The sequence below is a fragment of the Oncorhynchus gorbuscha genome, linkage group LG23 (genome assembly GCF_021184085.1).
Source record: "Oncorhynchus gorbuscha isolate QuinsamMale2020 ecotype Even-year linkage group LG23, OgorEven_v1.0, whole genome shotgun sequence".
In the NCBI taxonomy this organism is placed as follows: Eukaryota; Metazoa; Chordata; class Actinopteri; order Salmoniformes; family Salmonidae; genus Oncorhynchus; species Oncorhynchus gorbuscha.
The window spans coordinates 10,673,961-10,818,139 of NC_060195.1; the positions used below are offsets into that span (position 1 = coordinate 10,673,961).

A 144,179-nucleotide genomic window follows, 5' to 3' on the forward strand; every position below is an offset into this window, starting at 1 on the left:
AAAGTATATTTGTATGCCTATTCCCAGAATTGGGATCTATAAGCCCTGGTTAAACATGGACACTGCATTTAACCTGGTTTGGAATGGACATGTAATATGTGTATGAAGAGGTAAGAAGATATCTGTTTACACACAATACCTATGTACCAATCAGAATGTATGTCGCTCCCCATCCCATTTGAATGTACCAGCTCGTCCCATCCCACCCCATTTGAATGTACCAGCTCGTCTCCCACCCCATTTGAATGTACCAGCTCGTCCCATCCCACCCCACCCCATTTGAATGTACCAGCTCGTCCCATCCCATTTGAATGTACCAGCTCGTCCCACCCCATTTGAATGTACCAGCTCGTCCCATCCCACCCCATTCGAATGTACCAGCTCGTCCCATCCCATTTGAATGTACCAGCTCGTCCCATCCCATTTGAATGTACCAGCTCGTCCCATCCCATTTGAATGTACCAGCTCGTCCCATCCCATTTGAATGTACCAGCTCGTCCCATCCCATTTGAATGTACCAGCTCGTCCCATCCCATTTGAATGTACCAGCTCGTCCCATCCCATTTGAATGTACCAGCTCGTCCCATCCCATTTGAATGTACCAGCTCGTCCCATCCCATTTGAATGTACCAGCTCGTCCCATCCCATTTGAATGTACCAGCTCGTCTCACCCCATTCAAATGTAAGTAGTTGAAGTAGTACACTTTGATTAAGTAGCCTGGCTGTAGGCTGTGAAACCATAAAACATTTTTATCTAAAAGCAATTGGTCTTCAAGGTTAACATCACTTATAAATCGAAAAGGACTTGTACAAATGGGTTAATCATTGAAAATGTACCTACAACTCTTGATGAAATTAAAGTTGAGAACAAAATATTTTGAATGAGTAATATCTACAAATGATGTAGGCCTAAGCTCGTATTTGTTTCCTACAATCACATAAATGTTTTGCAGGATGCCAGCTTTTCGTTGTTGCATCAGACAAGGTCCAGATGTTTGTTCCCAATGGTTTGTCTCTAGTGCTGATGCTTCATACCAGCGCACGATGTTAACACATTTGCCATACATTAGAATTTGTTCCTAACTAACCTAGTTAAATAGAGGTTAAACAAACTTTTTTTATTTATCTAGGCAAGTCAGTTAAGAACAAATTCTTATTTACAATGATGGCCTACACCAGCCAAACCCAGACGACACTGGGCCAATTGTGCGACGCACTATGGGACTCCCACTCACGGCCGGTTGGATTTGAACCAGGGTGTCTGTAGTGACTCTGCGACTTAGACCGCTGCGACACTCAGGAGCCCAAAAGTCTATGTGTTACCATCGCACAAAACTGTGCTGATGACTCAACGTGACTCTGATGAGAGTTATTCAGGGAGTCATTCAGCCCTGATTGTGAATGAGGGTGCCATGTCAATGTTGTCCACAGTTCTTCCTGAGTCCTGACCGAATACTCAAATCAATCAGTTGTCCTCATTTAGACACACAGAGACAGATCTGTATGGCATTTGTATTATTCATTTGCATTTCAAATATGTATCTGCATTGTTGTTATTGCAGCTAACGACACATTCACAGTGCAATGGCAACCCACAAGACGCATGAATAGGGGAAATATTTTAGCTGTTGTGAAGGTATCTCCTCTGCTTCCCACTCCATTCCACAGTTCTGTAATGCTCCATTCCCTACTGAACACTCCCATCTAGTGGCTGACCTTGGTACTGTTCATCGTGTATGGGATCAATTGAATACTTTAACAAAGACAGTACAGTATGGAGATAGGGGATTTCTATCGGAGAAGCAGTTTCTGACTGCTCTTGTAGGCGATGCCATGGCGACTTTGGCCATCTAAACTAAACACAGAATCTCGTCATCGGGTGAACGGTCTCTCGCGCCGAACTGCGCATGTGCATTGCGTCAAATCAAAGGCATTCCGTCAAATCAAAGGCATTCCTTCAATATAAACTAGTTTTTGACGAAAATAAAAACGTGTCAGTTTGTCACTTTAACAAGGTTGGGAGTAAAAACATGTTCATAAGACATTGGTTCGAATCTAGTTTGTGCCTTTATATGTTGAGAAACTTTTAAACTTAAGAAAGAGTTTTTCATTTCTCAATTCGAATTCTCAAACCCCGGCCTGGTCTGCTTGGTCTGTCTTGCAAGCGTTCCCGGGAAGACTCGAGATGTTGCGCGTCTGGGTTTAGACATTTTGTGACTGTAGATTACACTGCTCTTCAACGCATAATAAACTCAGCACACAGTTAGTTACCCATGGTCACAAGTCATTGTGCCTGACACAATACATCATTGTTGGGCAAGACCTAATTATATGAGACCTATCAGCAGTGGAACACTGTGACAGTTGGACAATTGAAGCCAGCCTAATTTGATTCCATAGTAGGCTCTTTGGGAAAACAAGTATTTATAATTGGTGTAAAGATTACATGGGTGAAAACAAAGACACACACAGTAATTAGAAACACAGAATCTCTCTCTTTATCCAAACAGGGACATTTTTAAGTGATAGTAGATATTTCACATTGGCTTCATGTGGAGCAATGTGAACCAATGAGGCCTTACCACCAAAGAGGAAGGATATTACATTACATGTAGTTTACTAATCTAATTTTAAACTGCAAAGAAAAAAAATCGATGTCATTTCTCAGTATATGCAGATTCACATAAATGTCTCTCTCTCCCTCTTCTCTCTCTCTCTCTCTCTCTCTCTCTCTCCCTCTCTCCCTCTCCCTCTCTCTCCCCCCTCTCTCTCTCTCCCTCTTCCCTCTCTCTCTTCTCTCTCTCCCTCTTCCCTCTCTCGTCTCTCTCTCCCTCTTCCCTCTCTCTCTTCTCTCTCTCCCTCTTCCCTCTCTCTCTTCTCTCTCTCCCTCTTCCCTCTCTCTCTTCTCTCTATCCCTCTTCCCTCTCTCTCTTCTCTCTCTCCCTCTTCTCTCTATCCCTCTTCCCTCTCTCTCTTCTCTCTCTCCCTCTTCCTCTTCCCTCTCTCTCTTCTCTCTCTCCCTCCCTCTTCCCTCTCTCTCTTCTCTCTATCCCTCTTCCCTCTCTCTCTCTTCTCTCTATCCCTCTCTCCTCTCTCTCCCTCTTCCCTCTCTCTCTTCTCTCTCCCTATTCCCTCTCTCTCTTCTCTCTCTCCCTCTTCCCTCTCTCTCTTCTCTCTCTCTTGAAGGGAAATTAGTGTATGAGGGGCGTGCAAGAGAAGAGATAGAATGTAGGTCAGTGTAATGCTGTGTGGATAAAGATAACCCATATAGCCAGTGACTGAAGTTTTTGGGCTTCAGCATGCTGTTGTATTGTTGCCTCGATAATATGAGAGAGACTGCCAGGCTGCTAAACTGCCTTACCAACTCACCACCAAGACTCAGCTGCCAGGCTGCTAAACTGCCTTACCAACTCACCACCAAGACTCAGCTGCTAAACTGCCTTACCAACTCACCACCAAGACTCAGCTGCCAGGCTGCTAAACTGCCTTACCAACTCACCACCAAGACTCAGCTGCCAGGCTGCTAAACTGCCTTACCAACTCACCACCAAGACTCAGCTGCTAAACTGCCTTACCAACTCACCACCAAGACTCAGCTGCCAGTCTGCTAAACTGCCTTACCAACTCACCACCAAGACTCAGCTGCCAGGCTGCTAAACTGCCTTACCAACTGACCACCAAGACTCAGCTGCTAAACTGCCTTACCAACTCACCACCAAGACTCAGCTGCTAAACTGCCTTACCAACTCACTACCAAGACTCAGCTGCCAGGCTGCTAAACTGCCTTACCAACTCACCACCAAGACTCAGCTGCTAAACTGCCTTACCAACTCACCACCAAGACTCAGCTGCTAAACTGCCTTACCAACTCACTAGCAAGACTCAATTTAGAGAGGAGATGAGAGGATTTGAGAGATGAGAAGAGATTAGATGAGATGCGATACTAGAGAAACTGTCAATACTATTAGATGTGATTTGTCTTAGAGATACAAGGTCTGGAATTCAAGTGAATCCACCAAAGAAATATGTTTACGTTTATGTACTTTACTCTAAATATGTCTGACTTATTTGTTAGTTTAAGTATATTGTTTACCACATTCCTTAACATTTTGTTGTTTGGAGGGCATTGCTGTCTTTTCCAGTCAATGGTAATTAACCAAAGATTTCAACAACAGGATCTTTCAACTATTCCAAATGATTAAGTTATGTTACATAATGGAAATTCTAGAATGTCTAACATCACTCTCAGCTGGAGACTCATAATTGTTGAATACTATTCATGCTGAGCTGGCATGAAATTCAACCCCTCCTAAAAATCTGAAACTGGTAGTGTTGCACCAACCTGGAGAGAGAAAGAGGGAGAGAGAGAGAGAGAGAGTATTATAAATATGAAAGTATAGCAGTGTGTTTGTTTGTTTGTACAGGAACAGCTTGGTTTAAAAACAGGAACTAAGGATTCTCTGCTGAGGATTAATGGCATCTGTTGTTGTCATTAGTCGGCAGTCCAACACACTGAAATGTTTCATCCATTTTGATTGTTTTGTTTCCAAAGATAAAATGCATTATGAAATGGGTTGAATATCCACAACACATCACAACAAAGTAGCCAACACTCACTCGCTGTCTGCACCCCACATGTTGCCCAAGCCCAGGGACAACAACACAAAGTAGCCAACACTCACTCGCTGTCTGCACCCCACATGTTGCCCAAGCCCAGGCACAACAACACAAAGTAGCCAACACTCACTCGCTGTCTGCACCCCACATGTTGCCCAAGCCCAGCCACAACAACACAAAGTAGCAGTTTTCTTAAAAATATGCAGGGGAAAAAAAGGAAAATCTCACATTAAAATGAAAAAAAAAAACTTTGGCTGAAGAATCAGCAACAGCAGTGGCACACAGCTTTCAATCCCTTCTGCTTGAATCCCACTCACTGAAGCTGGTCCCCCCCCCCATGTGGCTGCTTAGCAACCCCTCTCCAGCACTAAACAGTGAATTATCATGCAGGGTAAAGCATGACCAGTGTTGGCTTCTCACATCCCAGAGTCAAAATCACCTTTATCCACCACATACATCTGAATGTACAGGAATTTGAGTCGGTGAAATGATCCACCAGCCAGGGAGAAAATCATTCCATGCTGACTCAAACCACCAATGTCCTATCAGAGAGCACAGGGATGAAGAGTTATATACTGGTGCTGCTGGTGATTCTCTGACCCACCTCTAAGCAGACCACACCATTCTGTATACTACAGGGATGAAGAGTTTATATAACTTCAAAGGATTTAGTCTTTCACTGCTTTTCTTCCAAAATAAGAAAAAGAGTGTAAAGAGTACAGGCCTACTAAAGAGAATACAGGCCTACTAAAGAGAGTACAGGCCTACTAAAGAGAGTACAGGCCTACTAAAGAGAGTACAGGCCTACTAAAGAGAGTACAGGCCTACTAAAGAGAGTACAGGCCTACTAAAGAGAGTACAGGCCTACTAAAGAGAGTACAGGCCTACTAAAGAGTACAGGCCTACTAAGGAGCATAGGTCTACTAAAGAGTGTACAGGCCTACTAAAGAGAGTACAGGCCTACTAAAGAGAGTACAGGCCTACTAAAGAGAGTACAGGCCTACTAAAGAGAGTACAGGCCTACTAAAGAGAGTACAGGCCTACTAAAGAGAGTACAGGCCTACTAAACAGAGTACAGGCCTACTAAAGAGAGTACAGGCCTACTAAAGAGAGTACAGGCCTACTAAAGAGAGTACAGGCCTACTAAAGCAGAGTACAGGCCTACTAAACAGAGTACAGGCCTACTAAAGAGTACAGGCCTACTAAAGGAGTATAGGTCTACTAAAGAGAGTACAGGCCTACTAAAGAGAGTACAGGCCTACTAAAGAGAGTACAGGCCTACTAAAGAGAGTACAGGCCTACTAAAGAGAGTACAGGCCTACTAAAGAGAGTACAGGCCTACAGGCCTACTAAACAGAGTACAGGCCTACTAAAGAGAGTACAGGCCTACTAAAGAGAGTACAGGCCTACTAAACAGAGTACAGGCCTACTAAACAGAGTACAGGCCTACTAAAGAGAGTACAGGCCTACTAAACAGCAGGCTACTAAAGAGTACAGGCCTACAGGCCCTACTAAGGAGTACAGGTCTACTAAAGAGAGAGTACAGGCCTACTAAAGAGTACAGGCCTACTAAAGAGACAGGCCTACTAAAGAGTACAGGTCTACTAAAGAGAGTACAGGTCTACTAAAGAGAGTACAGGCCTAAAGAGAGTACAGGCCTACTAAAGAGAGTACAGGCCTACTAAAGAGAGTACATGCCTACTAAACAGAGTACAGGCCTACTAAAGAGAGTACAGGCCTACTAAAGAGAGTACAGGTCTACTAAAGAGAGTACAGGCCTACTAAAGAGAGTACAGGCCTACTAAAGAGAGTACAGGCCTACTAAAGAGAGTACAGGCCTACTAAAGAGTACAGGCCTACTAAGGAGCATAGGTCTACTAAAGAGAGTACAGGCCTACTAAAGAGAGTACAGGTCTACTAAAGAGAGTACAGGCCTACTAAAGAGAGTACAGGCCTACTAAAGAGAGTACAGGCCTACTAAAGAGAGTACAGGCCTACTAAAGAGAGTACAGGCCTACTAAACAGAGTACAGGCCTACTAAAGAGAGTACAGGCCTACTAAAGAGAGTACAGGCCTACTAAAGAGTACAGGCCTACTAAAGAGAGTACAGGCCTACTAAAGAGAGTACAGGCCTACTAAAGAGAGTACAGGCCTACTAAAGAGTACAGGCCTACTAAAGAGAGTACAGGCCTACTAAAGAGAGTACAGGCCTACTAAAGAGAGTACAGGCCTACTAAACAGAGTACAGGCCTACTAAAGAGTACAGGCCTAGTACAGGCCTACTAAAGAGAGTACAGGCCTACTAAAGAGAGTACAGGCCTACTAAAGAGAGTACAGGCCTACTAAAGAGTACAGGCCTACTAAAGAGAGTACAGGCCTACTAAAGAGAGTACAGGCCTACTAAAGAGTACAGGTAGTACAGGCCTACTAAAGAGAGTACAGGCCTACTAAAGAGTACTACTAAAGAGAGTACAGGCCTACTAAAGTACAGGCCTACTAAAGAGAGTACAGGCCTACTAAAGAGAGTACAGGCCTACTAAAGAGAGTACAGGCCTACTAAAGAGTACAGGCCTACTAAAGAGTACAGGCCTACTAAAGAGAGTACAGGCTACTAAAGAGAGTACAGGCCTACTAAAGAGAGTACAGGCCTACTAAAGAGAGTACAGGCCTACTAAAGAGCAGTAGGCCTACTAAAGAGAGTACAGGCCTACTAAAGAGAGTACAGGCCTACTAAAGAGAGTACAGGCCTACTAAAAGAGAGTACAGGCCTACTAAAGAGTACAGGCCTACTAAAGAGAGTACAGGCCTACTAAAGAGAGTACAGGCCTACTAAAGAGAGTACAGGCCTACTAAAGAGAGTACAGGCCTACTAAAGAGAGTACAGGCCTACTAAAGAGAGTACAGGCCTACTAAAGAGAGTACAGGCCTACTAAAGAGAGTACAGGCCTACTAAAGAGAGTACAGGCCTACTAAAGAGAGTACAGGCCTACTAAAGAGAGTACAGGCCTACTAAAGAGAGTACAGGCCTACTAAAGAGAGTACAGGCCTACTAAAGAGAGTACAGGCCTACTAAAGAGAGTACAGGCCTACTAAAGAGAGTACAGGCCTACTAAAGAGAGTACAGGCCTACTAAACAGAGTACAGGCCTACTAAAGAGAGTACAGGCCTACTAAAGAGAGTACAGGCCTACTAAAGAGAGTACAGGCCTACTAAAGAGAGTACAGGCCTACTAAAGAGAGTACAGGCCTACTAAAGAGAGTACAGGCCTACTAAGTACAGGCCTACTAAAAGAGAGTACAGGCCTACTAAAGAGTACAGGCCTACAGGCCTACTAAAGAGTACAGGCCTACTAAAGAGAGTACAGGCCTACTAAAGAGCACAGGCCTACTAAAGAGAGTACAGGCCTACTAAAGAGTACAGGCCTACTAAAGAGAGTACAGGTCTACTAAAGAGAGTACAGGCCTACTAAAGAGAGTACAGGCCTACTAAAGAGAGTACAGGCCTACTAAACACAGGCCTACAAAGGCCTACTAAAGAGAGTACAGGCCTACTAAACAGAGTACAGGCCTACTAAAGAGAGTACAGGCCTACTAAAGAGACAGGCCTACTAGGCCTACTAAAGAGAGTACAGGCCTACTAAAGAGTACAGGCCTACTAAAGAGAGTACAGGTCTACTAAAGAGAGTACAGGCCTACTAAAGAGAGTACAGGCCTACTAAAGAGAGTACAGGCCTACTAAAGAGAGTACAGGCCTACTAAAGAGAGTACAGGCCTACTAAAGAGAGTACAGGCCTACTAAAGAGAGTACAGGCCTACTAAAGAGAGTACAGGCCTACTAAAGAGAGTACAGGCCTACTAAAGAGAGTACAGGCCTACTAAACAGAGTACAGGCCTACTAAACAGAGTACAGGCCTACTAAACAGAGTACAGGCCTACTAAAGAGAGTACAGGCCTACTAAAGAGAGTACAGGCCTACTAAAGAGAGTACAGGCCTACTAAAGAGTACAGGTATACTAAAGAGTACAGGCCTACTAAAGTACAGGCCTACTAAAGAGAGTACAGGCCTACTAAAGAGAGTACAGGCCTACTAAAGAGTACAGGCCTACTAGGCCTACTAAAGAGAGTACAGGCCTACTAAAGAGTACAGGCCTACTAAAGGTACAGGCCTACTAAGAGAGTACAGGCCTACTAAAGAGAGTACAGGCCTACTAAAGAGAGTACAGGCCTACTAAAGAGAGTACAGGCCTACTAAAGAGAGTACAGGCCTACTAAAGAGAGTACAGGCCTACTAAAGAGAGTACAGGCCTACTAAAGAGAGTACAAAGAGTACACTAAAGAGAGTACAGGCCTACTAAAGAGAGTACAGGCCTACTAAAGTACAGGCCTACTAAAGAGTACAGGCCTACTAAAGTACAGGCCTACTAAAGAGTACAGGCCTACTAAAGAGAGTACAGGTCTACTAAAGAGAGTACAGGCCTACTAAAGAGAGTACAGGCCTACTAAAGAGAGTACAGGCCTACTAAAGAGAGTACAGGCCTACTAAAGAGAGTACAGGCCTACTAAAGAGTACAGGCCTACTAAACAGAGTACAGGCCTACTAAAGAGAGTACAGGCCTACTAAAGAGAGTACAGGCCTACTAAAGAGAGTACAGGCCTACTAAAGAGAGTACAGGCCTACTAAAGAGAGTACAGGCCTACTAAAGAGAGTACAGGCCTACTAAAGAGAGTACAGGCCTACTAAAGAGAGTACAGGCCTACTAAAGAGAGTACAGGCCTACTAAAGAGAGTACAGGCCTACTAAAGAGAGTACAGGCCTACTAAAGAGAGTACAGGCCTACTAAAGAGAGGCCTACAGGCCCTACTAAAGAGAGTACAGGCCTACTAAAGAGAGTACAGGCCTACTAAAGAGAGTACAGGCCTACTAAAGAGAGTACAGGCCTACTAAAGAGTACAGGCCTACTAAAGGGCCTACTAAAGAGGCCTACTAAAGAGAGTACAGGCCTACTAAAGAGAGTACAGGCCTACTAAAGAGAGTACAGGCCTACTAAAGAGAGGCCTACTAAAGAGTACAGGCCTACTAAAGAGTACAGGCCTACAAAGGCCTACTAAAGAGAGTACAGGCCTACTAAAGAGAGTACAGGCCTACTAAAGAGAGTACAGGCCTACTAAAGAGTACAGGCCTACTAAAGAGACAGGCCTACTAAAGGCCTACTAAAGAGAGTGCAGGCCTACTAAAGAGTACAGGCCTACTAAAGAGAGTACAGGTCTACTAAAGAGAGTACAGACCACTAAAGAGAGTACAGGCCTACTAAAGAGAGTACAGGCCTACTAAAGAGAGTACAGGCCTACTAAAGAGAGCACAGGCCTACTAAACAGAGTACAGGCCTACTAAAGAGAGTACAGGCCTACTAAACAGAGTGCAGGCCTACTAAAGAGAGTACAGGCCTACTAAAGAGAGTACAGGCCTACTAAAGAGAGTACAGGTCTACTAAAGAGAGTACAGGCCTACTAAAGAGTACAGGCCTACTAAAGAGAGTACAGGCCTACTAAAGAGAGTACAGGCCTACTAAAGAGAGTACAGGCCTACTAAAGAGACAGGCCTACTAAAGGCCTACTAAAGAGAGTACAAACAGGTGCAGGCCTACTAAAGGCCTACTAAAGAGAGTACAGGCCTACTAAAGAGAGTACAGGCCTACTAAAGAGAGTACAGGCCTACTAAAGAGAGTACAGGCCTACTAAAGAGAGTACAGGCCTACTAAAGAGAGTACAGGCCTACTAAAGAGAGTACAGGCCTACTAAAGAGTACAGGCCTACTAAACAGAGTACAGGCCTACTAAAGAGAGTACAGGCCTACTAAACAAACAGAGTACAGGCCTACTAAAGAGAGTACAGGTCTACTAAAGAGTACAGGCCTACTAAAGAGTACAGGCCTACTAAAGAGTACAGGCCTACTAAAGAGAGTACAGGCCTACTAAAGCAGACTAAACAGAGTACAGGCCTACTAAAGAGTACAGGCCTACTAAAGAGTACAGGCCTACTAAAGAGAGTACAGGCCTACTAAAGAGAGTACAGGCCTACTAAAGAGTACAGGCCTACTAAAGAGAGTACAGGCCTACTAAAGAGAGTACAGGCCTACTAAAGAGAGTACAGGCCTACTAAAGAGAGTACAGGCCTACTAAAGAGTACAGGCCTACTAAAGAGAGTACAGGCCTACTAAAGAGTACAGGCCTACTAAAGAGTACAGGCCTACTAAAGAGAGTACAGGCCTACTAAAGAGAGTACAGGCCTACTAAAGAGAGTACAGGCCTACTAAAGAGAGTACAGGCCTACTAAAGAGAGGCCTAGTACAGGCCTACTAAAGAGAGTACAGGCCTACTAAAGAGTACTAAAGAGTACAGGCCTACTAAAGAGAGTACAGGTCTACTAAAGAGAGTACAGGCCTACTAAAGAGAGTACAGGCCTACTAAAGAGAGTACAGGCCTACTAAAGAGTACAGGCCTACTAAAGAGAGTACAGGCCTACTAAAGAGAGTACAGGCCTACTAAAGAGAGTACAGGCCTACTAAAGAGAGTACAGGCCTACTAAAGAGAGTACAGGCCTACTAAAGAGTACAGGTATACTAAAGAGTACAGGCCTACTAAAGAAGTACAGGCTACTAAAGAGAGTACAGGCCTACTAAAGAGAGTACAGGCCTACTAAAGAGAATACAGGCCTACTAAAGAGAGTACAGGCCTACTAAAGAGAGTACAGGCCTACTAAAGAGAGTACAGGCCTACTAAAGAGAGTACAGGCCTACTAAAGAGTACAGGCCTACTAAAGAGAGTACAGGCCTACTAAACAGAGTACAGGCCTACTAAAGAGAGTACAGGCCTACTAAAGAGAGTACAGGCCTACTAAAGAGAGTACAGGCCTACTAAAGAGAGTACAGGCCTACTAAAGAGAGTACAGGCCTACTAAAGAGAGTACAGGCCTACTAAAGAGAGTACAGGCCTACTAAAGAGAGTACAGGCCTACTAAAGAGAGTACAGGCCTACTAAAGAGTACAGGCCTACTAAACAGAGTACAGGCCTACTAAAGAGAGTACAGGCCTACTAAACAGAGTACAGGCCTACTAAAGAGAGTACAGGCCTACTAAAGAGAGTACAGGCCTACTAAAGAGAGTACAGGCCTACTAAAGAGAGTACAGGCCTACTAAAGAGTACAGGCCTACTAAAGAGAGTACAGGCCTACTAAAGAGAGTACAGGCCTACTAAAGAGTAGGCTAAAGATAGTACAGGCCTACTAAAGAGAGTACAGGCCTACTAAAGAGAGTACAGGCCTACTAAAGAGTACAGGCCTACTAAAGAGTACAGGCCTACTAAAGAGAGTACAGGCCTACTAAAGAGTACAGGCCTACTAAAGAGAGTACAGGCCTACTAAAGAGAGTACAGGCCTACTAAAGAGAGTACAGGCCTACTAAACAGAGTACAGGCCTACTAAAGAGAGTACAGGCCTACTAAAGAGTACAGGCCTACTAAAGAGAGTACAGGCCTACTAAAGAGAGTACCTACTAAAGAGAGTACAGGCCTACTAAAGAGAGTACAGGCCTACTAAAGAGAGTACAGGCCTACTAAAGAGTACAGGCCTACTAAACAGACTAAAGAGAGTACAGGCCTACTAAAGAGTACAGGCCTACTAAACAGAGTACAGGCCTACTAAAGAGTACAGGCCTACTAAGGAGAGTACAGGCCTACTAAAGAGAGGCCTACAGGCCTACTAAAGAGAGTACAGGCCTACTAAAGAGAGTACAGGCCTACTAAAGAGAGTACAGGTCTACTAAAGAGAGTACAGGCCTACTAAAGAGAGTACAGGCCTACAAAGGCCTACTAAAGAGAGTACAGGCCTACTAAACAGAGTACAGGCCTACTAAAGAGTACAGGCCTACTAAGGAGCATAGGTCTACTAAAGAGAGTACAGGCCTACTAAAGAGTACAGGCCTACTAAAGAGAGTACAGGTCTACTAAAGAGAGTACAGGTCTACTAAAGAGAGTACAGGCCTACTAAAGAGAGTACAGGCCTACTAAAGAGACTAAACAGAGTACAGGCCTACTAAACAGAGTACAGGCCTACTAAAGAGAGTACAGGCCTACTAAAGAGAGTACAGGCCTACTAAACAGAGTACAGGCCTACTAAAGAGAGTACAGGCCTACTAAAGAGTACAGGCCTACTAAGGAGCATAGGTCTACTAAAGAGAGTACAGGCCTACTAAAGAGTACAGGCCAACTAAAGAGAGTACAGGTCCTACTAAAGAGAGTACAGGCCTACTAAAGAGAGTACAGGCCTACTAAACAGAGTACAGGCCTACTAAAGAGAGTACAGGCCTACTAAAGACAGAGTAAAGAGGCCTACTAAAGAGAGTACAGGCCTACTAAAGAGAGTACAGGCCTACTAAAGAGAGTACAGGCCTACTAAAGAGTACAGGCCTACTAAACAGAGTACAGGCCTACTAAAGAGAGTACAGGCCTACTAAAGAGAGTACAGGCCTACTAAAGAGAGTACAGGCCTACTAAAGAGTACAGGCCTACTAAAGAGAGGCCTACAGGCCTACTAAAGAGAGTACAGGCCTACTAAAGAGTACAGGCCTACTAAAGAGTACAGGCCTACTAAAAGAGGTACAGGCCTACTAAAGTACAGGCCTACTAAAGAGAGTACAGGCCTACTAAAGAGTACAGGCCTACTAAACAGAGTACAGGCCTACTAAAGAGTACAGGCCAACTAAAGAGAGTACAGGCCTACTAAAGAGAGTACAGGTCTACTAAAGAGAGTACAGGCCTACTAAAGGAGAGTACAGGCCTACTAAAGTACAGGCCTACTAAAGAGAGTACAGGCCTACTAAAGAGAGTACAGGCCTACTAAAGAGAGTACAGGCCTACTAAAGAGAGTACAGGCCTACTAAAGAGAGTACAGGCCTACTAAAGACAGTACAGGCCTACTAAACAGAGTACAGGCCTACTAAAGAGAGTACAGGCCTACTAAAGAGAGTACAGGCCTACTAAAGAGAGTACAGGCCTACTAAAGAGAGTACAGGCCTACTAAAGAGAGTACAGGCCTACTAAAGAGAGTACAGGCCTACTAAACAGAGTACAGGCCTACTAAAGAGAGTACAGGCCTACTAAAGAGAGTACAGGCCTACTAAAGAGTACAGGCCTACTAAGGAGCATAGGCTTACTAAAGAGAGTACAGGCCTACTAAAGAGAGTACAGGCCTACTAAAGAGAGTACAGGCCTACTAAAGAGAGTACAGACTTACTAAAGAGAGTACAGGCCTACTAAACAGAGTACAGGCCTACTAAAGAGAGTACAGGCCTACTAAACACAGGCCTACTAAAGAGAGTACAGGCCTACTAAAGAGAGTACAGGCCTACTAAAGAGTACAGGCCTACTAAGGAGCATAGGTCTACTAAAGAGAGTACAGGCCTACTAAAGAGTACAGGCCTACTAAAGAGAGTACAGGTCTACTAAAGAGAGTACAGGTCTACTAAAGAGAGTACAGGCCTACTAAAGAGAGTACAGGCCTACTAAAGAGTACAGGCCTACTAAGGAGCACTAAAGAGTACAGTCTACTAAAGAGAGTACAGGCCTACTAAAGAGAGTACAGGCCTACTAAAGAGAGTACAGGCCTACTAAAGAGAGTACAGGCCTACTAAAGAGAGTACAGGCCTACTAAAGAGAGCCTACTAAACAGAGTACAGGCCTACTAAAGAGAGTACAGGCCTACTAAAGAGAGTACAGGCCTACTAAACAGAGTACAGGCCTACTAAAGAGAGTACAGGCCTACTAAAGTACAGGCCTACTAAAGAGAGTACAGGCCTACTAAGGAGTACAGGTCTACTAAAGAGAGTACAGGCCTACTAAAGAGAGTACAGGCCTACTAAAGAGAGTACAGGCCTACTAAAGAGAGTACAGGCCTACTAAAGAGAGTACAGGCCTACTAAAGAGAGTACAGACCTACTAAAGAGAGTACAGGCCTACTAAACAGAGTACATGCCTACTAAAGAGAGTACAGGCCTACTAAAGAGTACAGGCCTACTAAGGAGCATAGGTCTACTAAAGAGAGTACAGGCCTACTAAAGAGTACAGGCCTACTAAAGAGAGTACAGGCCTACTAAAGAGAGTACAGGCCTACTAAAGAGAGTACAGGCCTACTAAAGAGTACAGGCCTACTAAGGAGCATAGGTCTACTAAAGAGAGTACAGGCCTACTAAAGAGTACAGGCCTACTAAAGAGAGTACAGCCCTACGAAAGAGTACAGGCCTACTAAGGAGCATAGGTCTACTAAAGAGAGTACAGGCCTACTAAAGAGTACAGGCCAACTAAAGAGAGTACAGGTCTACTAAAGAGAGTACAGGTCTACTAAAGAGAGTACAGGCCTACTAAAGAGAGTACAGGCCTACTAAAGAGAGTACAGGCCTACTAAACAGAGTACAGGCCTACTAAACAGAGTACAGGCCTACTAAAGAGAGTACAGGCCTACTAAACAGAGTGCAGGCCTACTAAAGAGAGTACAGGCCTACTAAAGAGAGTACAGGCCTACTAAAGAGAGTACAGGCCTACTAAAGAGAGTACAGGTCTACTAAAGAGAGTACAGGCCTACTAAAGAGAGTACAGGCCTACTAAAGAGAGTACAGGCCTACTAAAGAGAGTACAGGCCTACTAAAGAGAGTACAGGCCTACTAAAGAGAGTACAGGCCTACTAAAGAGAGTACAGGCCTACTAAAGAGAGTACAGGCCTACTAAAGAGAGTACAGGCCTACTAAACTAAACAGAGTACAGGCCTACTAAACAGAGTACAGGCCTACTAAAGAGAGTACAGGCCTACTAAATAGAGTACAGGCCTACTAAACAGAGTACAGGCCTACTAAAGAGAGTACAGGCCTACTAAAGAGAGTACAGGCCTACTAAAGAGAGTACAGGCCTACTAAAGAGAGTACAGGCCTACTAAAGAGAGTACAGGCCTACTAAAGAGAGTACAGGCCTACTAAAGAGTACAGGTATACTAAAGAGTACAGGCCTACTAAAGAGTACAGGCCTACTAAAGAGAGTACAGGCCTACTAAAGAGAGTACAGGCCTACTAAAGAGTACAGGCCTACTAAAGAGAGTACAGGCCTACTAAACAGGACAGGCCTACTAAAGAGAGTACAGGCCTACTAAAGAGTACAGGCCTACTAAAGAGTACAGGCCTACTAAAGAGAGTACAGGTCTACTAAAGAGAGTACAGGCCTACTAAAGAGAGTACAGGCCTACTAAAGAGTACATAGGTACTAAAGAGAGTACAGGCCTACTAAAGAGAGTACAGGCCTACTAAAGAGAGTACAGGCCTACTAAAGAGAGTACAGGCCTACTAAAGAGAGTACAGGCCTACTAAAGAGAGTACAGGCCTACTAAAGAGAGTACAGGCCTACTAAAGAGTACAGGCCTACTAAAGAGTACAGGCCTACTAAAGAGTACAGGCCTACTAAAGAGAGTACAGGTCTACTAAAGAGTACAGGCCTACTAAAGAGAGTACAGGCCTACTAAAGAGAGTACAGGTCTACTAAAGAGAGTACAGGTCTACTAAAGAGAGTACAGGCCTACTAAAGAGAGTACAGGCCTACTAAAGAGAGTACAGGCCTACTAAACAGAGTACAGGCCTACTAAAGAGAGTACAGGCCTACTAAAGAATATAGGTCCACTGAAGAGTACAGGCCTACTAAAGAGAGTACAGGCCTACTAAAGAGAGTACAGGCCTACTAAAGAGTACAGGCCTACTAAAGAGTACCAGGCCTACTAAAGAGAGTACAGGCCTACTAAAGAGTACAGGCCTACTAAAGAGAGTACAGGCCTACTAAAGAGGTCCACTTAAGAGTACAGGCCTACTAAAGAGAGTACAGGCCTACTAAAGAGAGTACAGGCCTACTAAAAACAGAGTACAGGCCTACTAAGAGTACAGGCCTACTAAAGAGAGTACAGGCCTACTAAAGAGTACATACAAAGACCAGGCATACTAAAGAGTACAGGCCTACTAAAGAGAGTACAGGCCTACTAAAGAGTACAGGTCTACTAAAAGTACAGGCCTACTAAAGAATATAGAGAAGAGTACAGGCCTACTAAAGAGAGTACAGGCCTACTAAAGAGAGTACAGGTCTACTAAAGAGTACAGGCCTACTAAAGAGCATAGGTCTACTAAAGGCCTAGAGTACAGACCTACTAAAGAGCATAGGTACAGGCCTACTAAAGAGAGTACTGGCCTACTAAAGAGTATAGGCCTACTAAAGAGTACAGACCTACTAAAGAGTACAGGCCTACTAAAGAGAGTACAGGCCTACTAAAGAGAGTACAGGCCTACTAAACAGAGTACAGGCCTACTAAAGAGAGTACAGGCCTACTAAAGAGTACAGGCCTACTAAAGGAGCATAGGTCTACTAAAGAGAGTACAGGCCTACTAAAGAGAGTACAGGCCTACTAAAGAGAGTACAGGCCTACTAAAGAGAGTACAGGCCTACTAAAGAGTACAGGCCTACTAAAGAGAGTACAGGCCTACTAAAGAGAGTACAGGCCTACTAAAGACAGGCCTACTAAGGAGTACAGGCCTACTAAAGAGAGTACAGGCCTACTAAAGAGAGTACAGGCCTACTAAAGAGAGTACAGGCCTACTAAAGAGAGTACAGGCCTACTAAAGAGAGTACAGGTCTACTAAGAGAGTACAGGCCTACTAAAGAGAGTACAGGCCTACTAAAGAGTACAGGCCTACTAAAGAGAGTACAGGCCTACTAAAGAGAGTACAGGCCTACTAAAGAGAGTACAGGCCTACTAAAGAGAGTACAGGCCTACTAAAGAGAGTACAGGCCTACTAAAGAGAGTACAGGCCTACTAAAGAGAGTACAGGCCTACTAAAGAGAGTACAGGCCTACTAAAGAGAGTACAGGCCTACTAAAGAGAGTACAGGCCTACTAAAGAGAGTACAGGCCTACTAAACAGAGTACAGGCCTACTAAAGAGTACAGGCCTACTAAAGAGTACAGGCCTACTAAGGAGCATAGGTCTACTAAAGAGAGTACAGGCCTACTAAAGAGAGTACAGGCCTACTAAAGAGAGTACAGGCCTACTAAAGAGAGTACAGGCCTACTAAAGAGAGTACAGGCCTACTAAAGAGAGTACAGGCCTACTAAAGAGAGTACAGGCCTACTAAAGAGAGTACAGGCCTACTAAAGAGAGTACAGGCCTACTAAAGAGTACAGGCCTACTAAGGAGCATAGGTCTACTAAAGAGAGTACAGGCCTACTAAAGAGTACAGGCCTACTAAAGAGTACAGGCCTACTAAAGAGAGTACAGGCCTACTAAAGAGAGTACAGGCCTACTAAAGAGTACAGGCCTACTAAGGAGCATAGGTCTACTAAAGAGAGTACAGGCCTACTAAAGAGTACAGGCCTACTAAAGAGTACAGGCCTACTAAAGAGAGTACAGGCCTACTAAAGAGTACAGGCCTACTAAGAGTACAGGCCTACTAAAGAGAGTACAGGCCTACTAAAGAGTACAGGCCTACTAAAGAGAGTACAGGCCTACTAAAGAGAGTACAGGTCTACTAAAGAGAGTACAGGCCTACTAAAGAGAGTACAGGCCTACTAAAGAGAGTACAGGCCTACTAAAGAGAGTACAGGCCTACTAAACAGAGTACAGGCCTACTAAAGAGAGTACAGGCCTACTAAAGAGAGTACAGGCCTACTAAAGAGAGTACAGGCCTACTAAAGAGAGTACAGGCCTACTAAAGAGAGTACAGGCCTACTAAAGAGAGTACAGGCCTACTAAAGAGAGTACAGGCCTACTAAAGAGAGTACAGGCCTACTAAAGAGAGTACAGGCCTACTAAATAGAGTACAGACCTACTAAAGAGAGTACAGGCCTACTAAAGAGAGTACAGGCCTACTAAAGAGAGTACAGGCCTACTAAACAGAGTACAGGCCTACTAAACAGAGTACAGGCCTACTAAAGAGAGTACAGGCCTACTAAATAGAGTACAGGCCTACTAAACAGAGTACAGGCCTACTAAAGAGAGTACAGGCCTACTAAAGAGAGTACAGGCCTACTAAACAGAGTACAGGCCTACTAAAGAGAGTACAGGCCTACTAAAGAGAGTACAGGCCTACTAAAGAGAGTACAGGCCTACTAAAGAGAGTACAGGCCTACTAAAGAGAGTACAGGCCTACTAAAGAGAGTACAGGCCTACTAAAGAGAGTACAGGCCTACTAAAGAGTACAGGCCTACTAAAGAGTACAGGCCTACTAAAGAGAGAGAGTACAGGCCTACTAAAGAGTACAGGCCTACTAAAGAGAGTACAGGTCTACTAAAGAGAGTACAGGTCTACTAAAGAGAGTACAGGCCTACTAAACAGAGTACAGGCCTACTAAAGAGAGCATAGGTCTACTAAAGAGAGTACAGGCCTACTAAAGAGAGTACAGGCCTACTAAAGAGAGTACAGGCCTACTAAAGAGAGTACAGACTTACTAAAGAGAGTACAGGCCTACTAAACAGAGTACAGGCCTACTAAAGAGAGTACAGGCCTACTAAAGAGTACAGGCCTACTAAAGAGTACAGGCCTACTAAGGAGCATAGGTCTACTAAAGAGAGTACAGGCCTACTAAAGAGAGGCCTACAGGCCTACTAAAGAGAGGTCTACTAAAGAGAGTACAGGCCTACTAAAGAGAGTACAGGCCTACTAAAGAGAGTACAGGCCTACTAAAGAGAGTACAGGCCTACTAAAGAGAGTACAGGCCTACTAAAGAGGTCAACTGAAGAGTACAGGCCTACTAAAGAGAGTACAGGCCTACTAAAGAGAGTACAGGCCTACTAAAGAGTACAGGCCTACTAAAGAGTACCAGCCTACTAAAGAGAGTACAGGTCTACTAAAGTGTACAGGCCTACTAAAGAGAGTACAGGCCTTCTAAAGAATATAGGTCCACTTAAGAGTACAGGCCTACTAAAGAGAGTACAGGCCTACTAAAGAGAGTACAGGCCTACTAAAGTACAGGCCTAGTAAAGAGTACAGGCCTACTATAGAGAGCACAGGCCTACTAAAGGTACATTTCTACTAAAGACTACAGGCATACTAAAGTATAGGCCTACTAAAGAGTACAGGCCTACTAAAGAGAGCATAGGCTTACTAAAGAGTACAGGTCTACTAAAAAGTACAGGCCTACTAAAGAGTATAGGTCTACTAAAGAGTACAGGCCTACTAAAGAGAGTATAGGCCTACTAAAGGCCTACTAAAGAGTACAGGCCTACTAAAAGTATAGGTCTACTAAAGAGAGTACAGGCCTACTAAAGAGTACAGGCCTACTAAATAGAGTACAGGCCTACTAAAGATAGTACAGGCCTACTGAAGAGAGTACAGGCCTACTAAAGAGAGTACAGGCCTACTAAAGAGAGTACAGGCCTACTAAAGAGTACAGGCCTACTAAAGAGTACAGGCCTACTAAAGGCTAAAGGTACTACTAAGGAGCATAGGTCTACTAAAGAGAGTACAGGCCTACTAAAGAGTACAGGCCTACTAAAGAGAGTACAGGTCTACTAAAGAGAGTACAGGTCTACTAAAGAGAGTACAGGCCTACTAAACAGAGTACAGGCCTACTAAAGAGAGCATAGGTCTACTAAAGAGAGTACAGGCCTACTAAAGAGAGTACAGGCCTACTAAAGAGAGTACAGGCCTACTAAAGAGAGTACAGACTTACTAAAGAGAGTACAGGCCTACTAAACAGAGTACAGGCCTACTAAAGAGAGTACAGGCCTACTAAAGAGTACAGGCCTACTAAAGAGTACAGGCCTACTAAGGAGCATAGGTCTACTAAAGAGAGTACAGGCCTACTAAAGAGTACAGGCCTACTAAAGAGAGTACAGGTCTACTAAAGAGAGTACAGGTCTACTAAAGAGAGTACAGGCCTACTAAAGAGAGTACAGGCCTACTAAAGAGAGTACAGGCCTACTAAACAGAGTACAGGCCTACTAAAGAGAGTACAGGCCTTCTAAAGAATATAGGTCAACTGAAGAGTACAGGCCTGCTAAAGAGAGTACAGGCCTACTAAAGAGAGTACAGGCCTACTAAAGAGTACAGGCCTACTAAAGAGTACCAGCCTACTAAAGAGAGTACAGGTCTACTAAAGTGTACAGGCCTACTAAAGAGAGTACAGGCCTTCTAAAGAATATAGGTCCACTTAAGAGTACAGGCCTACTAAAGAGAGTACAGGCCTACTAAAGAGAGTACAGGCCTACTAAAGAGTACAGGCCTAGTAAAGAGTACAGGCCTACTATAGAGAGCACAGGCCTACTAAAGAGTACATTTCTACTAAAGACTACAGGCATACTAAAGAGTATAGGCCTACTAAAGAGTACAGGCCTACTAAAGAGAGCATAGGCTTACTAAAGAGTACAGGTCTACTAAAAAGTACAGGCCTACTAAAGAGTATAGGTCTACTAAAGAGTACAGGCCTACTAAAGAGAGTATAGGCCTACTAAAGAGTACAGGTCTACTAAAGAGTACAGGCCTACTAAAAAGTATAGGTCTACTAAAGAGAGTACAGGCCTACTAAAGAGTACATGGCTACCAAAGAGAGTACAGGCTTACTAAAGAGTACAGGCCTACTAAAGAGAGTACAGGCCTTCTAAAGAATATAGGTCCACTGAAGAGTACAGGCCTGCTAAAGAGAGTACAGGCCTACTAAAGAGAGTACAGGTCTACTAAAGAGTACAGGCCTACTAAAGAGCATAGGTCTACTAAAGAGTATAGGCCTACTAAAGAGTACAGACCTACTAAAGAGCATAGGTCTACTAAAGAGTATAGGCCTACTAAAGAGTACTGGCCTACTAAAGAGTATAGGCCTACTAAAGAGTACAGACCTACTAAAGAGAGTACAGGCCTACTAAAGAGAGTACAGGCCTACTAAACAGAGTACAGGCCTACTAAACAGAGTACAGGCCTACTAAAGAGAGTACAGGCCTACTAAAGAGTACAGGCCTACTAAGGAGCATAGGTCTACTAAAGAGAGTACAGGCCTACTAAAGAGAGTACAGGCCTACTAAAGAGAGTACAGGCCTACTAAAGAGTACAGGCCTACTAAAGAGTACCAGCCTACTAAAGAGAGTACAGGTCTACTAAAGTGTACAGGCCTACTAAAGAGAGTACAGACCTTCTAAAGAATATAGGTCCACTTACGAGTACAGGCCTACTAAAGAGAGTACAGGCCTACTAAAGAGTACAGGCCTACTAAAGAGTACAGGACCTACTAAAGAGTACAGGCCTTCTAAAGAATATAGGTCCACTTAAGAGTATAGGTCTACTGAAGAGAGTACAGGCCTACTACAGAATACAGGCCTACTAAAGAGTACAGGACCTACTAAAGAGTACAGGCCTACTAAAGAGTATAGGTCTGCTAAAGAGTATAGGTCTGCTAAAGAGTACAGGCCTACTAAAGAGAGTATAGGCCTACTAAAGAGTACAGGTCTACTAAAGAGTACAGGACCTACTAAAGAGTACAGGCCTTCTAAAGAATATAGGTCCACTTAAGAGTATAGGTCTACTGAAGAGAGTACAGGCCTACTACAGAATACAGGCCTACTAAAGAGTACAGGCCTACTAAAGAGTACAGGACCTACTAAAGAGTACAGGCCTACTAAAGAGTATAGGTCTGCTAAAGAGTATAGGTCTGCTAAAGAGTATAGGCCTACTAAAGAGTACAGGCCTACTAAAGAGTATAGGCCTACTAAAGAGTACAGGCCTACTAAAGAGAGTATAGGCCTACTAAAGAGTACAGGTCTACTAAAAAGTACAGGCCTACTAAAGAGAGTACAGGCCTACTAAAGAGTACAGGACCACTAAAGAGTACAGGCCTTCTAAAGAATATAGGTCCACTTAAGAGTATAGGTCTACTGAAGAGAGTACAGGCCTACTACAGAATACAGGCCTACTACAGAATACAGGCCTACTAAAGAGTACAGGCCTACTAAAGAGTACAGGACCTACTAAAGAGTACAGGCCTACTAAAGAGTATAGGCCTACTAAAGAGTACAGGCCTACTAAAGAGTATAGGCCTACTAAAGAGTACAGGCCTACTAAAGAGAGTATAGGCCTACTAAAGAGTACAGGTCTACTAAAAAGTACAGGCCTACTAAAGAGTGTATAGGCCTACTAAAGAGTATAGGTCTACTAAAGAGTATAGGCCTACTAAAGAGTACAGGCCTACTAAAGAGTACAGGCCTACTAAGGAGCATAAGTCTACTAAAGAGAGTACAGGCCTACTAAAGAGTACAGGCCTACTAAAGAGAGTACAGGCCTACTAAAGAGAGTACAGGTCTACTAAAGAGAGTACAGGCCTACTAAAGAGAGTACAGGCCTACTAAAGAGAGTACAGGCCTACTAAACAGAGTACAGACCTACTAAAGAGAGTACAGACCTACTAAAGAGAGTGCAGGCCTACTAAACAGAGTACAGGCCTACTAAGGAGCATAGGTCTACTAAAGAGAGTACAGGCCTACTAAAGAGTACAGGCCAACTAAAGAGAGTACAGGCCAACTAAAGAGAGTACAGGTCTACTAAAGAGAGTACAGGCCTACTAAAGAGAGTACAGGCCTACTAAGGAGAGTACAGTCCTACTAAACAGAGTACAGTCCTACTAAACAGAGTACAGGCCTACTAAAGAGAGTACAGGCCTACTAAAGAGAGTACAGGCCTACTAAAGAGAGTACAGGCCTACTAAAGAGAGTACAGGCCTACTAAACAGAGTACAGGCCTACTAAAGAGAGTACAGGCCTACTAAATAGAGTACAGGCCTACTAAAGAGAGTACAGGCCTACTAAAGAGAGTACAGGCCTACTAAAGATAGTACAGGCCTACTAAAGAGAGTACAGGCCTACTAAAGAGTACAGGCCTACTAAAGAGTACAGGCCTACTAAAGAGAGTACAGGCCTACTAAAGAGAGTACAGGCCTACTAAAGAGTACAGGCCTACTAAAGAGTACAGGCCAACTAAAGAGAGTACAGGCCTACTAAAGAGAGTACAGGTCTACTAAAGAGAGTACAGGTCTACTAAAGAGAGTACAGGCCTACTAAGGAGAGTACAGGCCTACTAAAGAGAGTACAGGCCTACTAAACAGAGTACAGGCCTACTAAAGAGAGTACAGGCCTACTAAAGAGAGTACAGGCCTACTAAAGAGAGTACAGGCCTACTAAAGAGAGTACAGGCCTACTAAAGAGAGTACAGGCCTACTAAAGAGAGTACAGGCCTACTAAACAGAGTACAGGCCTACTAAAGAGAGTACAGGCCTACTAAATAGAGTACAGGCCTACTAAAGAGAGTACAGGCCTACTAAAGATAGTACAGGCCTACTAAAGAGAGTACAGGCCTACTAAAGAGTACAGGCCTACTAAAGAGAGTACAGGCCTACTAAAGAGAGTACAGGCCTACTAAAGAGAGTACAGGCCTACTAAAGAGTACAGGCCTACTAAGGAGCATAGGTCTACTAAAGAGAGTACAGGCCTACTAAAGAGAGTACAGGCCTACTAAAGAGAGTACAGGCCTACTAAAGAGAGTACAGGCCTACTAAAGAGAGTACAGACTTACTAAAGAGAGTACAGGCCTACTAAACAGAGTACAGGCCTACTAAAGAGAGTACAGGCCTACTAAACAGAGTACAGGCCTACTAAAGAGAGTACAGGCCTACTAAAGAGTACAGGCCTACTAAGGAGCATAGGTCTACTAAAGAGAGTACAGGCCTACTAAAGAGTACAGGCCTACTAAAGAGAGTACAGGTCTACTAAAGAGAGTACAGGCCTACTAAAGAGAGTACAGGCCTACTAAATAGAGTACAGGCCTACTAAAGATAGTACAGGCCTACTAAAGAGAGTACAGGCCTACTAAAGAGAGTACAGGCCTACTAAACAGAGTGCAGGCCTACTAAAGAGAGTACAGGCCTACTAAAGAGAGTACAGGCCTACTAAAGAGAGTACAGGCCTACTAAACAGAGTACAGGCCTACTAAAGAGAGTACAGGCCTACTAAATAGAGTACAGGCCTACTAAAGATAGTACAGGCCTACTAAAGAGAGTACAGGCCTACTAAAGAGAGTACAGGCCTACTAAAGAGTACAGGCCTACTAAAGAGTACAGGCCTACTAAAGAGTACAGGCCTACTAAAGAGTACAGGCCTACTAAAGAGTACAGGCCTACTAAGGAGCATAGGTCTACTAAAGAGAGTACAGGCCTACTAAAGAGTACAGGCCTACTAAAGAGAGTACAGGTCTACTAAAGAGAGTACAGGTCTACTAAAGAGAGTACATGCCTACTAAACAGAGTACAGGCCTACTAAAGAGAGCATAGGTCTACTAAAGAGAGTACAGGCCTACTAAAGAGAGTACAGGCCTACTAAAGAGAGTACAGGCCTACTAAAGAGAGTACAGACTTACTAAAGAGAGTACAGGCCTACTAAACAGAGTACAGGCCTACTAAAGAGAGTACAGGCCTACTAAAGAGTACAGGCCTACTAAAGAGTACAGGCCTACTAAGGAGCATAGGTCTACTAAAGAGAGTACAGGCCTACTAAAGAGTACAGGCCTACTAAAGAGAGTACAGGTCTACTAAAGAGAGTACAGGTCTACTAAAGAGAGTACAGGCCTACTAAAGAGAGTACAGGCCTACTAAAGAGAGTACAGGCCTACTAAACAGAGTACAGGCCTACTAAAGAGAGTACAGGCCTTCTAAAGAATATAGGTCCACTGAAGAGTACAGGCCTGCTAAAGAGAGTACAGGCCTACTAAAGAGAGTACAGGCCTACTAAAGAGTACAGGCCTACTAAAGAGTACCAGCCTACTAAAGAGAGTACAGGTCTACTAAAGTGTACAGGCCTACTAAAGAGAGTACAGGCCTTCTAAAGAATATAGGTCCACTTAAGAGTACAGGCCTACTAAAGAGAGTACAGGCCTACTAAAGAGAGTACAGGCCTACTAAAGAGTACAGGCCTAGTAAAGAGTACAGGCCTACTATAGAGAGCACAGGCCTACTAAAGAGTACATTTCTACTAAAGACTACAGGCATACTAAAGAGTACAGGCCTACTAAAGAGTACAGGCCTACTGAAGAGTATAGGTCTACTGAAGAGAGTACAGGCCTACTACAGAGTACAGGCCTACTAAAGAGTACAGGCCTACTAAAGAGTACAGGACCTACTAAAGAGTACAGGCCTACTAAAGAGTATAGGTCTGCTAAAGAGTATAGGCCTACTAAAGAGTACAGGCCTACTAAAGAGAGCATAGGCTTACTAAAGAGTACAGGTCTACTAAAAAGTACAGGCCTACTAAAGAGTATAGGTCTACTAAAGAGTACAGGCCTACTAAAGAGAGTATAGGCCTACTAAAGAGTACAGGTCTACTAAAGAGTACAGGCCTACTAAAAAGTATAGGTCTACTAAAGAGAGTACAGGCCTACTAAAGAGTACATGGCTACCAAAGAGAGTACAGGCTTACTAAAGAGTACAGGCCTACTAAAGAGAGTACAGGCCTTCTAAAGAATATAGGTCCACTGAAGAGTACAGGCCTGCTAAAGAGAGTACAGGCCTACTAAAGAGAGTACAGGTCTACTAAAGAGTACAGGCCTACTAAAGAGTACAGGCCTACTAAAGAGTACAAGCCTACTAAAGAGAGTACAGGTCTACTAAAGTGTACAGGCCTACTAAAGAGTACAGGCCTACTAAAGAGTACAGGCCTACTACAGAGTACAGACCTACTAAAGAGTACAGGCCTACTAAAGAGCATAGGTCTACTAAAGGTATAGGCCTACTAAAGAGTACAGACCTACTAAAGAGCATAGGTCTACTAAAGAGTATAGGCCTACTAAAGAGTACTGGCCTACTAAAGAGTATAGGCCTACTAAAGAGTACAGACCTACTAAAGAGAGTACAGGCCTACTAAAGAGAGTACAGGCCTACTAAACAGAGTACAGGCCTACTAAACAGAGTACAGGCCTACTAAAGAGAGTACAGGCCTACTAAAGAGTACAGGCCTACTAAGGAGCATAGGTCTACTAAAGAGAGTACAGGCCTACTAAAGAGAGTACAGGCCTACTAAAGAGTACAGGCCTACTAAAGAGTACCAGCCTACTAAAGAGAGTACAGGTCTACTAAAGTGTACAGGCCTACTAAAGAGAGTACAGACCTTCTAAAGAATATAGGTCCACTTACGAGTACAGGCCTACTAAAGAGAGTACAGGCCTACTAAAGAGTACAGGCCTACTAAAGAGTACAGGACCTACTAAAGAGTACAGGCCTTCTAAAGAATATAGGTCCACTTAAGAGTATAGGTCTACTGAAGAGAGTACAGGCCTACTACAGAATACAGGCCTACTAAAGAGTACAGGCCTACTAAAGAGTACAGGACCTACTAAAGAGTACAGGCCTACTAAAGAGTATAGGTCTGCTAAAGAGTATAGGTCTGCTAAAGAGTATAGGCCTACTAAAGAGTACAGGCCTACTAAAGAGTATAGGCCTACTAAAGAGTACAGGCCTACTAAAGAGAGTATAGGCCTACTAAAGAGTACAGGTCTACTAAAAAGTACAGGCCTACTAAAGAGAGTACAGGCCTACTAAAGAGTACAGGACCACTAAAGAGTACAGGCCTTCTAAAGAATATAGGTCCACTTAAGAGTATAGGTCTACTGAAGAGAGTACAGGCCTACTACAGAATACAGGCCTACTACAGAATACAGGCCTACTAAAGAGTACAGGCCTACTAAAGAGTACAGGACCTACTAAAGAGTACAGGCCTACTAAAGAGTACAGGACCTACTAAAGAGTACAGGCCTACTAAAGAGTATAGGCCTACTAAAGAGTACAGGCCTACTAAAGAGTATAGGCCTACTAAAGAGTACAGGCCTACTAAAGAGAGTATAGGCCTACTAAAGAGTACAGGTCTACTAAAAAGTACAGGCCTACTAAAGAGTGTATAGGCCTACTAAAGAGTATAGGTCTACTAAAGAGTATAGGCCTACTAAAGAGTACAGGCCTACTAAAGAGTACAGGCCTACTAAAAAGTATAGGTCTACTAAAGAGAGTACAGGCCTACTAAAGAGTACATGCCTACCAAAGAGAGTACAGGCCTACTAAAGAGAGTACAGGCCTTCTAAAGAATATAGGTCCACTGAAGAGTACAGGCCTGCTAAAGAGAGTATAGGCCTACTAAAGAGTACAGGCCTACGAAAGAGTAAGGGCCTACTAAAAAGAGTACAGGCCTACTAAAGAGTACAGGCCTACTAAAGAGTACAGGCCTACTAAAGAGTATAGGTCTGCTAAAGAGTATAGGCCTACTAAAGAGTACAGGCCTACTAAAGAGAGTAATATTGTAATATTGTAATATATGCCATTTAGCAGACGCTTTTATCCAAAGCGACTTACAGTCATGTGTGCATACATTCTAAAGTACAGGCCTACTAAAGAGAGTATAGGCCTACTAAAGAGTACAGGTCTACTAAAGAGTACAGGCCTACTAAAAAGTATAGGTCTACTAAAGAGAGTACAGGCCTACTAAAGAGTACATGGCTACCAAAGAGAGTACAGGCTTACTAAAGAGTACAGGCCTACTAAAGAGAGTACAGGCCTTCTAAAGAATATAGGTCCACTGAAGAGTACAGGCCTGCTAAAGAGAGTACAGGCCTACTAAAGAGAGTACAGGTCTACTAAAGAGTACAGGCCTACTAAAGAGTACAGGCCTACTAAAGAGTACAAGCCTACTAAAGAGAGTACAGGTCTACTAAAGAGTACAGGCCTACTAAAGAGTACAGGCCTACTAAAGAGTACAGGCCTACTACAGAGTACAGACCTACTAAAGAGTACAGGCCTACTAAAGAGCATAGGTCTACTAAAGAGTATAGGCCTACTAAAGAGTACAGACCTACTAAAGAGCATAGGTCTACTAAAGAGTATAGGCCTACTAAAGAGTACTGGCCTACTAAAGAGTATAGGCCTACTAAAGAGTACAGACCTACTAAAGAGAGTACAGGCCTACTAAAGAAAGTACAGGCCTACTAAACAGAGTACAGGCCTACTAAACAGAGTACAGGCCTACTAAAGAGAGTACAGGCCTACTAAAGAGTACAGGCCTACTAAGGAGCATAGGTCTACTAAAGAGAGTACAGGCCTACTAAAGAGAGTACAGGCCTACTAAAGAGAGTACAGGCCTACTAAAGAGTGCAGGCCTACTAAAGAGAGTACAGGCCTACTAAAGAGAGTACAGGCCTACTAAAGAGAGTACAGGCCTACTAAAGAGAGTACAGGCCTACTAAACAGAGTACAGGCCTACTAAAGAGAGTACAGGCCTACTAAAGAGAGTACAGGCCTACTAAAGAGAGTACAGGCCTACTAAAGAGAGTACAGACCTACTAAAGAGAGTACAGGCCTACTAAAGAGAGTACAGGCCTACGAAAGAGTAAGGGCCTACTAAAGAGAGTACAGGCCTACTAAAGAGAGTACAGGCCTACTAAACAGAGTACAGGCCTACTAAAGAGTACAGGCCTACCAAAGAGAGTACAGGCCTACTAAAGAGAATACAGGCCTACTAAAGAGAGTACAGGCCTACTAAAGAGAGTACAGGCCTACTAAAGAGAGTACAGGCCTACTAAAGAGTACAGGCCTACTAAAGAGAGTACAGGCCTACTAAAGAGTACAGTTCTACTAAAGAGAGTACAGTTCTACTAAAGAGAGTACAGGCCTACTAAAGAGTACAGTTCTACTAAAGAGAGTACAGGCCTACTAAAGAGTACAGTTCTACTAAAGAGAGTACAGGCCTAATAAAGAGTACAGGCCTACTAAAGAGTACAGACCTATTAAAGAGTACAGGCCTACGAAAGAGTACAGTTCTACTAAACACACCGATCCTGTAGAGGTTTTTAAAACATGCTCTTTCCATGACAGACTGACCAGGTGAATCCAGGTGAAAGCTATGATGCCTCATTGATGTCACCTGTTAAATCCACACCATCCAATGTAGATGAAGGGGAGGAGACAGGTTAAAGAAGGATTTTTAAGCCTTGAAACAATTGAGACATGGATTGTGTATGTCTGCCATTCAGAGGGTGAATGGATAAGACAAAATATTTTAGTGCCTTTGAACGGGGTATGGTAGTAGGTGCCAGGAGCACCCGTTTGTGCCAAGAACTGCAACGCTGCTGGGTTTTTCATGCTCAACAGTTTTCTGTGTGTATCATGAATGGTCCACCAGCCAACTTGACACAACTGTGGGGGTCAACTAGGGGCGAGCAGCATCCCTGTGGAACGCTTTCAATACCTTGCAGATTCCATGTCCTGACGAAATGAAACAGTTGTAAGGGCAAAAGGGGAGTGGTGCAACTCATTATAAGGAAGGTGTTCCAAATGTGTGGTATTCTCAGTGTACTTGACTCATCCAAGCCAGCCCTTAATTAAAGGGCAAACAAGATAATATGTTGGAAATGGCCGACATGCATTGCAACATATGAGCTATTTAAAGATAATTACTGTGACAAGTAGGCCTAAGTATTCGTGCACTGCCACCATCATGGATTGAAAGAAAGCCTTCGCATGTGCAGACAACGGGTTGCGCACTCATTCCAATGGCCACTTGTTGCGGAACGATACCTGTCCATGGTGCTGAAGTGACGCCCACTCACCCAGTCCAATCACAACGTGGAATAATAGCTAGTGATTGACAATTAAGACATTATTAATTTGCATAGATAAATAATGTGGAGCAAAGAAACATAAGGTGTGAGTATTTTCTTTTAACAAATAATATAATTCATGGTTTTTAAATATTCACCTGATAAATTTAAGCATTTGCAAATCCCCTAATTAAATTCAACGTCATATGTTATCATCGCCTATTAGGCTACTTTGCAGAATGTTAATCTATTTTCTTAATGTCATTCAGAATGTAGGTTAATCTACTCTACGTCACACGTTTTCAAATGTCATTTTCCTTTAAGATAATGATGTAAGACGTAACTCCCCATAATGTTTTTTTTCCCCGCGCAACCGCTGGAGAATCCTCATGTTAACCTTCTTCACTCCGATGCCAGCCTGGCGATTACTTCTGTTCTCCTCTCTGCACAGCAGTTTGGAGACGGAGAGATGGGCGCGCGCTTCACTGGCGTCCAGATTCCCATCTTCACTTTAAGAAAATAACTGCACGCGCGTGGCAATTTCAGCACGGTCTCAGTGAACAGCGGACGTGCAGTTGCTTCCGGCAAATGAAGTTACATTGGACCGTTAAAATGAACAGGGACAGGAGCTTGCCTTGCAGAATCAAAGAAGTTTGACATTTTTATCCAGAACGGACTGAAGTACAGAGGTGTTGAATCATTTGTTCAATTGATGATGGAATAATGGTGATTTCACTTTGATTTCACTGTAGGATTATATCAATAGGACATAGCAATGGACGTGAGTAAAATGATGCATGCATTGGATGCGCTGATCGATTTCATTAAACAGAACACTTGCACGAACGGCAGGCATTTCACGCGCGGCTTAACTGAGGCACCTGAGTTTTTTTTACAGCACTTGTCTTGAATAATGTTGGGGAGGTTTGTAAATGGTGGTCAACGGTGTCCTTGGTATGTAGACCTAATCAGCACACAGAAGACATGCCATTCCATCCCATATAGATTGAAAACTTTTTCGGAAACATCTGCGCGCCTAACGGTGACCGGGATTTGGTTTTGTGCATGAATTTAAAAAATGGCACTGATTGAGAATTGTAAAACCCAGCAGGCAAAAGAAACAGGGTCGGTGCAAACCCCGCCGTCTGATGTTATTGAACTAAACGTAGGAGGTCAGGTATACTATACTCGTCTCCATACTTTAACAAGCATCCCTAATTCCTTATTGGGACGGTTATTCTCCACCAAGAAGGGGTCCTCGAATGATTTGGCACGGGACCTCCGGGGACGTTATTTTATCGACAGAGATGGTTTCCTGTTCCGATATGTATTGGATTATCTGAGAGATAAGCAGGTCGTTCTACCGGACCACTTCCCAGAGAAAGGGAGGTTAAAACGGGAAGCGGAATACTTTGAACTCCCCAAACTGGTCAAACTGTTGGCGTCCGAGGAATCTAAACAGTTTCAGGACGACCCTTTTCACAGTGATTTTGACGACGCCTCGCTAGGCAGCGACCAGAGGATATATTCCTCCTACTCTCTGGACCGGAGGTATGGATACATAACCGTCGGTTTCAAAGGCACGTGTGCTGCACCGGGAGGCAAGGACAGCCAGATTGACCCCAAATCCCCAAAAGCAGTACCCAGAATCTTCATCAGCGGAAGGATCGGCCTCGCCAAAGAGGTGTTTGGAAACACCCTGAACGAGAGCCGAGACGCGGACAGGCCTGCGGACAGGTACACCTCCCGGTTCTTCCTCCGGTTCCGTCACTTGGAGCGGGCCTTTGACATGCTGTCGGAGAGCGGGTTCCACATCGTTGCCTGTAACTCGTCGATCACCGCTTCTTCCATCAGCCATTACGCACCCGAGAAAGTCTGGTCCAACTTCACGCAGTACGTCTTCTACCGTAAGTGATTTCCCACATAAAACACCATAAACCTTCTTTAGTAATGTAGAGTCCAACATGGCGTCAGGCCACTGGTTGACGCCATGTTTAAGTGGATTTAGTAAAGGGAATAGTTAAGTATGTTAGACTAGATGTCTGACAGACTCACTAGGATAAATATAGTTGTCTCAGGCCCATATGGTGCCCTTTGCTATCATCCCTGCACCTGGTTTTAACTAGCTTTTCTCCCTGCACCTGGTTTTAACTAGCTTTTCTCCCTGCACCTGGTTTTAACTAGCTTTTCTCCCTGCACCTGGTTTTAACTAGCTTTTCTCCCTGCACCTGGTTTTAACTAGCTTTTCTCCCTGCACCTGGTTTTAACTAGCTTTTCTCCCTGCACCTGGTTTTAACTAGCTTTTCTCCCTGCACCTGGTTTTAACTAGCTTTTCTCCGTGGACCTGGTTTTAACTAGCTTTTCTCCCTGCACCTGGTTTTAACTAGCTTTTCTCCATGCACCTGGTTTTAACTAGCTTTTCTCCCTGCACCTGGTTTTAACTAGCTTTTCAAGTTTGTGATTATATACACTGAGTGTACAAAACATTAGGAACACCTTCCTAGTATTGAATTGCAGCCCCCTTTGCCCTCACAACAGCTTCCATTTGTCAGGGAATGGACTCTACAAGGTGTGGAAAGCGTTTCACAGGGATGCTGGCCCATGTTGACTCCAGGTGTTCCACAGGGGTGCTGGCCCCTGTTCACTCCAAGCGTTCCACAGGGATGCTGGCCCATGTTGACTCCAGGTGTTCCACAGGGGTGCTGGCCCCTGTTCACTCCAAGCGTTCCACAGGGATGCTGGCCCATGTTGACTCCAGGTGTTCCACAGGGGTGCTGGCCCCTGTTCACTCCAAGCGTTCCACAGGGATGCTGGCCCATGTTGACTCCAGGTGTTCCACAGGGGTGCTGGCCCCTGTTCACTCCAAGCGTTCCACAGGGATGTTGGCCCCATGTTCCCACAGTTGTGTCAAGTTGTCTGGGAGTGTATCTCTACTGGGACTAGGTTGTTCCATCTCATCCCACGGATGCTCAATATACAGATGGATACACTGCTGCCATGAAGGGAAGCACCTGATTGGCAGTGATGTTCAGATATCCTGTGGCATTCAAACTTTGCTTCACTTTTATCAAAAGGCCCAATGTGGGCCCTGAAAACACACCCCACACCATCACACCACCACCATCAGCCTGTAATGTCGACACGTGGAATTACAGATGCATGTACTCGTGGTTTTCTCCATACCCTAGTCCTCAAAAGCAGGAACGGGGATTCATCAGACCAGGCAAATATTTTTCAAATTCCTCAGTGTTTGTTCTTTAGCCCATTTTCTATTTTTTTTGCTGAAAGAAGTGGAAGTCTGTAAGGTCGTCGGCTGCCATACCCCATTCGTGTCAAGGTACAATGAGTTGTGCATTCTTTTATGGTAATGTTGTACTAGATTGTCAATTGACTAACTGTAGCCCATCGTGTCAGCCTCTCTGTCCTCTTTCATCAATGACCCATTTTCGACCACTGGCCTGCCATTGGCTGGATGTCCTCTGGGTAGTGGACCATTCATGATACACATGAGAAACTGTTGAGCGTGAAAAACCCAGCAGCGATGCAGTTCTTGACACACTCAAACTGGTGCGCCTGGCACCTTTTACCATACCTCATTCAAAGGGCACTTAAATATTGTGTCTTGCCCATTCACCCACTGAGTGGCACACATACACAATCCATGTCTCAAGGCTTAATTAACAATCCTTTTTAATTGGTTTTCTCCCCTTCATCAACACTGACAGAAGTGGATTTAACAGGTGACATCAATAAGGGCTCATAGACTAACCAGGTGAATCCAGGTGAAAGCTATGTCATGGAAAGAGCAGGTGTTCTTAATGTTTTGTTTACTCAGTGTCAGTGCACTAAATTACACTGGGAAGTAACCAATCAGAGATCAATCCCCAGCCACCTGCATGACGGAAGAAGAGTTAGCACACTGATTTAAAAACCAGGCGTCACTTCAAGTCTCAGGCAAGGTACACAAGCCTATTCTTCAAACCTCCTCTGCCACACACACACACACACACACACACACACACACACACACACACACACACACACACACACACACACACACACACACACACACACACACACACACACACACACACACACACACACACACACACACACACACACACCTCATGCTGTCAGTATAGAGGAGGTAGGGCTATATCATGAATAAAATAGTAACGTTACCACTATATCGACCAACATCATTTATATTCTGTACACCACTTTAACAGTAGTGTGTGTGTATGTCACGGTGTGTGTGTGTTATAGTGTGTGTGTGTGTTGCCAAAACAACTGGGAACCCTGGTCTATACCCTCTCTGGTCTAAACTCTGCCTGTTCTAAACCCTCCGTGGTCTATACCCTCCTTTGTCTATACCCTCTCTGGTCTAAACCCTCCGTGGTCTATACCCTCTCTGGTCTAAACCCTCCTTGGTCTATACCCTCTCTGGTCTATACCCTCCCTGGTCTATACCCTCTCTGGTCTAAACCCTCCTTGATCTATACCCTCCCTGGCCTATACCCTCCCTGGTCTATACCCTCTCTGGTCTATACCCTCCCTGGTCTAAACCCTCCCTGGTCTATAACCTCCCTGGTCTATACGCTCTCTGGTCTAAACCCTCTCTGGTCTATACCCTCCCTGGTCTATCCCCTTCCTGGTCTATACCCTCTCTGGTCTAAACCCTCCGTCGTCTATACCCTCTCTGGTCTATACCCTCTCTGGTCTATACCCTCCCTGGCCAAAACCCTCCCTGGTCTAAACCCTCCCTGGTATATACCCTCTCTGGTCTATACCCTCTCTGGTCTATACCCACTCTGGTCTATACCCTCTCTGGTCTATACCCTCTCTGGTCTATACCCTCCCTGGTCTATAAACTCTCTGGTCTATACCCTTTCTGGTCTAAACTCTCCCTGGTCTATACCCACCCTGGTCTATAACCTCTGTGGTCTAAACCCTCCCTGGTCTATACCCTCCCTGGTCTATCCCCTTCCTGGTCTATACCCTCTCTGGTCTCTACCCTCCCTGGTCTAAACCCTCCCTTGTCTATACCCTCCCTGGTATATACCCTCTCTGGTCTATACCCTCTCTGATCTAATCCCTCCCTGGTCTATACCCTCCCTGGTTTATACCCTCTCTATTCTAAACCCTCCCTGGTCTATACCCTCTCTGGTCTATACCCTTCCTGGTCTATACCCTCTCTGGTCTAATCCCTCCCTGGTCTATACCCTCCCTGGTTTATAACCTCTCTATTCTAAACCCTCCCTGGTCTATACCCTCCCTGGTCTAAACCCTCTCTGGTCTTTACCCTCCTTGCTTTATACCCTCTCTGGTCTATACCCTCCCTGGTCTATACCCTCCCTGGTCTATACCCTCCCTGGTCTATACCCTCCCTGGTCTATACCTTCTCTGGTCTATAACCTTTCTGGTCTAAACCCTCCCTGGTCTATACCCTCCCTGGTCTAGAACCTCTGTGGTCTAAACCCTCCCTGGTATATCCCCTTCCTGGTCTATCCCCTTCCTGGTCTATACCCTCTCTGGTCTATACCCTCTCTGGTCTATACCCTCTCTGGTCTATACCCTTCCTGGTCTAAACCCCCCCTGGTCTATACCCTCCCTGGTCTATACCCTCTCTGGTCTAAACCCTCCCTGGTCTATACTCTCCCTGGTCTTATACCCTCTCTGGTCTAAACCCTCCGTGGTCTATACCCTCTCTGGTCTAAACCCTCCTTGGTCTATACCCTCTCTGGTCTATACCCTCCCTGGTCTATACCCTCTCTGGTCTAAACCCTCCTTGGTCTAAACCCTCCCTGGCCTATACCCTCCCTGGTCTATACCCTCTCTGGTCTATACCCTCCCTGGTCTAAACCCTCCCTGGTCTATAACCTCCCTGGTCTATACGCTCTCTGGTCTAAACCCTCTCTGGTCTATACCCTCCCTGGTCTATCCCCTTCCTGGTCTATACCCTCTCTGGTCTAAACCCTCCGTCATCTATACCCTCTCTGGTCTATACCCTCTCTGGTCTATACCCTCCCTGGCCAAAACCCTCCCTGGTCTATACCCTCTCTGGTCTAAACCCTCCCTGGTATATACCCTCTCTGGTCTATACCCTCTCTGGTCTATACCCTCTCTGGTCTATACCCTCTCTGGTCTAAACCCTCCCTGGTCTATACCCTCCCTGGTCTATAAACTCTCTGGTCTATACCCTTTCTGGTCTAAACCCTCCCTGGTCTATACCCTCCCTGGTCTATAACCTCTGTGGTCTAAACCCTCCCTGGTCTATACCCTCCCTGGTCTATCCCCTTCCTGGTCTATACCCTCTCTGGTCTCTACCCTCCCTGGTCTAAACCCTCCCTTGTCTATACCCTCCCTGGTATATACCCTCTCTGGTCTATACCCTCTCTGGTCTAATCCCTCCCTGGTCTATACCCTCCCTGGTTTATACCCTCTCTATTCTAAACCCTCCCTGGTCTATACCCTCTCTGGTCTATACCCTTCCTGGTCTAAACCCCCCCTGGTCTATACCCTCCCTGGTCTATACCCTCTCTGATCTAAACCCTCCCTGGTCTTATACCCTCTCTGGTCTTATACCCTCTCTGGTCTATACCCTCGCTGGTCTAAACCCTCTCTGGTCTTTACCCTCCTTGCTTTATACCCTCTCTGGTCTATACCCTCCCTGGTCTATACCCTCCCTGGTCTATACCCTCCCTGGTCTATACCTTCTCTGGTCTATACCCTCCCTGGTCTATACCCTTTCTGGTCTAAACCCTCCCTGGTCTATACCCTCCCTGGTCTAGAACCTCTGTGGTCTAAACCCTCCCTGGTCTATCCCCTTCCTGGTCTATCCCCTTCCTGGTCTATACCCTCTCTGGTCTATACCCTCCCTGGTCTATACCCTCTCTGGTCTATACCCTCTCTGGTCTATACCCTTCCTGGTCTAAACCCCCCCTGGTCTATACCCTCCCTGGTCTATACCGTCTCTGGTCTAAACCCTCCCTGGTCTATACCCTCCCTGGTCTTATACCCTCTCTGGTCTATACCCTCCCTGGTCTAAACCCTCTCTGGTCTTTACCCTCCTTGCTTTATACCCTCTCTGGTCTATACCCTCTCTGGTATATACCCTCCCTGGTCTTAACCCTCCCTGGTCTAAACCGTCTCTGGTCTAAACCCTCCCTGGTCTATACCCTCCCTGGTCTATACCCTCCCTGGTCTATACCTTCTCTGGTCTATACCCTCCCTGGTCTATACCCTTTCTGGTCTAAACCCTCCCTGGTCTATACCCTCCCTGGTCTAGAACCTCTGTGGTCTAAACCCTCCCTGGTCTACACCCTCCCTGGTCTATCCCCTTCCTGGTCTATCCCCTTCCTGGTCTATACCCTCTCTGGTCTATACCCTCCCTGGTCTATACCCTCCCTGGTCTATACCCTCCCTTGTCGATACCTTCTCTGGTCTATACCCTCCCTGGTCTATACCCTTTCTGGTCTAAACCCTCCCTGGTCTATACCCTCCCTGGTCTAGAACCTCTGTGGTCTAACCCCTCCCTGGTCTACACCCTCCCTGGTCTATCCCCTTCCTGGTCTATACCCTCCCTGGTCTAGAACCTCTGTGGTCTAAACCCTCCCTGGTCTATACCCTCCCTGGTCTATCCCCTTCCTGGTCTATACCCTCTCTGGTCTATACCCTCTCTGTTCTATACCCTCCCTGGTCTATACCCTCCTTGCTTTATACCCTCTCTGGTCTATACCCTCCCTGGTCTTAACCCTCCCTGGTCTATAACCTCTGTGGTCTCTACCCTCCCTGGTCTAAACCCTCCCTTGTCTATACCCTCCCTGGTATATACCCTCTCTGGTCTATACCCTCTCTGGTCTAATCCCTCCCTGGTCTATACCCTCCCTGGTTTATACCCTCTCTATTCTAAACCCTCCCTGGTCTATACCCTCTCTGGTGTATACCCTCTCTGGTCTATACCCTCTCTCGTCTATACCCTCTCTCGTCTATACCCTTCCTGGTTTAAACCCCCCTGGTCTATACCCTCCCTGGTCTATACCCTCTCTGGTCTAAACCCTTCCTGGTCTATACCCTCCCTGGTCTTATACCCTCCCTGGTCTATACCCTCCTTGCTTTATACCCTCTCTGGTCTATACCCTCTCTGGTCTATACCCTCCCTGGTCTTAACCCTCCCTGGTCTATAACCTCTGTGGTCTAAACCCTCCCTGGGCTATACCCTCCCTGGTCTATCCCCTTCCTGGTCTAAACCCTCTCTGGTCTATACCCTCTCTGGTCCATACCCTCCCTGGTCTAAACCCTCCCTTGTCTATACCCTCCCTGGTATATACCCTCTCTGGTCTATACCCTCCCTGGTATATACCCTCTCTGGTCTATACCCTCTCTGGTCTAATCCCTCCCTGGTCTATACCCTCCCTGGTTTATACCCTCTCTATTCTAAACCCTCCCTGGTCTATACCCTCTCTGGTCTATACCCTTCCTGGTCTAAACCCCCCCTGGTCTATACCCTCCCTGGTCTAGAACCTCTGTGGTCTAAACCCTCCCTGGTCTATCCCCTTTCTGGTCTATCCCCTTCCTGGTCTATACCCTCTCTGGTCTATACCCTCCCTGGTCTATACCCTCTCTGGTCTATACCCTCTCTGGTCTATACCCTTCCTGGTCTAAACCCCCCCTGGTCTATACCCTCCCTGGTCTATACCGTCTCTGGTCTAAACCCTCCCTGGTCTATACCCTCCCTGGTCTTATACCCTCTCTGGTCTATACCCTCCCTGGTCTAAACCCTCTCTGGTCTTTACCCTCCTTGCTTTATACCCTCTCTGGTCTATACCCTCTCTGGTATATACCCTCCCTGGTCTTAACCCTCCTGGTCTAAACCCTCTCTGGTCTAAACCCTCCCTGGTCTATACCCTCCCTGGTCTATACCCTCCCTGGTCTATACCTTCTCTGGTCTATACCCTCCCTGGTCTATACCCTTTCTGGTCTAAACCCTCCCTGGTCTATACCCTCCCTGGTCTAGAACCTCTGTGGTCTAAACCCTCCCTGGTCTACACCCTCCCTGGTCTATCCCCTTCCTGGTCTATCCCCTTCCTGGTCTATACCCTCTCTGGTCTATACCCTCCCTGGTCTATACCCTCCCTGGTCTATACCCCCTTGTCGATACCTTCTCTGGTCTATACCCTCCCTGGTCTATACCCTTTCTGGTCTAAACCCTCCCTGGTCTATACCCTCCCTGGTCTAGAACCTCTGTGGTCTAACCCCTCCCTGGTCTACACCCTCCCTGGTCTATCCCCTTCCTGGTCTATACCCTCCCTGGTCTAGAACCTCTGTGGTCTAAACCCTCCCTGGTCTATACCCTCCCTGGTCTATCCCCTTCCTGGTCTATACCCTCTCTGGTCTATACCCTCTCTGTTCTATACCCTCCCTGGTCTATACCCTCCTTGCTTTATACCCTCTCTGGTCTATACCCTCCCTGGTCTTAACCCTCCCTGGTCTATAACCTCTGTGGTCTCTACCCTCCCTGGTCTAAACCCTCCCTTGTCTATACCCTCCCTGGTATATACCCTCTCTGGTCTATACCCTCTCTGGTCTAATCCCTCCCTGGTCTATACCCTCCCTGGTTTATACCCTCTCTATTCTAAACCCTCCCTGGTCTATACCCTCTCTGGTCTATACCCTCTCTGGTCTATACCCTCTCTCGTCTATACCCTCTCTCGTCTATACCCTTCCTGGTTTAAACCCCCCTGGTCTATACCCTCCCTGGTCTATACCCTCTCTGGTCTAAACCCTTCCTGGTCTATACCCTCCCTGGTCTTATACCCTCCCTGGTCTATACCCTCCTTGCTTTATACCCTCTCTGGTCTATACCCTCCCTGGTCTTAACCCTCCCTGGTCTATAACCTCTGTGGTCTAAACCCTCCCTGGGCTATACCCTCCCTGGTCAATCCCCTTCCTGGTCTAAACCCTCTCTGGTCTATACCCTCTCTGGTCCATACCCTCCCTGGTCTAAACCCTCCCTTGTCTATACCCTCCCTGGTATATACCCTCCCTGGTCTATACCCTCTCTGGTCTAAACCCTCCCTGGTCTACACCCTCCCTGGTTTATACCCTCTCTATTCTAAACCCTCCATGGTCTATACCCTCTCTGGTCTATACCCTCTCTGGTCTATACCCTTCCTGGTCTAAACCCTCCCTGGTCTATACCCTCTCTGGTCTAAACCCTCCCTGGTCTTATATCCTCTCTGGTCTATACCCTCCCTGGTCTATACCCTCCCTGGTCTATACCCTCTCTGGTCTAACCCCTCCGTCGTCTATACCCTCTCTGGTCTATACCCTCTCTGGTCAAAACTCTCCCTGGTCTATACCCTGCCTGCTCTATACCCTGCCTGGTCTATACCCTCTCTGGTCTATACCCTCCCTGGTCTATACCCTCTCTGGTCTATACCCTCTCTGGTCTAAACCCTCCCTGGTCTTTACCCTCCCTGGTCTATAAACTCTCTGGTCTATACCCTTTCTGGTCTAAACCCTCCCTGGTCTATACCCTCCCTGGTCTATAACCTCTGTGGTCTAAACCCTCCCTGGTCTATACCCTCCCTGGTCTATCCCCTTCCTGGTCTATACCCTCTCTGGTCTCTACCCTCCCTGGTCTAAACCCTCCCTTGTCTATACCCTCCCTGGTATATACCCTCTCTGGTCTATACCCTCTCTGGTCTAATCCCTCCCTGGTCTATACCCTCCCTGGTTTATACCCTCTCTATTCTAAACCCTCCCTGGTCTATACCCTCTCTGGTCTATACCCTCTCTGGTCTATACCCTCTCTGGTCTATACCCTCTCTCGTCTATACCCTTCCTGGTCTAAACCCCCCCTGGTCTATACACTCCCTGGTCTATACCCTCTCTGGTCTAAACCCTCCCTTGTCTATACCCTCCCTGGTCTTATACCCTCTCTGGTCTATACCCTCCCTGGTCTAAACCCTCTCTGGTCTTTACCCTCCTTGCTTTATAACCTCTCTGGTCTATACCCTCTCTGGTATATACCCTCCCTGGTCTTAACCCTCCCTGGTCTAAACCCTCTCTGGTCTAAAACCTCCCTGGTCTATACCCCCCCTGGTCTATACCCTCCCTGGTCTATACCCTCCCTGGTCTATACCTTCTCTGGTCTATACCCTCCCTGGTCTATACCCTTTCTGGTCTAAACCCTCCCTGGTCTATACCCTCCCTGGTCTAGAACCCCTGTGGTCTAAACCCTCCCTGGTCTACACCCTCCCTGGTCTATCCCCTTCCTGGTCTATCCCCTTCCTGGTCTATACCCTCCCTGGTCTATACGCTCTCTGGTCTATACCCTCTCTGGTCTATACCCTTCCTGGTCTAAACCCCCCCTGGTCTATACCCTCCCTGGTCTATACCCTCTCTGGTCTATACCCTCCCTGGTATATACCCTCTCTGGTCTATACCCTCCCTGGTCTTATACCCTCTCTGATCTATACTCTCCCTGGTCTATACCCTCTCTGGTCTATACCCTCCCTGGTCTTATACCCTCTCTGATCTATACTCTCCCTGGTCTATACCCTACCTGGTCTATACCCTCCCTTGTCTATACCTTCTCTGGTCTATACCCTCCCTGGTCTATACCCTCTCTGGTCTATACCCTCTCTCGTCTATACCCTTCCTGGTCTAAACCCCCCCTGGTCTATACCCTCCCTGGTCTATACCCTCTCTGGTCTAAACCCTCCCTTGTCTATACTCTCCCTGGTCTTATACCCTCTCTGGTCTATACCCTCCCTGGTCTAAACCCTCTCTGGTCTTTACCCTCCTTGCTTTATAACCTCTCTGGTCTATACCCTCTCTGGTATATACCCTCCCTGGTCTTAACCCTCCCTGGTCTAAACCCTCTCTGGTCTAAAACCTCCCTGGTCTATACCCCCCCTGGTCTATACCCTCCCTGGTCTATACCCTCCCTGGTCTATACCTTCTCTGGTCTATACCCTCCCTGGTCTATACCCTTTCTGGTCTATACCCTCCCTGGTCTATACCCTCCCTGGTCTAGAACCCCTGTGGTCTAAACCCTCCCTGGTCTACACCCTCCCTGGTCTATCCCCTTCCTGGTCTATCCCCTTCCTGGTCTATACCCTCCCTGGTCTATACCCTCTCTGGTCTATACCCTCTCTGGTCTATACCCTTCCTGGTCTAAACCCCCCCTGGTCTATACCCTCCCTGGTCTATACCCTCTCTGGTCTATACCCTCCCTGGTATATACCCTCTCTGGTCTATACCCTCCCTGGTCTTATACCCTCTCTGATCTATACTCTCCCTGGTCTATACCCTACCTGGTCTATACCCTCCCTTGTCTATACCTTCTCTGGTCTATCCCCTTCCTGGTCTATACCCTCTCTGGTCTATACCCTCTCTGATCTATACGCTCCATGGTCTAAACCCTCCCTGGTCTATACTCTCTCTGGTATATACCCTCCCTGGTCTAAACCCTCCCTGGTCTATACCCTCCCTGGACTATAGCCTCTCTGGTCTAAACCCTCCCTGGTCTATACCCTCTCTGGTCTATACCCTCCCTTGTCTATACCCTCCGTTGTCTAAACCCTCTCTGATCTATACCCTCTCTGTTCTATACCCTCCCTGGTCTATACCCTGCCTGGTCTGTACCCTCTCTGGTCTATACCCTCCCTGGTCTTATACCCTCCCTGGTCTATACCCTCTCTGGTCTAATCCCTCCGTGGTCTAAACCCTCTCTGATCTATACCCTCTCTGGTCTATACCCTCTCTGGCCAAAACCCTCCCTGGCCAAAACCCTCCCTGGTCTATACCCTCTCTGGTCTAAACCCTCCCTATTATATACCCTCCCTGGTCTATACCCTCCCTGGTCTATACAGTCTCTGGTCTATACCCTCCCTGGTCCAAACCCTCCCTGGTCTATACTCTCCCTGGTCTATACCCTCCCTGGTCTATACCCTCTCTGGTCTATACCCTCTCTGGTTTATACCCTCCCTGGTCAAAACCCTCCCTGGTCTATACCCTCCCTGGTCTATACCCTGCATGGTCTATACCCTCTCTGGTCTATACCCTCTCTGGTCTATACCCTCCCTGGTCTATACCCTCTCTGGTCTATACCCTCTCTGACCTAAACACTCCCTGGTCTATATCCTCTCTGGTCTAAACCCTCCCTGGTCTTATACCCTCTCTGGTCTATACCCTCCCTGGTCTATACCCTCCCTGGTCTATACCCTCCCTGGTCTATACCTTCCCTGGTCTATACCCTCTCTGGTCTAATCCCTTGCTTTCTCTCTCCTCATCCCTGCTTCCTCTGTGCAGAGAGAGGATGGAGATGTTGCACCATATGGCCAATTAAAATACACTTTGTTTGTAATTCAAAATGGTTCCCCTCGGATTCCTGAAGGAAATCCAGCTGGCAGGTCAAGGTTTGGGGTTGGGTGTTTTGGGGGTGAAATCCAGCTGGCAGGTCAAGGTTGGGGGTTGGGTGTCTTGGGGGTGAAATCCAGCTGGCAGGTCAAGGATGAGGGTTGATGTGGTGGAGGGTTTTAGGGAGGTGGAATAACTGCAGCTAAGGAAGACATATGGTTGACTAATGATTTGCCTACGGAGTCGTTAATATAATTAAAATAGAATATGTGGGTGTTGACCTCCTAACACCAATTTTAGAGGCATTTTTACTGAGTCATTATGGAGTCTTGTGGAGAATGGAGACTGGGCATACGGCGTAGGTGATCACTGACAACCTCTAGCCTTACTGACAGACGCTTCTCCTGGACAGAGGGAAAGGACAGAGAGGGAGAGGAGGAGAGAGCGAGGCAGAGAGAATGGTGGACTGGGTCAGAAATAGAGGAGACTGGCAGAGAGAGAGCGAAGGGACGGAGGGAGAGATATATAGAGAGAGAGAGAGAGAGAAGAAAGGGAGGGAGAATGATAGAAGGGAGAGAGGGAGAGAAATAGAAAGAGAGATATGAGAGGGAGGGAAAGAGAGAGAGAGAGAGAGGGAAAGAGAAGGGAGAGAAGGGAGGGAGAGAGAGAGCGGGATCAGGGAGGGAGTGAGATAGAGACAGAGAGAAGGGAGACGGAGGAAAAAGATACTGTGAAGGAGATGGATGAGGCAGAGGGATGAAGACTAGAAGGAGAGGAGACAGATAGGGAAAGAGAGAGTGATAGAGAGAAGGGGAGAGGGGGAAAATAAAGAGACAGGGGCAGAGGCAGAGGGAGAGATAAAGATGGTTCTGGGGCTCTGTTCACAAACACAAACAGACCCCACAGAGCCCCAGGACAGATTAGACCCAACCAAATCATGAGAAACAAATAGATAATTACTTGACACATAGGAAAGAATTTACAAAAAAACAGAGCATGCTAGAATGCTATTTGGCCTTAAACAGAGAGTACACAGTGGCAGAATACCTGGCCACTGTGACTGACCCAAAACAGAGAGTACACAGTGGCAGAATACCTGGCCACTGTGACTGACCCAAAATGAAGTTAACCTTTGACTATGTACTGGAGGTGGACAGAGACATACTTTACTTTGTCAAAGGTAGGTTACGGGGGACTCTTTGGGGAGATTCACCTACTGCTCACCTCTTGGCCACAGTACAGTAGACTTTATGATTACAGACATTGACAAGTCTCAGCTCATTCACTGTCAAGCCACTAACACCCCTGTCTGATCACAGCCAAATGACCTTGTTCCTCAAAAGGACAGACATGGAAACAACCACACATTCACAGCCCAGTAAGCTGTACAACAGCAGACATTCATACAGATGGGCCCCAAACAGCACAGAAGAATACCAGAAAGCAACCTGGAACCAAAATATCCAAACACTCTTAGATAACTTTCTGGATACCACATTCACTCACAGTAAAGACAAATCTGGCAGTACAAAACATCAACTATATATTCAGGCAAACAGCAAAAGAAGCACAACTGAAATGGATAAAAAAACAACCAAAAAAGACCACAGATGACAACTGGTTTGATGCAGATTGTAAAATTATAAGGAAAAAAACTTAGAACACTATCCAACCAAAAGCACAGAGACCCAAATAATGGTGAATTACTCCTTCATTACTGTGAGACTTTAAAACTCTATAAACGTAACACTCAGAACCAAAAAAGCACAGTACAACAGCAAGCAGCTGACACTAATTGAGGAGTCCATAAACACAAACAACTTCTGGCAAAGTTAATGGTACAAAATGGTGACATATGGGCTACCCATTATAAAACACTCTATAAAACCGTTCAAATTGATACAAACGCAGAGCAATGCTAAATTTATGAGAAGTTGAATGGATTAGGAAAAGCTATAAAGGACAATCAAAATCCATTGGACCCCCCAATTACCAGGAGCTCTATAAGAAACTTCAGGCCCTCAAATTTAAAAAAGCATGTGGACCTGATGGTATTGTAATGAATTTCCTCCTCTTCTTCTGAAGAGGAGAGGCAAAACGGATCAGAGGACCAATATGCGGCGTGGTAAGTGTCCATGGTTCTTTTTAATACGTTAAGGTACACATGAACAACTGACTACAAAAAACAAGAACTGTGAAAACTCAAAACAGTCCTATCTGGTGCAAAGACAGAGACAGGAACAATCACCCACCAACACACAGTGAAACCCAGGCTACCTAAGTATGATTCTCAATCAGAGACAACTAATGACACCTGCCTCTGATTGAGAACCATACTAGGCCGAAACACAGAAATACCCAAATCATAGAAAAACAAACATAGACTGCCCACCCAACTCACGCCCTGACCATACTAACTAAATACAAAACACAGGAAATAAAGGTCAGTACGTGACAGGTATCCTAAATGAGATGCTCAAACTCGCTAGTGCAAAATTTCAATTGGCTGTATTAAAACCGTTTAATTTGATCCTGAATGTAGGTTATTTCCCTGACATCTGGAATCAAGGACTCATAACCCCAATCTTTAAGAACGGAGTTTGTGTGAACAGTAACCTGGGGAAGGTTTTCTGTAGTATTATAAATGTAAGAGTTCTAAACTTCCTTAATAAGCACAATACCTTGAGTAAAAGCCAAATTGGATTTATACCAAAACATCGCACGACTGGTCATATTTACACCCTACACACTCTGATAGATAAACATGTCCACCAAAATAATACCAAAATATACGCTTGCTTTATCGACTTCCAAAAAGCATTTGATTCTATTTGGCATACAGGACTGTTCTACAAAGTTCTTGAAAGTGGTGTTGGGGGTAAAACATATGACAGAATTAACTCAATGTATACTGGCAATAAGTGCAGCGTTAAAATTGGTAAGAAAATAACAGAATTATTTAATCAGGGGCGGGGCCTTCGCCAGGGTTGCAATCTGAGCCCTGCACTCTTCAATATTTACATCAACGAATTGGCCACTATTCTACAAAAATCCTCAGCCCCTGGTGTTAGTCTCCCCAATTCAGATGTTAAATGCCTACTTTTCACAGATGACCTATGCCTGCTGTCACCCACAGCACATGGCCTACAGCAGAGCCTGGACCTGCTAGAGCAGTACTGCCAGACCTGGGCCCTGGCAGTAAACCCCCACAGCACATGGCCTTAAAGCAGAGCCTGGACCTGCTAGAGCAGTACTGCCAGACCTGGGCCCTGGCAGTAAACCCTTAAAAATACTAAAATAATGATTTTCCAGAGAAGATCCAGATTTCAGGGAATTAGACCAAAGTTCTCAATTACTACAAAACATATAGAGTACTACACACGCTACAATTACTTAGGTTTAAAAATAAGCTCAGCTGGACACCTTAATGAGGCAGTGAAAGAACTGAGAGAGAAAGCACGCAGGGCATTCTATGCCATTAAAAAACAGATTAAAAATGAAGTACCTATTAAAATTTGGCTAAAACTAATTGAATGTGTCATTGAACCAATTGCACTGTATGGCAGCGAGGTGTGGGGTCCACTTGCAAAACAAGATTTCACCAAATGGGACAAACACCCAATTGAAACCCTGCATGCAGAGTTTTGTAAGATTCTCCTACATGTCCAGAGGAAAACTACAAACAATGCATGCAGGGCAGAATTAGGCCAATATCCACTAATAATAAATACTCAAAAAAGAGAAATTAAGTTTGGGAAACATCTAAAATATAGTGACCCCCTCTCATATCATTACCAAGCCCTGCAATGCCAAGAGCTGAGCAAAGAAAAGAGTCCCCTCATCCAGCTGGTCCTGGGGCTGAGTTCACAAACCTGTTCTACTAACACACTGAAGCCTCAGGACCAGAACCTCCAATCAATCAGAATAAAACACATTATTACACAGTCAAACTAAAACTTCTTTGCTTATTGGGAAACATAAGCACAAGCACAAAGCAAAATGCAGTGGTATCTGGCCCGTGGCTAACCATTTCACCATGGTTACTGATCAAAACCTTAGAAAAACCTTGACAAAGTACAGGCTCAGTGAGCACAGCCTTGCCATTGAGAAGGGTAGACACAGGAAAACCTGGCTCCCTGTAGAGAAAAGACTTTGCAGCAGAACCTGAGACAAAGCTGCATTTCCTGACAAAATGTTTATAAATATAAAACAATTAGAGAGTGTCATTTCCCCAAATTTGAAACCCTTATTATACAAGGTTTCAAAAACCTCTCTGATGAGAGTAGGCTACCCCTCCTGTTGGGGGAGGACGCAGAGAGCTGTGGGTTGGCAGCACACTACATTGCTGCCTGTCATAATACGAGGGACAGTGTCTGACAGACCAATCAACCTGCACATGTACTCTACTGTATGCTTATTGTTATTGTTCAATGTGTGGTTATATTGACCCTTGGTTAATGTTGTTACTGTTGTCCCGTTGACAATTTAGATTCTTATTATCATAATATTTTAAATATCCAAAGTAAGTTTTGGCAATATGTTCATTGTTACGTCATGCCAATAAAGCAATTTGAATTGAATTGACATATCTGCACTCTGGACTGGTGAGACAACTTCAACAATATAAAAAGCAAGAGCAGGAGAAGAACAGAGCACTAGAGGAGAGGATCAGACTGCTGGGGGAGAAGAACAGAGCACTAGAGGAGAGGATCAGACTGCTGGAGGAGAAGAACAGAGCACTAGAGGAGAGGATCAGACTGCTGGAGGAGAAGAACAGAGCACTAGAGGAGAGGATCAGACTGCTGGAGGAGAAGAACAGAGCACTAGAGGAGAGGATCAGACTGCTGGGGGAGAAGAACAGAGCACTAGAGGAGAGGATCAGACTGCTGGAGGAGAAGAACAGAGCACTAGAGGAGAGGAGCAGACTGCTGGAGGAGAAGAACAGAGCTCTAGAGGAGAGGATCAGACTGCTGGAGGAGAAGAACAGAGCACTAGAGGAGAGGATCAGACTGCTGGAGGAGAAGAACAGAGCACTAGAGGAGAGGATCAGACTGCTGGGGGAGAAGAACAGAGCACTAGAGGAGAGGATCAGACTGCTGGAGGAGAAGAACAGAGCACTAGAGGAGAGGATCAGACTGCTGGAGGAGAAGAACAGAGCACTAGAGGAGAGGATCAGACTGCTGGAGGAGAGGGTGAGGGGGTGGCATGTGACAGAGAACAACCCACTAGAGAGGTGGCCACCCCCGCAACCCCCCCCCCCCCCACACACACCCACTGAGGACATACACAAGACAAAGATTGTACTCCTTATGGACTCAAATGGGAAATATATACAAAACTTTTTCCCAAACAGTGTGTCTAAACTCTGGTGTCCAAACACCCAGCACTCCCTAGACCTTCTGTCTGAAGACCAACTAGGTTCACCCAGCCACATAATAATACACACAGGCACAAACGACCTGAGAACACAGCAGGAAAGGGTTGCCACAGCACAGAAGGGAGTGATTAAAAAAGCTTCTTTTACTTTCCCCAATGCACAAGTGGTTATCGCCACCCTGCTACCATACAGCGGGTAAACGCAAGTATTTACCGTGACTGTGCCTCCACCAATCAACACCCCCCCGCCCTCCTCTCTTTGCATGGGCGCACCACACCCATGCAAAGAGGGCCTCAACATGGAAGTCACACATACGCCCAGACTGTGAGCGGGTAAACAGGCCCAACCCCCACTCTTACACTAGCCCAACCCCCACTCTTACACTAGCCCAACCCCCACTCTTACACTCGCCCAACCCCCACTCTTACACTAGCCCAACCCCACTCTTACACTCGCCCAACCCCCACTCTTACACTCGCCCAACCCCCACTCTTACACTAGCCCAACCCCCACTCTTACACTAACCCAACCCCCACTCTTACACTCGCCCAACCCCCACTCTTACACTAGCCCAACCCCCACTCTTACACTAACCCAACCCCCACTCTTACACTCGCCCAACCCCCACTCTTACACTAGCCCAACCCCCACTCTTACACTAGCCCAACCCCCACTCTTACACTAGCCCAACCCCCACTCTTACACTAGCCCAACCCCCACTCTTACACTAGCCCAACCCCCACTCTTACACTCGCCCAAGCCAATAGCATGTACCAGATGCTCAGCAGGCTCTGCTCACACTTACTGGCCTAAGGTCAAACCACACGACCAACAACATTGGACACTTTATGGAACACAAAGCCTTCACTAACTCATCCTGAAAAACCAAGGCCTGAGGTCCCAAAGAGCAGGAACCTGGACTTCATCAAAGAAATTAGGAATATAGACATTGTCATCCTACAAGAAAAGGAGATGAACCAACTGGTTGCCCTCTAGGTTACAGAGAGCTTGTAGTCCCATCCACCAAACTACCAGGTGTGAAACAGGGTAGAGACTCAGGTGGTATGCTAATTTGGCATAGAGCAGACCTAACCCACTCTAGTATATTAGTCAAAACAAGAACATTATACATCTGCTAGAAATGAATAAGGAAATGATCTCAGATAAAAATGTCCTCAAGTGTGCTACCTATATCCCCCCAATAGAATCCCCATACTTTAATGAAGACAGCTTCTCCATCCCAGTGGGGGAGATCAACCATTTCCAGGCCCAGGAACATGTACTAGTCTGTTGCGACCTAAATGCCAGAACTGGACAAGAACCTGACACCCTCAGCACACAGGGGGACAAACACCTACGTATAGGTAACATCATTCCCTCCCCCATATGACCCCCTAGGCACAACTATGACAACATAACCAACAAAAACAGGTCATCCCTCCTGCTGCTCTGTCAGACGCTGGGTATGTACAGTTGAAGTCGGAAGTTTACATTCACCTTAGCCAAATACATCTAAACTCAGTTTTTCACAATTTCTGACTTTTAATCCTAGTGAAAATTCTCTGTTTTAGGTCAGTTAGGATCACCACTTTATTTTAAGAATGTGAAATGTCAGAATAATAGTAGAGAGAATGATTTTTATTTCTTTCATCACATTCCCAGTGGGTCAGAAGTGTACATACGCTTAATTAGTATTTGTTAGCATTGCCTTTAAATTGTTTAGCTTGGGTCAAACGTTTCGGGTATGCTTCCACAAGCTTCCCACAATAAGTTGGGTGAATTTTGGCCCATTCCTCCTTACAGAGCTGGTGTAACTGAGTCAGGATTGTAAGGCCTTCTTGCTCACATGTGCCTTTTCAGTTCTGCCCACAAATTTTCAATAGGATTGAGGTCAGGGCTTTGTGATGGCCACTCCAATACCTTGACTTTGTTGTCCTCAAGCCATTTTGCCACAACTTTGGAAGTATGCTTGGGGTCATTGTCCATTTGGAAGAACCATTTGCGACCAAGCTTTAACTTCCTGACTGATGTCTTGAGATGTTGCTTCAACATATCCACATCATTTTCCTCCCTCATGATGCCATCTATTTTGTGAAGTGCACCAGGACCTCCTGCAGCAAAGCACCCCCACAACATGATGCTGCCACCCCCGTGCTTCACAGTTGGGATGGTGTTCTTGGGCTTGCAAGCCTCCCCCTTTTTCCTCCAAACATAACAATGGTCATTATGGCCAAACAGTTCTATTTTTGTTTCATCAGACCAGAGGACATTTCTCCAAAAAGTCTGATTTTTGTCCCCATGTGCAGTTGCAAACCTTAGTCTGGCTTTTTTATGGCGGTTTTGGAGCAGTGGCTTCTACCTTGCTGAGCGGCTTTTCAGGTTATGTCGATATAGGACTAATTTTACTGTGGATATAGATAGTTTTGTAACTGTTTCCTCCAGCATCTTCGCAAGGTCCTTTGCTGTTGTTCTGTGATTGATTTGCACTTTTCACACCAAAGTACATTCATCTCTAGGAGACAAAACACATCTCCTTCCTGAGCAGTATGAAGGCTGCTTGGTCCCATGGTGTTTATACTTGCATACTACTGTTTGTACAGATGAACGTGGTACCTTCAGGTATCTGGACATTTTCCCAAGGATGAACCAGACTTGTGGAGGTCTCCAATTCTTTTTCTGAGGCATTGAGTTTGAAGGTAGGCCTTGAAATACATCCACAGGTACACCTCCAATTGACTCAAATCATGTTAATTAGCCTATCAGAAGCTTCTAAAGCCATGACATCATTTTCTGGAATTTTCCAAGCTGTTTAAAGGCACAGTCAACTTAGTGTATGTAAACTTCTGACCCACTGGAATTGTGATATAGTGAATTATAAGTGAAATAATCTGTATGTTAACAATTGTTGGAAAAATGTATTGTGGAGGTTAGGAAGTGCATCTCAGTTTCCACCTCATTTTGTGTGCAGTGTGCACATAGCCTGTCTTCTCTTGAGAGCCAGGTCAGCCGTTGGGCTGGCTTTCTCAATAGCAAGGCTTTTTACTTTATTTTATTTCACCTTTATTTAACTAGGCAAGTCAGTCAAGAACTAATTTTTATTTACAATGACAATGGCCTACCAAAAGGCAAAAGGCCTCCTGTGGGGACGGGGGCTGGGATTTTAAATAAATACTGTATATAAATATAGGATAGAACACACATTACGACAAAAGAGACAACACAACACGACATAAAGAGAGACCTAAGACAACAACATAGCAAGGCAGCAACACATGACCACACTACAACAACATAGTAGCAACACAACATGGTCACAACATGGTACAAACATTATTGGGCACAGAAAACAGCACAAAGGGCAAGAAGGTAGAGACAACAATACATCACGCAAAGCAGCAACAACTGTTAGTAAGAGTGTCCATGATTGAGTCTTTGATGAAGAGATTGAGATAAAACTGTCCAGTTTGAGTGTTTGTTGCTGCTCTTTCTAGTCGCTAGCTGTAGTGAACTGAAAAGACGAGCAACCCATGGATGTGTGACCTTTGGGGACCTTTAACAGAATGTGACTGGCAGAACGGGTGTTGTATGTGGAGGATGAGTGCTGCAGTAGATATCTTAGATAGGGGGTGAGAGGCTTAAGAGGGTTTTTATAAATAAGCATTAACCAGGGGGTCTTGCGACGGGTATACAGAGATGACCAGTTCACAGAGGAGTATAGAGTGCAGTGATGTGTCCTATAAGGAGCATTGGTGGTAAATCTGATGGCCGAATGGTAAAGAACACCTAGCCGCTTGAGAGCAACCTTACCTGCCAATCTATAAATTACATCTCTGTAATCTTGCATGGGTAGGATGGTCATCTGAATCACGGTCAGTTTGGCAGCTGGGGTGAAAGAGGGGCGATTACGATAGAGGAAACCAAGTCTAGATTTAACTTTAGCCTGCAGCTTTGATATGTGCTGAGAGAAGGACAGTGTACCGTCTAGCTATACTCCCAAGTACTTGTATGAAGTGACTACCTCAAGCGCTAAACCCTCAGAGGTAGTAATCACACCTGTGGGGAGACCTTTGTTTTGGAAGTGTTCAGAACTAGGTTAAGGGTAGAGAAACCTTGTTGGACACTAAGAAAGCTTTGTTGTAGAGCATTTAACACAAAATCTGGGGAGGGTCCAGCTGAGTATAAGACTGTATCATCTGCATATAAATAGATCAGAGAGCTTCCTACTGCCTGAGCTATGTTGTTGATGTAAATTGAGAAGAGCGCGGGGCCTAGGTTTGGGCCTTGGGGTACTCCCTTGCTGACAAGCAGTGGCTGAGCCAGTAGATTTTATGACTTCATACACTGCACTCTTTGAGAGAGGTAATTAGCAAACCAGGTCAAAGACCCCTCAGAGACACCAATACTCATTAGCCGGCCCACAAGAATGGAATGTTCTACCGTATTAAAAGATTTGATCAAGTCAATAAAAATAGCAGCACAACATGGCTTAGAATCAAGGGCAATGGTGACATAATTGAGGACCCTTTAGGTTGCAGTGACATATCCATAACCTGAGTGGAAACCAGATTGCGTACCTGAGAGAATACTATAGACGTCAAGAAAGCCAGTCAGTTGATTATTGACAAGTTTTTCCAACCCTTTTGATAAACAGGGCAACATAGAAATAGACTTATAACAGTTAGGATCACTGCTTGGCTGCCTTCCAAGCCATGGGAACCTCCCCAGAGAGAAGAGACAGCCCAAAAAGGTCAGAGATGGGCTTGGCGGTGATGGGGGCAGCAACCTTAAGGAAGGAAGGGTCTAAACCATCTGACCCAGATGTTTTTTGAGATCAAGTTTCAGGAGCTTCTCTCGCACCTCGGACTCAGGTGACTGCCGGCAGGGAGAATTATTTTCCGGGGAAAAAGAGGGAGAAGTGTCGGGGATAGTCGCATTAGAAGGGGTGGGAGATGAGGACATGTTGGACGGGCAAGGAGGCATGGCTGAGTCAAATAGGAATCGTGACTTAATGAAGTGGTGATTAAAGAGCTCAGCCATGTGCTTCTTGTCAGTAACAACCACATCAACATTAGGGACATGGGCAGCTGTGAGGAGGAGGGTTTATTCTCCAGGTCCTTAACCATTTCCAGAACTTCTTGGGATTAGACCCACAGAGAGAGAACTGCTCCTTAAAGCAACTAACTTTGGCCTTCTGGGTAGCCTGAGTGACTTATTTCTCATTTGTCTGAACGAGAACCAGTCAGCCTGAGTATGGATGTGCCAAGTCTTTCATCAAATGCAATTATTGAAGTGGAGTAACTCTGCAAGTTCACTGTCGAACCAGGGGCTGAACCTGTTTTTCATTAAAATGTTCTTTATTGGGGCGTGTTTGTTTACATTACCACCACAGCGTCTATGACAAATCAGGACAGGTCATTTCACTGAGCAGTCATTCCGAACACAAGCTGTCAAACAGTGATCACTAAGCTCATTACAGAAAACACCTAGACTGATACCTATCAGGATTATCTGTGAGGACAACATCAAGAAGAGTAGCCTTTTCTGGGTGTTTGGGGTCATACCTTGTGGGATTGGGAATCATCTGAGAAAGATTTAGGGAGTCCCATTGCTTTAGGACCTGGTCAGATGGGTTAAGTATGTCCCAATATAGATCACCTAGTTTGGACTTACTGTAAGGGGTCAGGAGAGAGCTTAGGGCAGGTAGGGTACAGGCCGGTGCTGATGGAGGACGATAGCACCAGTCAACAAAGAGCTTACGGCAGGTAGGGTACAGGCCGGTGCTGACGGAGGACGATAGCACCAGTCAACAGAGAGCTTAGGGCAGGTAGGGTACAGGCCGGTGCTGACAGAGGACGATAGTACCAGTCAACAAAGAGCTATTTGAAAATGTAATACTTAAAACCAGCAAATCAAATTGTTTGGGAACAGACTAGGTGGAGACAACCGAGCACTGAAGGTGATCCTTGGTAAAGATTGCCACACCACCACCTTTGGAAGACCTGTCTTAGTGAAAAAGGTTATAACCAGAAAGGTTAACATCAGTGTTCAAAACACTCTTCCTGAACCACGTCTCAGTAATGACCCACACATCTGGATTGGACCTGTGAACCCACACTCTTCCTGAACCACGTCTCAGTAATGACCAACACTTCTGGATTGGAGCTGTGAACCCACACTTTCAGTTGATCCAGTTTAGGTAATAAGCTCCTAGTGTTAACGTGCAGAAAACCCAGGCTTTTATGAGAGCAGAAATCAGTGCAGTAGACATCAGTGCACAAGTCAGAATTGGGGCTAGCAACCGTAGATGGGCCAGGGTGTACATGCACATTTCCAGATATCATCAGTAGTAATACAATCAGGGCACGGCAGAGGACAGGGAGATCTCTGCAGTGTTAATTTATGACATTGGAATGTGCATCAGATGGCAACAAGATCATATTATACAGCAATTTCATCAGGTAACATGAATACAAAGCCAGCGAGAGGTGGTTAGAATGGGATGGGAGGCCAGAGTCCCGAGTGTGGGAACAAACAGTCTGTCCCACGGTTGGGTAAACAAGAAAGTTCATAGTTAACAATGCATAAAGGAGTCGTGAGGCAAATACCAAAATAACTAAATGCACAAGAAAAAAATATATAACAACTTGGGGCTGGCCATTGTAACTTCAGAGTCACTCGTCCCAACAGAGCGTGTGTGCTGGAGGTGAGCAAAAGCTCGGGAGAAAGGAAGGGTAGGGTAGGGGGGGGTGGTGGGGGTACCTGTACCAGACAGGGGAGACAGGACAAGACAGATGGGGAACAGAGGGGGGGGTGGTGGGTGTACCTGTACCAGACAGGGGGAGACAGACCAGGGCAGATGGGGAACAGAGGGGGGAGTGTGGTGGGTGTATCTGTACCAGACAGGGGGAGACAGGACAAGACAGACGGGGAACAGAGGGGGAGTGTGGTGGGGGTACCTGTACCAGACAGAGGGAGACAGGCCAGGGAGAGGGGTGAGTGTGGTGGGGGTATCTGTACCAGACAGGAGGAGACAGGCCAGGGAGAGGGGTGAGTGTGGTGGGGTATCTGTACCAGACAGGGGAGACAGCACAAGACAGACGGGGAACAGAGAGGGGTGAGTGTGGTGGGGGTACCTGTACCAGACAGGGGGAGACAGACCAGGGAGAGGGGTGAGTGTGGTGGAGGTATCTGTACCAGACAGGGGGAGACAGACCAGGGAGAGAGGGGTGAGTGTGGTGGGGGTACCTGTACCAGACAGGGGGAGACAGACCAGGGAGAGAGGGGTGAGTGTGGTGGGGGTACCTGTACCAGACAGAGGGAGACAGACCAGGGAGAGAGGGGTGAGTGTGGTGGGGGTACCTGTACCAGACAGAGGGAGACAGACCAGGGAGAGAGGGGTGAGTGTGGTGGGGGTACCTGTACCAGACAGGGGGAGACAGACCAGGGAGAGAGGGGTGAGTGTGGTGGGGGTACCTGTACCAGACAGGGGGAGACAGACCAGGGAGAGAGGGGTGAGTGTGGTGGGGGTACCTGTACCAGACAGAGGGAGACAGACCAGGGAGAGAGGGGTGAGTGTGGTGGAGGTATCTGTACCAGACAGGGGGAGACAGACCAGGGAGAGAGGGGTGAGTGTGGTGGAGGTATCTGTACCAGACAGGGGGAGACAGACCAGGGAGAGAGGGGTGAGTGTGGTGGGGGTACCTGTACCAGACAGGGGGAGACAGACCAGGGAGAGAGGGGTGAGTGTGGTGGTGGTACCTGTACCAGACAGGGGAGACAGGCCAGGGAGAGAGGGGTGAGTGTGGTGGGGGTACCTGTACCAGACAGGGGGAGACAGGCCAGGGAGAGAGGGGTGAGTGTGGTGGGGGTACCTGTACCAGACAGGGGGAGACAGGCCAGGGAGAGAGGGGTGAGTGTGGTGGGGGTACCTGTACCAGACAGGGGGAGACAGGCCAGGGAGAGAGGGGTGAGTGTGGTGGGGGTACCTGTACCAGACAGGGGGAGACAGGTCAGGGAGAGAGGGGTGAGTGTAGTGGGGGTACCTGTACCAGACAGGGGGAGACAGGCCAGGGAGAGAGGGGTGAGTGTGGTGGGGGTACCTGTACCAGACAGGGGGAGACAGGCCAGGGAGAGAGGGGTCAGTGTGGTGGGGGTACCTGTACCAGACAAGGGGAGACAGACCAGGGCAGACGGTTAACATATCACCAGGTGGAATCCAAGCAGCAGTGCAGCAGGCAACAGGAGTAGGTGTCACATCCACTTGGGAGAAGCCTTTATTTCTGGAGGAAGATTTATTGTAGAAAATACCAGTGGATGGTCTTTGAACATTGGGAGGGGGCTTCAAAGACTCCTGCCACTTGTTGGGCACAAAGGCCTCGACACCTCTCACTTCACACCTCAGTGCTACATTATTCATCTCATCATTATTCATCTCATATGCATACGTATATACTGTACTCTATATCATCGACTGCATCCTTATGTAATACATGTATCACTAGCCACTTTAACCTCTTCGCTAAATGCTAATAGTACTAGTTAAAACTCAAACGTTCATTAAAATACACATGCAGGGTATGGAATTAAAGCTACACTCGTTTGGAATCCAGGCAACAAGTCAGATTTTTAAAATGCTTTTCGGCGAAAGCATGAGAAGCTATTATCTGATAGCATGTAACACCCCAAAAGACCCGCAGGGGACATAAACAAAATAATTAGCATAGTCGTCGCTACACAAACCGCACAAATAAAATATAAAACATTCATTACCTTTGACCATCTTCTTTGTTGGCACTCCTAGATGTCCCATAATCACTATTGGGTCTTTGTTTTTCGATTAACACAGTGTCCAAAGAAGGGCCAGAAGTATACAGAATGGTGTCGTCTGCGTAGAGGTGGATCAGAGACTCACCAGCAGCAAGAGCAACATCATTGATGTATACAGAGAAGAGAGTCGGTCCAAGAATTGAACCCTGTGGCACCCCCATAGAGACTGCCAGAGGCCCGGACAACAAGCGCTCCGATTTGACACACTGAACTCTATCAGAGAAGTAGTTGGTGAACCAGGCGAGGCAATCATTTGAGAAACCAAGGCTATCGAGTCTGCCGATGAGGATGTGGTGATTGACAAAGTCGAAAGCCTTGGCCAGGTCAATGAATACGGCTGCACAGTATTGTTTCTTATCGATGGCGGTTAAGATATCGTTTATGACCTTGAGCGTGGCTGAGGTGCACCCATGACCAGCTCTGAAATGAGATTGCATAGCGGAGAAGGTATGGTGGGATTCGAAATGGTCGGTAATCTGTTTGTTTGACTTGGCTTTCGAAGACCTTAGAAAGGCAGGGTAGGATGGATATAGGTCTGTAGCAGTTTGGGTCAAGAGTGTTCCCCTCTTTGAAGAGGGGGATGACCGCAGCTGCTTTCCAATCTTTGGGAATCTCAGACGACGCGAAAGAGAGGTTGAACAGGCTAGTAATAGGGGTGGCAACAATTTCGGCAGATAATTTTTTAGAAAGAAAGGGTTCAGAAAAGCATTCATACTGTGAAATATATTATTGTAATGTACTTTATTTTTAATTGACATTTTTTTTAAATAAAAAAAATCTTAATTGGATTTGTTTCCTAATTCTTTGTGGGTCTGTGTAATCTGAGGGAAATAAGTGTCTCTATGGTCATACATTTGGCAGGTTAGAAAGTGCAGCTCAGTTTCCACCTCATTTTGTGGGCAGTTTACAGATATTATACCTTTATTCAACAAGGAACAAAGACTGAGACCAAGGTCTCTGTTTCAGCTGGGCCCTGCGTATACATGTTACACATACAGGTTAGGTACAATGATTAAGGAACTACACAAGACAAACAAAACCATCACAGATAACACAAAAATACAGCAGCAGATTGTTACATTTACACACAAGTTATTCCCCTAACTGCCACTGTGTACTCTCTGTTTAGGGACAAAAAGCATTCTAGTTTGCTCTGTTTTTTTTGTAAATTCTTTCCACTGTGTCAAGTAATTATCTTCTTCTTTTCTCATGATTGGTTGGGTCCTGGGCCTCTGTGGGGTCTGTTGGTGTTTGTTGTTTTTCAGTTCAATATCTGATTAGAATCGGTGTGGGGGTTTCAGTCCTAGACTCAGTCCTAGACTCATACATGTGGCACATTTTTATTGGTTCGAATGGTCATTGAGCCTGAAAAAGGATACTTTTTATTTGGTCGTTGGACAAAGTTTGGGCAATGGGTTCTATAACTGATTAAATGGGTTCTATAACTGATTAAATGGGTTCTAGAACTGATTAAATGGGTTCTATAACTGATTAAATGGGTTCTATAACTGATTAAATGGGTTCTATAACTGATTAAATGGGTTCTATAACTGATTAAATGGGTTCTATAACTGATTAAATGGGTTCTATAACTGATTAAATGGGTTCTATAACTGATTCAAGTATTTTTAGCCAGATCCTAATTGTTATGTAGAATTTTATGTTCCTTTTGATGGCACAGAAGGCCCTCTCTGATTGTTAACACCTTTGTGGAAGTTACCTGTGGCGCTGATGTTTAAGCCAATGTATGTATAGTTTTTTGTATGCTCTAGGACAACAGTGTCTAGATGGAGTTTGTATTCGTGTAACCTGGAAACTGGACCTTTTTTGGAAAACCATTATTTTTGTCTCACTGAGATTTACTGTCATGGCCCAGGTCTGACAGAATCTGTGCAGAAGATCATCAGCAAACAGTAGACATTTGACTTCAGATTCTAGTAGGGTGAGCCCGGGTGCTGCAGACTGTTCTAGTGCCCTCGTCAATTCGTTGATATATATGTTGAAGAGGGTGGGGCTTAAGCTGCATTCCTGTCTCACCCCAAGGCCTCGTGGAAAGAAATGTGTGTTTTTTCCCAATTTTTACCACACACTTGTTGTTCGTATACACAGATTTCAGATGACCTTCTTCTCTACACTTTGCTGATCGTGGATCAGTAGCAGCTGAGAACAGGGAGGCCCCTTTCTCAATCCATCTTCTGTCCCCCTCTTTTTCTCTCCCAATTTCAATTAAACTGCCTCAGTCTTCTCTCCCCCAACACCACTTTCCATCAATTTGTATGACAGGCCCTCGTGCCAAATTGAGTCGAAAGCGTTTTTTAAATCAGCGAAGCATGAGAAGATGTTGCCTTTGTTTTGGTTTGTTTGTTTGTCAATTAGGGTGTGCAGGGTGAATACGTGGTCTGTCGTACGGTAATTTAGTAAAAAGCCAATTTGAAATTTTAATTGTTTTTGCTGAGGAAATGTACGGGTCTGCTGTTAATGATAATGCAGAGGATTTTCCCAAGGTTGCTGTTGACGCATATCCCACAGTAGTTATTGGGGTCAAATTTGTCTCCACTTTTGTGGAATATGCCAGATCTGAGGATAATGTTAAAGTATAGCCAATTGGAATTTGTAGTCTGCGTATTTGATCATTTCATTTAGGATACCATCAACACCACAGACCTTTTTGGGTTGGAGGGTTTGTTTTTTTGTCCTGTAGTTCATTCAATGTAATTGGAGAATCCAATGCCTTCTGGTAGTCTTTAATAGTTGATTCTAAGTGGAGAAGTGGTTCATCCATACATCTCCATTTTGAATCGATAACTGCCTCAGTCTTCTCTCTCTCTGCCTCAGTCCTCTCTCTCTGCTTCTCTGCCTCAGTCCTCTCTCTCTCTCTGTCTCTTTCTCTGCCTCAGTCCCCTCTCTCTCTCTCTGTCTCTTTCTCTGCCTCAGTCCTCTCTCTCTCTCTGTCTCTTTCTCTACCTCAGTCCTCTCTCTCTCTCTCTCTCTCTCTCTGTCTCTTTCTCTGCCTCAGTCTTCTCTCTCTGCTTCTCTGCCTCAGTCCTCTCTCTCTTTCTTTCTCTACCTCAGTCCTCTCTCTCTCTCTCTCTCTCTTTCTCTGCCTCAGTCCTCTCTCTCTGCTTCTCTGCCTCAGCCCTCTCTCTCTCCCTCTTTGCCTCAAACTCAACTCTCTCTGTCTCCTCTGAGTCCCCTCTTGTTCAGTCTCCTGTCACTCTCTATGTTTACTTTCCTCTCCTTCTCTCCACTCTATCACTCCCTCTGTTTACTTTCCTCTCCTTCTATCCACTCTCTCACTTTCTCTTAATGTATTTCTCTACCCCCTGTTCTTCTCCATTTCCCTGGCCCCAGGGTAGTCGGGATAATCCGAGAAGGAAATTATTGCAACACTGAAACTGAAACCAGAACACCATTAGAGTATGTGTGGGTTGACTTCATTTCCCAGCAGGCACCAGAACAGCTGTTAACAATTTACTTTACTTCCTGGCCTGATTGATTGTTAATGACTCATCTGTGGTGAGTCTAACAGTCAGTCATGAGATTCAATCCCTTGCTAACCCTAACCCCTTTTACGAAAAGGAATTGTTGTTCTTTCAATGATATCATCATGTGCCAAATGGACCATGTCAAATGGACCACCCCATTCCCTTTATAGTACACTACTTTTGACCAGGGCCCATAAGGCTCTAATGCCATTAGGGTGCCATTAGGGTACAATTTGGGATGCAAGATGAGTTTATCTTCTGTTCAGAACATTACAAAAGGGCAAACACAGCGGCTGGCAGCAGCACACACTGATACATTCAGTATGGATGAGGTCACACACTGATACATTCAGTATGGATGAGGTCACACACTGAGACATTCAGTATGGATGAGGTCACACACTGAGACATTCAGTATGGATGAGGTCACACACTGAGACATTCAATATGGATGAAGTCACACACTGAGACATTCAGTATGGATGAGGTCACACACTGAGACATTCAGTATGGATGAGGTCACACACTGATACATTCAGTATGGATGAGGTCACACACTGAGACATTCAGTATGGATGAGATCACACACTGAGACATTCAGTATGGATGAGGTCACACACTGATACATTCAGTATGGATGAGGTCACACACTGAGACATTCAGTATGGATGAGGTCACACACTGAGACATTCAGTATGGATGAGGTCACACACTGAGACATTCAGTATGGATGAGGTCACACACTGATACATTCAGTATGGATGAGGTCACACACTGAGACATTCAGTATGGATGAGGTCACACACTGAGACATTCAGTATGGATGAGGTCACACACTGAGACATTCAATATGGATGAAGTCACACACTGAGACATTCAGTATGGATGAGGTCACACACTGATACATTCAGTATGGATGAGGTCACACACTGAGACATTCGGTTTGGATGAGGACCCACAGTGAGACATTCAGTATGGATGAGGTCACACACTGAGACATTCAGTATGGATGAGGTCACACACTGATACATTCAGTATGGATGAGGTCACACACTGAGACATTCAGTATGGATGAGGTCACACACTGAGACATTCAGTATGGATGAGGTCACACACTGAGACATTCAGTATGGATGAGGTCACACACTGAGACATTCAGTATGGATGAGGTCACACACTGAGACATTCAGTATGGATGAGGTCACACACTGAGACATTCAGTATGGATGAGGTCACACACTGATACATTCAGTATGGATGAGGTCACACACTGAGACATTCAGTATGGATGAGGTCACACACTGAGACATTCAGTATGGATGAGGTCACACACTGAGACATTCAGTATGGATGAGGTCACACACTGAGACATTCAGTATGGATGAGGTCACACACTGAGACATTCAGTATGGATGAGGTCACACACTGAGACATTCAGTATGGATGAGGTCACACACTGAGACATTCAATATGGATGAGGACACACACTGAGACATTCAGTATGGATGAGGTCACACACTGAGTCATTCAGTATGGATGAGGTCACACACTGAGACATTCGGTATGGATGAGGTCACACACTGAGACATTCGGTTTGGATGAGGACATGAGACATTCAGTATGGATGAGGTCACACACTGAGACATTCAGTATGGATGAGGTCACACACTGATACATTCAGTATGGATGAGGTCACACACTGAGACATTCAGTATGGATGAGGTCACACACTGAGACATTCAGTATGGATGAGGTCACACACTGAGACATTCAGTATGGATGAGGTCACACACTGAGACATTCAGTATGGATGAGGATGAGGTCACACACTGAGACATTCAGTATGGATGAGGTCACACACTGAGACATTCAGTATGGATGAGGTCCCACACTGAGACATTCAGTATGGATGAGGTCCCACACTGAGACATTCAGTATGGATGAGGTCACACACTGAGACATTCAGTATGGATGAGGTCACACACTGGTCACACACTGAGACATTCAGTATGGATGAGGTCACACACTGATACATTCAGTATGGATGAGGTCACACACTGAGACATTCAGTATGGATGAGGTCACACACTGAGACATTCAGTATGGATGAGGTCACACACTGAGACATTCAGTATGGATGAGGTCACACACTGAGACATTCAGTTTGGATGAGGACCCACAGTGAGACATTCAGTATGGATGAGGTCCCACACTGAGACATTCAGTATGGATGAGGTCACACACTGAGACATTCAGTATGGATGAGGTCACACACTGAGACATTCGGTTTGGATGAGGACCCACACTGAGACATTCATGAAGGAGGAGGACCCACACTGAGTCATTCAGTATGGATGAGGTCACACACTGAGACATTCGGGATGGATGAGGTCACACACTGAGACATTCGGGATGGATGAAGTCACACACTGAGACATTCGGGATGGATAAGGTCACACACTGAGACATTAGGTATGGATGAGGACCCACACTGAGCTATTCGGTATGGATGAGGACCCACACTGAGACATTTGGTATGGATGAGGTCACACACTGAGACATTCGGGATGGATGAGGTCACACACTGAGACATTCAGTATGGATGAGGTCACACACTGAGACATTCAGTATGGATGAGGTCACACACTGAGAGATTCAGTATGGATGAGGTCACACGCTGAGACATTTGGTTTGGATGAGGACCTACACTGAGACATTCAGTATGGATGAGGACCTACACTGAGACATTCAGTATGGATGAGGTCACACACTGAGACATTCAGTATGGATGAGGTCACACACTGAGACATTCAGTATGGATGAGGACCCACACTGAGACATTTGGTATGGATGGGATGGATGAGGTCACACACTGAGACATTAGGTATGGATGAGGACCCACACTGAGACATTCACCCACACTGAGACATTCTATGGATGAGGACCCACACTGATTCAGTATGACTGAGACATTCAGGGATGAGGACCCACACTGAGACATTCAGTATGGATGAGGTCACACACTTTCAGTAACCACACTAACTCTATATAGACTGGTGGGCTTCTATATAGACTGGACTGGTCTTCTAACTCTGTTATATAGACTGGTGGGTTTCTAACCATCTAACTCTGCTATATAGACTATATAGACTGGTGGGCTTCTAACCATCTGGTGGGTTTCTAACCATCTAACTCTGCTATATAGACTGGTGGGCTTCTAACCATCTAACTTTGCTATATAGACTGGTAACTCTGTTATATAGACTGGTGGGTTTCTTCTAACCATCTAACTCTGCTATATAGACTGGTGGGCTTCTAACCATCTAACTCTGCTATATAGACTGGTGGGTTTCTAACCATCTAACTCTGCTATATAGACTGGTGGGCTTCTAACCATCTAACTCTGCTATATAGACTGGTGGTCTTCTAACCATCTAACTCTGCTATATAGACTGGTGGGCTTCTAACCATCTAACTCTGCTATATAGACTGGTGGGTTTCTAACCATCTAACTCTGCTATATAGACTGGTGGGTTCTTCTAACCATCTAACTCTGCTATATAGACTGGTGGTCTTCTAACCATCCAACTTGTCCTTGGATTGGTCCAAAGAGGTCCTTTTTAAATCAAATCAACCCCTGGCGGTACCCTGGAGTCACCCCCAATCCTGACCTCTTCAAATGAGCCTTGCTCTTCCTGTGCTCGAATGGTGCTGATCTAAGATACATTTTGACTTTATATTATGAGGAATGAGATTACATGGAAAGATGGGGACTGATCTTAGATCAGCCCTCCTACACTGAGACACTGAAATCTGCCCATACTTACTGTGGCTAACACTGAGACACTGAAAACTACCCATACTTATTGTGGCTAATACTGAGACACTGAAAACTACCCATACTTATTGTGGCTAATACTGAGACACTGAAAACTACCCATACTTATTGTGGCTGACACTGAGACTCTATGAAAACTACCCATACTTATTGTGGCTAACACTGAGACACTATGAAAATACCCATACTTATTGTGGCTAACACTGAGACACTATGAAAACTACCCATACTTATTGTGGCTAACACTGAGACACTATGAAAACGACCCATACTTATTGTGGCTAACACTGAGACACTATGAAAACGACCCATACTTATTCTGGCTAACACTGAGACACTATGAAAACGACCCATACTTATTGTGGCTAACACTGAGACACTATGAAAACGACCCATACTTATTGTGGCTAACACTGAGACACTATGAAAACGACCCATACTTATTGTGCTTAACTGTCTGAGTATTCTGCATTTCCTTGTCTCTCTCTCTACCTCTTTCTCTCTCAATTATTTTACATTTCTATTGAAGAGCTTTATTGGCATGGCAATCATATTTTTGACATTTTGCCAAAGCAAGTGAAATAAACTATACAAATTAATAGTAAGCATTACACTCACAGAAGTTCCAAAAGAATAAAGACATTTAAAATGTCAAATTATGTGCAAATAGTTACAGTACAAAAGGTTATTTACAATGGTGATTGTTGCTGTGATTGCACACTTTGGTATGTATTTTTATTGAACCTTTATTTAACGAGGCAAGTCAGTCAAGAACAAATTCTTATTTACAATGACGTCCTACACCGGCCAAACCTGGAGAAAGCTGGGCCAATTGTGCACCACCCTGTGGGACTCCCAATCAAGGCCGGTTGTGATACAGCCTGGAATCAAACCAGGGTGTCTGTAGTGATGCCTCAAGAATTGAGATGCAGTGCCTTAGACCACTACGCCACTCGGGAGCCCATTTCACCCAGTACATATGGGAGTTTATCAAAATTTGATTTGTTTTCGAATTCCTTGTGGCTCTGTGTAATCTGAGGGAAATATGTGTCTCTAATATGGTCATACATTGGGCAGGAGGTTAGGAAGTGCAGCTCAGTTTCCACCTCATTTTGTGGGCAGTGTGCACATAGCCTGTCTTCTCTTGAGAGCCAGGTCTGCCTTTGGGGGCCTTTCTCAATAGCAAGGCTATGCTCACTGAATCTGTACATAGTCAAAGCTTTCCTTAAGTTTGGGTCAGTCACAGTGGTCAGGTATTCTGCCACTGTGTACTCTTTGTTTAGGGCCAAATAACATTCTAGTTTGCTCTGTTGTTTTGTTAATGCTTTCCCATGTGTAAAGTAATTATCTTTTTTGTTTTCTCATGATTTGGTTGGGTCTGTGTTGCTGTCCTGGGTTTCCGTTGGATGTGTTTGTGTTTGTGACCATCTTGCTTAGGGTACTTTTCTCCAGGTTCATCTCTCTGTAGGTCATGGCTTTGCTATGGAAGGTTTGGCAATTGCTTCTTTTTAGGTGGTTGTAGAAATGAACAGCTCTTTTCTGGATTTTGATAATTAGCGGGTATCGGCCTAATTCTGCTCTGCATGCATTATTTGGTGTGTTATGTTGTACACTGAGAATATTTTTGCAGAATTCTGCATGAAGAGTCTCAATTTATGAATTCCTCACAACCATAAAGGGCAATGGATTCTGTAACTGATTCAAGTATTTTTAGCCAGATCCTAATTGGTATGTTGAATTATGTGTTCCTTTTGATGGCATAGAAGGCCCTTCTTGCCTTGTCTCTCAGCTCATTCACAGCTTTGTGGAAGTTAACTGTGGCGCTGATGTTTAGGGCGAGGTATGTAGAGTTTTTTGTGTGCTCTCGGGCAACGGTGTCTAGGTGGAATTTGTATTCGTGGTCCTGGAGACTGGACCTTTTTTGGACCACCATTATCTCTCTTTCTCTCCCCCTCTCTCTCTGTCCCCCTCTTTCTCTCCCCCTCTCTCTCTGTCCCCCTCTTTCTCTCCCCCTCTCTCTCTGTCCCCCTATTTCTCTCCCCCTCTCTCTCTGTCCCCCTCTTTCTCTTTTCTCCTCTCTCTATCTCCCCCTCTCTCTTTATCCCCCCTCTCTCTCCCCTCTCTCTCTTCCCCTCTCTGTCTCCCACTTTCTCTCTCTCTCGCTCTCTCTCTCTCCCCTACCCTCCCCCCCTCGTTCTCTGTCTCTGTCTCTCTGTCTGCACAAGGACATTCAAGCCTGCTATCTCTGCCATGCTAGCTAGCTCATACCCCTGCAAGGATGCTCTGGCCTAATTTGTGACTTAACAAGCACATAAACAAGGCATGTCCTAAGGCGGTGACAGGGACGGAGTCAGATGGAGGAATTCACTGGAGACAGAGGGATTCAGTCGGATGAGGAATTCACTGGAGACAAAGGGAGTCAGTTGGAGGAGGAACTCACTGGAGACAGAGGGAGTCAGTTGGATGAGGAACTCACTGGAGACAGAGGGAGTCAGTTGGAAGAAGAACTCACTGGAGACAGAGGGAGTCTGTCGGAGGAGGAACTCACTGGAGACAGAGGGAGTCAGTCGGAGGAGGAACTCACTGGAGACAGAGGGAGTCAGTTGGAGGAAACCACTGGAGACAGAGGGTGTCAGTTGGAGGAAACCACTGGAGACAGAGGGTGTCAGTTGGAGGAAACCACTGGAGACAGAGGGAGTCAGTTGGAGGAAACCACTGGAGACAGAGGGTGTCAGTTGGAGGAAACCACTGGAGACAGAGGGAGTCAGTTGGAGGAAACCACTGGAGACAGAGGGAGTCAGTTGGAGGAAACCACTGGAGACAGAGGGAGTCAGTTGGAGGAAACCACTGGAGACAGAGGGAGTCAGTTGGAGGAACTCACTGGAGACAGAGGGAGTCAGTTGGAGGAGGAACTCACTGGAGACAGAGGGAGTCAGTTGGAGGAAACCACTGGAGACAGAGGGAGTCAGTCGAAGGAACTCACTGGAGACAGAGGAAGTCAGTTGGAGGAAACCACTGGAGACAGAGGGAGTCAGTTGGAGGAAACCACTGGAGACAGAGGGAGTCAGTTTGAGGAGGAACTCACTGGAGACAGAGGGAGTCAGTTGGAGGAAACCACTGGAGACAGAGGGAGTCAGTCGAAGGAACTCACTGGAGACAGAGGAAGTCAGTTGGAGGAAACCACTGGAGACAGAGGGAGTCAGTTGGAGGAAACCACTGGAGACAGAGGGAGTCAGTTGGAGGAGGAACTCACTGGAGACAGAGGGAGTCAGTTGGAGGGAACCACTGGAGACAGAGGGAGTCAGTCGAAGGAACTCACTGGAGACAGAGGGAGTCAGTTGGAGGAAACCACGGGAGACAGAGAGAGTCAGTCGAAGGAAGAACTCACTGGAGACAGAGAGAGTCAGTCAGAGGAGGAACTCACTGGAGACAGAGGGAGTCAGTTGGATGTGGAACTCACTGGAGACAGAGGAAGTCAGTTGGAGGAAACCACTGGAGACAGAGAGAGTCAGTTGGAGGAAACCACTGGAGACAGAGGGAGTCAGTCAGAGGAGGAACTCACTGGAGACAGAGGGAGTCTGTCGGAGGAGGAACTCACTGGAGAGAGAGGGAGTCATTCGGAGGAACTTTCTGGAAACAGAGGGAGTCAGTCGGAGAATCTCACTGGAGACAGAGGGAGTCTGTCGGAGGAGGAACTCACTGGAGACAGAGGGAGTCTGTCAGAGGAGGAACTCACTGGAGACAGAGGGAGTCTGTCGGAGGAGGAACTCACTGAAGACAGAGGGAGTCAGTTGGAGGACACCACTGGAGACAGAGGGAGTCAGTTGGAGGAACTCACTGGAGACAGAGGGAGTCAGTTGGAGAAAACCACTGGAGACAGAGGGAGTCAGTCGGAGGAGGAACTCACTGGAGACAGAGGGGGTCAGTCGGAGGAAGAACTCACTGGAGACAGAGGGAGTCAGTTGGAGGAAACCACTGGAGACAGAGGGAGTCAGTTGGAGGAAACCACTGGAGACAGAGGGAGTCAGTTGGAGGAAACCACTGGAGACAGAGGGAGTCAGTCGGAGGAAGAACTCACTGGAGACAGAGGGAGTCAGTTTGCGGAACTCACTGGAGACAGAGGGGGTCAGTTGGAGGAAACCACTGGAGACAGAGGGAGTCTGTCGGAGGAGGAACTCACTGGAGACAGAGGGAGTCAGTCGGAGGAGCTCACTGGAGACAGAGGGAGACAGTCGGAGGAACTCACTGGAGACAGAGGGAGTCAGTTGGAGGAACTCACTGCAGACAGAGGGAGTCAGTCGGAGGAACTCACTGGAGACAGAGGGAGTCAGTTGGAGGAACTCACTGGAGACAGAGGGAGTCAGTCGAAGGAACTCACTGGAGACAGAGGGAGTCAGTTGGAGGAAACCACTGGAGACAGAGAGAGTCAGTCGAAGGAAGAACTCACTGGAGACAGAGAGAGTCAGTCAGAGGAGGAACTCACTGGAGACAGAGGGAGTCAGTTGGAGGAGGAACTCACTGGAGACAGAGGGAGTCAGTTGGAGGACACCACTGGAGACAGAGGGAGTCAGTTGGAGGAACTCACTGGAGACAGAGGGAGTCAGTTGGAGGAAAACCACTGGAGACAGAGGGAGTCAGTCGGAGGAGGAACTCACTGGAGACAGAGGGGGTCAGTCGGAGGAAAAACTCACTGGAGACAGAGGGAGTCAGTTGGAGGAAACCACTGGAGACAGAGGGAGTCAGTTGGAGGAAACCACTGGAGACAGAGGGAGTCAGTTGGAGGAAACCACTGGAGACAGAGGGAGTCAGTCGGAGGAAGAACTCACTGGAGACAGAGGGAGTCAGTTGGAGGAACTCACTGGAGACAGAGGGAGTCAGTTGGAGGAAACCACTGGAGACAGAGGGAGTCAGTTGGAGGAGGAACTCACTGGAGACAGAGGGAGTCAGTCGGAGGAGCTCACTGGAGACAGAGGGAGTCAGTCGGAGGAACTCACTGGAGACAGAGGGAGTCAGTTGGAGTCGGAGGAGTCAGAACTCACTGGAGACAGAGGGAGTCAGTTGGAGGAACCACTGGAGACAGAGGGAGTCAGTTGGAGGAACTCACTGGAGACAGAGGGAGTCAGTTGGAGGAACTCACTGGAGACAGAGGGAGTCAGTTGGAGGAAAACCACTGGAGACAGAGGGAGACAGTCGGAGGAGGAACTCACTGGAGACAGAGGGGGTTAGTCAGAGGAAGAACTCACTGGAGACAGAGGGAGTCAGTCGGAGGAACTCACTGGAGACAGAGGCAGTCAGTTGGAGGAAACCACTGGAGACAGAGGGAGTCAGTCGGAGGAAGAACTCACTGGAGACAGAGGGAGTCAGTTTGCGGAACTCACTGGAGACAGAGGGGGTCAGTTGGAGGAAACCACTGGAGACAGAGGGAGTCTGTCGGAGGAGGAACTCACTGGAGACAGAGGGAGTCAGTCGGAGGAGCTCACTGGAGACAGAGGGAGACAGTCGGAGGAACTCACTGGAGACAGAGGGAGTCAGTTGGAGGAACTCACTGGAGACAGAGGGAGTCAGTCGGAGGAACTCACTGGAGACAGAGGGAGTCAGTTGGAGGAACTCACTGGAGACAGAGGGAGTCAGTCGGAGGAACTCACTGGAGACAGAGGGAGTCAGTTGGAGGAAACCACTGGAGACAGAGGGAGTCAGTTGGAGGAAGAACTCACTGGAGACAGAGGGAGTCAGTCAGAGGAGGAACTCACTGGAGACAGAGGGAGTCAGTCGGAGGAGGAACTCACTGGAGACAGAGGGAGTCAGTTGGAGGACACCACTGGAGACAGAGGGAGTCAGTTGGAGGAAACACTGGAGACAGAGGGAGTCAGTTGGAGAAAACCACTGGAGACAGAGGGAGTCAGTCGGAGGAGGAACTCACTGGAGACAGAGGGAGTCAGTCGGAGGAAGAACTCACTGGAGACAGAGGGAGTCAGTTGGAGGAAACCACTGGAGACAGAGGGAGTCAGTTGGAGGAAACCACTGGAGACAGAGGGAGTCAGTTGGAGGAAACCACTGGAGACAGAGGGAGTCAGTCGGAGGAATCTCACTGGAGACAGAGGGAGTCAGTCGGAGGAGGAACTCACTGGAGACAGAGGGAGTCTGTCGGAGGAGGAACTCACTGGAGACAGTTGGAGGGGAGTCAGTTGGAGGAACTCACTGGAGACAGAGGGAGTCAGTTGGAGGAAACTCACTGGAGACAGAGGGAGTCAGTCGGAGGAGGAACTCACTGGAGACAGAGGGGTCAGTCGGAGGAAGAACTCACTGGAGACAGAGACAGAGGAGTCAGTTGGAGGAAACCACTGGAGACAGAGGGAGTCAGTTGGAGGAAACCACTGGAGACAGAGGAGTCAGTCGGAGGAAGAACTCACTGGAGACAGAGGGAGTCAGTTTGAGGAACTCACTGGAGACAGAGGGGGTCAGTTGGAGGAAACCACTGGAGACAGAGGGAGTCTGTCGGAGGAGGAACTCACTGGAGACAGAGGGAGTCAGTTGGAGGACACTGGAGACACTGGAGACAGAGGGAGTCAGTTGGAGGAACTCACTGGAGACAGAGGGAGTCAGTCGGAGAACTCACTGGAGACAGAGGGAGTCAGTTGGAGGAACTCACTGGAGACAGAGGGAGTCAGTTGGAGGAACTCACTGGAGACAGAGGGAGTCAGTTGGAGGAACTCACTGGAGACAGAGGGAGTCAGTTGGAGGAAACTCACTGGAGACAGAGGGAGTCAGTCGGAGGAGGAACTCACTGGAGACAGAGGGAGTCAGTCGGAGGAAACTCACTGGAGACAGAGGGAGTCAGTCGGAGGAACTCACTGGAGACAGAGGGAGTCAGTCGGAGGAACTCACTGGAGACAGAGGGAGTCAGTCGGAGGAACTCACTGGAGACAGAGGGAGTCAGTCGGAGGAGGAACTCACTGGAGACAGAGGGAGTCAGTTGGAGGAAACCACTGGAGACAGAGGGAGTCAGTTGGAGGATAACTGGAGACAGAGGGAGTCAGTTTGAGGAAACTCACTGGAGACAGAGGGAGTCAGTTTGAGGAAACTCACTGGAGACAGAGGGAGTCAGTTGGAGGAAACCACTGGAGACACAGTGGAGACAGAGGGAGTCAGTCGGAGGAAGAACTCACTGGAGACAGAGGGAGTCAGTCGGAGGAACTCACTGGAGACAGAGGGAGTCAGTTGGAGGAAACTCACTGGAGACAGAGGGAGTCAGTCGGAGGAGGAACTCACTGGAGACAGAGGGAGTCAGTTGGAGGAACTCACTGGAGACAGAGGGAGTCAGTCGGAGGAACTCACTGGAGACAGAGGGAGACAGTCGGAGGAACTCACTGGAGACAGAGGGAGTCAGTCGGAGGAAACTCACTGGAGACAGAGGGAGTCAGTCGGAGGAAGAACTCACTGGAGACAGAGGGAGTCAGTCAGGAGGAGAACTCACTGGAGACAGAGGGAGTCAGTTGGAGGAACCACTGGAGACAGAGGGAGTCAGTTGGAGGAGGACTCACTGGAGACAGAGGGAGTCAGTCAGAGGAGGAACTCACTGGAGACAGAGGGAGTCAGTTGGAGGAACTCACTGGAGACAGAGGAGTCAGTTGGAGGATACCACTGGAGACAGAGGGAGTCAGTTGGAGGAACTCACTGGAGACAGAGGGAGTCAGTTTGAGGAACTCACTGGAGACAGAGGGAGTCAGTTGGAGGAACCACTGGAGACAGAGGGAGTCAGTTGGAGGAAACCACTGGAGACAGAGGGAGTCAGTCGGAGGAAGAACTCACTGGAGACAGAGGGAGTTTGTCGGAGGAGGAACTCACTGGAGACAGAGGGAGTCAGTTGGAGGAAACTCACTGGAGACAGAGGGAGTCAGTCGGAGGAACTCACTGGAGACAGAGGGAGTCAGTTGGAGGAACTCACTGGAGACAGAGGGAGTCAGTTGGAGGAACTCACTGGAGACAGAGGGAGACAGTCGGAGGAACTCACTGGAGACAGAGGGAGTCAGTTGGAGGAACTCACTGGAGACAGAGGGAGTCAGTCGGAGGAACTCACTGGAGACAGAGGGAGTCAGTTGGAGGAACTCACTGGAGACAGAGGGAGTCAGTCAGAGGAACTCACTGGAGACAGAGGGAGTCAGTTGGAGGAACTCACTGGAGACAGAGGGAGTCAGTTGGAGGAACTCACTGGAGACAGAGGGAGTCAGTTGGAGGAAACTCACTGGAGACAGAGGAGTCAGTCGGAGGAGGAACTCACTGGAGACAGAGGCAGTCAGTCGGAGGAAGAACTCACTGGAGACAGAGGGAGTCAGTCGGAGGAAGAACTCACTGGAGACAGAGGGAGTCAGTCGGAGGAACTCACTGGAGACAGAGGCAGTCAGTCGGAGGAAGAACTCACTGGAGACAGAGGGAGTCTCTCGGAGGATGAACTCCCTGGAGGAGGAACTCACTGGAGACAGAGGGAGTCAGTCGGAGGAAACTCACTGGAGACAGAGGGAGTCAGTCGGAGGAAGAACTCACTGGAGACAGAGGGAGTCAGTTGGAGGAACTCACTGGAGACAGAGGGAGTCAGTTGGAGGAAACTCACTGGAGACAGAGGGAGTCAGTTGGAGGAAACTCACTGGAGACAGAGGGAGTCAGTTGGAGGAACTCACTGGAGACAGAGGGAGTCAGTTGGAGGAACTCACTGGAGACAGAGGGAGTCAGTTGGAGGAACTCACTGGAGACAGAGGGAGTCAGTCGGAGGAACTCACTGGAGACAGAGGTTGGAGGAACTCACTGCAGACAGAGGCAAAGGAACTCACTGGAGACAGAGGGAGTCAGTCGGAGGAAGAACTCACTGGAGACAGAGGGAGTCAGTTTGAGAACTCACTGGAGACAGAGGGAGTCAGTTGGAGGAACTCACTGGAGACAGAGGGAGTCAGTCGGAGGAACTCACTGGAGACAGAGGGAGTCAGTTGGAGGAACTCACTGCAGACAGAGGGAGTCAGTCGGAGGAACTCACTGGAGACAGAGGGAGTCAGTTGGAGGAACTCACTGGAGACAGAGGAGTCAGTCGGAGGAACTCACTGGAGACAGAGGGAGTCAGTTGGAGGAACTCACTGGAGACAGAGGGAGTCAGTTGGAGGAACTCACTGGAGACAGAGGGAGTCAGTTGGAGAAAACCACTGGAGACAGAGGGAGACAGTCGGAGGAGGAACTCACTGGAGACAGAGGGGGTTAGTCAGAGGAAGAACTCACTGGAGACAGAGGGAGTCAGTCGGAGGAAGAACTCACTGGAGACAGAGGGAGTCAGTCGGAGGAACTCACTGGAGACAGAGGCAGTCAGTCGGAGGAACTCACTGGAGACAGAGGGAGTCTCTCGAAGGAGGAACTCACTGGAGACAGAGGGAGTCAGTCGGAGGAGGAACTCACTGGAGACAGAGGGAGTCAGTCGGAGGAGGAACTCACTGGAGACAGAGGGAGTCAGTCGGAGGAGGAGGAACTCACTGGAGACAGAGGGAGTCAGTCGGAGGAACTCACTGGAGACAGACGGAGTCAGTCGGAGGAACTCACTGGAGACAGAGGGGGTCAGTCGGAGGAACTCACTGGAGACAGAGGGGGTCAGTCGGAGGAAGAACTCACTGGAGACAGAGGAGTCAGTCGGAGGAACTCACTGGAGACAGAGGGGGTCAGTCGGAGGAACTCACTGGAGACAGAGGGGGTCAGTCGGGGAAGAACTCCTGGAGACAGAGGGGTCAGTCGGAGGAAGAACTCACTGGAGACAGAGGGGAGTCAGTCGGAGGAACTCACTGGAGACAGAGGCAGTCAGTCGGAGGAATTCACTGGAGACAGAGGCAGTCAGTCGGAGGAGGAACTCACTGGAGACAGAGGGAGTCAGTCGGAGGCACTCACTGGAGACAGAGGCAGTCAGTTGGAGGAACTCACTGGAGACAGAGGGAGTCAGTCGGAGGAGGAACTCACTGGAGACAGAGGGAGTCAGTCGGAGGAGCAACTCACTGGAGACAGAGGGAGTCAGTCGGAGGAGGAACTCACTGGAGAAAGAGGGAGTCAGTCGGAGGAGGAACTCACTGGAGACAGAGGGAGTCAGTCGGAGGAGAAGGAACTCACTGCAGACAGAGGGAGTCAGTCGGAGGAGGAACTCACTGGACACAGAGGGAGTCAGTCGGAGGAGGAGGAACTCACTGGAGACAGAGGGAGTTTGTCGGAGGAAGAACTCACTGGAGACAGAGGGAGTCAGTCGGAGGAGGAACTCACTGCAGACAGAGGGAGTCAGTCGGAGGAGGAACTCACTGGACACAGAGGGAGTCAGTTGGAAAATAGGGGACAGAATATCTAATGTGTGTTAGAAAGAGTGTGTGGTGTGTTAGAAAGAGAGAGAGAGGGTTGGTTTGGAGATGATGTCAGAACAGATGGGGTACTTCATGATGAAATGGAGAAGTTTACTGCACCAGGCAGCACCAAGACAATCAGCCTTATTCTAGATTATTCAGATTTATTCAGATTTATTCACACCCGTCAGCTGTGTGTGTGGTTCCGGGTGAGTCTTTCGGGGTAGGGGTCTCTGGGGAGTCTACCTGGTTAGGGGTCTCTGGGTGAGTCTACTGGTTAGGGGTCTCTGGGTGAGTGTACCTGGGTAGGGGTCTCTGGGTGAGTCTTTCGGGGTAGGGTCTCTGGGTGAGTCTACCTGGGTAGGGGTCTCTGGGTGAGTCTACCTGGGTAGGGGTCTCTGGGTGAGTCTACCTGGGTAGGGGTCAGTCGGAGGGAGACAGAGGGAGTCAGGGAGGAGTCTCACTGGAGACAGAGGTCAGTCGGAGGAACTCAGGGAGGGGGAGGGTCACTGGAGACAGAGAGGAGGGAACTCACTGCAGAGAGAGTCCGGAGGGGGAACTCACTGGAACAGAAGGAAGTCGGAGGAGAGGAGAGGAGGGGAGAGGTGTTAGAAGAAGAAGAAGAAGAAGAAGAAAGAAGAAGAAGAAGAAGAAGAAGAAGAAGAAGAAGAAGAAGAAGAAGAAGAAGAAGAAGAAGAAGAAGAAGAAGAAGAAGAAGAAGAAGAAGAAGAAGAAGAAGAAAGAAGAAGAAGAAGAAGAAGAAGAAGAAGAAGAAGAAGAAGAAGAAGAAGAAGAAGAAGAAGAAGAAGAAGAAGAAGAAGAAGAAGAAGAAGAAGAAGAAGAAGAAGAAGAAGAAGAAGAAGAAGAAGAAGAAGAAGAAGAAGAAGAAGAAGAAGAAGAAGAAGAAGAAGAAGAAGAAGAAGAAGAAGAAGAAGAAGAAGAAGAAGAAGAAGAAGAAGAAGAAGAAGAAGAAGAAAAGGAAGAAGAAGAAGAAGAAGAAGAAGAAGAAGAAGAAGAAGAAGAAGAAGAAGAAGAAGAAGAAGAAGAAGAAGAAGAAGAAGAAGAAGAAGAAGAAGAAGAAGAAGAAGAAGAAGAAGAAGAAGAAGAAGAGAAGAAGAAGAAGAAGAAGAAGAAGAAGAAGAAGAAGAAGAAGAAGAAGAAGAAGAAGAAGAAGAAGAAGAAGAAGAAGAAGAAGAAGAAGAAGAAGAAGAAGAAGAAGAAGAAGAAGAAGAAGAAGAAGAAGAAGAAGAAGAAGAAGAAGAAGAAGAAGAAGAAGAAGAAGAAGAAGAAGAAGAAGAAGAAGAAGAAGAAGAAGAAGAAGAAGAAGAAGAAGAAGAAGAAGAAGAAGAAGAAGAAGAAGAAGAAGAAGAAGAAGAAGAAGAAGAAGAAGAAGAAGAAGAAGAAGAAGAAGAAGAAGAAGAAGAAGAAAGAAGAAGAAGAAGAAGAAGAAGAAGAAGAAGAAAGAAGAAGAAGAAGAAGAAGAAGAAGAAGAAGAAGAAGAAGAAGAAGAAGAAGAAGAAGAAGAAGAAGAAGAAGAAGAAGAAGAAGAAGAAGAAGAAGAAGAAGAAGAAGAAGAAGAAGAAGAAGAAGAAGAAGAAGAAGAAGAAGAAGAAGAAGAAGAAGAAGAAGAAGAAGAAGAAGAAAGAAGAAGAAGAAGAAGAAGAAGAAGAAGAAGAAGAAGAAGAAGAAGAAGAAGAAGAAGAAGAAGAAGAAGAAGAAGAAGAAGAAGAAGAAGAAGAAGAAGCTAGAAGAAGAAGAAGAAGAAGAAGAAGAAGAAGAAGAAGAAGAAGAAGAAGAAGAAGAAGAAGAAGAAGAAGAAGAAGAAGAAGAAGAAGAAGAAGAAGAAGAAGAAGAAGAAGAAGAAGAAGAAGAAGAAGAAGAGAAGAAGAAGAAGAAGAAGAAGAAGAAGAAGAAGAAGAAGAAGAAGAAGAAGAAGAAGAAGAAGAAGAAGAAGAAGAAGAAGAAGAAGAAGAGAAGAAGAAGAAGAAGAAGAAGAAGAAGAAGAAGAAGAAGAAGAAGAAGAAGAAGAAGAAGAAGAAGAAGAAGAAGAAGAAGAAGAAGAAGAAGAAGAAGAAGAAGAAGAAGAAGAAGAAGAAGAAGAAGAAGAAGAAGAAGAAGAAGAAGAAGAAGAAGAAGAAGAAGAAGAAGAAGAAGAAGAAGAAGAAGAAGAAGAAGAAGAAGAAGAAGAAGAAGAAGAAGAAGAAGAAGAAGAAGAAGAAGAAGAAGAAGAAGAAGAAGAAGAAGAAGAAGAAGAAGAAGAAGAAGAAGAAGAAGAAGAAGAAGAAGAAGAAGAAGAAGAAGAAGAAGAAGAAGAAGAAGAAGAAGAAGAAGAAGAAGAAAGAAGAAGAAGAAGAAGAAGAAGAAGAAGAAGAAGAAGAAGAAGAAGAAGAAGAAGAAGAAGAAGAAGAAGAAGAAGAAGAAGAAGAAGAAGAAGAAGAAGAAGAAGAAGAAGAAGAAGAAGAAGAAGAAGAAGAAGAAGAAGAAGAAGAAGAAGAAGAAGAAGAAGAAGAAGAAGAAGAAGAAGAAGAAGAAGAAGAAGAAGAAGAAGAAGAAGAAGAAGAAGAAGAAGAAGAAGAAGAAGAAGAAGAAGAAGAAGAAGAAGAAGAAGAAGAAGAAGAAGAAGAAGAAGAAGAAGAAGAAGAAGAAGAAGAAGAAGAAGAAGAAGAAGAAGAAGAAGAAGAAGAAGAAGAAGAAGAAGAAGAAGAAGAAGAAGAAGAAGAAGAAAGAAGAAGAAGAAGAAGAAGAAGAAGAAGAAGAAGAAGAAGAAGAAGAAGAAGAAGAAGAAGAAGAAGAAGAAGAAGAAGAAGAAGAAGAAGAAGAAGAAGAAGAAGAAGAAGAAGAAGAAGAAGAAGAAGAAGAAGAAGAAGAAGAAGAAGAAGAAGAAGAAGAAGAAGAAGAAGAAGAAGAAGAAGAAGAAGAAGAAGAAGAAGAAGAAGAAGAAGAAGAAGAAGAAGAAGAAGAAGAAGAAGAAGAAGAAGAAGAAGAAGAAGAAGAAGAAGAAGAAGAAGAAGAAGAAGAAGAAGAAGAAGAAGAAGAAGAAGAAGAAGAAGAAGAAGAAGAAGAAGAAGAAGAAAGAAGAAGAAGAAGAGAAGAAGAAGAAGAAGAAGAAGAAGAAGAAGAAGAAGAAGAAGAGAAGAAGAAGAAGAAGAAGAAGAAGAAGAAGAAGAAGAAGAAGAAGAAGAAGAAGAAGAAGAAGAAGAAGAAGAAGAAGAAGAAGAAGAAGAAGAAGAAGAAGAAGAAGAAGAAGAAGAAGAAGAAGAAGAAGAAGAAGAAGAAGAAGAAGAAGAAGAAGAAGAAGAAGAAGAAGAAGAAGAAGAAGAAGAAGAAGAAGAAAGAAGAAGAAGAAGAAGAAGAAGAAGAAGAAGAAGAAGAAGAAGAAGAAGAAGAAGAAGAAGAAGAAGAAGAAGAAGAAGAAGAAGAAGAAGAAGAAGAAGAAGAAGAAAGAGAAGAAGAAGAAGAAGAAGAAGAAGAAGAAGAAGAAGAGAAGAAGAAGAAGAAGAAGAAGAAGAAGAAGAAGAAGAAGAAGAAGAAGAAGAAGAAGAAGAAGAAGAAGAAGAAGAAGAAGAAGAAGAAGAAGAAGAAGAAGAAGAAGAAGAAGAAGAAGAAGAAGAAGAAGAAGAAGAAGAAGAAGAAGAAGAAGAAGAAGAAGAAGAAGAAGAAGAAGAAGAAGAAGAAGAAGAAGAAGAAGAAGAAGAAGAAGAAGAAGAAGAAGAAGAAGAAGAAGAAGAAGAAGAAGAAGAAGAAGAAAGAAGAAGAAGAAGAAGAAGAAGAAGAAGAAGAAGAGAAGGAAAGAAGAAGAAGAAGAAGAAGAGAAGAAGAAGGGAAGAAGAAGAAGAAGAAGAAGAAGAAGAAGAAGAAGAAGAAGAAGAAGAAGAAGAAGAAGAAGAAGAAGAAGAAGAAGAAGAAGAAGAAGAAGGGAGAGAAGAGAAGAAGAAGAAGAAGAAAGAGGAGGAGAGGGGAGGAGAGGAGAGGAGGGAGGGGAAAGGAGGAGAGGAGAGGAGGGAGAGAGGTAGAGGGAGGGAGGGGAGAGGTAGAGGAGAGGAGGGGAGAGGTAGAGGAGAGGGAGGGAGAGGAGAGGAGAGGGAGGGAGAGAGGAGAGGAGGGAGAGGGAGAGGAGAGGAGGAGGAGAGGAGGAGGAGAGGAGAGGGGAGAGGAGAGGAGGAGAGGGGGAGAGGGAGAGGGAGAGGAGGGGAGAGGTAGAGGAGAGGAGAGGGGAGAGGGAGGAGGGGAGAGGAGGTTAGGGGAGAGGAGAGGAGAGGAGGGAGGGTACAGGAGAGGAGAGGAGGGGGGAGGGAGAGGAGGGGAGAGGTAGAGGGAGAGGAGGAGGGTAGGTAGGAGAGGAGAGTTCTGTACTGTGAAAGAATATAGCCTGGAATGTCACAGGACATTCCCCACCCCCTCTCTCTCTCTCTCTCTCTCTCTCTCTCTCTCTCTCTCTCTCTCTCTCTCTCTCTCTCTCTCTCTCTCTCTCTCTCTCTCTCTCTCTCTCTCTCTCTCTCTCTCTCACTCTCCCAGAAACCCATAATAGCATCATAGACATGTCAGGGCAGTTACATGTTTTTTTCTGTGCTGTTGAAGGTTTATTTTCTATACAGAAAATTCACGATGGAAACAAACCTTTAACACTACAGAAAAAACCCACGTCATTTCAGGAACAGGATTCTCTCTCTACTCCCCGTTCTCCCCTCTCTCCAGTAAAACGTCCATCATGCCTGGATGTTGGTGGGCACAGCCCCCCGATGCAGTCTGATTCTCTTTCTGAGGAGGTGGTCTGATTTGCCTCTTTCCTCACAGACCCCATCTCAAATTGCACCCTATTCCCTATTATAGTGCAGGACTCATAGGGCTCTGGCCAAAAGTAGTGCACTATATAGGAAATAGGGTGCCATTTGGGACTCTCCCATGGATTAGTCATTAAAAAAGCTGTTAGCCACTGTCTCGCTCTCTCTCCGCTATCAGACTAATGCAATCACATCGACATGCAGAGATAAGGTTGTAATTACAGTGAAAAGCCTGAGAGGCTCAAATCCCGGTTGAACTAAGCTCCCTGCTCCATATCAATTGGTGTACACACTGTCCACGTCCCAAATGGCACCCTATTCCATACATAGTGCACTACGTTTCACCAGAGCTCCTATGGGCCCTGGTCAAAGGTAGTGCACTGTGTTGGGAACAGGGTGCCATTTGGGATGTAACCACTGTATATGCATGTGCTCTCTCAACGTTATTACGGTTGAGACGAGAGCCTTATATTGGGAAAACAATTCCAAGTAGGATGTTTTTGTCCATTTAGACTGTCTATGCGTGAGTAGTTTGATTATAGTTTAATGTATTTTTATTCGTGTAAGCCACGCAGAGGAGAGAGAAGTCCGTGTGGATGTCTTCACAGCCAGGATATAGGAAATTGAAAAACAGAACTTGGAAAGTTGAAATGGAAAGTGTTTCCTCAGGGGAGATACAAGGTCCTTGAAGACATGAGTGAATATAAAACAAATATGAAAATAAACCTTCCCAAACCTTCCTTCCAGTTGTCTTCTGTTTTCCTCCTAACCTTCCCAGATCTTCTGTTCTCCTCCTAACCTTCCCAGTTGTAGTCTTCTGTTCTCCTCCTAACCTTCCCAGTAACCTTCCCAACCTTCCCAGATGTAGTCTTCTGTTTTCCTCCTAACCTTCCCAGATGTAGTCTTCTGTTTTCCTCCTAACCTTCCCAGATGTAGTCTTCTGTTTTCCTCCTAACCTTCCCAGATGTAGTCTTCTGTTTTCCTCCTAACCTTCCCAGATGTAGTCTTCTGTTTTCCTCCTAACCTTCCCAGTTTTCCTCCTAGTCTTCTGTTTTCCTCCTAACCTTCCCAGATGTAGTCTTCTGTTTTCCCTAACCTTCCCAGATAACCTTCCCAGATGTAGTCTTCTGTTTTCCTCCTAACCTTCCCAGATGTAGTCTTCTGTTTTCCTCCTAACCTTCCCAGATGTAGTCTTCTGTTTTCCTCCTAACCTTCCCAGATGTAGTCTTCTGTTTTCCTCCTAACCTTCCCAGATGTAGTCTTCTGTTTTCCTCCTAACCTTCCCAGCACATTGGCCTTCTTTCATTAGCTGGTCAGGTTCAGAAGACAGTAACATTTTATCTTGGTAAGGCGTCTACTGAAAAACATCCTGTTCAGAGCATATCCACAGGCTGTGTGTGTGTCTGTGTATGAGTGTTTAAGTGTGTATGAGGGCATATCCACAGGCTGTGTGTGTGTCTGTGTATGAGTGTTTAAGTGTGTATGAGGGCATATCCACAGGCTGTGTGTGTGTCTGTGTATGAGTGTTTAAGTGTGTATGAGTGTTTAAGTGTGTATGAGGGCATATCCACAGGTTGTGTGTGTGTCTGTGTATGAGTGTTTAAGTGTGTATGAGGGCATATCCACAGGCTGTGTGTGTGTCTGTGTATGAGTGTTTAAGTGTGTATGAGTGTTTAAGTGTGTATGCGTGTTTAAGTGTGTATGAGGGCATATCCACAGGCTGTGTGTGTGTCTGTGTATGAGTGTTTAAGTGTGTATGAGTGTTTAAGTGTGTATGAGTGTTTAAGTGTGTGTAAGGGCATATCCACAGGCTGTGTGTGTGTCTGTGTATGAGTGTTTAAGTGTGTATGAGTGTTTAAGTGTGTATGAGGGCATATCCACAGGCTGTGTGTGTGTCTGTGTATGAGTGTTTAAGTGTGTATGAGTGTTTAAGTGTGTATGAGTGTTTAAGTGTGTATGAGGGCATATCCACAGGCAGTGTGTGTGTCTGTGTATGAGTGTTTAAGTGTGTATGAGTGTTTAAGTGTGTATGAGGGCATATCCACAGGCTGTGTGTGTGTCTGTGTATGAGTGTTTAAGTGTGTATGAGTGTTTAAGTATGTATGAGTGTTTAAGTGTGTATGAGGGCATATCCACAGGCAGTTGAACCACTGTCAGTTTTACTGCTCGTATCAACCCTCACTGACAGCAGGTCAAAAAGACATTCTGACCCACACAATGCACTCCTCCTTCATCTCAGCAACCTCAATCTGCTCCTACTGCATGTGTAACACTCAAGATTAATGATATTTTAAGTTTCGTCCCAAATGGAAACCCATACCCTTTCGATAGCCAAAAGTAGTGCACTATGTACACTCATAGAAAAAAGGGTTCCAAGAGGGTTCTTCGGCTGTCCCCATAGGATAACCCTTTTTGGTTCCAGGTAGAACCCTTTGTGGTTCCAGGTAGAACCCTTTGTGGTTCCATGTAGAACCCTTTTTGGTTCCAGGTGGAACCCTTTTTGATTCCAGGTAGAACCCTTTGTGGTTCCAGGTGGAACCCTTTTTGATTCCAGGTAGAACCCTTTGTGGTTCCAGGTGGAACCCTTTTTGATTCCAGGTAGAACCCGTTGTGGTTCCATGTAGAACCCTTTTTGGTTCCAGGTGGAACCCTTTTTGATTCCAGGTAGAACCCTTTGTGGTTCCAGGTAGAACCATTTTTGGTTCCAGGTGGAACCCTTTTTGATTCCAGGTAGAACCTTTTGTGGTTCCAGGTGGAACCCTTTTTGATTCCAGGTAGAACCCGTTGTGGTTCCATGTAGAACCCTTTTTGGTTCCAGGTGGAACCCTTTTTGATTCCAGGTAGAACCCTTTGTGGTTCCAGGTAAGAACCCTTTAGGACTTAAGTCGCTCTGGATAAGAGCGTCTGCTAAATGACTTAAATGTAATGTTAAATGACTTGCAGATGATGTACGATGCCTCCTGGTGGCCATGTTGGAAGATCACCGCGTTAATTCTTCTGACAACAACAACAACAACAACAAGTGCCTAAAATGAGTTGATTCATCACCACGGTCATTTTTGGCTGCTCTAACAAGGCAGGAAAGACAACAGGAAAATATGTGTTTACAGATTCCCTGCCATCATGAAACACCGTTGGTGACACCAATAAGATAAGTCTGGAGAACTGTCAGAAAAGCCAAGAAACCTTTTTGTCCGTCAAGACCTGAAACTAGACAGCAGTCAGTACAGGGTCTGCTGTGATCATTTCATCACTGACTGGTAAATCAAGTCGGATCAATTTTGAGTTTAGTTTAGCTATGCTAGCCAGGTATTACACGAAAACACTACAGTAAATTAGCCAAAATTAGCTAGCTAGATAGCTTGTAGTCTAGCTATTAGCATGTAGTCTAGCTATTGTAGTCTAGCTATTAGCTTGTAGTCTAGCTATTAGCATGTAGTCTAGCTATTGTAGTCTAGCTATTCGCTTGTAGTCTAGCTATTGTAGTCTACCTATTAGCATGTAGTCTAGCTATTGTAGTCTAGCTATTAGCATGTAGTCTAGCTATTGTAGTCTAGCTATTAGCTTGTAGTCTAGCTATTGTAGTCTACCTATTAGCATGTAGTCTAGCTATTAGCATGTAGTCTAGCTATTAGCATGTAGTCTAGCTATTGTAGTCTAGCTATTAGCTTGTAGTCTAGCTATTAGCTTGTAGTCTAGCTATTAGCTTGTAGTCTAGCTATTAGCATGTAGTCTAGCTATTGTAGTCTAGCTATTGTAGTCTAGCTATTAGCATTTAGTCTAGCTATTGTAGTCTAGCTATTAGCTTGTAGTCTAGCTATTAGCATGTAGTCTAGCTATTGTAGTCTAGCTATTGTAGTCTAGCTATTAGCATGTAGTCTAGCTATTGTAGTCTAGCTATTAGCTTGTAGTCTAGCTATTGTAGTCTAGCTATTAGCATGTAGTCTAGCTATTAGCATGTAGTCTAGCTATTAGCATGTAGTCTAGCTATTGTAGTCTAGCTATTAGCTTGTAGTCTAGCTATTAGCATGTAGTCTAGCTATTGTAGTCTAGCTATTGTAGTCTAGCTATTAGCATTTAGTCTAGCTATTGTAGTCTAGCTATTAGCTTGTAGTCTAGCTATTAGCATGTAGTCTAGCTATTGTAGTCTAGCTATTAGCATGTAGTCTAGCTATTGTAGTCTAGCTATTAGCTTGTAGTCTAGCTATTGTAGTCTAGCTATTAGCATGTAGTCTAGCTATTAGCATGTAGTCTAGCTATTAGCATGTAGTCTAGCTATTGTAGTCTAGCTATTAGCATTTAGTCTAGCTATTGTAGTCTAGCTATTAGCTTGTAGTCTAGCTATTAGCATGTAGTCTAGCTATTGTAGTCTAGCTATTAGCATGTAGTCTAGCTATTGTAGTCTAGCTATTAGCTTGTAGTCTAGCTATTGTAGTCTAGCTATTAGCATGTAGTCTAGCTATTAGCATGTAGTCTAGCTATTAGCATGTAGTCTAGCTATTGTAGTCTAGCTATTAGCATGTAGTCTAGCTATTAGCATGTGTTGCGTGAGTTTCATGTTTTGGGGAAGCAATTTTTATACACCTTTATAACAAAGGATCGCATGTCTCTATCATCGCATTTGCAGACTAATGTAGGTCTACTATTCCTAATGTGATGAGGTGATTGGATAGTGATAATTTAGGCTATTAATAAACTCTATTGGCATAGGAATTATAGGCTATGGCAGAGACGCTTCTTTCCTTTGCACTGGAAAAATGTGGATTTTGATAAACATTTCATGCAATTCTACTACACTTTATATAACTGGAGATATTAGCGTACTCTTTTTTTAATGTGATTGTAGTCTAGGCCTACTCTGCCGACACTGACAACAGATCAATAAAAACGACCTGGTCTTGAATGCAACCATGTAATCCTGGCCAAAAAGGGGTCATGGCTAAAAGGATCCCGTTTTTGTCAAATTAACGTCAAAAGTATTTTTTGTTGTTGTTGCATTTTAGCTAACCATAACCTTTTTCGCGGCAGCGTAGCCTAGTGGTTAGAGCGTTGGACTAGTAACCGGAAGGTTGCGAGTTCAAATCCCAGAGCTGACAAGGTACAAATCTGTCGTTCTGCCCCTGAACAGGCAGTTAACCCACTGTTCCCAGGCCGTCATTGAAAATAAGAATATGTTCTTAACTGACTTGCCTGGTTAAATAAAGGTAAAATAAAAAAAATAAAAAAATCCTAACCTGCTGAGTAAATTCTCCTAACCTGCTGAGTAAATTCTCCTAACCTGCTGAGTAAATTCTCCTAACCTGCTGAGTAAATTCTCCTAATCTGCTACGAAATTAGAAAAATGATGTTAATTTGACAACAGCTGGATCCCTTCTAGCCATGACCATGAAAAGGGAGACATGAAGTCCATATAGCCCGGAGGACAATATTGTCCCAAAACCTCCAGTGGTTATCATATAATAACACAATAATCATTTGTTGAGAACTTTTATTCATAAAAGGATGGAAAATGTATGGACATTTCAGCATAGGACAAAGGCCTCAAAAGGATAGGATAACCTGCTGTGTTGACTATTAGTGGTTCCAGCCCAACAATAGACACGAAAACACCTGAATGAATTAAACACAGCCAAACACTTAAGAGCCCTGATGGTTTAGGTGACCTGAAGATGTGATATTCTAACATTAGGTGTGCTTTTGATTTGTTTACGTACTGTAGGTTCACCAGCTGACCTCTATCAAGAAACCCATGTCAAATGGATTCCCATTGTGAAGATGAGCAACGCTGCATTAGCATCAGTTTCTACTGTTTACTGTACTCGATACCATCTACTGCATCTTGCCTATGCCGTTCTGTACCATCACTCATTCATATATCTTTATGTAATGTACATATTATTTAGTACATATTATTTATCCCTTTACACTTGTGTGTATAAGGTAGAAGTTTTGGAATTGTTAGGTTAGATTACTCGTTGGTTATTACTGCATTTTCGGAACTAGAAGCACAAGCATTTCGCTACACTCGCATTAACATCTGCTAACCATGTGTATGCGACAAATAACATTTGATTTGATTTGATTTGAAGATGAGCAACTCTGCAACAGCATCAGTTTCTACCTGTGAAGCTGAGCAACGCTGCAACAGCATCAGCATCACCTGCACTCTGGAGGGGCCGGGCTAAAGTGGTCATCCAGCCTGAAGGAGTGGTGCCAAGGCTGCGCACCAGAGCTCCAGTGCTCCCCCACAGCCCGGTTTATCCGGTACCTCCTCTACGCACCAGGCCTCCTGTAGGTCTCCCCCTGGTGGGCCCTGTGGCAGCCCCACGCACCAGGCTGTCTCTCCGTCTCCTCCCTCCAGGGTCGCCCTCCTGTCCGGAGCTGCCAGAGTCGACCTCCTGTCCGGAGCTGCCAGAGTCGACCTCCTGTCCGGAGCTGCCAGAGTCGCCCTCCTGTCCGGAGCTGCCAGAGTCGCCCTCCTGTCCGGAGCTGCCAGAGTCGCCCTCCTGTCCGGAGCCTGCAGTACAGCCCTTCAGTCCAGAGGCGCTCTTTAGTCCAGAGGCGCTCTTTAGTCCAGAGGCGCTCTTTAGTCCAGAGGCGCTCTTTAGTCCAGAGGCTCTCTTTAGTCCAGAGGCGCCCTTCACTCCAGACTCGCCCTCCAGTCCGGAGCCTGCAGTGCAGCCCCTCAGTCCAAAGGCGCCCCTCAGTCCAGAGGCGCCCTTCAGTCCAGAGGCGCCCTCTCTACGAGGGTCTTCAGTCCGGGGTCGGCATGATGGTCCACGTCCCTCACCAGAGCCGCCACCGCGGAGTAATGCCCACCCAGACCATCCCCCATAGGTTCAGAGTTTGCGGCCGGAGTCCGCACCTTTGGGGGGGAGAGGTACTGTCACGCCCTGACCGTAGAGAGCTTTTTACGTCTCTATTTTTGGTTTGGTCAGGGTGTGATTTGGGTGGGCATTCTATGTTCATGTTTCTATGTTTTCTATTTCTTTATATTTGGCCAGATATGGTTCTCAATCAGGGACAGCTGTCTATCGTTGTCTCTGATTGGGAATCATACTTAGGTAAAGTTTTTCCCTCGTTCTGTGTGGGATCTTGTTCTTAGTTTGTGACCAGGTAGTTTGCACTACGAAGCTGTGACCAGGTAGTTTGCACTACGAAGCTGTGACCAGGTAGTTTGCACTACGAAGCTGTGACCAGGTAGTTTGCACTACGAAGCTGTGACCAGGTAGTTTGCACTACTGTGACCAGGTAGTGTGACCAGGTAGTTTGCACTACCAGGTAGTTTGCACTACGAAGCTGTGACCAGGTAGTTTGCACTACGAAGCTGTGACCAGGTAGTTTGCACAACGAAGCTGTGACCAGGTAGTTTGCACTACGAAGCTGTGACCAGGTAGTTTGCACTACGAAGCTGTGACCAGGTAGTTTGCACTACGAAGCTGTGACCAGGTAGTTTGCACAACGAAGCTGTGACCAGGTAGTTTGCACTACGAAGTTGTGACCAGGTAGATTGCACTACGAAGCTGTGACCAGGTAGTTTGCACTACGAAGTTGTGACCAGGTAGATTGTGACCAGGACCAGTTTGCACTACGAAGCTGTGACCAGGTAGTTTGCACTACGAAGCTGTGACCAGGTAGTTTGCACTACGAAGCTGTGACCAGGTAGTTTGCACTACGAAGCTGTGACCAGGTAGTTTGCACTACGAAGCTGTGACCAGGTAGTTTGCACTACGAAGCTGTGACCAGGTAGTTTGCACAACGAAGCTGTTCGGTCGTTGTTTTCTTTATTGTTTGGTTTGTCTAAAAGTTTCACTTCAACAATAAATATTATGTGGAACTCAAGGAACGCTGCGCCTTGGTCTCATCCTTCCGACGACAGCCGTTACAACATGGGCTTGCTCCTACCTATCTTTCCAATTTGGTCCTGCCGTACATACTTACACGTACGCTACGGTCACAAGACGCAGGCCTCCTTATTGTCCCTAGAATTTCTCAGCAAACAGCTGGAGGCAGGGCTTTCTCCTATAGAGCTCCATTTGTATCGAACGGTCTGCCGACCCAGTTGAGTCACTGACGTGATCTCCCTCTCCGGGTTGGCACCCCCCCTCGGATTAGTGCCGTGGAAGAGATCTTTGTGGGCTATAATCTGCCTTGTATCAGGGTAGTAAGTTGGTGGTTTGAAGATATCCCTCTAGTGGTGTGGGGGCTGTGCTTTGGCAAAGTGGTTGGGATTATATCCTGCCTGGTTGGCCCTGTCCAGGGGTATTGTGGGACGGTGCCACAGTGTCTCCCGTCCCCTTCTGTCTCAGCCTCCAGTATTTATGTGTGTCTGTGTGTCTACACACGTGTCTTCTCCAGGTGGCCCATCCAGGTGGTCTTCGTCCCACTGTGACTGCTGCTGCAAGAGCCACAGGAGCGAGCGTGAGGGAGAGAGCGGCACTTCTTTGAACGAGCTCTCTACTTCCTGTTCCGAGACCCAATCAGAAGCCAGCTCCCCTCAGGGCACTGTCATCTGTGGTTCCGTCAGCCGACAGCCTCACCCCATCGCCCAGACCCTGGAACGGCCACTGAAGAAAGGTGTGGGTGTACCTCTCCTCTTGTACCTCCTGTTTTACACCTTTCCCCTTGGGTGACTTTGTGTGTTTTGAAAGGCATCTGTCAAATAAAATCTCTTGTTCTTCTTCTTCTCCTCCCCCCTCCTCCCCTAAAGGGCCCGTTCAGCTGCTCCAGCCGTCGGAGGTGAGGAGGAAGACGGACCTGCTCCGTGTGAGGACCATGGGGATCAGGGAGCACCGGGACGCTGCAGCCAAGAGGAAGGCCAACAAGGAGAAGTTAACACCGGAGCAGGAGCTGGAGAGGTGTATCCAGGACTTCCACAGGATCAGGATTCCTGAACGCTTCCCAGAGAGGAAGTACATGTGGCAACAAGAACTGCTGAGGAAGTACCGTCTCTAAGGGGAGGGAGGGAGGGAGGAGGGGAGGGAGGGAGGAGGGGGGAGAGAGGGAGGGAGAGAGGAGGGGGAGGGAGGGAGAGGGAGGGGAGGGAGGGAGGGAGGGGGAGAGGGAGGGAGGGAAGGGGGAGGGAGGAGGGGAGGGGGAAGATTGAGGGCGAGAGGGAGGTAGGAGGGGAAGGAGGGGAGGGAAGGGAGGGAATTAGTGGGAGGGAGGGTGGGAAGGGAACAGAGGGAGGGAGGAGGGGGAGGGAGGGTGGGAGGGAGGGAAAGGGAAGGCGGGGGAGGGAGGGAGGACGGGAAGGAGGGGAGGGGGAAGGAGGGAGACAGGGAGTTAGGGAAGGAGGGAGGGATAGAGCCCATTCCCAACAGTGCAGAGTCAAAAGGTAAGACAAATATTTGCACAAAAAAATGAAATAATATCACAATAAAAACAATAACGAGGCTATAAACAAGGAGTACCGGTACTGAGTCACGGTCCAGGGGTACGAGGTAGTTGAGGTAATAACTACACTACACTACATTCAAAAGTTTGGGGTCACTTAGAAATGTCCTTGTTTTTTTAAAGAAAAGCACATTTTTTGTCCATTAAAATAACATCAAATTGATCAGAAATAATGTTTATAATGTTTAGCATTGTTAATGTTGTAAATGACTATTGTAGCTGGAAACAGCAGATTTTTTATGGAATATCTACATACGCGTACGGAGGTCCTTTATCAGGAACCATCACTCCTGTGTTCCAATGGCACGTTGTGTTAGCTAATTCAAGTCTATCATTTTAAAAGGCTAATTGATCATTAGAAAAACATTTTGCAATTATGTTAGCACAGCTGAAAACTGTTGTCCTGATTAAAGAAGCAATAAAACTGGCCTTCCGTAGACTAGTTGGGTATCTGGAGCATCAGCATTTGTGGGTTTGATTACAGGCTCAAAATGGCCAGAAACAAAGAATTTTCTTCTGAAACTCGTCAGTCTATTCTTGTTCTGAGAAATGAAGGCTATTCCATGCGAGAAATAGCCAAGAAACTGAAGATCTCATACAACGCTGTGTACTACTCCCTTCACAGTACAGCGCAAACTGGCTCTAACCAGAATATAAAGAGGAGTGTGAGGCCCCGGTGCAAAACTGAGCAAGAGAACAAGTACATTAGAGTTTTTAGTTTGAGAAACATACGCCTCACAAGTCCTCAACTGGCAGCTTCATTAAATAGTACCCACAAATCACCAGTCTCAACGTCAACAGTGAAGAGGCGACTCCGGGATTCTGGCCTTCTAGGAAGAGTTGCAAAGAAAAAGCCATGTCTCAGACTGGCCAATTAAAATAAAATATTAAGATGGGCAAAAGAACATAGACACTGGACAGGGGAACTCTTTCAAAAACCTTTGACCCCAAACTTTTGAACGGTAGTGTATATACAATGAGTACCAGTACTGAGTCAATGTCCAAGGGTATGAGGTAGTTGAGGTAATTACTAGACTTTATACAACGAGTACCAGTACTGAGTCAATGCCCAGGGGTATGAGGTAGTTGAGGTAATTACTAGACTTTATACAACGAGTACCAGTACTGAGTCAATGCCCAGGGGTATGAGGTAGTTGAGGTAATTACTAGACTTTATACAACGAGTACCAGTACTGAGTCAATGCCCAGGGGTATGAGGTAGTTGAGGTAATTACTAGACTTTATACAACGAGTACCAGTACTGAGTCAATGTCCAAGGGTATGAGGTAGTTGAGGTAATTACTAGACTTTATACAACGAGTACCAGTACTGAGTCAATGCCCAGGGGTATGAGGTAGTTGAGGTAATTACTAGACTTTATACAACGAGTACCAGTACTGAGTCAATGTCCAAGGGTATGAGGTAGTTGAGGTAATTACTAGACTTTATACAACGAGTACCAGTACTGAGTCAATGCCCAGGGGTATGAGGTAGTTGAGGTAATTACTAGACTTTATACAACGAGTACCAGTACTGAGTCAATGCCCAGGGGTATGAGGTAGTTGAGGTAATTACTAGACTTTATACAACGAGTACCAGTACTGAGTCAATGCCCAGGGGTATGAGGTAGTTGAGGTAATTACTAGACTTTATACAACGAGTACCAGTACTGAGTCAATGTCCAAGGGTATGAGGTAGTTGAGGTAATTACTAGACTTTATACAACGAGTACCAGTACTGAGTCAATGCCCAGGGGTATGAGGTAGTTGAGGTAATTACTAGACTTTATACAACGAGTACCAGTACTGAGTCAATGTCCAAGGGTATGAGGTAGTTGAGGTAATTACTAGACTTTATACAACGAGTACCAGTACTGAGTCAATGCCCAGGGGTATGAGGTAGTTGAGGTAATTACTAGACTTTATACAACGAGTACCAGTACTGAGTCAATGCCCAGGGGTATGAGGTAGTTGAGGTAATTACTAGACTTTATACAACGAGTACCAGTACTGAGTCAATGCCCAGGGGTATGAGGTAGTTGAGGTAATTACTAGACTTTATACAACGAGTACCAGTACTGAGTCAATGTCCAAGGGTATGAGGTAGTTGAGGTAATTACTAGACTTTATACAACGAGTACCAGTACTGAGTCAATGCCCAGGGGTATGAGGTAGTTGAGGTAATTACTAGACTTTATACAACGAGTACCAGTACTGAGTCAATGTCCAAGGGTATGAGGTAGTTGAGGTAATTACTAGACTTTATACAACGAGTACCAGTACTGAGTCAATGCCCAGGGGTATGAGGTAGTTGAGGTAATTACTAGACTTTATACAACGAGTACCAGTACTGAGTCAATGTCCAAGGGTATGAGGTAGTTGAGGTAATTGAGGTAATACAGTATGTACATGTGGGTAGGGGTTAAAGTGACTAGGAAATAGTAACACGATTAAAACAACGAGGCTATAAACAAAGGCACAGGAAGAGAGAAAGAAAGAGGGAGGGATGGAGGGTATGAGGTAGTTGAGGGAGGGATGGATGGAAGGTATGAGGTAGTTGAGGGAGGGATGGATGGAGGGTATGAGGTAGTTGAGGGAGGGATGGATGGAGGGTATGAGGTAGTTGAGGGAGGGATGGATGGAAGGTATGAGGTAGTTGAGGGAGGGATGGATGGAGGGTATGAGGTAGTTGAGGGAGGGATGGATGGAGGGTATGAGGTAGTTGAGGGAGGGATGGATGGAGGGTATGAGGTAGTTGAGGGAGGGATGGATGGAGGGTATGAGGTAGTTGAGGGAGGGATGATGGAAGGTATGAGGTAGTTGAGGGAGGGATGGATGGAGGGTATGAGGTAGTTGAGGGAGGGATGGATGAAGGGTATGAGGTAGTTGAGGGAGGGATGGATGGAAGGTATGAGGTAGTTGAGGTAGGGATGGATGGAGGGTATGAGGTAGTTGAGGGAGGGATGGATGGAAGGTATGAGGTAGTTGAGGTAGGGATGGATGGAGGGTATGAGGTAGTTGAGGGAGGGATGGATGGAAGGTATGAGGTAGTTGAGGTAGGGATGGATGGAGGGTATGAGGTAGTTGAGGGAGGGTATGAGGTAGTTGAGGGAGGGATGGATGGAAGGTATGAGGTAGTAGAGGGAGGGATGGATGGAGGGTATGAGATAGTTGAGGGAGGGATAGATGGAGGGTATGAGGTCATTGAGGGAGGGATGGATGGAGGGCTCAATTTTCTTTGCAGGGTATTCGCTATAGACTAATAGACTGCAACACTCTCAAAGACAATCATGTACTATATTAGAGAAATGGAAGAAATCAAGGACACTGTATTGCCAGCATGTATAGCAGAGCACAGTGAATCGAGCACAAAACGAGGCCACAGTTGTCAAGGGTTTGTGATGTGTGCACAGTGTCTTTTTGTGATATGCACATGTGTGAACCAGGTCACTCCTGTCGCTGTTCAAATCCCGGTCACTGCAAGGGACACTTTAGCCACACTCCCTGTGGAGTAAGTCATGATTAGCCTGTTGAGCTAAAGGCTACTTCACCTGTTCAAGCCAAGAACCAACCTCAGGGGCAATGGGATACACCGTAATCAGCTCAAAGATCCATCCTCATTACAAGCTCCGTCCCACACGTTCAGTTACAGCTAGCTAGTGCTTGATAGGGAACGAGTTAGTAGCCACATTGCTGTGTTTTCTATGGATGTGCCAGTTTGTATGGGTTATGTACAGAAGGAAAGCACTATGTCTGTGGATGTATCAGAATGGTTTTGGGTCAGGCAGAACCATCACAGAAGATGTCACATCTCTTTATTGTACTACAACAACACCACTGCATATCATTAGACTATATAGTGTCAGTAATATGGTCTGAGACTCACATCATTAGATGCTGTTCATTTATTATGTGTGGTGTATAAATCCAAGGGTGCATCCAAAGTAACATTATATTCCCTATACTTTTCAAAAGTAGTGCACTATATATAGGGAATAGGGCACCATTTGGGGACACACCCAATACTCTATGTCGTAGGGACTGAGTGAGGCCAACTACGTCTATTAGAGCACTGCCCAGACTTTCCATTTGCTATTGTAAACATTATTGTCTGAATTTGTCAATATGTCATGTGTGTGTAGCACAGGAAAATATGTAGGTAGGCTGCAGAACGTAATGCTGATGAGTATTCAAAGAGCCCCCTGATTGTAAGTGTGCTAAAACAATATATTAAATAAGTTGATAAAAGCAATTACTTGTGGGACTCTACTGACTCTTTGACAGCGTTGCTGACTTAATCGAACGGTTGACTGTGCAGTTGTGTTTCCAGGATCAAAAAATGAAATATGTACAGGGTTTGGTCTGAAATGTAACCTATTCCCTCTATAGGGCACTATGACACCCTATTCCCTCTATAGGTCACTATGACACCCTATTCCCTCTATAGAGCTCTATGACACCCTATTCCCTCTATAGAGCACTATGACACCCTATTCCCTCTATAGGGCACTATGACACCCTATTCCCTCTATAGAGCACTATTGTCATGTTTGTCATTTATTATCATGTCTTGTCCCTGTGCTCCCCATGCTATTCGTTTCCCTCTGCTGGTCTTATTTGGTTCTTTCCCTCCTATCCCTCTCTCTCCCCCTCCCTCTCTCACTCTCTCGCTCTCTCTTCTCTCTATCGTTCCGTTCCTGCTCCCAGCTGTTCCTATTCCCCTAATCATCATTTAGTCTTCCCACACCTGTTCCCGATCCTTTCCCCTGATTAGACTCCCTATTTATTCCTTTGTGATCCGTTCCTGTTCCATCGGTTCCTTGTTTTGTATTCCATGCTGTAATTGCGTTTCGCCCTGTCCTGTCGTGTTTTTTGCCGTGATTGTGTATCACCCTGTCCTGTCGTGTTTTGTGCCTTCTTCAGACGCTGCGTGTGAGCAGGTGTCTCAGTTGACTACGGCCTGCGCCTACCCGAAGCGACCTGCAGTCTGTGGCCGCTTCTCCAGTTGTTTTCCCCTCTACTATCTAGAGGATTTCAGTTATTCGGTTTTGAGCATTAATAAACTCTGTTTCTGTTAAGTCGCGTTTGGGTCCTCCTTCACCTGCATAACAGAAGGAACCGATCACGGAATGGACCCAGCGACTTCAGACGCTCGTTACACTGCCGTCGAGATCCAAGGAGCCATGCTCGGCAGACACGAGCAGGAATTGTCTGCTGCTCGCCATGCCGTGGAGAACCTGGCCGCTCAGGTTTCCGACCTCTCTGGACAGTTCCAGAGTCTACGTCTCGTGCCACCTGTTACTCCCTGGCCTGCCGAGCCTCCAGAACCCAGGGTTAATAACCCACCTTGCTACTCCGGGCAGCCCACTGAGTGCCGCTCCTTTCTCACGCAGTGTGAGATTGTGTTCTCTCTCCAACCCAACACATACTCTAGAGAGAGAGCTCGGGTTGCTTACGTCATTTCACTCCTTACTGGCCGGGCTCGAGAATGGGGCACAGCTATCTGGGAGGCAAGGGCTGATTGCTCTATCAAATTCCAGAACTTTAAAGAGGAGATGATTCGGGTTTTTGACCGTTCAGTTTTTGGTGGGGAGGCTTCTAGGGCCCTGGCTTCCTTATGCCAAGGTGAACGGTCCATAACGGATTATTCCATTGAGTTTCGCACTCTTGCTGCCTCTAGTGAGTGGAACGAGCCGGCGCTGCTCGCTCGTTTTCTGGAGGGACTCCACGCAGTGGTTAAGGATGAGATTCTCTCCCGGGAGGTTCCTTCAGATGTGGACTCTTTGATTGCTCTCGCCATCCGCATAGAACGACGGGTAGATCTTCGTCACCGGGCTCGTGGAAGAGAGCTCGCATCAACGGTGTTTCCCTGCTCCGCATCGCAACCATCTCCCTCCTCTGGCTTTGAGACTGAGCCCATGCAGCTGGGAGGGATTCGCATCTCGAATAAGGAGAGGGAACGGAGGATCACCAACCGCCTGTGCCTCTATTGCGGAGTTGCTGGACATTTTGTTAATTCATGTCCAGTAAGAGGCCAGAGCCCATCAGTAAGCGGAGGGCTACTGGTGAGCGCTACTACTCAGTCCTCTTCATCTAGATCTTGTACTACTATGTCGGTCCATCTACGCTGGACCGGTTCGGGTGCTACATGCAGTGCCTTGATTGACTCTGGGGCTGAGGGTTGTTTCATGGACGAAGCATGGGTTCGGAAACATAACATTCCTTTCAGACCGTTAGACAAGCCTACGCCCATGTTTGCCTTAGATGGTAGTCATCTTCCCAGTATCAAATTTGAGACACTACCTTTAACTCTCACAGTATCTGGTAACCACAGTGAGACTATTTCTTTTTGATTTTCCGTTCACCGTTTACACCTGTTGTTTTGGGTCATCCCTGGCTAGTATGTCATAATCCTTCTATTAATTGGTCTAGTAATTCTATCCTATCCTGGAACGTTTCTTGTCATGTGAAGTGTTTAATGTCTGCCATCCCTCCCGTTTCTTCTCTCCCTACTTCTCAGGAGGAACCTGGCGATTTGACAGGAGTGCCGGAGGAATATCATGATCTGCGCACGGTCTTCAGTCGGTCCCGAGCCAACTCCCTTCCTCCTCACCGGTCGTATGATTGTAGTATTGATCTCCTTCCAGGGACCACGCCTCCTCGAGGTAGACTATACTCTCTGTCGGCTCCCGAACGTAAGGCTCTCGAGGATTATTTGTCTGTGTCTCTTGACGCCGGTACCATAGTGCCTTCTTCTTCTCCGGCCGGGGCGGGGTTCTTTTTGTTAAGAAGAAGGACGGTACTCTGCGCCCCTGCGTGGATTATCGAGGGCTGAATGACATAACGGTTAAGAATCGTTATCCGCTTCCCCTTATGTCATCAGCCTTCGAGATTCTGCAGGGAGCCAGGTGCTTTACTAAGTTGGACCTTCGTAACGCTTACCATCTCGTGCGCATCAGAGAGGGGGACGAGTGGAAAACGGCGTTTAACACTCCGTTAGGGCATTTTGAGTACCGGGTTCTGCCGTTCGGTCTCGCCAATGCGCCAGCTGTTTTTCAGGCATTAGTTAATGATGTTCTGAGAGACATGCTGAACATTTTTGTTTTTGTCTATCTTGACGATATCCTGATTTTTTTTCTCCGTCACTCGAGATTCATGTTCAGCACGTTCGACGTGTTCTACAGCGCCTTTTAGAGAATTGTCTCTACGTAAAGGCTGAGAAGTGCTCTTTTCATGTCTCCTCCGTTACTTTTCTCGGTTCCGTTATTTCCGCTGAAGGCATTCAGATGGATTCCGCTAAGGTCCAAGCTGTCAGTGATTGGCCCGTTCCAAGGTCACGTGTCGAGTTGCAGCGCTTTTTAGGTTTCGCTAATTTCTATCGGCGTTTCATTCGTAATTTCGGTCAAGTTGCTGCCCCTCTCACAGCTCTTACTTCTGTCAAGACGTGTTTTAAGTGGTCCGGTTCCGCCCAGGGAGCTTTTGATCTTCTAAAAGAACGTTTTACGTCCGCTCCTATCCTCGTTACTCCTGACGTCACTAGACAATTTATTGTCGAGGTTGACGCTTCAGAGGTAGGCGTGGGAGCCATCCTATCCCAGCGCTTCCAGTCTGACGATAAGGTTCATCCTTGCGCTTATTTTTCTCATCGCCTGTCGCCATCTGAGCGCAACTATGATGTGGGTAACCGTGAACTGCTCGCCATCCGCTTAGCCCTAGGCGAATGGCGACAGTGGTTGGAGGGGGCGACCGTTCCTTTTGTCGTTTGGACAGACCATAAGAACCTTGAGTACATCCGTTCTGCCAAACGACTTAATGCCCGTCAAGCTCGTTGGGCGTTGTTTTTCGCTCGTTTCGAGTTTGTGATTTCTTACCGTCCGGGTAGCAAGAACACCAAGCCTGATGCCTTATCCCGTCTGTTTAGTTCTTCTGTGGCTTCTACTGATCTCGAGGGGATTCTTCCTTATGGGCGTGTTGTCGGGTTGACAGTCTGGGGAATTGAAAGACAGGTTAAGCAAGCACTCACGCACACTGCGTCGCCGCGCTTGTCCTAGTAACCTCCTTTTCGTTCCTGTTTCCACTCGTCTGGCTGTTCTTCAGTGGGCTCACTCTGCCAAGTTAGCTGGTCATCCCGGTGTTCGAGGCACTCTTGCGTCTATTCGCCAGCGCTTTTGGTGGCCGACTCAGGAGCGTGACACGCGCCGTTTCGTGGCTGCGTGTTCAGACTGCGCGCAGAAGAAGTCTGGTAATTTTTTTCTGCTTCTGCTCCTGGTCTTGCTGGGTCTCAGTCTGTTCCCTGCCATCGCATCTCTCCTGTTCTTGTCCCTGCCCTTGCTGTGTCTCAGTCTGTCCCTAGTTCTCATTTTTTTTTTAGAGTAGTACCCTAGTTTCCCTTTTTATCGTTTTTCGTTACGGTCCTGAGGAGAGGAGTTGGGTTCTTTCTCGGGACGTGCTGGACCGTTTGATCTATGATTTCCTCCGTTGCTGCCAGTGTTCCTCCTCGAGAGCGCCAGGAGGCGCTCGGTGAGTGGGGGGGTACTGTCATGTTTGTCATTTATTATCATGTCTTGTCCCTGTGCTCCCCATGCTATTCGTTTCCCTCTGCTGGTCTTATTTGGTTCTTTCCCTCCTATCCCTCTCTCTCCCCCTCCCTCTCTCACTCTCTCGCTCTCTCTTCTCTCTATCGTTCCGTTCCTGCTCCCAGCTGTTCCTATTCCCCTAATCATCATTTAGTCTTCCCACACCTGTTCCCGATCCTTTCCCCTGATTAGACTCCCTATTTATTCCTTTGTGATCCGTTCCTGTTCCATCGGTTCCTTGTTTTGTATTCCATGCTGTAATTGCGTTTCGCCCTGTCCTGTCGTGTTTTTTGCCGTGATTGTGTATCACCCTGTCCTGTCGTGTTTTGTGCCTTCTTCAGACGCTGCGTGTGAGCAGGTGTCTCAGTTGACTACGGCCTGCGCCTACCCGAAGCGACCTGCAGTCTGTGGCCGCTTCTCCAGTTGTTTTCCCCTCTACTATCTAGAGGATTTCAGTTATTCGGTTTTGAGCATTAATAAACTCTGTTTCTGTTAAGTCGCGTTTGGGTCCTCCTTCACCTGCATAACAACTATGACACCCTATTCCCTCTATAGAGCACTATGACACCCTATTCCCTCTATAGAGCACTATGACACCCTATTCCCTCTATAGAGCACTATGACACCCTATTCCCTCTATAGAGCACTATGACACCCTATTCCCTCTATAGAGCACTATGACACCCTATTCCCTCTATAGAGCACTATGACACCCTATTCCCTCTATAGAGCACTATGACACCCTATTCCCTCTATAGAGCACTATGACACCCTATTCCCTATATAGGGCACTATGACACCCTATTCCCTCTATAGAGCACTATGACACCCTATTCCCTCTATAGAGCACTATGACACCCTATTTTTCCCTCTATAGAGCACTATGACACCCTATATTTCCCTCTATAGAGCACTATGACACCCTATTTTTCCCTCTATAGAGCACTATGACACCCTATTCCCTCTATAGGGCACTATGACACCCTATTCCCTCTATAGAGCACTATGACACCCTATTCCCTCTATAGGGCACTATGACACCCCATTCCCTCTATAAAGCACTATGACACCCTATTCCCTCTATAGGGCACTATGACACCCTATTCCCTCTATAATGCACTATGACACCCTATTCCCCCTATAGGGCACTGTGACACCCTATTCCCTCTATAGGGCACTGTGACACCCTATTTCCTCTGTAGTGCACTATTGCACCCTATTCCCCCATAGGGAAACAGCAGAGGGAACACCCCCCTATCCACATCGACGGGAAAGTAGTGGAGAGTGTAGTAAGTTTCAAGTTCCTCGGCGTAAACATCACGGACAAACTGAATTGCTCCACCCACACAGACAGCGTTGTGAAGAACCCCAGGAGGCTGAAGAAATTCGGCATGTCACCAAAAGCACTCACAAACTTCTACAGATGCACAATCGAGAGCATCCTGTCGGGCTGCTGTACGGCAACTGCTCCGCCCACAACCGTAAGGCTCTCCAGAGGGGAGTGAGGTCTGCACAACGCATCACCGGGGGCAAACTACCTGCCCTCCAGGACACTTACACCACCCGATGTCACAGGAAGGCCATAAAGATCATCAAGGACAACAACCACCCGAGCCACTGCCTGTTCACCCCGCTATTATCCAGAAGGCGAGGTCAGTACAGGTGCATCAAAGCTGGGATCGAGAGACTGAAAAACAGCTTCTATCTCAAGGCCATCAGACTGTTAAACAGCCACCACTAACATTGAGTGGCTGCTGCCAACACACTGACACTGACACTGACTCAACTCCAGCCACTTTAATAATGGGAATTGATGGGAAATTATGTAAATATATCACTAGCCACTTTAAACAATGCTACCTTATATAATGTTACTTACCTTACCCTACATTATTCATCTCATATGCATACGTATATACTGTAATCATCGACTGCATCCTTATGTAATACATGTATCACTAGCCACTAACTATTCCACTTTGTTTACATACTCATCTCATATGTATATACTGTACTCGATACCATCTACTGTATCTTGCCTATGCTATTCTTTATCCCCTTACACTGTGTATAAGACAGTAGTTTGGGAATTGTTAGTTAGATTACTTGTTGGTTATTACGGCATTGTCGGAACTAGAAGCACAAGCATTTCGCTACACTCACATTAACATCTGCTAACCATGTGTATGTGACAAATAAAATAAAATTTGATTTGATTTGATTATGTAATACATGTATCACTAGCCACTTTAAACAATGCCACTTAATATAATGCTTACTTACATACCCTACATTACTCATCTCATATGTATATACTGTACTCTATACCATCTACTGCATCTTGCCTATGCCGTTCTGTACCATCACTCATTCATATATCTTTATGTACATATTCTTTATCCCTTTACACTTGTGTATAAGGTCGTTGTTGTGAAATTGTTAGGTTAGATTACTCATTGGTTATTACTGCATTGTCGGAACTAGAAGCACAAGCATTTCGCTACACTTGCATTAACATCTGCTAACCATGTGTATGTGACAAATAAAATTTGATTTGATTTATGACACCCTATTCCCTCTGTAGTGCACTATGACACCCTATTCCCTCTGTCGTGCACTATGACACCCTATTCCCTCTGTAGTGCACTATGACACCCTATTCCCTCTATAGGGAACTATGACAGCCTATTCCCTCTGTAGTGCACTATTCTTGACTAGTCTTGTCTAAAGTATTGCGGAATAGGGTGTCTTTTCCCAGCACAGGTCTAATTTATTTCAGAAGTTATTTTCAGAGTTATATTCCCTCTGATCCTCATGCTACCCCTCTCACTGTGAGTTGAGTTGACAGAATTAAATATTGTTAGCTTGGGATGATACAAAATTATCCAAAGAGGATTCAGTAGGCTTCTTCCCTGACAATGTCGCTCCATTGGATTCCCATCAAAAATCCTCCCTTTCTCATCTTATACACGTTCCATGTATATGTGCACTACTTTGGACCAAAGTCCTATTGATCCTCATCAAAAGTAGTGCACAGTAGTGAATCAGACACAAACACAACCTTTTCAGACTCAAACACTACATTCGTCCTCCCACACTCCCTAGTCTTGTACTCTTGCCAAACATTTTTGAGTTTAGAAGAAGTGAAAAGAGTCCTGACGTCTTAATGTACCGATCTCTTCCTGTTGAGAGGTTCTCAGAGAAACGTGAAGAAGAAGCTGACGTCTTAATGTACCGATCTCTTCCTGTTGAGAGGTTCTCAGAGAAACGTGAAGAAGAAGCTGACGTCTTAATGTACCGATCTCTTCCTGTTGAGAGGTTCTCAGAGAAACTTGAAGAAGAAGCTGACGTCTTAATGTACCGATCTCTTCCTGTTGAGAGGTTCTCAGAGAAACGTGAAGAAGAAGCTGACGTCTTAATGTACCGATCTCTTCCTGTTGAGAGGTTCTCAGAGAAACGTGAAGAAGAAGCTGACGTCTTAATGTACCGATCTCTTCCTGTTGAGAGGTTCTCAGAGAAACTTGAAGAAGAAGCTGACGTCTTAATGTACCGATCTCTTCCTGTTGAGAGGTTCTCAGAGAAACGTGAAGAAGAAGCTGACGTCTTAATGTACCGATCTCTTCCTGTTGAGAGGTTCTCAGAGAAACGTGAAGAAGAAGCTGACGTCTTAATGTACCGATCTCTTCCTGTTGAGAGGTTCTCAGAGAAACTTGAAGAAGAAGCTGACGTCTTAATGTACCGATCTCTTCCTGTTGAGAGGTTCTCAGAGAAACGTGAAGAAGAAGCTGACGTCTTAATGTACCGCTCTCTTCCTGTTGAGAGGTTCTCAGAGAAACGTGAAGAAGAAGCTGATGTCTTAATGTACCGATCTCTTCCTGTTGAGAGGTTCTCAGAGAAACGTGAAGAAGAAACCTAGGCTTATTTTTTCCCCAGCAGAATCTATTTCTAGCTGAAAATAGTTATGTCCTATAACTGGGGCTTGTGAAGCATAGCTATGACTACATCCCCAATGATACCCAATTACCTTCATAGTACACTACTTTTAACTAGAGAGAAGGTAGTTCACTATATAGGTAATAGGGTGCCATTTGGGATGTATTCATAGCTATGCTTCACAAGTCCCAGTTATAGGACAGAACAGCTAGAAATAGATTCTGCAGTGTCACCACATTGCATCCGCTTAGGAAGATGCTCAGGGACCACAGAACCACAACCCCAAAAACAGAGAGTGTGTGATGGATGGAGCGTGTGTGTGTGTGTGTGTGTGGATGTGGATGTGTGTGTGTGTGTGTGTGTGTGTGTGTGTTGTGTGTGTGTGTGTGTGTGTGTGTGTGTGTGTGTGTGTGTGTGTGTGTGTGTGTGTGTGTGTGTGTGTGTGTGTGTGTGTGTGTGTGTGTGTGTGTGTGTGTGTGTGTGTGTGTGTGTTTGTGATGGATGAAGAACTGTCTCTCTCTTGGGGGAACGATGACGATGTTTGTCTTCCAACACAAGTTTACTTGAAAAAGCTATTTGTTTAGTAGGTACTAAAGGAAACACAATACTGGGTAAAGTATTGGCCAACAGTACAGAATAACAGTGTTTCCAATAATGGGTAATGTATAGGCCTATAGTAAAGAATAACAGTGTTTCTAATACTGGGTAATGTATAGGCCTATAGTAAAGAATAACAGTGTTTCTAATACTGGGTAATGTATAGGCCTATAGTAAAGAATAACAGTGTTTCCAATAATGGGTAATGTATAGGCCTATAGTACACAATAACAGTGTTTCCAATGCTGGGTAATGTATAGGCCTATAGTAAAGAATAACAGTGTTTCCAATAATGGGTAATGTATAGGCCTATAGTACACAATAACAGTGTTTCCAATGCTGGGTAATGTATAGGCCTATAGTAAAGAATAACAGTGTTTCCAATAATGGGTAATGTATAGGCCTATAGTACACAATAACAGTGTTTCCAATGCTGGGTAATGTATAGGCCTATAGTAAAGAATAACAGTGTTTCCATAGTCTTATGAACTGAAGGTATACTGCTGGGTCTTGATAGTTCAAGTTTTGTTGCTAGCCTACTAACGGGCAAACAAGCTGGCTGGACTGTGTAGTATCCAAGCTAGACTGTGTAGTATATAAGTTAGACTGTGTAGTATACAAGCTAGACTGTGTAGTATACAAGTTAGACTGTGTAGTATACAAGCTAGACTGTGTAGTATACAAGTTAGACTGCGTAGTATACAAGTTAGACTGCGTAGTATATAAGTTAGACTGTGTAGTATATAAGTTAGACTGCGTAGTATCCAAGCTGGACTGCGTATATAAGCTGGACTGCGTATACAAGCTGGACTGTGTAGTATACAAGCTGGACTGCGTAGTATACAAGCTGGACTGCGTAGTATACAAACTGGACTGCGTATATAAGCTGGACTGCGTATACAAGCTGGACTGCGTATACAAGCTGGACTGCGTAGTATACAAACTGGACTGCGTATACAAGCTGGACTGCGTAGTATACAAGCTGGACTGTGTAGTATACAAGCTGGACTGCGTAGTATACAAGCTGGACTGCGTAGTATACAAGCTGGACTGCGTAGTATACAAGCTAGACTGCGTAGTATACAAGCTGGACTGCGTATACAAGCTGGACTGCGTAGTATACAAGCTGGACTGTGTAGTATACAAGCTAGACTGCGTAGTATACAAGCTGGACTGCGTAGTATACAAGCTAGACTGCGTAGTATACAAGCTGGACTGCGTAGTATACAAACTGGACTGCGTATATAAGCTGGACTGCGTATATAAGCTGGACTGCGTATATAAGCTGGACTGCGTAGTATACAAGCTGGACTGCGTATATAAGCTGGACTGCGTAGTATACAAGCTGGACTGCGTATATAAGCAGTGGTGGAAAAAGTACCCAATTGTCATACTTGAGTAAAAGTATAGATAAAACTGGAAGTCACTCAGTAAAATACGACTTGAGTAAAAGTCTAAAAGTATTTGGTTCAAAATATACTTACAGTTGAAGTCGGAAGTTTACATACACTTACGTTGGAGTCATTAAAACTCGTTTTTCAACCACTCCACACATTTCTTGATAACAAATTATACTTCAACAAACTATAGTTTTCGCAAGTCGGTTAGGACATCTACTTTGTGACTGACACAAGTCATCTTTCCAACAATTGTTTACAGACTATTTCACAGATTGTTTACAGATGATTTCACTTATAATTCACTGTATCACAATTCCAGTGGGTCAGAAGTTTACATACACTAAGTTGACTGTGCCTTTAGACAGCATGGAAAATTCCAGAAAATGATGTCATGGCTTTAGAAGCTTCTGATAGGCTAATTGACATGATTTGAGTCAATTGGAAGTGTACCTGTGGGTGTATTTCAAGGCCTACCTTCAAAACTTAGTGCCTCTTTTCTTGACATCGTGGGGAAATCAAAAGAAATCAGCCAAGACCTCAGAAAAATAATTGAAGACCTCCACAAGTCTGGTTCATCCTTGGGAGCAATTTCCAAACGCCTGAAGGTACCACGTTCATCTGTACAAACAATAGTGTGCAAGTATAAACACCATTGGACCACACAGCCGTCATACAGCTCAGGAAGGAGACACATTCTGTCTCCTAGAGATTAACGTACTTTGGTGCAAAAAGTGCAAATGAATTCCAGAACAACAGCAAAGGACCTTGTGAAGATGCTGGAGGACACAGGTACAAAATTATCTATATCCACAATAAAACGAGTCCTATATCGACATAACCTGAAAGGCTGCTCAGCAAGGAAGAAGCCACTGCTCCAAAACCGCCATAAAAAGCCAGAATACGGTTTGCAAATGCACATTGGGACAAAGATCGTACTTTTTGGATAAATGACCTCTGGTGTGATAAAACAAAAATAGAGCTGTTTGGCCATAATGACCATCGTTATGTTTGGAGTGAAAAGGGGGTGTTTTGTTGCAGGAGGAACTAGTGCACTTCACAAAATAGATGGTACCATGAGGCTGGAAAATGATGTGGATATATTGAAGCAACATCTCAAGACATCAGTCAGGAAGTTAAAGCTTGGTCGCAAATGGCTCTTCCAAATGGACAATGACCCGAAGCATACTTCTAAAGTTGTGGCAAAATGGCTTAAGGATAACAAAGTCAAGGTATTGGAAAGACCTGACCTCAATCCTATAGAAAATGTGTGGGAAGCTTGTGGAAGGCTACCCAAAATATTTGACCCAAGTTAAACAATTTAAAGGCAATGCTACCAAATACTAATTGAGTGTATGTAAACTTCTGACCCACTGGGAATGTGATGAAAATAAATAAAAGCTGAAATAAAGCATTCTTTCTGCTATTATTCTGACATTTAACACCCTTAATATAAAGTGGTGTTACTAACTGACCTAAAACAGGAAATTGTTAACTAGGATTAAATGTCAGGAATTGTGAAAAACTGAGTTTAAATGTATTTGTCTAAGGTGTATGTAAACTTCCGACTTCAACTGTAAGTATCAAAAGTAAATGTATAAATAATTTCTAATTCCTTCTATTAGCAAAGCAGACGGCACCATTTTCTTGTTTTTAGAATTTACGGATAGCCAGGTGCACACTCCGACACTCAGACACTCCAACACACAGACTCTCCGACACTCAGACACTCAGACACTCCAACACACAGACTCTCCGACACTCAGACACTCAGACACTCCGACACTCCAACACACAGACACTCCGACACTCCGACACTCAGACACTCAGACACTCAGACAGCATTTATTAAAGATGCATTTGCATTTAGTGAGTCCGCCAGATCAGAGACAGTAGGGATGACCAGGGATGTTCTCTTGATAAGTGCGTGAATTAGACCATTTTCCTGTCCTGCTAAGCATTCAAAATGTAATGAGTACTTCTGGGTGTCATGGAAGATGTAGGGAGTAAAAAGTACATTTTCTTTAGGAATGTAGTAAAGTAAAAGTTAAAGTTGCCCAAAATGTTAATAGTAAAGTAAAGTACAGATACCCCCCAAAACTACTTAAGTAATACTTTAAAGTATTTTTACTTATGTACTCTACACCACTGTATACAAGCTGGGCTGTGTAGTATACAAGCTAGACTGTGTGTAGTATACAAGCTGGGCTGTGTAGTATACAAGCTAGACTGTGTAGTATACAAGCTAGACTGTGTAGTATACAAGCTGGGCTGTGTAGTATACAAGCTAGACTGTGTAGTATACAAGCTAGACTGTGTAGTATACAAGCTGGGCTGTGTAGTATACAAGCTAGACTGTGTGTAGTATACAGCAGAGAATAAGTTTGTCACGCAGGACTAGGTGTGTGTGCAGGAATCAGACGCAGAGAGAGAGTAACGGAGTAAAGTGCTTTACTATTGCACACCCAACTGATAAGCCCAATACAATACAGGGCGCAGGACACTATACCAGACAACCCAAAACCACAGGGTGTCCAGTATAGAAAATAAAATACACCACGACCTAATATGTACACACGTAACAAAAGACAATCCCGCACAAAACAAGGGCGGGTCAAACTACTACATATAGGGAAGCTAATTAAACAAAAATACACACAGATGAAACTATTAAGACAAAACCAACAGACAAACGAACAAGGGATCGGTAGCGGCTAGTAGGCCGGTGACGACGACCGCCGAGCACCGCCCCAACAGGCAGGGGAGCCAACTTCTAGTAGGACGGTGACGACGACCGCCGAGCACCACCCCAACAGGCAGGGGAGCCAACTTCTAGTAGGACGGTGACGACGACCGCCGAGCACCACCCCAACAGGCAGGGGAGCCAACTTCTAGTAGGACGGTGACGACGACCGCCGAGCACCACCCCAACAGGCAGGGGAGCCAACTTCTAGTAGGACGGTGACGACGACCGCCGAGCACCACCCCAACAGGCAGGGGAGCCAACTTCTAGTAGGACGGTGACGACGACCGCCGAGCACCGCCCCAACAGGCAGGGGAGCCAACTTCTAGTAGGACGGTGACGACGACCGCCGAGCACCGCCCCAACAGGCAGGGGAGCCAACTTCTAGTAGGACGGTGACGACGACCGCCGAGCACCGCCCCAACAGGCAGGGGAGCCAACTTCTAGTAGGACGGTGACGACGACCGCCGAGCACCACCCCAACAGGCAGGGGAGCCAACTTCTAGTAGGCCGGTGACGACGACCGCCGAGCACCACCCCAACAGGCAGGGGAGCCAACTTCTAGTAGGACGGTGACGACGACCGCCGAGCACCACCCCAACAGGCAGGGGAGCCAACTTCTAGTAGGACGGTGACGACGACCGCCGAGCACCACCCCAACAGGCAGGGGAGCCAACTTCTAGTAGGCCGGTGACGACGACCGCCGAGCACCACCCCAACAGGCAGGGGAGCCAACTTCTAGTAGGACGGTGACGAGGACCGCCGAGCACCACCCCAACAGGCAGGGGAGCCAACTTCTAGTAGGACGGTGACGACGACCGCCGAGCACCACCCCAACAGGCAGGGGAGCCAACTTCTAGTAGGACGGTGACGAGGACCGCCGAGCACCACCCCAACAGGCAGGGGAGCCAACTTCTAGTAGGACGGTGACGAGGACCGCCGAGCACCGCCCCAACAGGCAGGGGAGCCAACTTCTAGTAGGACGGTGACGAGGACCGCCGAGCACCACCCCAACAGGCAGGGGAGCCAACTTCTAGTAGGACGGTGACGAGGACCGCCGAGCACCGCCCCAACAGGCAGGGGAGCCAACTTCTAGTAGGACGGTGACGAGGACCGCCGAGCACCGCCCCAACAGGCAGGGGAGCCAACTTCTAGTAGGACGGTGACGAGGACCGCCGAGCACCGCCCCAACAGGCAGGGGAGCCAACTTCTAGTAGGACGGTGACGAGGACCGCCGAGCACCACCCCAACAGGCAGCTGAGCCAACTTCTAGTAGGACGGTGACGAGGACCGCCGAGCACCACCCCAACAGGCAGGGGAGCCAACTTCTAGTAGGACGGTGACGAGGACCGCCGAGCACCGCCCCAACAGGCAGGGGAGCCAACTTCTAGTAGGACGGTGACGAGGACCGCCGAGCAGCGCCCGAACAGGCAAGGGAGCCAACTTCGGCGGAAGTCGTGACAGAGTTTTTCTATAATCTTATAAACTATATCTTCTGGGCGCAGATACTTTTCTTTCACTTGAACAATTATGAATGGAGTCACATAAACCAAGTCACTAAAGACGAAGGATTGACATCCATCTATTGTATATGCAGCGGCAGCATCGAAGGAAAATGTGAAAATCATCTCCTATATTCTCAGGACTTAATTCTCCCAGGTGAGCTTGGGAACTCGTATTGAAATATAGATTATAACTGAACAAAACTGGATATAAGAGGCTGAAATAAGAGAGAGGGCATTGTGTCCTCCAGTGGAAGAAAATCTGTCTAAAGATGAACTATCAAACTGGATTTAAAAAAAGAGTACTGTATATTGAATGTTATTCTCCTGGCTGCGAAGCAGTTTCTATCTCTTCAGCCTCCACACCTCTATTCAATAGAGTCCCAGAGGGAAACCTCAGAATGAAACCCAACACTTATTTTTCTCATCTTCGACACCGGATCCCCATCCACCCATCACATGGCATCTTAACCCAGCTCTTAGCATGTCCTCAACCTTCTAATACAGTGATGTCAAATCGATGCATCTGATTTTGCATATCGGCTACCAGCATCAAACACATGGCCTTGGTCGCACCATTTGCCTGGCTGATAATATTGGCCCCTGATGGCCCCACCCGCCTATCCCACAAACCCATCTGACCCCCAGCTCCAGGTTCATGGCCGCCCCTCTCCCCTCCCCTCCCGCTCTACAGGGTTTATTACCAGTATAGATCACTACAGTGGACCTGACCCTTTTAAAGTAGTGCACTAAATAGGCAATAGGATGCTGTTTGGGACTGGTCTATAGACTGGACACCTGCCTGGAGCTCCAGACAGCCTCCCAGTCTTCACACATGGTCGCCAGCTAACATCCTTTAGGCTCCTCAAGGATGCAAAGGTACAGTATCTGTCACCCTGTGGTCTGTTACGCTCATCCTGTTACTTTATTTGGCACTTCGTTTTTCTCAATCGCTTTGGCTCAATTCTCGAATGAGAATAATTCTCAAAACAATAAATTCAAATCTCTGAACAATTCGTTTTGTTCACACCAGATTTGAATTTCTTATTAATTTAAGCAAATTGCATGTGTTTTGGCACATGTGCAAAAGAGTAAACAATAACAATAAACAATAACAATAACTACATGCATGGCTGATCAAAACTGCTGAGTTGATTCTCAGTGAAATTATCATATTCTTCACAATTTCTAAACATTATTTCATCGTGTGAGCCGTCACATGCACCATGATCCATTCAATTATCACAATCTCTCAGACATACAGTTTAAGTCAGAAGTTTACATTCACTTAGGTTGGAGTCATTAAAACTCGTTTTTCAACCACTCCACAAATTTCTTGCTAACAAACTATAGTTTTGCCAAGTCGATTAGGACATCTACTTGACACAATGACACAAGTAATTATTCCACCAATTATTTACAGACAGATTATTTCACTTACATTTCACTGTATCACAATTCCAGTGGGTCAGAAGTTTACACACACTAAGTTGACTGTGCCTTTAAACAGCTTGGACAATTCCAGAAAATGATGTCATGGCTTTAGAAGCTTCTGAAAGGCTAATTGACATAATTTGAGTCAATTGGTGTACCTGTGGATATTTTTCAAGGGCTACCTTCAAAATCAGTGCCTCTTTGCTTGACATTATGGGAAAATCAAAAGAAGTCAGCCAAGACCTCTTTGCCACTGCTCCAAAACCGCCATAAAAAAGCCAGACTATGGTTTGCAACTGCACAAAAATCATACTTTTTGGAGAAATGTCCTCTGGTCTGATGAAACAAAAGTAGAACTGTTTGACCGTAATGACCATCATAATGTTTGGAGGAAAAAGGGGGAGGCTTGCAAGCCAAAGAACACCATCCCAACCGTGAAGCACAGGGGGTGGCAGCATCATGTTATGGGGGTACTTTGCTGCAGGAGGGACTGGTGCACTTCACAAAATAGATGGCTTCATGAGGGAGGAAAATGATGTGGATATGTTGAAGCAACATCTCAAGACATCAGTCAGGAAGTTAAAGCATGGTCACAAATGGGTCTTCCAAATGGACAATGACCCCAAGCATACTTCCAAATTTGTGGCAAAATGGCTTAAGGACAACAAAGTCAAGGTATTGGAGTGGCCATCACAAAGCCATGACCTCAATTCCATAGAACATTTGTGGGCAGAACTGAAAAAGCACGTGGAAGCAAGGAGGCCCACAAACCTGACTCAGTTACACCAGCTCTGTCAGGAATGGGACAAAATTCACCCAACTTATTGTGGGAAGCTTGTGGAAGGTTACCCAAAACATTTGACCTAAGTTCAACAATTAAGGCAATGCTACAAAATACTAATTGAGTGTATGTAAACTTCTGTCCCACTGGGAATGTGATGAAAGAAATAAAACTGAAATTAATCATTCTCTCTACTATTATTCTGACATTTCAAATTCTTAAAATGAAGTGGTGATCCTAACTGACCTAAAACAGGGATTTTTTTACGAGGATTAAATGTCAGGAATTGTGAAAACTGAGTTTAAATGTAGTTGGCTAATGTGAATGTAAACTTCCGACTTCACCTGTACATGTATATTCCATAAATATCTGTGACATTGTCAGGATTTGGCCAATCAGTTATAGTCAGTTACAGTCAGTTACAGTCAGTTATAGTCAGTTATAGTCAGTTATAGTCAGTTACAGTCAGTTACAGTCAGTTACAGTTACAGTTACAGTCAGTTATTGTCAGGATTTGGCCAGGGTTGTTCCGGTTTTTGGTCACTAGATGCCCCCATTGTGCCTTTTGACCTTTTGTTTTCCCTTGATCCCCATTATTATTTGCACCTGTGCCTCGTTTCCCCTGATTGTATTTAAACCCTTTGTTTTCCTCAGTTCTTTGCTCTGTGTTTGTATGTTAGCACCCAGCCCTAGTACTCTGTGAACTCTTGTTGATCCCGGTGGACTCTCTTGTGGAATTCTGTCGGATCTGTCAGAGCCGCCATTCAGCCAGGATCTGCCAGAGCAGACAGTCAGCCAGGAGCTGCCAGAGCCATCAGTCAGCCAGGATCTGCCAGAGCAGTCAGTCAGCCAGGATCTGCCAGAGCAGTCAGTCAGCCAGGAGCTGCCAGAGCCATCAGTCAGCCAGGATCTGCCAGAGCAGTCAGTCAGCCAGGATCTGCCAGAGCAGTCAGTCAGCCAGGAGCTGCCAGAGCCATCAGTCAGCCAGGATCTGCCAGAGCAGTCAGTCAGCCAGGAGCTGCCAGAGCCGCCAGTCAGCCTGAGGTATCTCTCAGTCCTGAGCTGCCCCTCAGTCCTGAGCTGCCCCTTAGTCTGGAGCTGCCCCTCAGTCTGGAGGAGTTTGTTTAGTGGAGGGGGGCCCTTTAGTAGGATTGCCAATCCTAGGTCGGAGACTAGGGAGAGACTAAAGCGGACAAGGACTATGGTGGAGTGGGGTCCACATCCCGCGCCAGAGCCGCCACCATGGACAGGCGCCCACCCAGACCCTCCCCTATGGATTTAGATGTGTGGCCGGGAGTCTGCACCTTTGGGGGGGTGGGGTACTGTCACGGCCTGGCCTTAGTTATCTTTGTTTTCTTGATTATTTTGGTTAGGTCAGGGTGTGACATGGGGGATTTATGTGTTTTGCCGACGAGAATCACCTGACTCTGATTGAGAACCGCCTCAGGCAGCCAAGCCCATACAACACCCCTACTCAGCCGCAATCCCAATAACTACAAAACCTCAATACGAAATACAACAAAACAAACCCATGTCACACCCTGGCCTGACCAAACAATCAACAAAAACACGAAACACTAAGACCAAGGCGTGACAGTGGGTGATTGTCTTCTTTCTTTGTGTCATTGCACCAGATAGGACCGTTTTGGTTTTCACTTTTGTTGTTTTGTATTTTGTAGTGTTCTCGTTTATTGTCGATATTAAAGATGTTGAACACTAACCACGCTGTGTTTTGGTCCTCCTCTCCTTCAGCGGAAGAAAACCGTTCCAATGAACCCTTTCATAAGACTCAAGCTCCTCCTCTCCTCTCTCCCAGACGGCCGTAGCCCATTCCAATGCCCACCAAGTCAGCAGAGAAATAACCGTGGCAACCTTAGACCTCTCGGTGATGGGAGCTCCCATCTGATGTGCGAAATAGAGGGAGCACTGAAGGAGGAAGCCACGGCATTTGGATGGTGTCCCTTCATATTTCTCTGGGATGTATGTCCAGGTACCAGGATGTCCAGGTACCAGTGTGTCCAGGTACCAGTATGTCCTGGTAGGAGCTGTGGTACCAGGGTGTCCTGGTAAACCATTGGTGTGCACAGGGTAGCCTTGTGGTTAGAGCGTTAGACTAGTAACCGGAAGGTTGCAAGTTCAAATCCCCGAGCTGACAAGGTATAAATCTGTCGTTCTGCCCCTGAACAGGCAGTTAACTCACTGTTCCTAGGCCGTCATTGAAAATAAGAATTTGTTCTTAACTGAGTTGCCTAGTAAAATAAAGGTTTAAAAAAATGGTATATTGTACAGGGAGTTTTACTGTACTTCAATGATGCCTGTATATGCTTCTTGAAGTTGTAGATACCCATAAGAACAGTAAACATTTATACTATACTAAACTGTCTGATTCTAGAATAGGCTATGCAAAACTAACTTTATATTTAGTTTCTGTGTAAAACATATAGAGAATAATGGAGCTGGAAGGACATGAAATGACCCACAGTCTTGTTTCCGTGGACGAGGCTGGGCTCAATCTGGCCAAAGGCAGGAGACGTGTCCGCCACCTCATTGGCCACTGAGCCACGGCTGCCACAACAGGCCAACGTGGGGGCAATATTACAATGTGTGCTGCTATTTCTGAGACTGGTGTGAGCACACATATTCCACACATTGGGTCCTATAACACCACAACTTCTCCTGGCCATCCGAAATACACTTTACAGAGACATAATACCAGAACACCAAAGAGGTTTACTTAGACCAGATTTGCAGGGGATCATTGCAGGGGATCATTGCAGGGGATCATTGCAGGGGATCATTGCATGGGATCATTGCAGGGGATCATCGCAGGGGATCATCACAGGGGATCATCACAGGGGATCATCACAGGGGATCATGCTTTTACACCTGCATTGTTTGCTGTTTGGGGTTTTAGGCTGGGTTTCTGTACAGCACTTTGAGATATCAGCTGATGTACGAAGGGCTATATAAATAAATTTGATTTGATTTGATTTGATTTGATCATCGCAGGGGATCATCGCAGGGGATCATTGCAGGGGATCATCGCTCCAAGCAAGGAGATTGTTTTTCACAAGGGCAAACATAAAATGTGACGAAGATGAACATCTCTGTCCAGACCAACGAGCGACAGGATGTCCACCAAGAAGATGGGGACTTGTAGTGTGACGTACTGTGAGGAGGTAAAATGTATAGTTTTTTACAGAACTATCACAGTTTTTTTATTGTTGTTGCAGGGTGTTTTTGGGGGCACGGATGTCATTTTGTGGCAAATTTTCTGTTCACTACATATGACTTTACATGTAAGAAATATGTAAAAGGGGACACGCAAATGTGAATTTTCTGTTTACATGTAACACATTGCTACAAAAATAAATGTACTGTTTACATACAAATGTGCATATCCTTTTTCTGTGTACTACAGTATTGTACAGTATTGACTTTTCCCAGAAAACTTTTAAATCTAAAACGTTCAGTGTGATACACAATAGCATTCAGCTAGACAAAACTGACCTTCTGGTATAACACAGCAAGCAGTCAGTGTCTACAAAAAAGTAGAACAAAACTGACCTTCTGGTATAACACAGCAAGCAGTCAGTGTCTACAAAAAAGTAGAACAAAACTGACCTTCTGGTATAACACAGCAAGCAGTCAGTGTCTACAAAAAAGTAGAACAAAACTGACCTTCTGGTATAACACAGCAAGCAGTCAGTGTCTACAAAAAAGTAGAACAAAACTGACCTTCTGGTATAACACAGTCAGTGTCTACAAAAAAGTAGAACAAAACTGACCTTCTGGTATAACACAGCAAGCAGTCAGTGTCTACAAAAAAGTAGAACAAAACTGACCTTCTGGTATAACACAGCAAGCAGTCAGTGTCTACAAAAAAGTAGAACAAAACTGACATGTGTAAATAACAAACATTCAAACACACCTGATTTTTAAACTATTTGCATATTTAACTAAAGAACACGATTAGTTGCTTATTGGAGTTCGGTGTGTTAACTGGGCTGGGGGGATAAAAAGTGTGACTGCTGTCAGTCCCCCCCCCCCCTGAGGAGTTACCCAGGCCTGGAATAGAGAGACATGAAGGATAGAGGAGAAAAACATCAATACGGCTCACACAATGACAAAAAAAAAAAACATTTTGGTGGCATTGGCCAGTTTACTGACGTTAAAACTAGGTTTTGAAGCATGAATGAAATGTTTTGAGTGAGTTACTACATTTTGCAGACATGCAATAGAGTTGTGATGTCCCATAAAACAGTGTTGACAATTGCACTTACTGTCACGCCTTGGTCATTGTATTTTGTGTTTTTGTTATATGTTTGGGTAGGCCAGGGTGTGACATGGGTTTATGTGTTGGGTTCGTATTGGGGTTTTATTAGCATTGGGATTGTGTATGATTAGGGGTGTGTCTAGTTAGGCTTGGCTGCCTGAGGCGGTTCTCAATTGGAGTCAGGTGATTCTCGTTGTCTCGGATTGGGAACCGTATTTAGGTAGCCTGAGTTCACTTTGTAATTCGTGGGTGTTTGTTCCTGTCTCTGTGTAGTGTCACCAGATAGGCTGTAATTAGTTTCACGGTCCGTTCTGTTGTTTTATTTTATTATTCAGTTATTTCATGTACCGCTTTCTTTCATTAAAGTCATGAGTAATCCTAAACGATATCTTAACCGCCATCGATAAGAAACATTACTGTGCAGCCGTATTCATTGATCTGGCCAAGGCTTTCGATTCTGTCAACCACCACATCCTCATCGGCAGACTCAACAGCCTTGGTTTCTCAAATGATTGCCTCGCCTGGTTCACCAACTACTTCTCTGATAGAGTTCAGTGTGTCAAATCGGAGGGTCTGCTGTCCGGACCTCTGGCAGTCTCTATGGGGGTGCCACAGGGTTCAATTCTTGGACCGACTCTCTTCTCTGTATACATCAATGAGGTCGCTCTTGCTGCTGGTGAGTCCCTGATCCACCTCTACGCAGACGACACCATTCTGTATACTTCCGGCCCTTCTTTGGACACTGTGTTAACAACCCTCCAGGCAAGCTTCAATGCCATACAACTCTCCTTCCGTGGCCTCCAATTGATCTTAAATACAAGTAAAACTAAATGCATGCTCTTCAACCGATCGCTACCTGCACCTACCCGCCTGTCCAACATCACTACTCTGGACGGCTCTGACTTAGAATACGTGGACAACTACAAATACTTAGGTGTCTGGTTAGACTGTAAACTCTCCTTCCAGACCCATATCAAACACCTCCAATCCAAAGTTAAATCTAGAATTGGCTTCCTATTTCGCAACAAAGCATCCTTCACTCATGGTGCCAAACATACCCTTGTAAAACTGACCATCCTACCAATCCTCGACTTTGGCCATGTCATTTACAAAATAGCCTCCAATACCCTACTCAACAAATTGGATGCAGTCTATCACAGTGCAATCCGTTTTGTCACCAAAGCCCCATATACTACCCACCATTGCGACCTGTACGCTCTCGTTGGCTGGCCCTCGCTTCATACTCGTCGCCAAACCCACTGGCTCCATGTCATCTACAAGACCCTGCTAGGTAAAGTCCCCCCTTATCTCAGCTCGCTGGTCACCATAGCATCTCCCACCTGTAGCACACGCTCCAGCAGGTATATCTCTCTAGTCACCCCAAAACCAATTATTTCTTTGGCCGCCTCTCCTTCCAGTTCTCTGCTGCCAATGACTGGAACGAACTACAAAAATCTCTGAAACTGGAAACACTTATCTCCCTCACTAGCTTTAAGCACCAACTGTCAGAGCATCTTACAGATTACTGCACCTGTACATAGCCCACCTATAATTTAGCCCAAACAACTACCTCTTTCCCAACTGTATTTAATTTATTTATTTATTTTGCTCCTTTGCACCCCATTATTTTTATTTCTACTTTGCACATTCTTCCATTGCAAAACTACCATTCCAGTGTTTTACTTGCTATATTGTATTTACTTTGCCACCATGGCCTTTTTTGCCTTTACCTCCCTTCTCACCTGATTTGCTCACATTGTATATAGACTTGTTTATACTGTATTATTGACTGTATGTTTGTTTTACTCCATGTGTAACTCTGTGTCGTTGTATCTGTCGAACTGCTTTGCTTTATCTTGGCCAGGTCGCAATTGTAAATGAGAACTTGTTCTCAACTTGCCTACCTGGTTAAATAAAGGTGAAATAAATAAAAAAAAAAAAAAAACCAACACGCTGCATTTCGGTCCGACTCTCTTTCTTCAACAGACGAACGCCGTTACACTTACAGTTTAGAGAATGTTAAGACTGTTTTAAAAAACGAGCCAAAGTGAGTGAGAAAAACGGTAATAGGCTTTACTATTGTCTTTTAACCTCGAGGCGTTTTATGAAACGAAACATGTGCTTTTTATGACACAAAGTTACAATTAGGTGAAATCAAAATATTTTTTTTGGGGGGGTGAGCAAGTTACACTTCTTAAAAGGCACCGAATTGGTGGTACGACCCAACTGTTGGTAACACATGACAGAGGCTATGAACAGATCAGCTGAAGAGTTATGTAATATATGTACTTGGGCTGTAAAAAATAATAAATAAAACTCTTTAATCTTGACTGGATGATGAGGAGAGGGCCTGTAGCCTGCAGCAGATGGACAGAAAAAGAACAAAAGACTGGTTCCCGAGTGGAACACTATGCCCTGTGGCCTCTTGTCAATTATACTGCACTTTATAGGGAAGAGGGAGCCATTTGGGACACGGAAAGATATAACCAACATGTTGTTTTGATACTCAATCATCACATTTTAGATGACTGATGTGTGTGTGTGTGTGTGTGTGTGTGTGTGTGTGTGTGTGTGTGTGTGTGTGTGTGTGTGTGTGTGTGTGTGTGTGTGTGTGTGTGTGTGTGTGTGTGTGTGTGTGTGTGTGTGTGTGTGTGTGTGTGTGTGTGTGTGTGTGTTGTGTGTGTGTGTTGTGTGTGTGTGTTGTGTGTGTGTGTGTGTTGTTTGTGTACGATCATTTAATTTGAGATGGTTCCAGAGCCTATAGGGGACTGCTTCACACGCAGAAAATGAACATTTCACACGAAGGATGACATTGTATATGTCTCAAATGGTACCCTATTGCCTACATAGTGTGGTACCCCAATAGGCCCCATGGTCCAAAGTAGCAATGGGGAATAGGGAAGAGGGAGCCATTTGAAACACACACTATGACTAAGAGAGGAATCTTTGGTATATTTCCCTGCATCCAAAAACCTTTTCCAGATTATATCAGTTTATTTGTTTTGACAGAAAAAGTGTCTATGTCCCATTAAAATTGAGCAGAGATAATGGGACTGACAGATGTGAAGGGATAGCGATGCTCTTTTCTCCTCTAGGGAGGAAGCAGTGGACAGATAGTTAGCTATATGGAGATGGTTAGCTATATGGAGATGGTTAGCTATATGGAGATGGTTAGCTATATGGAGATGGTTAGCTATATGGAGATAGTTAGCTATATGGAGATAGTTAGCTATATGGAGATGGTTAGCTATATGGAGATAGTTAGCTATATGGAGATGGTTAGCTATATGGAGATGGTTAGCTATATGGAGATAGTTAGCTATATGGAGATAGTTAGCTATATGGAGATGGTTTGTGATATGGAGATAGTTAGCTATATGGAGATGGTTTGTGATATGGAGATAGTTAGCTATATGGAGATGGTTAGCTATATGGAGATGGTTAGCTATATGGAGATAGTTAGCTATATGGAGATGGTTAGCTATATGGAGATAGTTAGCTATATGGAGATGGTTAACTATATGGAGATAGTTAGCTATATGGAGATGGTTAACTATATGGAGATAGTTAGCTATATGGTCCTCTCTCAAACTTTAGACCATGCATACACACATTATTTTAGTGGGGGAAGTTTTGCATTGCAAGAAAGCAAAAGCCTAGTAGTAGTAGCCTTTTAATAGTAGCCTACTAGCAGTCTAGTAGTAGCCTAGCAGTAGTCTAGTTGTAGCTTAGTAGTTGTAGCCTAGTAGCAGTCTAGTAGTAGCATTGTAATAGTAGCCTAGTAGTAGCCTAGTAGTAGTAGCCTAGTAGTAGCCTTGTAGTAGCCTAGTAGTAGCTTAGTAGTAGCCTAGTAGTAGCCTAGTAGTAGTAGCCTAGTAGCAGTAGCCTAGTAGTAGCCTAGTAGCAGCCTAGCAGTAGTATAGTTGTAGCCTAGTAGTTGTAGTCTAGTAGAAGCCTAGTAGCAGCCTAGTAGAAGCCTAGTAGCAGCCTAGTAGTAGCCTAGTAGTAACCTTGTAGTAGCCTAGTAGTAGCCTAGTAGTAGCAGCCTAGTAGTAGTAGCCTAGTAGTAGCCTTGTAGTAGCCTAGTAGTAGCTTAGTAGTAGCCTAGTAGTAGTAGCCTAGTAGTAGTAGCCTAGTAGTATCCTTGTAGTAGCCTAGCAGTAGCAGCCTAGTTGTAGTCTAGTAGTAGTAGTCTAGTAGTAGCCTAGTAGTAGTATACTAGTAGTAACCTAGTAGTAGTCTAGTAGTAGCCTACTAGTAGCCGTGTAGTAGCCTATAGTAGTCTAGTAGTAGTAGCCTAGTAGTAGCTTAGTAGTATTCTAGTAGTAGTAGCCTAGTAGCAGTAGCCTAGTAGTAGCATTGTAGTAGCCTAGTAGCAGCCTAGTAGTAGCCTAGCAGTAGTCTAGTTGTAGCCTAGTAGTTGTAGCCTAGTAGCAGTCTAGTAGTATCCTAACAGTAGCCTAGTAGTAGTCTAGTAGCAGCCTAGTAGCAGCCTAGTAGCAGCCTAGTAGTAGCCTAGTAGTAGCCTAGTAGTAGCCTAGTAGTTGTCTAGCAGTAGCCTAGTAGTTGCCTAGCAGTAGCCTAGTAGTAGCCTAGTAGTTGCCTAGCAGTAGCCTAGTAGTTGCCTAGTAGTAGCCTAGTAGTAGCCTAGTAGTAGCCTAGCAGTAGCCTAGTAGTAGCCTAGTAGCAGCCTAGTAGCAGCCTAGTAGTAGCCTAGTAGCAGCCTAGTAGTAGCCTAGTAGTAGCCTAGTAGTAGCCTAGTAGCAGCCTAGTAGCAGCCTAGTAGTAGCCTAGTAGTAGCCTAGTAGTAGCCTAGCAGTTGCCTAGTAGTAGCCTAGTAGTAGCCTAGCAGTTGCCTAGTAGTAGCCTAGTAGTAGCCTAGCAGTTGCCTAGTAGTAGCCTAGTAGTAGCCTAGCAGTAGCCTAGTAGTAGCCTAGCAGTTGCCTAGTAGTAGCCTAGTAGTAGCCTAGTAGTAGCCTAGTAGTATCCTAACAGTAGCCTAGTTGTAGCCTAGTAGTATCCTAACAGTAGCCTAGTAGTAGCCTAGTAGTAGCCTAGTAGTTGCCTAGTAGTATCCTAACAGTAGCCTAGTTGTAGCCTAGTAGTATCCTAACAGTAGCCTAGTAGTAGCCTAGTAGTAGCCTAGTAGTAGCCTAGTAGTAGCCTTGTAGTAGCCTAGTAGTAGCCTAGTAGCAGCCTAGTAGCAGCCTAGTAGTAGCCTAGTAGTAGCCTAGTAGTATCCTAGTAGTAGCCTAGTAGTAGCCTAGTAGTAGCCTAGTAGCAGCCTAGTAGCAGCCTAGTAGCAGCCTAGTAGCAGCCTAGTAGTAGCCTAGTAGTAGCCTAGTAGTAGCCTAGTAGTAGCCTAGCAGTTGCCTAGTAGTAGCCTAGTAGTAGCCTAGCAGTTGCCTAGTAGTAGCCTAGTAGTAGCCTAGCAGTAGCCTAGTAGTAGCCTAGCAGTTGCCTAGTAGTAGCCTAGTAGTAGCCTAGTAGTAGCCTAGTAGTAGCCTAGTAGTATCCTAACAGTAGCCTAGTTGTAGCCTAGTAGTATCCTAACAGTAGCCTAGTAGTAGCCTAGTAGTAGCCTAGTAGTAGCCTAGTAGTTGCCTAGTAGTATCCTAACAGTAGCCTAGTTGTAGCCTAGTAGTATCCTAACAGTAGCCTAGTAGTAGCCTAGTAGTAGCCTAGTAGTAGCCTTGTAGTAGCCTAGTAGTAGCCTAGTAGCAGCCTAGTAGCAGCCTAGTAGTAGCCTAGTAGTAGCCTAGTAGTATCCTAGTAGTAGCCTAGTAGTAGCCTAGTAGTAGCCTAGTAGCAGCCTAGTAGCAGCCTAGTAGCAGCCTAGTAGTAGCCTAGTAGTAGCCTAGTAGTAGCCTAGTAGCAGCCTAGTAGCAGCCTAGTAGTAGCCTAGTAGTAGCCTAGTAGCAGCCTAGTAGTAGCCTAGTAGTAGCCTAGTAGCAGCCTAGTAGCAGCCTAGTGGTAGCCTAGTAGTAGCCTAGTAGTATCCTAGTAGTAGCCTAGTAGTAGCCTAGTAGTAGCCTAGTAGCAGCCTAGTAGCAGCCTAGTAGTAGCCTAGTAGCAGCCTAGTAGTAGCCTAGTAGTAGCCTAGTAGTAGCCTAGTAGCAGCCTAGTAGCAGCCTAGTAGTAGCCTAGTAGTAGCCTAGTAGTAGCCTAGCAGTTGCCTAGTAGTAGCCTAGTAGTAGCCTAGCAGTTGCCTAGTAGTAGCCTAGTAGTAGCCTAGTAGTAGCCTAGCAGTTGCCTAGTAGTAGCCTAGTAGTAGCCTAGTAGTAGCCTAGTAGTAGCCTAGTAGTATCCTAACAGTAGCCTAGTTGTAGCCTAGTAGTATCCTAACAGTAGCCTAGTAGTAGCCTAGTAGTAGCCTAGTAGTAGCCTAGTAGTTGCCTAGTAGTATCCTAACAGTAGCCTAGTTGTAGCCTAGTAGTATCCTAACAGTAGCCTAGTAGTAGCCTAGTAGTAGCCTAGTAGTAGCCTAGTAGTAGCCTTGTAGTAGCTTAGTAGTAGCCTAGTAGCAGCCTAGTAGCAGCCTAGTAGTAGCCTAGTAGTAGCCTAGTAGTATCCTAGTAGTAGCCTAGTAGTAGCCTAGTAGTAGCCTAGTAGCAGCCTTGTGTCAATGGAGACTGATGGCACTTATTCATAACAACAACAACAAACATGTCGCTAAATATAATAACAAGATGCATTTGACGTTAAACATTTTTTTTAAAAGATGCATTTGATGTTAGTGAGAACAACGAAAATTGATTTATTTTAGGCATCTATACCTATAATTTATTTAATTTCCATGGACATTTATTTGAGCATATTAGAGTGGCTATTATAATTCCACGTTTGTTCACTCTGAAAGGGAGAACGTTCTATAAAATAAGTAGAATTGAACAGATAGTGTATCTTTTACATTGACGTGTGCAGGCTACAACTGTAAGTCTAGCCTACTGTAGTAATAGTAAAAATTCAACAAATCAGAGTAGACAATGTTTCAGAATTTGCGGGCAGTTAATTAGCATATTAATTAGCATAATTTAGGTTCGGGAAAAAAAGTAAATGCGAAACATTATTGAATTCAAAGGTCCACAACAATTTGTAATTGTTTTTGTCTTTTAGAAACACTCAGATGGTCTACGGCAAATGTCACTGGAAAAATTGTAAAAAATTCTGTCAACACCTCCAAAGATATTTAAACAGAAGATGCGATAAATCTCAATATGTTTGAGAGTGTTTCTTTTCAGAAATGCCGTACCAAGATATTTAGTGTAGAATTTACGCAATTTATATAAATGAGGCCCCAGAGCTCTGGTCAAAAGTAGTGCACTATATAGGGGACATGCAGCCTAGTTATTAGTAGAGACAGGCAGGATCAGACCTACAGACTGAGACAGGCAGGATCAGACCTACAGCCTGAGACAGGCAGGATCAGACCCTCTGACTGAGACAGGCAGGATCAGACCTACAGCCTGAGACAGGCAGGATCAGACCTACAGCCTGAGACAGGCAGGATCAGACCTACAGCCTGAGACAGGCAGGATCAGACCCTGAGACAGGCAGGATCAGACCTACAGCCTGAGACAGGCAGGATCAGACCTACAGCCTGAGACAGGCAGGATCAGACCTACAGCCTGAGACAGGCACAGGCCTGAGGAGGATCAGACCCAGCCTGACAGCCCACAGCCTGAGACAGGCAGGATCAGACCCACAGCCTGAGACAGGCAGGATCAGACCTACAGACTGAGACAGGCAGGATCAGACCTACAGTCTGAGACAGGCACGATCAGACCCACTGCCTGAAACAGGCAGGATCAGAACCACAGCCTGAGACAGGCAGGATCAGACCTACAGTCTGAGACAGGCACGATCAGACCCACAGCCTGAGGGCACTATGGGGGCTTTACAGTGGCCTTATTCTGCCAAGTCAGATGTGTGAACATATCAACGGAAGGGATTAAAATGAGACCAGATGTGGAAATGACACAAATAAGACTGGACGGATAAAGGAATGGATGGAAGGACTGGAGGGATAGAGGGATGGATGTAGGGGTGGAGGGATAGAGGGAGGGATGTAGGGGTGGAGGGATAGAGGGAGGGATGTAGGGGCGGAGGGATAGAGGGATGGATGTAGGGGTGGAGGGATAGAGGGAGGGATGTAGGGGTGGAGGGATAGAGGGATGGATGTAGGGGTGGAGGGATAGAGGGATGGATGTAGGGTTGGAGGGATAGAGGGATGGGTGTAGGGGTGGAGGGATAGAGGGATGGATGTAGGGGTGGAGGGATAGAGGGATAGAGGGATGGATGTAGGGGTGGAGTGATAGAGGGATGGATGTAGGGCTGGAGGGATAGAGGGAGGGATGTAGGGGTGGAGGGATAGAGGGATGGATGTAGGGGTGGAGGGATAGAGGGATGGATGTAGGGGTAGAGGGATAGAGGGATGGATGTCGGTGTGGAGGGATAGAGGGATGGATGTAGGGTTGGAGGGATAGAGGGATGGGTGTAGGGGTGGAGGGATAGAGGGATGGATGTAGGGGTGGAGGGATAGAGGGATAGAGGGATGGATGTAGGGGTGGAGGGATAGAGGGATGGATGTAGGGGTGCAGGGATAGAGTGATAGAGGGATGGATGTAGGGGTGGAGGGATGTATGTAGGGGTGGAGGGATAGAGGGATGGATGTAGGGTTGGAGGGATAGAGGGATGGATGTAGGGGTGGAGGGATAGAGGGATGGATGTAGGGGTGGAGGGATAGAGGGATAGAGGGATGGATGTAGGGGTGGATGGATAGAGGGATGGATGTAGGGGTGGAGGGATAGAGGGAGGGATGTAGGGATGTATGGGGTGGAGGGATAGAGGGATGGATGTAGGGGTGGAGGGATATAGGGATAGATGTAGGGGTGGAGGGATAGAGGGAGGGATGTAGGGATGTAGGGGTGGAGGGATAGAGGGATGGATGTAGGGGTGGAGGGATAGAGGGAGGGATGTAGGGGTGGAGGGATAGAGGGATGGATGTAGGGGTGGAGGGATAGAGGGAGGGATGTAGGGGTGGAGGGATAGAGGGATGGATGTAGGGGTGGAGGGATAGAGGGAGGGATGTAGGGGTGGAGGGATAGAGGGAGGGATGTAGGGGTGGAGGGATAGAGGGATGAATGTAGGGGTGGAGGGATAGAGGGAGGGATGTAGGGGTGGAGGGATAGAGGGAGGGATGTAGGGGTGGAGGGATAGAGGGAGGGATGTAGGGGTGGAGGGATAGAGGGAGGGATGTAGGGGTGGAGGGATAGAGGGAGGGATGTAGGGGTGGAGGATAAGAAGTGCGAAAGAAAAGGGGGTGACAGAGGGATGAGTGAAGGGATGGAGGGATGGAGAGAGAGGGATGGAGGGATGGAGGGATAGAGAGGGATGGATAGAGAGAGGGATAGAGGGATGGAGAGATGGAGAGAGAAGGGGATAGAGAGAGAGAGGTATGGAGGGATGGAGAGATGGAGAGAGAGAGGGATAGAGAGAGAGAGTGATGGAGGGATAGAGAGAGAGAGTGATGGAGGGATGGAGAGAGAGAGGGATAGAGAGAGAGAGGGATGGAGGGATAGAGGGATAGAGGAATGTCACAATTACCCCCCCCCCCAAAAAAAAACTGTCTGAAGCAAGCATGGTGGGATGTCCCACAGCTGAATATACCTGAGAACAGCTGCAGGTAGAGAGAGACAGTAACACTGAATATACCAGAGAACAGCTGCAGGTAGAGAGAGACAGTAACACTGAATATACCAGAGAACAGCTGCAGGTAGAGAGAGACAGTAACACTGAATATACCAGAGAACAGCTGCAGGTAGAGAGAGACAGTAACACTGAATATACCAGAGAACAGCTGCAGGTAGAGAGAGACAGTAACACTGAATATACCAGAGAACAGCTGCAGGTAGAGAGAGACAGTAACACTGAATATACCAGAGAACAGCTGCAGGTAGAGAGAGACAGTAACACTGAATATACCAGAGAACAGCTGCAGGTAGAGAGAGACAGTAACACTGAATATACCAGAGAACAGCTGCAGGTAGAGAGAGACAGTAACACTGAATATACCAGAGAACAGCTGCAGGTAGAGAGAGACAGTAACACTGAATATACCAGAGAACAGCTGCAGGTAGAGAGAGACAGTAACACTGAATATACCAGAGAACAGCTGCAGGTAGAGAGACAGTAGACAGTAACACTGAATATACCAGAGAACAGCTGCAGGTAGAGAGAGACAGTAACACTGTATACACCAGGAACAGCTAGAGAGAGACAGTAACACTGAGAACAGCTGCAGGTAGAGAGAGACAGTAACACTGAATATACCAGAGAACAGCTGCAGGTAGAGAGAGACAGTAACACTGAATATACCAGAGAACAGCTGCAGGTAGAGAGACAGTAACACTGAATATACCAGAGAACAGCTGCAGGTAGAGAGAGACAGTAACACTGAATATACCAGAGAACAGCTGCAGGTAGAGAGAGACAGTAACACTGAATATACCAGAGAACAGCTGCAGGTAGAGAGAGACAGTAACACTGAATATACCAGAGAACAGCTGCAGGTAGAGAGAGACAGTAACACTGAATATACCAGAGAACAGCTGCAGGTAGAGAGAGACAGTAACACTGAATATACCAGAGAACAGCTGCAGGTAGAGAGAGACAGTAACACTGAATATACCAGAGAACAGCTGCAGGTAGAGAGAGACAGTAACACTGAATATACCAGAGAACCGCTGCAGGTAGAGAGAGACAGTAACACTGAATATACCAGAGAACAGCTGCAGGTAGAGAGAGAGACAGTAACACTGAATATACCAGAGAACAGCTGCAGGTAGAGAGAGACAGTAACACTGAATATACCAGAGAACCGCTGCAGGTAGAGAGAGAGACAGTAACACTGAATATACCAGAGAACAGCTGCAGGTAGAGAGAGAGACAGTAACACTGAATATACCAGAGAACAGCTGCAGGTAGAGAGAGACAGTAACACTGAATATACCAGAGAACAGCTGCAGGTAGAGAGAGAGACAGTAACACTGAATATACCAGAGAACAGCTGCAGGTAGAGAGAGAGACAGTAACACTGAATATACCAGAGAACAGCTGCAGGTAGAGAGAGACAGTAACACTGAATATACCAGAGAACAGCTGCAGGTAGAGAGAGAGACAGTAACACTGAATATACCAGAGAACAGCTGCAGGTAGAGAGAGAGACAGTAACACTGAATATACCAGAGAACAGCTGCAGGTAGAGAGAGACAGTAACACTGAATATACCAGAGAACAGCTGCAGGTAGAGAGAGAGACAGTAACACTGAATATACCAGAGAACAGCTGCAGGTAGAGAGAGACAGTAACACTGAATATACCAGAGAACAGCTGCAGGTAGAGAGAGACAGTAACACTGAATATACCAGAGAACAGCTGCAGGTAGAGAGAGACAGTAACACTGAATATACCAGAGAACAGCTGCAGGTAGAGAGAGACAGTAACACTGAATATACCAGAGAACAGCTGCAGGTAGAGAGAGAGACAGTAACACTGAATATACCAGAGAACCGCTGCAGGTAGAGAGAGACAGTAACACTGAATATACCAGAGAACAGCTGCAGGTAGAGAGAGAGACAGTAACACTGAATATACCAGAGAACAGCTGCAGGTAGAGAGAGACAGTAACACTGAATATACCAGAGAACAGCTGCAGGTAGAGAGAGACAGTAACACTGAATATACCAGAGAACAGCTGCAGGTAGAGAGAGACAGTAACACTGAATATACCAGAGAACAGCTGCAGGTAGAGAGAGACAGTAACACTGAATATACCAGAGAACAGCTGCAGGTAGAGAGAGACAGTAACACTGAATATACCAGAGAACAGCTGCAGGTAGAGAGAGACAGTAACACTGAATATACCAGAGAACAGCTGCAGGTAGAGAGAGACAGTAACACTGAATATACCAGAGAACAGCTGCAGGTAGAGAGAGACAGTAACACTGAATATACCAGAGAACAGCTGCAGGTAGAGAGAGACAGTAACACTGAATATACCAGAGAACAGCTGCAGGTAGAGAGAGACAGTAACACTGAATATACCAGAGAACAGCTGCAGGTAGAGAGAGACAGTAACACTGAATATACCAGAGAACAGCTGCAGGTAGAGAGAGACAGTAACACTGAATATACCAGAGAACAGCTGCAGGTAGAGAGAGACAGTAACACTGAATATACCAGAGAACAGCTGCAGGTAGAGAGAGACAGTAACACTGAATATACCAGAGAACCGCTGCAGGTAGAGAGAGACAGTAACACTGAATATACCAGAGAACAGCTGCAGGTAGAGAGAGACAGTAACACTGAATATACCAGAGAACAGCTGCAGGTAGAGAGAGACAGTAACACTGAATATACCAGAGAACAGCTGCAGGTAGAGAGAGACAGTAACACTGAATATACCAGAGAACAGCTGCAGGTAGAGAGAGACAGTAACACTGAATATACCAGAGAACAGCTGCAGGTAGAGAGAGACAGTAACACTGAATATACCAGAGAACAGCTGCAGGTAGAGAGAGACAGTAACACTGAATATACCAGAGAACAGCTTCAGGTAGAGAGAGACAGTAACACTGAATATACCAGAGAACAGCTGCAGGTAGAGAGAGACAGTAACACTGAATATACCAGAGAACAGCTGCAGGTAGAGAGAGACAGTAACACTGAATATACCAGAGAACAGCTGCAGGTAGAGAGAGACAGTAACACTGAATATACCAGAGAACAGCTGCAGGTAGAGAGAGACAGTAACACTGAATATACCAGAGAACAGCTGCAGGTAGAGAGAGACAGTAACACTGAATATACCAGAGAACAGCTGCAGGTAGAGAGAGACAGTAACACTGAATATACCAGAGAACAGCTGCAGGTAGAGAGAGACAGTAACACTGAATATACCAGAGAACAGCTGCAGGTAGAGAGAGACAGTAACACTGAATATACCAGAGAACAGCTGCAGGTAGAGAGAGACAGTAACACTGAATATACCAGAGAACAGCTGCAGGTAGAGAGAGACAGTAACACTGAATATACCAGAGAACAGCTGCAGGTAGAGAGAGACAGTAACACTGAATATACCAGAGAACAGCTGCAGGTAGAGAGAGACAGTAACACTGAATATACCAGAGAACAGCTGCAGGTAGAGAGAGACAGTAACACTGAATATACCAGAGAACAGCTGCAGGTAGAGAGAGACAGTAACACTGAATATACCAGAGAACAGCTGCAGGTAGAGAGAGACAGTAACACTGAATATACCAGAGAACAGCTGCAGGTAGAGAGAGAGACAGTAACACTGAATATACCAGAGAACAGCTGCAGGTAGAGAGAGACAGTAACACTGAATATACCAGAGAACAGCTGCAGGTAGAGAGAGACAGTAACACTGAATATACCAGAGAACAGCTGCAGGTAGAGAGAGAACAGTAACACTGAATATACCAGAGAACAGCTGCAGGTAGAGAGAGAGACAGTAACACTGAATATACCAGAGAACAGCTGCAGGTAGAGAGAGACAGTAACACTGAATATACCAGAGAACAGCTGCAGGTAGAGAGAGAGACAGTAACACTGAATATACCAGAGAACAGCTGCAGGTAGAGAGAGAGACAGTAACACTGAATATACCAGAGAACAGCTGCAGGTAGAGAGAGACAGTAACACTGAATATACCAGAGAACAGCTGCAGGTAGAGAGAGAGACAGTAACACTGAATATACCAGAGAACCGCTGCACCAGAGAACAGCTGCAGGTAGAGAGAGAGACAGTAACACTGAATATACCAGAGAACAGCTGCAGGTAGAGAGAGACAGTAACACTGAATATACCAGAGAACAGCTGCAGGTAGAGAGAGAGACAGTAACACTGAATATACCAGAGAACAGCTGCAGGTAGAGAGAGACAGTAACACTGAATATACCAGAGAACAGCTGCAGGTAGAGAGAGACAGTAACACTGAATATACCAGAGAACAGCTGCAGGTAGAGAGAGACAGTAACACTGAATATACCAGAGAACAGCTGCAGGTAGAGAGAGACAGTAACACTGAATATACCAGAGAACAGCTGCAGGTAGAGAGAGACAGTAACACTGAATATACCAGAGAACAGCTGCAGGTAGAGAGAGACAGTAACACTGAATATACCAGAGAACAGCTGCAGGTAGAGAGAGACAGTAACACTGAATATACCAGAGAACAGCTGCAGGTAGAGAGAGACAGTAACACTGAATATACCAGAGAACAGCTGCAGGTAGAGAGAGACAGTAACACTGAATATACCAGAGAACAGCTGCAGGTAGAGAGAGACAGTAACACTGAATATACCAGAGAACAGCTGCAGGTAGAGAGAGACAGTAACACTGAATATACCAGAGAACAGCTGCAGGTAGAGAGAGACAGTAACACTGAATATACCAGAGAACAGCTGCAGGTAGAGAGAGACAGTAACACTGAATATACCAGAGAACAGCTGCAGGTAGAGAGAGACAGTAACACTGAATATACCAGAGAACAGCTGCAGGTAGAGAGAGACAGTAACACTGAATATACCAGAGAACAGCTGCAGGTAGAGAGAGACAGTAACACTGAATATACCAGAGAACAGCTGCAGGTAGAGAGAGACAGTAACACTGAATATACCAGAGAACAGCTGCAGGTAGAGAGAGACAGTAACACTGAATATACCAGAGAACAGCTGCAGGTAGAGAGAGACAGTAACACTGAATATACCAGAGAACAGCTGCAGGTAGAGAGAGAGACAGTAACACTGAATATACCAGAGAACAGCTGCAGGTAGAGAGAGACAGTAACACTGAATATACCAGAGAACAGCTGCAGGTAGAGAGAGACAGTAACACTGAATATACCAGAGAACAGCTGCAGGTAGAGAGAGACAGTAACACTGAATATACCAGAGAACAGCTGCAGGTAGAGAGAGACAGTAACACTGAATATACCAGAGAACAGCTGCAGGTAGAGAGAGACAGTAACACTGAATATACCAGAGAACAGCTGCAGGTAGAGAGAGACAGTAACACTGAATATACCAGAGAACAGCTGCAGGTAGAGAGAGACAGTAACACTGAATATACCAGAGAACAGCTGCAGGTAGAGAGAGACAGTAACACTGAATATACCAGAGAACAGCTGCAGGTAGAGAGAGACAGTAACACTGAATATACCAGAGAACAGCTGCAGGTAGAGAGAGACAGTAACACTGAATATACCAGAGAACAGCTGCAGGTAGAGAGAGACAGTAACACTGAATATACCAGAGAACAGCTGCAGGTAGAGAGAGAGACAGTAACACTGAATATACCAGAGAACAGCTGCAGGTAGAGAGAGACAGTAACACTGAATATACCAGAGAACAGCTGCAGGTAGAGAGAGACAGTAACACTGAATATACCAGAGAACAGCTGCAGGTAGAGAGAGACAGTAACACTGAATATACCAGAGAACAGCTGCAGGTAGAGAGAGACAGTAACACTGAATATACCAGAGAACAGCTGCAGGTAGAGAGAGACAGTAACACTGAATATACCAGAGAACAGCTGCAGGTAGAGAGAGACAGTAACACTGAATATACCAGAGAACAGCTGCAGGTAGAGAGAGACAGTAACACTGAATATACCAGAGAACAGCTGCAGGTAGAGAGAGACAGTAACACTGAATATACCAGAGAACAGCTGCAGGTAGAGAGAGACAGTAACACTGAATATACCAGAGAACAGCTGCAGGTAGAGAGAGACAGTAACACTGAATATACCAGAGAACAGCTGCAGGTAGAGAGAGACAGTAACACTGAATATACCAGAGAACAGCTGCAGGTAGAGAGAGACAGTAACACTGAATATACCAGAGAACAGCTGCAGGTAGAGAGAGACAGTAACACTGAATATACCAGAGAACAGCTGCAGGTAGAGAGAGAGACAGTAACACTGAATATACCAGAGAACAGCTGCAGGTAGAGAGAGACAGTAACACTGAATATACCAGAGAACAGCTGCAGGTAGAGAGAGAGACAGTAACACTGAATATACCAGAGAACAGCTGCAGGTAGAGAGAGACAGTAACACTGAATATACCAGAGAACAGCTGCAGGTAGAGAGAGACAGTAACACTGAATATACCAGAGAACAGCTGCAGGTAGAGAGAGAGACAGTAACACTGAATATACCAGAGAACAGCTGCAGGTAGAGAGAGACAGTAACACTGAATATACCAGAGAACAGCTGCAGGTAGAGAGAGACAGTAACACTGAATATACCAGAGAACAGCTGCAGGTAGAGAGAGAGACAGTAACACTGAATATACCAGAGAACAGCTGCAGGTAGAGAGAGAGACAGTAACACTGAATATACCAGAGAACAGCTGCAGGTAGAGAGAGACAGTAACACTGAATATACCAGAGAACAGCTGCAGGTAGAGAGAGAGACAGTAACACTGAATATACCAGAGAACAGCTGCAGGTAGAGAGAGACAGTAACACTGAATATACCAGAGAACAGCTGCAGGTAGAGAGAGAGACAGTAACACTGAATATACCAGAGAACAGCTGCAGGTAGAGAGAGAGACAGTAACACTGAATATACCAGAGAACAGCTGCAGGTAGAGAGAGAGACAGTAACACTGAATATACCAGAGAACAGCTGCAGGTAGAGAGAGACAGTAACACTGAATATACCAGAGAACAGCTGCAGGTAGAGAGAGACAGTAACACTGAATATACCAGAGAACAGCTGCAGGTAGAGAGAGAGACAGTAACACTGAATATACCAGAGAACAGCTGCAGGTAGAGAGAGACAGTAACACTGAATATACCAGAGAACAGCTGCAGGTAGAGAGAGACAGTAACACTGAATATACCAGAGAACAGCTGCAGGTAGAGAGAGACAGTAACACTGAATATACCAGAGAACAGCTGCAGGTAGAGAGAGACAGTAACACTGAATATACCAGAGAACAGCTGCAGGTAGAGAGAGACAGTAACACTGAATATACCAGAGAACAGCTGCAGGTAGAGAGAGACAGTAACACTGAATATACCAGAGAACAGCTGCAGGTAGAGAGAGAGACAGTAACACTGAATATACCAGAGAACAGCTGCAGGTAGAGAGAGACAGTAACACTGAATATACCAGAGAACAGCTGCAGGTAGAGAGAGACAGTAACACTGAATATACCAGAGAACAGCTGCAGGTAGAGAGAGACAGTAACACTGAATATACCAGAGAACAGCTGCAGGTAGAGAGAGACAGTAACACTGAATATACCAGAGAACAGCTGCAGGTAGAGAGAGACAGTAACACTGAATATACCAGAGAACAGCTGCAGGTAGAGAGAGACAGTAACACTGAATATACCAGAGAACAGCTGCAGGTAGAGAGAGACAGTAACACTGAATATACCAGAGAACAGCTGCAGGTAGAGAGAGACAGTAACACTGAATATACCAGAGAACAGCTGCAGGTAGAGAGAGACAGTAACACTGAATATACCAGAGAACAGCTGCAGGTAGAGAGAGACAGTAACACTGAATATACCAGAGAACAGCTGCAGGTAGAGAGAGACAGTAACACTGAATATACCAGAGAACAGCTGCAGGTAGAGAGAGACAGTAACACTGAATATACCAGAGAACAGCTGCAGGTAGAGAGAGACAGTAACACTGAATATACCAGAGAACAGCTGCAGGTAGAGAGAGACAGTAACACTGAATATACCAGAGAACAGCTGCAGGTAGAGAGAGACAGTAACACTGAATATACCAGAGAACAGCTGCAGGTAGAGAGAGACAGTAACACTGAATATACCAGAGAACAGCTGCAGGTAGAGAGAGTGAGAGTGACACATACAGTCTCTCACTCATCATAGCCTTGACATTCATATGTCAACAAATCTAGTAGCTGATTTGTTTGTGGATACCAATATTACACACACACACACACACACACACACACACACACACACACACACACACACACACACACACACACACACACACACACACACACACACACACACACACACACACACACACACACACACACACACACACACACACACACACACACACACACACACACACACACACACACACACACACACACACACACACACTATCGCAAAAATAATGAGGTGAATCAAGACATTTCCAGTTCATCCAATCTTGAAGGACTAGCTACTGATATACAATCAAAAGGTTATAGGCCCAAGTTTCCCCTCCTGGCTATATTACTGTCCTGTCTATATTCCTGTCCTGTCCTGGCTATATTACTGTCCTGTCTGTATTCCTGTCCTGTCCTGGCTATATTACTGTCCTGTCTATATTCCTGTCCTGTCCTGGCTATATTACTGTCCTGTCTGTATTCCTGTCCTGTCCTGGCTATATTACTGTCCTGTCTGTATTCCTGTCCTGTCCTGGCTATATTACTGTCCTGTCTGTATTCCTGTCCTGTCCTGGCTATATTACTGTCCTGTCTGTATTCCTGTCCTGTCCTGGCTATATTCATGATCTGATATCACAGGGTGTTGTCGTTGACAACCACAGTGATTCATTCTATATTCATGACCTGATATCACAGGGTGTTGTCGTTGACAACCACAGTGATTCATTCTATATTCATGACCTGATATCATAGGGTGTTGCCGTCGACAACCACAGTGATTCATTCTATATTCATGACCTGATATCATAGGGTGTTGCCGTCGACAACCACAGTGATTCATTCTATATTCATGACCTGATATCATAGGGTGTTGCCATCGACAACCACAGTGATTCATTCTATATTCATGACCTGATATCATAGGGTGTTGTCATCGACAACCACAGTGATTCATTCTATATTCATGACCTGATATCATAGGGTGTTGTCATCGACAACCACAGTGATTCATTCTATATTGATTGCCCAGTGGTGTTCCGCTATATTTTCCTCTCCTAACGTTACACTCTGTAATACTTGCAGCCCAAATGGCACCCTATTCCCTATGTAGTGCCCTAGTCAAAAGTAGGGTTGCAACCTCTGTACTCCACCCCCTGGTTTATAATGCACCGTGACCTCTGTACTCCACCCCCTGGTTTATAATGCACCGTGACCTCTGTACTCCACCCCCTGGTTTATAATGCACCGTGACCTCTGTACTCCACCCCCTGGTTTATAATGCACCGTGACCTCTGTACTCCACCCCCTGGTTTATAATGCAACGTGACCTCTGTACTCCACCCCCTGGTTTATAATGCACCGTGACCTCTGTACTCCACCCCCTGGTTTATAATGCACCGTGACCTCTGTACTCCACCCCCTGGTTTATAATGCACCGTGACCTCTGTACTCCACTCCCTGGTTTATAATGCACCGTGACCTCTGTACTCCACCCCCTGGTTAATAATGCACCGTGACCTCTGTACTCCACCCCTGGTTTATAATGCACCGTGACCTCTGTACTCCACCCCCTGGTTTATAATGCACCGTGACCTCTGTACTCCACCCCCTGGTTTATAATGCACCGTGACCTCTGTGCTCCACCCCCTGGTTTATAATGCACCGTGACCTCTGTACTCCACCCCCTGGTTTATAATGCATCGTGGCATTTCTCTGTGTAGTGCTGGACCTCTCAGTTAGTGTGCTCTTTCTTATACAGGGAGCTGGTTGTGTGTGTGTGTGTGTGTGTGTGTGTGTGTGTGTGTGTGTGTGTGTGTGTGTGTGTGTGTGTGTGTGTGTGTGTGTGTGTGTGCGTGCGTGCGTGCGTGCGTGCGTGCGTGCGTGCGTGCGTGCGTGCGTGCGTGCGTGTGTGTGTGTGTTGTGTGTGAATATATGGTGAGCCATGACAGTGCTGATCAGTAGCTCTTGGAGGTGATTTATGAGCAGAGGGATTTGTAGTCAGAAGGCTTAATTGAGCCAGTATATTCCCCAGGGTAGTCCTTGAGAAAGGACCAGGTAATGAGGGGGAAAATTAGGAGACTAAGACACTAGGGCTCTAAATCACATCACACTCCTCTTATTCCCCCTCTCCCTCCTCCCCTTCAGAGAGCTGGCTGTAGATAGAGCTCTCTCTCCCCCCTCTCCCTCCTCCCCTTCAGAGAGCTGGCTGTAGATAGAGCTCTCCCCCCCCCCCTCTCCCTCCTCCCCTTCAGAGAGCTGGCTGTAGATAGAGCTCTCTCTTCCCCCCCTCTCCCTCCTCCCCTTCAGAGAGCTGGCTGTAGATAGAGCTCTCTCTTCCCCCCTCTCCCTCCTCCCCTTCAGAGGAGGAAGGGAGGAAGTGAAGAGAGAGCGGAGGAGAGGAGGGAGGTGAGGAGAAGAGGAGAGGAGGAAGGGAGGAAGTGAAGAGAGAGCGGAGGAGAGGAGGGAGGTGAGGAGAAGAGGAGAGGAGGAAAGGAGGAAGTGAAGAGAGAGCGGAGGAGAGGAGGGAGGTGAGGAGAAGAGGAGAGGAGGAAAAGAGGAAGTGAAGAGAGAGCGGAGGAGAGGAGGGAGGTGAGGAGAAGAGGAGAGGAGGAAGGGAGGAAGTGAAGAGAGAGCGGAGGAGAGGAGGGAGGTGAGGAGAAGAGGAGAGGAGGAAGGGAGGAAGTGAAGAGAGAGCGGAGGAGAGGAGGGAGGTGAGGAGAAGAGGAGAGGAGGAAGGGAGGAAGTGAAGAGAGAGCGGAGGAGAGGAGGGAGGTGAGGAGAAGAGGAGAGGAGGAAAAGAGGAAGTGAAGAGAGAGCGGAGGAGAGGAGGGAGGTGAGGAGAAGAGGAGAGGAGGAAGGGAGGAAGTGAAGAGAGAGCAGAGGAGAGGAGGGAGGTGAGGAGAAGAGGAGAGGAGGGAGGAAGTGAAGAGAGAGCGGAGGAGAGGAGGGAGGAAGTGAAGAGAGAGCGGAGGAGAGGAGGGAGGTGAGGAGAAGAGGAGAGGAGGAAGGGAGGAAGTGAAGAGAGAGCGGAGGAGAGGAGGGAGGTGAGGAGAAGAGGAGAGGAGGAAGGGAGGAAGTGAAGAGAGAGTGGAGGAGAGGAGGGAGGTGAGGAGAAGAGAAGAAATGTTGACACAGAGCTAGAGGATAGTTGTGAGGGGTAGGAGGAAAGGAGGAGAGGCAGGAGAAGAGGAGAGGCAGGGGGAGGGGAGGAAAAGAGAGGAGGAGATGTGGCGCCTCAGAGTGGAAGAGAGGAGACCACAGAGTACTTAACACCTGCTGAGGTCAGCACGGGACTGGCACCTGCCACTAAGGATCTGTGTGTGTGTGTGTGTGTGTGTGTGTGTGTGTGTGTGTGTGTGTGTGTGTGTGTGTGTGTGTGTGTGTGTGTGTGTGTGTGTGTGTGTGTGTGTGTGTGTGTGTGTGTGTGTGTGTGTGTGTGTGTGTGTGTGTGTGTGTGTGTGCGCGCACATATGTGTGTGTGTGCGCACATATGTGTGTGTGTGCGTGAGAGCATTTTATAAATAAAAATAAATAAAAAAAGTCTCAGGTTTAATTAAAACAAATCCTTCACACTGGTCACATGACGAGGGTGGGTCTCCAATTGAAATGAGTCAATGGCTGGCCTCCTAATATCAAACTATCATTTAGGTTTAGGGGTTATTTTGGTATCTTGACATTTTATTAGGATCCCCATTAGCTGTTGCAAAAGCAGCAGCTTCTCTTTCTGGGTCCACACAAAACATGACATAATACAGAACGTTAATAGACAAGAAGAGCTCAAGGACAGAACTACATAAAACCATTTTTAAAGGCACACGTAGCCTACATATCAATAAATGCATATCAATAAATACTCAAACATTCTAGGTCCAATAGGGGAGAGTCGTTGTGCCGTGTTGCTTTATCTGTTTTCTAAACCAGGTTTGCTGTTTATTTGAGCAATACGAGATGGAACAGGGTTCCATGCAGTAATAGCTCTATATAATACTGTACACTCTCTGGAATTTGTTATGGATTTGGGGACTGTGAAAATGTCTGGTGGGGTAAGTGTGTGTGTCAGAGCTGTGTGTAAGTTGACTATGCAAACACTTTGGGATTTTCAACACATTAATGTTGACTCCATATTTAACATATTATAGAGGCTTGTTCATTCAGATTTTGTAAGTTTGTAAAATGTAACATGGAACCTGAAGTTTATTGGGGTCTAAAACACCAGATATGGGTTTTGCATGACGTTGTTGCCCAGAATGGAGAAACCGCTCCTGTAGCTGGGAAACAGGAAACAGGAAACAGAAAGTCACCTTATTATAGTTTCCATTATTTTCTATAAATGCCACTGAAAAGCCCATATGTATTTCTGAAGACTCTTTCTGTCTCTACGGCCTACTTCCTGTTGTAGACTGTAGTAGAAGTTTCTATCCAGCAGCGACACTGTCTATACTCTTATTATCCAGTCATGTTGCCTCTCTTACACACAGGACCAACAGTCTCTCAGGAGAAATCATTACGAATACCTCATTTTTTTCCTGAGATGCTAACAATAACGCTAGTAACTAACGGTTGTCGTAGAGTCGCTCTGGATAAGAGCGTCTGCTAAATGACTTAAATGTAAATGTAAATGTAGGTGGAAGAAGGTGAAGAGGACCAAGGTGCATTATGGTCCGTGTTCATGGTGAATTTAATAAAGAAACACTAGAACACTAGAACACTAGAACAGTAGAACACTAGAACAGTAGAACACTAGAACAGTAGAACACTAGAACACTAGACCAAAAACCAACGAAGTGGAACAAACGAAACAGTTCTGTCTGGTGCAGACACACAAACACAGAAAACAACTACCCACAAACACCAGGTGGGAACAGGCTACCTGAGTATGGTTCTCAATCAGAGACAATGATTGACAGCTGCCTCTGATTGGGAACCATACCAGGCCAAACACATAGAAATACAAACATAGAACAAAACATAGAGTGCCCACCCCAACTCACACCCTGACCAACTTAAAACAGAGACATAAAAAAGGAACTATGGTCAGGACGTGACAGTAACAAGCAACGAGATAAATACGTTGGATATTATATATATATATAACATACGTTTTATATTTCACGTTGTAACTATCATGTCAGCATTTTACATGACGATTTGTACATTGTACATAACCTCCCTTGTGAACTGAATGGATGTTGTGAGATGTGTTGATTTCATATCTTCACATAATGGTAAACAGTCATTACTTATTTGCACATGTACTAAGGGGTTTATATCATTTAACTTGATATGTATCGGTATGTATCTGTTTAAATTGGATCAAACTGAAATGGTTTCCATCCACTTCCTCCAATGCAGGCTAATTATTTCTGGGTTCAGGTTCCTCTTCTGCTATATCTATGGTCAGAATACGACCCCGGATCAATAACAAATAACGAACCATATTGGAGTGGTGCACAACTGTATGCTAGCACCATTAGCAGCTCCTATGAAGAATACAATCTGTATGTGAACAACTGTATGCTAGTACCATTAGCAGCTCCTGTGAAGAATACAATCTGTATGTGAACAACTGTATGCTAGCACCATTAGCAGCTCCTATGAAGAATACAATCTGTATGTGAACAACTGTATGCTAGCACCATTAGCAGCTCCTATGAAGAATACAATCTGTATGTGAACAACTGTATGCTAGCACCATTAGCAGCTCCTGTGAAGAATACAATCTGTATGTGAACAACTGTATGCTAGCACCATTAGCAGCTACTGTGAAGAATACAATCTGTATGTGAACAACTGTATGCTAGCACCATTAGCAGCTCCTATGAAGAATACAATCTGTATGTGAACAACTGTATGCTAGTACCATTAGCAGCTCCTGTGAAGAATACAATCTGTATGTGAACAACTGTATGCTAGCACCATTAGCAGCTCCTATGAAGAATACAATCTGTATGTGAACAACTGTATGCTAGCACCATTAGCAGCTCCTATGAAGAATACAATCTGTATGTGAACAACTGTATGCTAGCACCATTAGCAGCTCCTGTGAAGAATACAATCTGTATGTGAACAACTGTATGCTAGCACCATTAGCAGCTACTGTGAAGAATACAATCTGTATGTGAACAACTGTATGCTAGCACCATTAGCAGCTCCTGTGGAGAAAACAGTCTGTATGTGAACAACTGTATGCTAGCACCATTAGCAGCTACTGTGAAGAATACAGTCTGTATGTGAACAACGGCATGCTAGTACCACAAGTTAGAGGATATCCAGCCTAATACTTAGCAGGCATAGGGCTAGCAAGCTAAAGACAAGTCAATGTGGTGTATGGCCATTGGCCACTACAATGTAAAGCATTAGTTGCCATTTATAAAAATGTAACTTGATATGACTATGTGATCACTTTCCCATTGACACATCTACTAGTGGTTGAGATATGGTATTGCAAGCTGGCAAGTCATTATTTTGTGCAAATTATATGATGAAAAGCTTTTTCATCAAAAAAAATTTAAAAAGTCAAACATATTAACAAGAATGTAACCATTTGCCATTAGTGAGAATTGCGAAAATCTGTGGTTTATTTTTTGACATCTAAAATAATAAGACAGGACTATTTTCCCTGTATTATTGTTATAAACATTATAGAGTATATTCCTCACCTTTTCTGGCCATGATGGGTTCATATTTCCCAAAGAGCTCTACAATAAAATACCAAGCACATCTCTCATTTAATTGGACCTAGTAACCTAGTGAGAACAGTTGAAGTCAGAAGTTTACATACACTTAGGTTGGAGTCATTAAAACTCCCTTTTCAACCACTCCACAAATTTCTTGTTGACAAACTATAGTTTTGGCAAGTCGGTTAGAACATCTACTTTTTGCATGACACAAGTCATTTTTCCAATAATTGTTTACAGACAGATTATTTCACTTATAATTCACTGTATCACAATTCCAGTGGGTCAGAAGTTTACATACACTAAGTTGACTGTGCCATTAAACAGCTTGGAAAATTCCAGAAAATGATGTCATGGCTTTAGAAGCTTCTGATAGGCTAATTGACATGATTTGAGTCAATTGTAGGTGTACCTGTAGGTGTATTTCAAGGCCTACCTTCAAACTCAGTGACTCTTTGCATGACATCATGGGAAAATCAAAAGAAATCAGCCAACACCTCAGAAAAAGAACTGTAGACCTCCACAAGTCTGGTTCATCCTTGGGAGCAATTTCCAAACGCCTGAAGGTACCACGTTCATCTGTACAAACAATAGTATGCAAGTATAAACACCATGGGACCAGGCGTCATACCACTCAGGAAGAAGACGAGAGATGAACGTACTTTGGTGCGAAAAGTGCAAATCGAACAGCGAAGGACCTTGTGAAGATGCTGGAGGAAACAGGTACAAAAGTAGCTATATCCATAGTAAAATGAGTCCTATATCAACATAACCTGAAAGGCCAGACTACGATTTGCAACTGCACATGGGGACAAAGATTGTACTTTGTGGAAAAATGTCCTCTGGTCTGATGAAACAAAAATAGAAGGGTTTGGCCATAATGACCATTGTTATGTTCAGAGGAATAATGGGGAGGCTTGCAAGCCGAAGAACACCATCCCAAACGTGAAGCACGGGGGTGGCAGCATCATGTTGTGGGGGTGCTTTGCTGCAGGAGGGACTGGTGCACTTCACACAATAGATGGCATTCTAAAAATCAAGTGGTGATCCTATATGACCTAAGACATGGACTTTTTACTTGGATTAAAAGTCAGGAATTGTGAAAAACTGAGTTTAAATGTATTTGGCTAAGGTGTATGTCAACTTCTGACTTCAACTGTAGATAGGCTATGTGTAATTTAAGTTTTGCAATATCATAGACAGCGCAGTTTGTAATACCGGTATTCAGTCAAATTTAAGAGCTTATCTTTTACATCGAAGTAAACATATATTTCAAGTTCACCCTTTGAAAAACCTTTTTTGGTTCCAGGTAGAACCATTCTGGGTTCCATGTAGAACCCTCTATGGAAAGGGTCCTACAAAGAACCCAAAAGGTTTCTCCCTGGAACCAAAAGGTTTCTCCCTGGAACCAAAAGGGTTCTCCCTGGAACCAAAAGGTTTCTCCCTGGAACCAAAAGGGTTCTACCTGGAACCAAAAGGTTTCTACCTGGAACCAAAAGGGTTTTTCAAAGGGTTCTCCGATGTGGACAGCCGAAGAACCATTTTAGAAGTGTAGAGGTGAGAAGCTGCAAACCCCTGCCCCCTCATTAATCTCTATTGGTGCATGTCACAGGTAAGAGAGAAGGGCTAGATTACTCCTATCCCAGCCAGGGAACCTCATTTACCCACCTGTCTAGAGTGAGGAATCAAACAGAAAACAAATTATATTTACCTCACAGGACGATATTAGGTGGGCTGGAGGTGTGTGTGTGTGTAGACTGCAGTCTTTGGGGGGGGGGGGGGGGGGGACTCATCGGAGTAACTTCAGACCACTATCTGGAAGCAAGGTGCAGGAAGCGAGGCTATCATCCCTCACTCTGGAACAGAACAAGGGGCCATTAGGACCAGATGAAGAAGAAATCAACAAAAGATCCATGACATCACCGTCTGAGTAATCCCTCTTCATCTCACCCTACAGTAGAGCTGGACTGCATCCTAAATCGCACCCTGAGTCCCAACCACTAGTGCACTATTAAGATAGCAGGGCGCCATTTCAGACACACCCTCCTGTCTCAAGGTGAAACAGGGCCGGAGTGGTGAGAAGGGATGTTGTACTCAGCACGTCTTGCTTGACACTGAGCGTCTTTGACACAGAGCCAGGTAGAGATCCATAGTCTGGGGCTCCTAGACTACAGTGTGTGATTCACTCCAGACGGAGTCAGTCAGGTGACCCGATGACCTGTTCGTCTGTCCAACCTGATCTCAGAGCATTTCATATTATTATGTACGTAAATGTGTGGTATGTATTCATTTGTGGATATGCATCACCCAGGACACTCCCTTACCATGATCAGTTATGACACACTGTTCACCATCGCCAAGGCTACAGCCAGCACACCGAGACCACAGCCATCACACCGAGACCACGGCCATCACACCGACACCACAGCCAGCACACCGAGACCACAACCGTCACACCGAGACCACGGCCATCACACCGAGACCACAGCCATCACACCGAGACCACAGCCATCACACCGACACCACAGCCATCACACCGAGACCACAGCCATCACACCGAGACCACAGCCATCACACCGACACCACAGCCAGCACACCGAGACCACAGCCATCACACCGAGACCACAGCCATCACACCGAGACCACAGCCATCACACCGAGACCACAGCCATCACACCGAGACCACAGCCATCACACCGAGACCACAGCCATCACACCGAGACCACAGCCAGCACACCGAGACCACAGCCATCACACCGACACCACAGCCATCGCACCGAACCACAGCCAAACGTACCACAGCCATCACACCGAGACCACAGCCAAACGACAATATGCCAGCAATTTGCTAAACGTACAATATGTTACGAATTTGCTAAACGTATTATATGTTACGAATTTGCTAAACGTACGATATGTTACGAATTCTAGCTAGGTGGCTAACATTAGCTAGGCTAGGAGTCAGGGTTAAGTCTAGGAGTTAGCTGAAAGGATTAAGGTCAGGGGGAAGGGTTAGCACCCATCCAACCCGACCAACCACCCTACTTTTGTTTTTGCATTAATAATTAACCATCTGTCTCACATACCCATACCAAACGTAACACATCATACTAAACGGAGCGTCATGGATTTAAATACAGAATAATACAAAATGCTCTGAGACCAAGTTGGCTTGTCTGTCGGGACCAAGACCAGAACTTCTCAGGGTGTCAGAGACAAGACTTGTTTATAAAGCGTGTGTGTGTGTGTGTGGTCTTGCTCTGGCAATAACAAGAATAACAAGACTGGCTGACTGTCCGCAGCCCCAGCAGGGTTAGTGGCTGGTCACAGTCTCCCACTCAATCTGTTCTGTTCAGGATAAATGATGATAGATTATTGTAGATAACGATGTACTTCCATTCCCTCAGTGACAGCTTAATCTTCTATTTTCAACTCAGCATGACATGGAAAACATACAACTCCTTTTGACTTATAAACTATATGACTGCAGATAAACATTGTCACTCGCTGTGTGTGTCACGAACCCACAGGCCAGTCTGTGACCCTTGAGCGAACTCGTCAGACCTGGGGGGCGTTGGTGACATTACAGTGTTATTTCAGCATGTTCAGAGAAAGAGAGAGAGAGTGTATGCGTGTGTGTCTCTGTGTGTGTGTGCAATACCTTATGTCCATGGTTCAACAGGACAAGAAGTCCTCTATGCTCTCTGAAGGACACTTCATTACCATGATCAGTTATGACACACTGTTCACCATCGCCAAGGCTACAGCCAGCACACTGATACCATGGCCATCATATTGAGACCACAGCCATCACACCGAGACCACAGCCATCACATTGGGACCATGGCCATCACACCAAGACCAGAGCCATCACACCGAGACCACAGCCATCACACCGAGACCACAGCCATCACACCGAGACCACAGCCATCACACCGAGACCACAGCCATCACATTGAGATCACAGCCATCACATTGAGACCACGGCCATCACACCGAGACCAGAGCCATCACACCGACACCACAGCCATCACACCGAGACCACAGCCATCACACCGAGACCACGGCCATCACACCGAGACCACAGCCATCACATTGAGACCACAGCCATCACATTGAGACCACAGCCATCACACCGAGACCACAGCCATCACATTGAACCCACAGCCAGCACACCGAGACCACAGCCAGCACTGAGACCACAGCCAGCACACCGCCACAGCCATCACTGAGCGGCCACAGCCATCACTGAGAGGCCACAGCCATCACTGAGAGGCCACAGCCAGCACACCGAGGTCACTGCCAGCATTTAGTGAAGAGTTTTACTGGTTTAGGTTGGCCATAATGACCTGTTCAGGTTGGGGTTGACAGCCGACAGACAGCAGACTAACATGTTAGATGTATTTTCTCTGAAAAAGCTTTTATCTCCACCTCGTAAAAAATTACTAATATGGTTTGGATTTAAAATATACAACACTGCTGTGCCCTGTTCACTTTTACTTAGTACATGGCTCTGAGAGAGAGAGAGAGAGAGAGAGAGAGAGAGAGAGAGAGAGAGAGAGAGAGAGAGAGAGAGAGAGAGAGAGAGAGAGAG

General features: G+C 45.8%; 1 protein-coding gene across 1 annotated transcript; it reads left to right on the forward strand.

Annotated features, from left to right (window-relative positions):
* Positions 1 to 30,734: 30,734 nt before the first annotated feature.
* LOC124010415 (BTB/POZ domain-containing protein KCTD16-like) lies at positions 30,735 to 89,277 on the forward strand. Its single transcript, XM_046322823.1, has 3 exons — positions 30,735 to 32,202; positions 88,681 to 88,899; positions 89,033 to 89,277. Exons 1-3 carry the CDS (start codon positions 31,374 to 31,376, stop codon positions 89,275 to 89,277), a joined length of 1,293 nt encoding a protein of 430 aa, XP_046178779.1. The 5' UTR covers positions 30,735 to 31,373.
* The last annotated feature ends 54,902 nt before the right edge of the window (positions 89,278 to 144,179 follow it).

Excerpts from the sequence above, each read along its gene's own strand:
- LOC124010415 (XM_046322823.1), top strand. The coding sequence starts at position 31,374 with ATGGCACTGATTGAGAATTGTAAAACCCAGCAGGCAAAAGAAACAGGG. Across the intron at positions 32,203-88,680 it reads CACGCAGTACGTCTTCTACC|GTGGCCCATCCAGGTGGTCT; the intron begins GTAAGTGATTTC and ends TGTCTTCTCCAG. Across the intron at positions 88,900-89,032 it reads GGAACGGCCACTGAAGAAAG|GGCCCGTTCAGCTGCTCCAG; the intron begins GTGTGGGTGTAC and ends CCTCCCCTAAAG.